A 102,174-nucleotide genomic window follows, 5' to 3' on the forward strand; every position below is an offset into this window, starting at 1 on the left:
TCATCAGCTGAGCCAACAAACTGTTCCTCTCCTGACACATCCCAACCAGACAGGACAGCTTGGCCTGTTATCAGAAAAAAAAAAAAAAACACGTGAGAAACACTGAAAAAATAAGGATATAAATAAGGATTCAGTGACAAAAGAACAGATTATGTAGGAACACCTTTAAAGGAGCCATGTCCAGATCCTTTGGACTCCTCTTTTTCAGGAGAGCCTCATACTGTAAAGAACAATACAATAAAAACACAATTAATATGAATACAACAATTAGATTATATCTTACTAACTCATGAAATAAGGAAAGCTGCATTCACTCCCAAAGTCAGCGCTGAATGGTTACCCACCTTAGCTCGGAGGTTGTTGTATTGTGTTCTGAGTGAGACTAGAGCGGTGCCCACATCTTCTTTGCTGTCCTGTCCTCGTTTTAGAGCGATATATTCAGTGTTCAGCTCCTCGAGTGCCACCGTCTGCGAGGTTTAAATGCACGCACAGACAAACACACAGGAACAGATGATGCTCTCGGTGTTGCTGGGTTTCAATATTTGTGCTTTGCCTTGATGTGTCACTGCTCAGGTTCCAGGTGATAGATGCCAATTAAGGCATCATCAGCTTCTTACCTGAGCTTTGAGCTGAGCTGTGAGCCCGTTGTATTGCTCGTCTATTTGCGCCTTCATTGATAAAGCATTAGTCTTCTCCCTGACCACGCATGTCAGCTTACTCTGCAGCTCGTTCACCTTCAGTGACACAAACACTTGTTAGGTGTAACAGATAAATAAGAGATAGACACAAACTTATATTGTGTGTTTTTTCAAAGGTATGTATGCTGCAGGAGTCTTTTTGAACTGTACATGTGCTTCACATCAGTGCAGGAGACAAAACAAGATTGTGTCTGATGTTCATTTAAAATCAATTATTGTTTGTAATACCTGGGTCTTCAGGCTTTCATTTTCCATTCTGGTATCTTCCATCTGATTGGCTATATCCGTCAGCCACATCAGGTCGTCAGCTGCCTTTCTCTCGTCCTCTTTGCTCCTGACCTCTGACCTCTCTTCGTGCAGCCCCTGGGTCTGAACGTAACAAGACAACAGACAAAAAGATCTGTTCCTACATTTATCAGTTTGAGCACCAAAGTGCACTTGTGACCTTGACGTGTTAGTTTGACAAAAAAAATTAACAAATGCTTTTTATCGTAAAAGGACATTTGTGCAAACACATCTACTTTGCTTTTGCCCAGCTTATTTTGAGAGCTTCAGTCTCCTGCAGCAGATCAGTTTGCTCCAGCGAAGCATCTAACCACGTAATCCAAGTTAATGATACACAATCAGCCGAATGTATTAAAAGTCATTAAAAATCGACACTTCAAACACATTATGGAAAAATAATCACTTCTAATACCTGCATAGGGTTTGCTCTGTGGGCTTTCGTCTGACATCGTGGTGTTGCTCCTGTCTCAGTTTTCTTTTCGACAGCACTGTTTGCATTCATCAGAAGCTGCTTCTGGTTCCTCCCTTCTGTTTGTGTTTGGCTGTGGTGTGCAGCTTGAAGGCTTCTCTCCTCTCTAAGGCCCTGTAGTAATGTCTTTGTTTGTGTTTCTTCCTGTTTTAAACACCTTACTGACTGCTCAATTCTTCCTTTCTCTTCTGTCAAACTACGAACCAATTGTTTTAATCTGTCCTGGTCTTCTTGTAAAGTGTAAAAGGATTGTTCCTCGCCTCTCTGTTCCTTTAGAGACTTAAGAGAAGACGTTATTCCATCTCTCTCAATTTTCAAATCGAGCACCGTCTGGCTTAACTGCTCCCTCTCTGTCTGTAAACTTAGTAGTGACTGCATGATTTGATCTTTCTCTTCTTTTCCTCTCAAGAGAGATTCAAACAGAGTCTTGTTCTCTGTTGTGAGAGCAGGTAAACACTTAGCTAGCTGCTCTTTCTCATCTTTCAGGTCACTAAGAGATTTTATTAACTGATCTCTTTCATCTCTCAGCCCGCAGACGTTCCTGGTGAGCTGCTCTTTTTCTTGTCTGACACCAGCCAAAGACTTAGTGACGCTGTCTTTCTCCTCCTTCAGCTCCCAAACTGTGCGGGTTAACTGCTGTTTAACTTCTGTCTGTGTTGTGACTGACAGAGCTACTTCTCTCTGCTGCTCTCGGAGAGATTTTATGGCCTCCAGCAGTTCTTCTTGTTCTGTTTTGAGGCTCCGGACAGAAATGGTTTGTTGGCGGTTCTGGAACAGATCATAGTGATTGATTTGTTGAGGCACAGTAGTTGAATCATCTGGATGTTGATTGGACATCGGGTTTGGTCCGTCCTCTTTGAGCACACTTTCCACCAAATCTTCAACACGTTTTTCTTGGTCATATAATTTGAAACATCCTGATAATACAGACGAGTTTTCGAACTGCAACTGAGATCCATGCAAACCCTTGTCCGAGTCCCTCGTACGTTGTCCACTCTCCTCAAACCTTTGCTGCATCTCCATGATGGTGTTGAGATCATCCTCAGTCTTCTTGGTGAGCTCTGTAATCAAACCCCCATGGTCCTGGTTTTCCTGCTCTAATCTGGCTACATCTGCCTCGAGTTTGTGAATGTGCTCCCTCAGCCGTGTCTCCTCCCTCTTCATCTCATCTTCTCTTCGCTCAATGTGAGCGAGAAGCTCCTGGATCCGGTCCGCTAAAGCCCTGTTCTCCTGATTGAGAGCCTGGACGAGATCGTCCTGAGCAAGGGCGAGAATGGTGTTACTTTCTGCTCCAGCACGCGAGAGTGAAGTGCTAATCTGACAGGGAAAGAGAGCGAGAACTTGATCAGTGATAGACAGGAAAGTTTGTTTTTGATTTCTTATCTGCGCAGAACCTTAAGGATTACTGCAACTTCTGTGAAATACCTTTTCTTTTGAAGATTCCTCTTCTTCCTGTTCGTCTTTCTTTAGATTTATTTTCAATTCAGTATTCTCTTGAGTCATCACCTGCAGCTGCTCCTGTGAGTGCTGCAGGGCCACCTCCAGGCGATCACGTTGTTCTTTAAGGGCTTCAAGATCATCTCCAAACCCCAAGCTCCGGTAGGCTTCCCTCAGGGCATCCGATTCCTCACTGGGGACTTCTTCCAGGTTAAGGATCCCTCTGGGGCACCAGGTGCCATTTTTAAACTCGTCACCTGTCTCTGTAGTCAAGGACAGTGACTGGAGGCTGAGGTCGGTTTTGCAGCCAATATGGGTGAAGTGCTTCAGAACGACATCTTTAGGTGATGAGTCTGATTTGGCGAATGGGGAGCGATCCTCTGTCGCTGTCTGTGTGCACTTTGCTGCAGCCTGGTGGTGAAAATGTGTAACTGCAGGGGAGTTAGGGGGGCTGTTATCCCCATTTGAGGTGAGATTTACCTGCACAGAGATCAAAGAGCAGAAAGGACAAGAACATTCTTTATGTAAACATGACAATGACAAAGCGATTTAAAATGAAAAACACGGTTTCACCTTCTTGTCCCCCTTGATGTTAAGATTCAACTAGATAAGCATGTGCAATACAGTGGTGGTTATGTAACATTAGAAATCCTAGCAACAGAGCTTTTTCTCTTCAGCAGCTTTCCCCCTTTAATGCTTAATACCTTCTCATAAAATAACAAGAAGGATTTACAGCGTTAAGCCAATAATAACACCAGATCAAATAATCATGGGGCCTCTACTTCTTTTTACAGACTGTATTTTGTCTGGTTATAAAAAAAAAGAGGAAATAAATCACAGTCAATAAGCATCTCTACTAATCCTCGATGAATGCATGTTGTTGTGGATGCTCCATTATCAAGGACACGTATTTCTATCCCACATATTCCTGGCAATCCTACACACAGTGGTGCTGACGTTGGAACAGTTACATTTACAAGTAAATGGTTTCATACTTTAGGACAGGGAAAGAGACTTTATTGTTGTGTTGCAAATAATCAAACATAATGTTCTTGACTTGTGCTCAGGAGATTGTCCTCCCATGACCACATACTGCGTAAAAACATATACGGTAACTTAAAACAACGTGATGCTGTTATCTCTGTCTTCAGTTTCATCTCAGGAGATTCAAAGTTTGTCCTGTAAGATTTTGTAGGTTCATCACGTCTGGCAACAAGAAAGCAACACTGCACATTTGTTTAGTGTACAAATGTCTTTACATCTCATCTTAAATATAAGAGGATACAATCTCAATACATCAGATGTTTATATAAACTTTTGAAGACTGTTTTTAAGTACTTCAATATGTGTAAATGAAATGAACTGATAAGGATGTTTAAAGTGAAATCTGTGACTCGACATGATCTGTTTTCTTGTTTTTCTCATCTCTCTTTTGTCTTCCATTCTCTGGTTTGTCTTGACATCATCATTTTTGATATCAGTGGTAATACCTGATACAATAAATGGATTAAATGATGCTAAAGATGTTTTACATACCTCTTCAGAGCTCCACCCTGAAGGATGAAGAATACTGGAGGGCACAGGACAATCAGCAGGACTGAAGCTGGGCGAGCTGGTCCCGGGCTCGAGACATGTGGACTCAGGGACTTGCGATGACTTGAAGGATGTTTGGTTAGCTGCATCTCTAAGGACCTGCGAGAGTCTGTGGTTCTCCTCTCTCAGCTCTTCGACCTCCTCCAACAAGAAGCTTTCAGAATGCTTCAGCCGCTTCACCTCGACCTTCATCTCCTCCACCGTGCAGTCAAGGAAGTGACTTGCCTCCTGGGCCTCCTGGAGCTGCTCCATCAGCCCCTTCCTCTGAGTCATCCCATGCTCCTCTCTCTCCAGCAGCACCTGGAGATCCTCCTTTAGGCTCAAGATGAAGCCTTGTAGCCGCATTTCATCTGAGTTTGGATTTTCTTGTATCTTCTTCTCTGTCTTACCATCACTTGGCTGCCATCGCTTCCTCTTCTCCTCCTTTCTCTCCTCCTCTCCCTCACCCTCTCCTCTCATGTGAGGTAGCCTTTCCTGTTCTTCACAGCGTGTCACTGTCCCAGCAGTGATTCTGACCGCACTGTTCCCTGTCATGCCAGTGGCAGCGCTCACTGTCATTTCAAGTAGCTGCTTTTCTAAAGTGTAGATTCGGCTTTGCAGGGTCTGCTCTCTATCCCGGGCCAGGCTGAGCTTTTGCTGGAGTTGGGTTTTAAAAGTCTCAAAGTACTGGGACTGGCGACTCATCTCGTCCTCTTTGGCCTTCAGCTGCCTCTGACAGCGCTGCAGTCGCTCCCTCCAAACCTGCTCCCCTCGCTCCTTCTCCTGAGCCTGAGGAGGAAAGACAAAGATGGAGAAAGAAAGAAAATATAACGATGTGAAATACAGAAGTCTAGGTCCAGCCACTCTTGAAAAAGAGATTTTTAATCTCAATGAGTTTCCCTTCCTGGTTAAATAAAGGTAAAAAAAAAGCCAACCAACTTCTTAGTTATATTAGTAATACCTGTGACTTTCTTCAAGACTCTTTAGCACTGGTAAAATATGGTTGCATAGTTTGTTGGCCACGTCTAATACCTTCTGCTTTTTTTTTTTTCTTGGAGTTCGAATTATTTTTGGCGACAGAACCTCTACAGCGTCATAACTTAAACGTAGGTATCCAGCTTTTAATAGTTAAGATACACGACAGCTGAAGGGAACAAAAGTGTTTCATCCCTTGGCTTTCTTCAGCCTTTTAAAGACAAATGTGGGTGTGACCTAAAAATAAAAAAAACTGCATTACATGCATGTACAGTGTGGGACATTGTGAGGGTTTTTTTTTTTTAGGAGCATTTTAATAAAGCACACCAGCGCTTTGCAAGCCAAACCCTGCCCTGCACTCCTATTACATGCAAATGGTCACATTTAAATGGCCTTGACTTCATTGATAGTAAATTAAAATGTTTAATGTATACAGATTTTAGATCCTTTACCAATTGGTCTTCCTATCGCTGCACACTGAGCAAACCCTTTGGTCTAGATCTGATGTTGGGTAATTCATCTAGCAATAATTCATCTCTGGTGACAAATGTAAACATCCTGAGCACTCACCATGGTCCTGACCTCCTCCCTGAGCATGTGGAGTTTCTGACCCAGCCTCTGCGAGTGTTGCATGCTGAGGAGATGGGAGACAGAGGCTAGCTGGTCGAGCTGCAGCAGTAGATTCCTCTCTGACCTCTAGAGTTCCCTGATCCTGACTCCACAAGCCGGCACTGACGAGATCACATCACATCCTCCAGTTAACTTCACGGGAATTGAAATGCCAACATTAAGCAGGACGATTAAACAACTTCCTTGGGTAATTGAGCTACAAATGAGAATCTGTTTTAACCTTCTGATGTTAGAAAAGGGAGGGAAAGAAGTGTAACTCGTGGGTAGACAGCAGCAGCAGGACGCTCGCATGCAAGCGTGCTGCACAGTCAGGTGAGTTTGATATGTGATAGCGCCTTGCCCAAAAGTGTGTATATAGTGGCAGGTGTGTTTCTGTGTCACTGGATCTGCTCTCCTCCAGTCTCTCACCTGTTCCTGTGGTACTTGTCATTCTGGAGGGGGCTGCTTCACTAACTCAGGACCTTCACTCTGTTGCCAAGTTCAGATCGTGGGTTTTGGGCTCATTGAGTCCATTACTGTGGCTCCAGAACCGCTTACGGTACTCCTCCTGTCTGACGAGGTTACGTGATCTTCGATTGAGTATCCTGTGGCGCGGAGTTTCACCTGTAACACGGTGTCAGATTTAGTCAGCAGAACAATACTGTCCATTTTTACACAGCTTCCCTGAAGTGTTTTTTTCAAAGCACAACATAGACATTTCACACACACATACATTGGTCAAGAAAGACATACAGATACACCAACAAAAAATACAGTCATCTATAATTCACCATGTCAACAGCTTGGTAGCAAGTAATCCAGTACAGGTGTCTCTCAGGTTACCACGCCCCCTAATCCTCCTGCCCCCCTCTACTTTTTTTTCTTCCATTAGTCTAAGAATTCAATATTAAGGATAACCTATGTGGATTAGAATAACAACATTAATAATTGTCTGATTGTCAGGGGTAACTGATTGTTTTCCAAAACAGTTCAATCCATATAACTTTAAAATGGGCTGATTTATATTTTCAAAAGGTAAACTTAAATTATAACCTGATTTTTAGCTCCGATTATCACAGCTAAATCTTCTCAATCCAGCCACGAGCTTCCAATAAGTTCAGCTTCGGCTCTGTGAACTTGGTTGTGCTGTCGTTTCCTTGGTTACCGTACAGACGCTTGACTCAGCCAAAATCCTCTATTTCCAGTTGGCACTCTTCTTGCTCAGCTCCTCGCTCGGCCATGTACTTTCACTCCTCTTCTTCTCTCTCTCCCTTTTGTTTCATTGTCCAACCGGGCACAGCTTCATTGGAGACTGTGGCTCTTCTCCCTTTAATAAATCCTCTGATTCAGAGTTTTCTCTCATTATATCTGTGTTAGCTTCTCACAGAGGAGTTATTTTGTTCCAGGTCCAGGAACCTCATTAGTAAATGTAATTTATAAATAAATATCACTTTAATTTCATGTCTATCAGGTTATTTATCACAATTTCAAATGCATTCCAGGTAAGGTTCTTCTGCAAAAGTGCACACTTATCAAAAAGGCCATAGGGTTTTCGTTGGCTGTCTACAGATGCATAAAAAACAACGTTTTTGTTGATCCTCGCTTGTCTCCACAGCACCGAATCACCTAAGAGAAAGAAAAAAAAATTCTATAAAAATTCTTGTTTTGTTTTAATTACATTACAACTAGATTTAATATGAATATGATAGCGTAAGTAAAGGTGGTACCTGATGTGGGTCCAAAGTCATTAAGTCATTAAGGCCAAAGAATAAATGCTAGAGAGAAAAACAAAAAGAGGAACAAAAACTGGAGGGGGTACGGGGGGGGGGGGGGGTTAATGGACAGAGAAAATAAGTCAATAAAAACAACACGCAACATCAGTATAGTCCTTCACATTCTCATGCAAATCTTTGCCTGATAAAGTTCATGTTGACACTTCCCACAGAAGAAAGCAGAGAAAAAACTAAAAGTGAAAAATTACCTTTTCCTCTATATCCTTTATTTGTCTCCTTTGCAAGTCAATCCTGTCTTCCAGCTCTCTAATTCTCTGCAGGGCAAAGAAAGATGGTTAGATATTTAGAATGTCTAAAACCAAAACCAGACGTCTTACAGTCATTCATCTTCTATGTTTTTTAAAGGTTTTGTTTTTTAGTGTTTTTGTGCCTATGCTACGAGAGTGAACAGGTTCAGATATCAGGACGAAACAGAGTGGGGAATGACATGCGGGAACCCACTAACTAACCACTACGCCATCATCATCCTTCATCATTTCATCATCATCATCATCATTATTTTGAACTCTGCCTCTCACCCATGCAAGCTCTCTCTATGGTAAATAGGTGTACCATAGCAAACAAGGGGCAGATTAAAAAGTGAGCTCGGTTTTTGGCATTTGAAAGCTTTAGCCAATATATTTAGACCTGGAATAACGTTTGTTCTAAAAATAAAAATAAAATCCTTCTATCAAGCTTAAATATCTTGGAGTCACTTCAGGATTAAGAAACATCAGACAGAGATTGATTAGCCAATACTCTTTTACAAACCTTCTTTGCACACTAATATTAATAAATCACAGCTGTTATAATAAAGTTCATGTTCGGCTAACAATTACTAGATTGTTGAGTCAGCATGGGGACTGACGAGGTATTTTAACTGAACCACATCTGTGGGAACAAAGTAATCATTTCGGTACAGTTTGATGCAGAAGAGATTTTTATGGACAAGGCATAACAGATCAACAGTATCAACACTGGTCGAGAACGTGCCCTCTAATTACATTCGTAAAGTCAGTAAATATGTGACTTGTTTGTTAATGACTTGTATGTTATATGGTGTTCAGGGTTAGGGATTGGGCAAACGTGTTATTAGTAATTTGCAGTTTAACTGATTCAATGAGATTGATGGTGCTGTGGTTGGTGATGAACTGAATGAATAACATTTACTGTACGAGCCATGGGTGCATACTACTGTGAGAGTCGCAGAGTGGAAGGATGGGGGGGGGGGGTCAGATCACAATGATAAACACACAGTCACACAACCATTCTGTCTTATCTCATCACCCTTTCGTCTCTACAAATGCACTTACAGGTAGAGTTAAAGGTTGCACACACAGGGATACTGCATCTTTTTAAGGGCACCAGAGGTCTGTAGGGGTCAAACGTTTCAGACAGGGGCCAGGGTCAGATTGAAGGAGGGCAGGACTCTGTAACCTGACTTGGTTTGCTTTAAGCCTTACCTGCTGGGCCTGCTGTAGGAGCTCCATGCGCTCCTGTAAGATCTGACTGTCAAACTGCCGGCTCTGCCGGAGAATCTGACGCCGCAGCTTCTCCACAGCTAGCCTCAGCTCCTCCCTCTGCCTGTCTGTCAGCGACTCGGCCACCTCCCGGCATGCCGGCTGCTCCTGCTGCAGAGCGCTATACAGGGTGGCCTCCAGCTCCTCGATCCTCTGCACAGCCAGCCACATACACACACACATACAGGTACACAAACACACACACACACGTGGATGTGCACATGAACATGCCACACACACGCAGGCATGCAAAAGCACAAGCACACATATTGAATCACACACACAAACAGATACAAACAAACAAACATACATACAGCACTGTGACCATGGTAGATATGGGGAACACTGTTCCACTTCATATTGGGGGTTATTCAGGTTTGACATGGTAACACAAACACATTTTAATTCTTAGTTAATAACAAGTGAACTGTTCTAATAAGTTACCATGTCAAATCGAACCCTTCACCCACACAGCATGAATTGGAACCGTAAACACAAACCAACATTAAACTGACTGAATCAAATGGTTAATACTTCATGAGAGCGGCCTACATACTAAGTGTTGACTAGCTTTGTGGGTACAGTCTATTGACCTCTGTGGGGTGATAGATAGTTTTAAGATCGTTCACGCCAACTAGATCCATCATCAAAATCTTTTTGAGCCCACCGTGCTGTTTCGTCATGCTACACAGAAGTTTCCGTGTCATGTCCTAATACTTGATGTTTTAAGAGCTCATTGCCTTCTCAGAAGACAAATGAGTATTAGTGTTATAAACAAGAGTCCCAATATCCTGGCTAATTCAGCGGCTTGACTTTGTTCAGAAATGTTTGACTTCAGTGGTAAAAGATGCAGTATCCCAACAAATTGAGACCATTTTAACTTTCATGGATCATTGATGATGTTTGAATGGGTTCCAAATGTTTATGTGTCATGCTGGGATGAAAATGTTCGCTTTTATCATAAACCATTATGCCTTGTGTAAAGCCTCGGTTAGTGGTCTAATAAATATAAACAGTGAATTTTGTGTATTTTCAAAGCAAGCTTTGTATTTAGAGGCAGGTTATATAGCACCAGGCTACATACCATGTAGGCCTGGTCCAAGGCCTGCTTCCTATAGTCCAGCTCTTCCTCCAGGAATCCCTTCTGCTTACTGAACAGCTCCTGCAAAAAGATACGAGACATTTTCTCACCACTGAAAAACACAACTTATTGTGTATCCATAACCTCAAAACTCAAGTCCCTTATTTCTTTTATCTGCAGTTTATGGTTGGTCTAATGGGCCTTATTGATAGGACAGTGACTAGAGTTGGACACAAGAATGAGAGAGTGGGGAAGAACATGAAAGAACGCAGCCACAAGTCGGAGTCAAACCATGGCCGTCCGCTTGGAGAACAATAGCCTCTGTACATGGGTCCCCCAACAATTCAGTGTATTTGCACATCATACCACTTAAAAAGAGTCAAATCATTTTAAGATTGCGTTCTTTGTGACTTTTTCACCTTGTCATTTTCCACGTCGATCATCTTCTGTGTCAGGGCAGCCTCTGTGCTATCTATTTGCTTCAACCACTGTACAGGGAAAATTGAGACAATATGGGAAGACAGGAGGTTAATATTTTCATTAGCTAAAATAACATGTGTCATTTTTAATCAATATTTATGTTGACTGTAAAACTGTCCAAATGTGATGGCTATGATGAGAGCAAATAGAGTGCAATGACAAAGTTTGTCCACTGGGTTTCAGTAAAAACATGTCTGAGGTTTGCCTCTCACCTTCTCACACAGTGAGATCACATTCCCAGCCTGGATCACCGCTACCTGCTCCTCATTTCGGAGATTCTTCAGACAATAAAACAGGCAAACATCAGAAAGAAAAAAAAAAGGATAACAAAGTTTATTTTAATCCAAAAGTTGTTCAATCTCACCCCATTATCCCCTAGGATATCCAGTTTCTTCATCAGCTCAGGAATGATGACATCCTGCACAGAGGTCAGAATAAGATAAGATAAAGGCTGTATGTATGAGAGTCTTAAAGGAGAATGGTTAGTTTAAGTGTTATAACCTTGACTCCCTCCTGGTGGCAGTAGATCTGCAGGGCGCTGCTGCTATTCTCAGGAAACGCCGACATGTGGAGATTTAGGGCAGGAGAACGACGCTCTCTCTCCTACACAAAGTACAAGCTCTTTAAAATGTGTATCCAAACAACTAACACATCATGACAATCTACACAACACACATTACAGTTGTTTTTCATGTTGGTGGTGGCGCACCATGTGCCTCAATGAGAACAGACACCGATTATGATGCAGTGAATGTGAATATGAGTGAAAAGGGAGTGAATCAGGGATTTACTTACATGAAACTGAAAACATGGTCGGGATCTGCCAAAATGAGGGAGGTGGAAGCCCATAGGTTTAAATGGGACAAGGAACTCAACCAAACCAATAGGGAGTACCATAACACATGCAGAAACTCAAAGAAATGCTTCGCTGTCTAAATTAAGGCACAACTGCTACATAAAGTGACACATTGTGACAAGTGCCCTCCTGGCAAACAAGCCATGCCTTATTGTTATATTTCTACATCTATTATCAAAGAAAACAGGGGTACACACATTTCACTCCAAATGTTATCAGTGGAAACAAGCGTTTATCTCATGAAAAAGTAAACAATATGTTCAACATGAATGTAAAAATGAGAGACAAAATGAACAAAGGTGGGGTTAAATGGTCAATTTAAATACATTTTATTCAATTTAAAAAATGTTCAACATAAAAAAATATTCCAGTTCAGTGGACAAACACAGCTGCCATGCAAAACAATGCAACACACAGGTGAATACAGAGGACCCAGGCATGTTTGTCTATGTGCTGAGTCACTGTATGTAGGTCTTGAGTTTGTTGTTGTTTTCGCCTCCTGTTGACAGTATGACGTTGGTAGATTCTCTTACTTCCAGTTCAAGCACCCTGAACTCCAGCAGCTCATTCTGATCCCGGGAATCCTGAACCTCGGCCTGCAGACGCGTCTCTGTCTGCTGCAACGCACACATCTGAAGACGCACACAAACACATCAATGTCAGACAAGTTCAGTCATTTTACAGATTTACAATTCCCTCAGTCGAAAACGTGCTGCAGTAATCATACATTTGTCTGAAAATGTTCTGCCAATCAAAAATGTCACAAATAATGTTCTTAAATAAAAATACACTTTGATAAAAACAATTCGGACTAATATGTGTAAGTTGTTAGAAGAAGAAGGTAGTTTAGTATCAGATCTCTCCCATCTGATGTTGTTACCCTTCATGTTTCTCTAATCACTATTCTATATAGAGATGGAAAACATTTCCAATGGTTATAAGGCATGCTCCAGCTCTGATTTTTAAATCCCTATGAAAAACTTTAAAGGCCAATTGAACCTTAAACCCTTCTCACCCTTCTAAGAGTGCAGCAGCACCTGTCCAACATGCAGCTTCATGTCATGCAGTGATTCCTGATCATGGACATCTCGTTTGGCATTATGTAGTATAAGCGTTCTTTAAATACAAAAAAAGCTTTGCAGCAGAATTCAACATTTACAATTTCAAATTTCTCAAAATTCACCAAAGTCAGTCACTTGAAGAAGTTTTATGAGGTGATTTTAAATCAGTACCGTGGTTTTATCAGCATCGTAATTTAAATTCTAAATATTATTAATAGTTGGCATGTTTAGAGTGAAAAAAAGCAATGTTACAGAAATATGCCACATGAGCATTCAAATTAAGTGTAGGCCAATGGTGACTACCTTCTCATGAAGTTCTTGGTTGGTCCTGAGCAAGTACTGCTTCTCCTCGACCCACTTTGAATCCTGCCATGACAACCAAACACAACATCAGCAAGAAATGTCACTGGAAGGAAAAGGGAAGGAAGGAAAGAATCCCTCAACGGGGCGTAATTAACAAAGCTGTCAGCCAACTCAAAACAGAACACATGGTGACCATCTGCTGCATTTTCAAATGACACATGCAAATGTTCCATAGACACAAACAGACAGGAACAGAGTGGGAGTGGAACATGTTTATTGATCCAAAGAAAATGTTAAAAAAAACTCCCAAGATAACAGGCATGAGAGTTGCTACCACAGGTAACAAGATTTCATCCTAACAGGAGAAACAGAAGACATTCTGAGGGGGAAAACAGCCGAGCAGAAAACCAAAGTCACAGAGGTGAATCAAGCAGATCATGCAACGTGCGGTGACAAAGGAACAAATACAGAATACATTATAATACAATGCATTATCATTATTGTAGTGTTCTTCATGATATTTAAGGTGTTCAACTTCAGCCTAATCTTTATATCTTCTTAGTTTTGACACATTCGTCCAAGTTATTCTTCACCTGAACACGTATGGCTCAATTCTTGAACCAAATATTTCTAAATGACTTTTGAACATGTTAAAAAATAACAATAAAAAAATCATTTAAACTGGTCCATGTTCAGATTTACAAAAGGTGAAACATTATGGGACAAGAACGTTTTGTGTCTATTGATAGCTTTAACAGTCCTCTGCAGGCTCGACAGCACCAGAAGGCTCGAGACACAAAGCGAACAACAGGAAGAACAGAGGATGAGGGCAGAGCATGCAGGCCAGTGAGAGCAGGACCAGTGAGTTCCTGTTACAGTCCCCCGTCTTTGTTACCTGCCCCCTTTCAGCCAGAGCCTTCTCCAGGTCCATGATCTTGGCCTGACAGCTGCATAGCTCCGTCTGCAGCTGCTCCCTCGTCTGTGGTAAGAGTAACGACAATCAGGGAGCAGCGTGCAAATTTAAATAGTTATTGACGAAAATGGAATAGAATGAGCTTCAGTTTATATTCACTACTAACATCTTAAATCACATTTGTTTGAAAAGAATAGTACGTGAGAAGAGCTGGATTATTAAAAACATAGTACAGACCCTGGCCTCCCTCTCAGCATCCATAGAACCTCCTGTCTGCTCTTGTAGGAGGGCGTAGGCCCGCTGGAGAGCCTGGTACTCTCTGGTCAACTGACGGAAGCGAAGCTCGGACTCTTCACGGGTAACAGTCTTTATAAAAGGAAACCAACACGTTAAAAGTTTGAAAGACGAACAGGGCGAGTTGAATGTATACAAACCCTTCAAATCAATTTATTTGTAAGCCCATTTTTTATCTGCACAACACTTTTGATGGCATGTTTTCTTTCTGTCCTGTCACTTAAATCAGCGGTTCATTGTATGCAGAGGAGCTGTTAGACCTCACATTATTTCTACAACGGATTTTCTTACGTCTTCCAAATCCTCCTCTGGGGTTGCAGGCGTGCGGTCCGTGAGGTCAGTGTTAAAGGAAGTCATAGAGGAGGTCTCTGAGTCTATCGACTCCTCATCAAATCCAAAATACGTCTCCACAACATGCCTCTGCAGAAAGGAAGAGAGGTGACATCGTCATTAGAAATCACAAACTTCCACATCCATTTGTTGCCCAAACTCCTGACAGCCAAAACAAGAACAGACATCAAACTTTGACCTCAGGTGTAGAATTTGAATTCAGTAAAGCTCCCCCACACGTCTGCTTATGATATCCCAAAAGCTTTCTTTTTAACTGCAGTAATTTCACCAACATTCAGTCGTAGTGTTTTTTAAAGAGAATCACATCATATCTGTTCAAATCTGTGCATTTGTATTCAGTTCTTTCCTGCTGTTCACTATTCCAAACCCCATGGTGCATACCATCGTGTTTATAAGTCATCTCCTGGCAACCAGAGAAGTAGAGGCAGACTAAAGCACAGAGGCAGATGAAGGAGGAGAAGTAGAGGATGAGGAGGATGTACTCCGTCATGATGAAGAAAAACCTCAACACTTAACTATAAAGACTCTTCAGAAAAGATATTTTATCTTATCTACAAGAAAATGGGCTGATCTAAAGAGTTGCTCTCCCACACAAAGTAGATGAGCTTCTGGTAACAATCAAACTTCTCCCACTGAAAAGCACAAAAAGCCGCCTCGGTTCTATCTCCTGGTTTAAGTAGCCAGTTTGGTTTAAATTCCACAAAAGGTGCAAGTCCAAAAGCCAAGCCGCTGTGCCCCACAGTGCATCCACCTATCCAAGGTGACTAACTGGTTCCAGCAGCAGAGGTGGAGGAAGCATCTGACACACATGCACCAACTCCTCCTAGCAACAACAGAGACACTGAAATGTTCCCTGGAGTATAAACCCAAACATGCACTCTGAAAACACACAAGTGCGTTCATACACAACTGCAAACACACACACACACACACACACACACACACACACACACACAGGCACAGGCACAGGCACAGGCACAGCACGTCTTCTTCTCATCAAGACACATCACATCATTATCCTATCTCGTACATGCTGGGCAAATAGAATACATCTACACAAGTTAAGTTAGCAGTGTTCATAAGAAATCTTTTATCCATCCTACATTAATTCTGAAAGCTCAAAATGAAACGAAACAACAGGGAAATAATGATTATAGTTTTCCACTTGCTCTGAGAGCGACTCATGCATGACTTGTGTGCTCAGTGTGATTCTCCCTGCTGCGAAGGACACAGTCATCATTGTCTCCTGAGCCCAATTAAACACACACACACACACACACACACACACACACACACACACACACACACACACAGGCACAGGCACAGGCACAGGCACAGCACGTCTTCTTCTCATCAAGACACATCACATCATTATCCTATCTCGTACATGCTGGGCAAATAGAATACATCTACACAAGTTAAGTTAGCAGTGTTCATAAGAAATCTTTTATCCATCCTACATTAATTCTGAAAGCTCAAAATGAAACGAAACAACAGGGAAATAATGATTATAGTTTTCCACTTGCTCTGAGAGCGACTCATGCATGACTTGTGTGCTCAGTGTGATTCTCCCTGCTGCGAAGGACACAGTCATCATTGTCTCCTGAGCCCAATTAAACACACACACACACACACACACACACACACACACACACACACACACACACACACACACACACACACACACACACACACACACACACACACACACACACACACACACACACACACACACACACACACACACACACACACACACACACACACACACACACACACACACACACACACACTTAATTCATTGAACCAGTGAGTAGGTAGTTGCTGAGTTACTGAAGTTTCATAACGCCCATGGACACTTACTTTGGACAGTTTGAGAGGTTTCCTTCTGTTCTTTTTGGTCATCACCAACCGTTCACGTTCCTAAAGAGAAGAATGACAGACAAGGCTCTCAGAGGGGAGCGGGGGGGAAATCCCCTCACAGCCTCATTCATCGGATTAAGGAATATTAAAAACACTAAATGTGTGGAGGAAGGAGAACAAGTTAAGACTAATCAAACGTGACAGTCTGCTGAATATGAAAACAAATAGCACCAGACACAAGTGAGAGGAGCGGGGTAAAGAGAAGACAGGGAATTATGAAGGAGATACATGTAAATGGGATGGACAAAATAAGAAGTACGCCTTTAAAACTTGTGGAACAGCTGCTCTATTGGGTGAACCAGATTCTAAAAATGCATCTAACTTTTTAAAGAAAACAAACTGATTTATTTATTTTTCTTTAAATGTATAAAGCCTGAAATGAGAAATATGACATTGGAAAAAAAACATGATGAATATAAACACCTGATGAATATAAACAGTATATTTTTATGAAACTATTCCACTATGACAGCGTTGCTCACTCAATACAATTAAAAAAGGATTCATAGTTAAACATTACAATACTGCAGAACTAACTACGACTCAAAATATGACAAGCGCTTGTTTTGTGACGTTTGGGGGAAATTCTGACCTGCACAAGCTCGTCAATGATGCCTCGTTGCTCGGCAACCTGCAGCTTGAGGAACTCCACTTCCTGTTCCTCGTGGGCGTGGCTCAGGTCTGTCAGGGAGCTGGGGCGCTTTAGCTGAGGCTGTATGGACTGCTGCTGTGACGGGGGACGAGAGGAGGACGCTTTCTCCTTCTAAGATACGGAAGACAGAGACACACGAGACCGAGTGGTTGAAGAACTATTTTATGCATTTCCTCATGTGGCCAGCAGAGGTCCTGCTTCTGTTTTTTTCTTGAAATTCTCAATGTGACACAAACAGTGACTAACATCCCTATTCATTAATAGAGTAGATCCATGTTATCTGCTTTGTCCACGAGTATTTAAACTAAGATGCGACAAGAGATTGAAAGTTTGAAAACATGCTTGCTGCATCTTACCATCTCAGCGTTCTCTCGACTCAAGGTTTTCAGCTTCTCCTCCATGCGTTGCAGAGTTTGGAGAAGGTCGTCATTCTTCTTTGACAGTCTTTTGTTCTTCTCAAATATCGGCTTCATTTGGCTCTCTGCCTCTCGCACCCGCTTTAACTAGTAAGAGGAAGGAAACAGGGAGAGGAAACGCTGTAATCTTCAGCCTCGACTTTAGTTGACACTGAATTCTTCCAGCAGAAGAGACCTGCTCGAGACTCGAGGACTCAAATGAAAATGTTTTTATCCAGCATTTATAGCTATCTATGTTTATTTATTGTGTTTGTATGACGGTGCTAAGATGGAAATGTATTAACTCTGAAGGAATTCTGAAGACTTCTCCTGCCGATCGTCACTTCATTTATGTTCAGTTGAGTGTATGTTCCTCACCAGTTCATTCCTCTCATCAGCAAGCAGTGCATTTCTGTCCTCAAGTTTCCTGATGACCGAGTGGAGCTCCGCTATCTTCAGCTGGAACCTCCTCATGTCGCGCTCCTCGACCTCCTGTGGAAGAGGGGGGACAGGAGAGGAAGAGGAAAACCAAATCTAAAAAAAAAATAAGGTTTACATGCAGGCAAGCAAGAAGGCAAATAATGGAAGGAGTTGGGACAGAGGAGGCGGTGGGATGAAGGATGAGACGTCTTTTACACGGGGCGACTGGGAGCCTGAATGATCATACACAGATAGAAGTATCTACAAGCTTTTCATGACTAAATGAGCTGGAGCTTTGTGTTTGTTTATTTGTCCTCTCCACCAGGAACAGACAGATTTAAAGTTCAATCAAAGTCTAAATGAGAAAATCTGTTACACATTTTCCTTGTACTTACTAAAGCCAGGGTACCTGCAGCCCCTGCCAAAGCCCCAATCCAAGGCCAGTGTTATGTCTTTAATCTCTATGCTATTTTTAAGCGTTCAAAACTCACAGTGAATCCTCTCAAATCTGCTTGAATTTGTTTCAGTTTAACACAACACAAATGATGCTATCTACACCACCAGCAACTCAGAACAACAAAGATGTTCCTAAATTACTTACATGGCGTATTTATCCACAACGTCTGATGGATCGTGGAGGTGTCATTGCGTTCATGTACAGAAGCACATGCGTTACATTTGTGTACCTGGTTGTTGAGCAGGTCCTGTTGGTCCCCGAGCCCAGGCATCACCTCCCTCTTGGGGCTGCCGTGGTTGTACCTCTCGGCCTCTCGTACGTGGCCGAGCTGCTCATCCAGGGCTTCCTTCTGAAGCTGGAGTTTCTGAGTGTAGCCCGCCTGCAGCCCCAGCTCCCTCTCCAGGGCACACACCACCCGGTCCTTGGACTTCAACTCATCCATCTATAAAAGGATGGGAAAAGAACAAAGGTACAATCATGTTGGATCTGTGTGTTCATAATCTTGCTCAGAATGATACTCTACACCTTACCTTAGTCTGAAAGGCGGTGTGTTCAAAATGGCTCAAAATAAGGGTGTGTTCTGTGCTTCAGCTGTGATTTATTGATGAAGCTTTGTTCTTTCTCTGCACTCACACAACTTCCTCTGACAAATGTTTCTCCTTCTACTCCTTCCACGTTTGTTCTTTAACACTGGTAATCCCTACGCCGCATGCTCTGCATCATCAGCTGGCAAGTGTAACTCTTAGTTACAAACAACATTATTTTCCAGGAGCTCCTGAGCTCTCATGTCTCCGCAGTAGTCCGTCTCCACCAACCTCGTTGGTGGGGACATGAGCCTGGTTTTCACCCTTCTGCCTCTCAAAAAGTTTGTTTTCCTTACTACTGTAACTTTGTTAAAGTGCTGCGCTCATGATAATATAACTATCATCTAATATATAGACATTTTGTAATATTAAATAATAAAGACTAAGATCTTTCACCCACTTTATGTAAAGTGTTTCGAGATAACATTTTTTTATGATCTGGCACTATGATAAATAAGATCGATTGATCAGCCATGAATTACTGATTCACCACTTTTTAAAGGCCCATGTTCGAACATTCCTTCAGCGACTAAAATGCCTTTTTATTGCAGCTCCTCTGAGAGTAATAGAAGTTAATGAGTAACTGCAGGCAGGTAGACAGACTCTAATTTTGGTAGATAACCACCACAATGATGAGATAGGCGAAGACAGACAGTGCAGCCTTTATCCCTGATACGAGGACAGTTAGATAACTCCTGTGCTGGAAGTGAACATTAGAAGCAGGAAAACAGATGTGATGTGGAGGGAAGTCTTTGTGATTTCCAAAATGGGGGAGGGACAGACTATAAAACTAACTAGCTAACCTTTCTTGGAATGATAATACATGGTTCGACCTCACAGTACGAGATGTTTTCTCTTTTTTTTTTATATTTGATGCATTTTGCTTGTGCTGATGGACATTAAAAGGGGTTTTGTTTTCACAGATGCACAAGGGGTATAGTGATGAGATTTTTATTTAAAGACAGGTTTTCTAACTCTGCTTGTCATTGTGAGCAATGGAGTCCTTAGCCAAGTAAAGAACTTTAAAATACAATTTGGAATTACAAACAATAGATTCCTGCCTGCATGTTTCGCTAGAATGAGGTTCTCACAACATTAGAATCTAAAAGTGAAGATTGTTGTTTGGTTGTTGCAGGACACTGACAGTAAAATGTGATCAATCCACACTCACAAAGTCCTTTTTCTCACTTTTTCTGTTTTACTAACCGTTTCTATAATACCTCAGGTTATGCTTTTTACCTCGGACAAGGTGTTTATGTCATTTCATGTCAGGTTTCTTTTCAGCAGGGTTACAGAAAAGTTACCGGCAGTATTTTTATGAAGGCTGTTGGACTATTCGAGAGGACCCATTTAACTTTGCAGCAGGTCGAGAAAACATGATGTGAGTAACATACAACAAAATCTAACCACCTCATATTTCCCTATATATATATATATATATATATATATATATATATATATATATATATATATATATATATATATATATATATATAGGGGCCATCGTTGCTGTTTGGCACATCACGATTTTCTGCCTTTGCAGAGACCTTCGTCCCTAGAGGTCCCCTATTATTACTTTGATTATTGAATGTTTCATTTTTTTAGACATTTCAAGACAAAGTTAGTATGTGCAATAAATTACTTCAATTTTTACAAAAGACAAAAAAACTGTAACTGTCTATTAGATAAGACTTTTATTCTACAGTCTCTACCAGCTATTCTTTCAACAGTGTCTGTGGGTAATATTTGGATCCATCAGCTGTTCGTTGAAAGTCTTAGTATGTGGTGGGCATGGCCAGTTTAAGATGATACATATGGTACGAAGTGTCATCCATGCAGCTTGACGTGTGGTCTCACCAGTCTGCGGATGTCTCTCTCGCAGTCCCGTTTGATGCGGTGCACCTCATCCTGGTGCTGTTGGTAGGCCGTGCGCAGGTCTGCTGCTTTGGCTTTATCCGCCTGCAGAGCATTCGCAAGCGCCTCGTCTGCCTGCTTCCTGGCTATCTTTTGCTCCTGGATCTAAAATACACACCACATACTGACGCACTCGCATAAAACACACGAGAGCAGCAACAACAAAGAGAGTAACACCCATATATTTTCTTTCTATTAAACAGTTGTGAGGATAGATGCACTGTTTGTCTTGAAAGGCTACAGTGGAACAATAGCTTGGCAACAGGCTTTTCCACATGGCTTCCTGTTATTCAACGGTGAATTTACAAAGGTTTACACAGTCCCACATCAACAATAAACATACACACACGTACATCATCTTTCCAGAAGGGTCATAACACATAAAAACAAACAATAGGCTGAGCTTGTTACATAAGAAGGAGAGCCTACCTGAGGCTTTACGTTAACCCGTCTATGATAAAAACTGAGTTTATCCACCTACACACACACACACAGTACATGCTACAACCCACCTCTTGCTGTAGCTTAAGCCTTTCCCCATCAAACGCCCTCCTGGCCTCCTCCCGAGCCTCTCCGAGAAGAGCGTTTTTAAGCTTGTCAGCAGCTCCGTCTCTCAGTGCGTTTACAAGCCCCTGCAGCCTCTGCACCTCTGCGTCCCGGATCTTGATGGACCGGGCCAGCTCGACTTCATGCTGCCGCGCCAGGCTCTCCCGGACAGCCGCTATCTCGCGGAGCTTCTCCTCGTGGAGTTTGGCGCGCAGGTCGGTGACTGCTACAACGTGTTTGTGCTGCTCAAGCTCCCGCGCCTGCCGCTGTTCCTGCAGCCGCTCGCGGAGCTTGCATATCTGCAAGACATGCGTGTGGCATTTATCAAATCCACCTCTGTATGACCTGTAAATCAATACTGATATACATAAGGAACTAACTATAGTTATCATAATCCAATATATCAGTCATGTAAAATTAATTTGGATTTCTTTGCAATGGCAAAGGCTGAGCACAGATCACCATTGTCATACATCCTGGTTTAAGTTTAAGATTTTAATCATAATAATTCCCAAAAAATGTTTATCTCTTGGTCATCCTCTCTCTCCTCTCTCCTCCTGAATTTCCCTCGGGATCAATAAAGTATCTATGTATCTATCTATCTATCTATCTATCTCTCTGGGTGAGGATCTTTGCTGTCATTGTCATTAATGTAACTACACAAGACGTAGGCTCGTTCCTCTTCCTGCCTCTCACCTTGCCTCGCTCCTGCTGCAGCTCGATCTGGACATCCATGACTTTGGTCCTCAGCTCCTCATTGGTGGCCTGCACGGAGTCAGCCATCACCTCCGATTTCTCCAGCTTCCTTCCCTTTTTAAGGGGCGGGGCCGCAGGGGGTGTGGCTGATGACATAGCACTCTGGCCGCTCAGTCAGGACGGACATAGAGTGCTCGTTGTGGCGTAAAGGAGGAGAGAATCAGTCGCTGCTGCTCCTCCTCCCCGCGAGGCGCTGCGTCAGTGTCAACATCTTCATCGTGTCGTTCTTCAGTCTACATCGTTGCTTTTGAGTGTTGGGACTTTCTGTTTTGGAAACCCAAACATAAAAACAGAGAGAAAGAAAAGAAATCATGGAATAGTGAGTCAGTGTTAAAAAAAAAAAAAAACTGGGTTACACAGCACTACTCTGCACATTGGGCCAAAGCCACATGACGCACTACAGCCTTGGGAAAACTGACTATTTTTGGGATAACATTTACACTCGGCTCTGTCACCCTCCTGTCTCTACGAGACGCACGTGGGCAATTTATCATCATCCTGCTCTAGTCCCTCGGCTGTATTTATTAGCTCCACAGAGCATAGGAGCAGGCTGACCAACACAGTCATGGTACCTGGCCTTTCACTTACACTTCAGAAGGAAAACAAGACAACAGAACGCTAGAAACAAGAGAGCTGTCACAGCCTCACTGAAGTCTGAACATAAAGGAATCATCACACATCGGCTCTCTTTGGTCACTCTGACAACTATTCAAAGAAGTGAAGGAACAGAGTGTAAGGGACATCTCCCTTTAACATCAAGTGGATAAAGTGCTGTCATCTTAATGAACCACACACAAACCAAGAAAAACAAAGAGAGATGTAAATGAATGATTTGTTGATTCTTCTGCTCCTTAAAGGAGGCCTCAGTTCTGTCAGCATTGTGGCCTATTGCACTGCTATGAAACACATTCACAGAACTGAAACTGGACCCCTTTAATCTCTTCCTGGAACGAATCGTGGCCCGGTAACCTTCAGGTCAGTCTAATAAGTACTGAATAAGTAACGAAGGAGCCATCTTTTTCTGCACACACACACACACACACACACGCACACACATTACCAAGCACTAATATAACATCCACAGATGGCAAATAGTTACCAAGGCAACACTTGCTCTCAAAAACTATTCCTCTAACAGCAAGGGATGATGGGAAGGAGGGCTCTCAATGTGGATATGAATCACACACATAAACACAGACACTGTGCACACACGATTGCATCATATAAAGGCTGCACACTTCAGAAAGCCACCAATACCCGCTCGCCACTGCTTCATCGTTTCACAATCTCTGAGCCTAGCATGACTGAGAGACAGAAACGCGTTTTGGTGGTAGACGGTAAGGAAGCTTCCTGCCACATCCACCCATTCAACACACAGAGACAGACGCCTGGCAGCCAGCAGGGAAAGAAAAGGAGTGAAAGCATGGAGGAGAGAGAAAGGGCAGGGAGAGAAGGCGAGAGGAGCAGCCTCCTTTTACATTCTCAGTCAGCTCGCTGGCATGGTGATGTTAGCAAGCAGAAGCCATCAGTGGTGTCCCTCTCATTGACAGAGACAGAGAGAGAGAGAGAGAGAGAGAGAGAGAGAGAGAGAGAGAGATCATTCACACACAGAAAAAAAAAAAACAGACACAAGCACACAGTCCTAAACAGGACAACGAGGGACACGTACAGCTATTCACAGTGGTACAAAAGCTCTCTACACTGAACGACAACAACAAAGACTGATTTATGAACAGGTATGCTTTACTGATTTTTATGTCTTGGTAAAAGGGAGGCATCGATGTACGTCCGATCAACATCAGGATGAGACACTCTATGTCGGTGGAAATAGAGAACGATGTCGCACTTTTACACACAAAACAAAATTTGGTGTCCGATCTGCCTGCTCAGAATATTTGCTCGCGTCAGAGCAGAGAAAATAGAATTCATTCATAACGAGACAAAATGTGATTTTTCATTTTTTTCCCCTCCAGAGGTAAACGTGTGCAGGCAAACACATCACTGTGCCTTCTACCACACAGAGTTTGAACAAAGCCTCCTGCAGCAGCCACGTGTTCCCGACCTCGCAGACAGAACCAGTTAAGAGTTTTATGGGAAACTGGAACAATTTATATGAGCACCAAGAGGCTAACGAGCACTTTTAATGTTCACTGGAGTAAACAGAGTCTCAACGGGTCGCGGAGCTTCAAATGCTTCATTTACCCGACCCAACGTTTAGTGCACTAGAAGGCTGTGTTGTTTCAACACAACCTTTCAGCAGACCAAACTGATGACAAAGATAAAGAAGTCACCCTGGATTGGACCCAGCCGCCACCCACAAAGATCTCAAGTAACACCATGTTCATATCATCAGGTCACAGCTTTGAATAAAACTGTATAACTGAATAATTGATATCAATATCGACTGATGTGAAAATGTCGCTCTAAGTTCAGCTTTTGCACGTCCATCAGTTCCACTCTTCTTCTCTCTTCTCCAGTTGCTGCGTCGTTTACGCACTAACAGAGTTTGAACTTCACATGTGCAAAGGATGAAGGCTAACTGGCGTTTGTCTGAGAGGCCGTTTCAATATCCAGAGAAAACGCGCAAAGTGCAGGAATGTGACTGATGTTGTTTTATGGTGATCTTCCATCAGGATTGTTTAACTGGCTGCTTTTCTTTTAGCTAACCCTTTAAGGAAGCGCATGGTGACATGAAACACAACCGACACATAAAATGTGATCAAATCTAAATGTCACTTCAAATAAAAGTAATAAGACATAAGACAAAGGTGAAATAATCAAATAACCAGGCTTTTGGCGTTCAATAGTACATTCATATATTTTGTTTGGATATTTGTGATATGTGACCTCCAAATATAAAATCATAATTCATGGCCAGCTTTGTATTTTAGTGGAGGATTTCTTATGGATTATAAATGAAGTAGCACATGTTAGACAGGCGGAAGTCTTTGCACTGCTTTTAACACACTTAGAGATGGAGCTCGTCGAAGCGAGGGACCACACGGGTATCTGAGTCAAACATTAACTAGACTGCTGTGAGACATTCAGACCCTGTAAAAACATAAAAGAGCCGCAAACAGGAGCCTGAACAAAGACTCCTTTCTCCTGCTTAAAGCACACAGGGAGGGTGTGGACAGAGCGAGATACACTCCGGTTTATACGACACCCTTCTTACAACTTCAAATGCATCACAGCCTCATTACAATTTCAGGGCGGTTACATCAGCGACAGTGTAGTGTGGACTGTCAGAAGAAGGCTGGCCACAATCCAGACATACCTCCATCTATACACACACACACACACACGCACACACACACACACACACACACACACACACACACACACACACACACACACACACACACACACACACACACACACACACACACACACACACACACACACACACACACACACACACACACACACACACACACACACACACACTAGTGATATTCCCAGACACAGTACAGATCCCTCTGAAAGGCTGAGTAATCCAGCCAAGTGCAACACTAGTGAAGCACTTGACCTAAAAACAACTGTGCCAACAGAATGAATACAAGTTAGTGACCTCAATGACTAGTCAACCTAAACAGATAAACAAGAAGTCACTCTCTCTCCCACACTGTGTCACACAACAAACTACTTTTTCTACTGCTGGTTCCATTTCTCGTGGTTTACATCTATAAGATGTTACTAACGTCAGTGTAACTGTGGTCATTTATAACTGGATGTGTTTTTGCATCTTCCTGAACATGTTTGTGCGTGGTAGCCTTTTGCATGCATGGGTGTATCTGTGGTTTTAGCTGTGATAGTAAGCCTCAGCCCCCCCCCCCCTCCCAGAATGCACTATCAGAAAGACATGATAGTGCAGTCAGTAATGTGATTAACCTTGCCTCTCTCCATCCGACTGCACAATCCTGTTTTCATCTCAAATAAAGGCTACGCTGCTCGTGTCTGTCTCAACATAGGGGTTTCAATCTCAGTGAAGAAAGTCAAGCAATGTGCATGCACATGAAAGTGTAGTGCACAGGGAGGGGTCGCGTAAAGGGGTCTCACTGAACGTCTGCATTGGCATTACACACAGCGTAAGACAGGTTGGGGTCTTGTTAAGGAACACATTGTCAGAAATCATTATTACTACGTCTGCTGCATATTCCTTATTCAGGATCAGTTGACACAGATGAATACAGCACGCAGCCAGTATTTTGCAGCCTGCCCTGAACTGCAACTTATCAAACAGAAGTGAGTGTTCAACACATGTTGGCTGTCCACTGCAACAGCAGCGAAACTGTTACGACAGACAGAGTAACACAGCGGATGGGCAGAGATGCTTCGAGGATGCAGAGGTCTGGTTAGGTTGCGGGTTACGGTTGGGATGTCGTGAAGGTTTAATGGGATGTGGCCAGCTCTCTAAAGAGCTGTCAAATGGGAGATTACAGTGAGGAAGCAGAGGGCTGCTAGAGGCAGAGCTATATCACACTGCTGACAGCCTGCCTGTCCAGTTTGCCAACCACACCCCACAGGCGACTTGCACTCGGGCTGCTGCAGCATCCTCCATCCACAGAGGTCGGATGTCCTTGCACTCAGGCTGTGTGGAGTTTAGTGTGTTTATGTGCCTGCCATGTTGCATTAACACAGAGCTGTCAAGACCATGATATTGTGCTCTATGTCCAACCAGTGGCTTGCGCTATACCAAGCGAAGAAACATGTAAAAAATCATGGCTAAATAGCCCACCCCATGAGGACAGGGAAATAGCACGCTTATCCAATATAGTCGACAGCATTTCATACTTCCTCCTCTGGCTTGCCGGCAGGGTCTGCACACCACCAGTGATGTCACACAGGTTCACGATGCTGTGTTAGTAAAGATGATGCTCAGCAGTTAAGGCAGCAAGAAACTCACGTCGAAAAGCCTGAGAGGATGAAGGCGGCTCTTTGATCGTTGATGCATCGCGAGCTCATAAAAAACACGGGACGTCGGTTACATGTCAAAGCAGCTGCCGCTTGTCAAATTCAACAAATTAAACGTGAGACAAGCAGGCTAGTTTTTTGTTGTTGTTTTTTTTCCTTCCAGCGCGAGAAAAACTTACCTGAAATGGAGGTCCAGTAGTTGGCACACCAGTGGCCTGATGTGGAAAACGCCGCTGCTGGTTTGCTTCACATGCAGTGAGGAGGAAGAGAGGCTGGGCTTCCTGCGATGTGGGGCGATATCAACTCACCTCCAGCGACCATTCACAACTTTATTCCTCGGATATTAGACACATTTTCCCAGCGGTTAAAGTTGTATTTCCGCCGTCATCGTTATCCTCTCTGGCTCGATTCAGCTGCAAGCTCGTCCTCCTCCTGCTCCCGCGCCGCTCGTTGACACTTCAGTCCACGCCCACACAAACACACGAGCGACGTCATCCATTCCCATACACTACATCCACATGAGTGCATGTATCTATATAAATATATAAATAAATAAAACGGTGTCGACGTGAACATGAGGAGGGGGGGAAGCCGGGCGGGCGTCGCCGGTAGCGTGATAGAAGTGCGACACCTGACTGCGTGTTCAAGAATGACACCGCGCGCAGTGAGTGCGTGTCACGCAACCAGTGCGGGCGGAAACGTCAGGGCGTACGGTGGCTACCTGAGACAAGCTGATATGAACACAGAAAGAAAAAAAAAATGTTGTCTTTGGTGTCTTTACATTATATAAGGGTACGTATTCTGGTGTAATGTAATCAATGAATGAATTAAATTATGAACAAAATGGGCTAAATTGTCATAATTAGATCAAGAGGCTACTCTAAGGATACAATACATCCTTATCTTTCATCTTTTATTAACATGTATCTTTATTCAGGCTTTAATTAAAGTACATTTTAAATGTTTGCTTCATTGTTCTTTAATTTTTTTATATACATATAATTCATGATACCACTCCTGAAACATTTGTTTTGCATTTAATAAGTTAATATGATGATCGTTGTTCTAGTATAAATAAGCCACAGTGCCTCCTGCCATTCTTTATAATTAAGGCCATCAAAGGGTCAATGATCCTCCAATTGTTAAGCTTCGAACACTCAAGCCATCCTTATTTATTAGATTTATCTTGGATAATATTAAATGATAACACAATAAAACTCGGTGAAATAATCCGACAATACTAAAGTGGTGTCAGTGTGACCTAGATTTTTCAGATGCATTACTTCCGCACAGCTGCCTGTCTCTGCCTCTCTGTCTGACTCTTATGATACACAACATTATCACTCCTCTCTGTGGCTGCAGCATATGCAGCACGACGCTGCAGGGCAACACAGGCCATAAGGAGAGCAGGCAGCTAGTTTTCAGTTGTCCACATTATGTCTACCTCTGCAGTAATTACTCACTCATCCAGAAGAGGGGTACTAGTGGGGATTTTTTGTTTTTAATGTATCATTAAGTCAAATATGTCTATAACATTTTTGCCTGAGTAATAGCAGACAAACAAATAGGTTGAGTTTTGAGTTGTTTTTTATTTATTAAAACAACAATGTTATTGCAGGCAGATGGATATTCGGGATGAAGCTGGGATTTGCGGCATTTTTTGTTTTGGTAATGGATTGACTCAGAGTGTGAAACTGTGTCAGAGAGCAGTAATGAGTGTCTCTGATAATTATTTTGCCCCAGGTTCTTTCACTGCTTTCCACAAAATCGTATTTGGGAGTGATTTTGCACCAAGCTTTCAATGAAATAACGTCAAGAAAATACACAGACAAGCTACAAAGAAACTTCTTTATTTTAATGTTATTATTTTTAATTACAACAGTCCAATGCGCTATTAGAGTCAGGTAATAATAATAAGGAAATGCAAAAGTGGTGGTAGATAAAGAGCATCAAGGGCCTGCACCGAAAAGAAGGTTTAGTGATAAGGTTGAATTCATAAGAGTAAAGGTAAAAATCTTACTCATTAGCAGTTATAATAAAACAATATATGTGGTCAGTCCAGCTATCTCTCTCTCTCGTGTCCTCTTATAAAAAAAAGTAATGTGAGAAGTCACTGTTTTCATTAACTTAACATAATCATCTTAGTTTTCTGGCATATGCATGAGAGCTGTCGTAATGAGCTTAATTATTCACGACTGGTGCCAGATAAAACTTATTAAATCTTTAAGAGACGGTCTCTAGTATTCAGAGGGGATAAGAGTATCACATGAGGAAAATATATCCAACAGTCCATCTAGTGTTTATTTTGAGCGAACACAAACAAAACATTAAACACCTTTGAGTCCATTTCTGAAGCCAGCTACCAAACTGACCTATTTTCCACAATCCAACCCCAACTTCCCAGTCTGGAGTGCCAGTGGTGACGTAAAACTTTCATGTGAGGGTAATTAGGCTTCCAGTGAGTCACCACTGTTAGTCACAAAATATCTGAGCCTTATGTTCCATGGTTCATCCCCGAAATCCTTAATTCATAACATGAGCGTAACAAGATGTTGACAATGTGCGTCACAGAAGAAAGGAGCATCTGAAGTTTCTTAAAAAAAAAAAACGTCTCAAACATATCAATAGACCATTCTCTGTTTTATGAACATCCTGGTGATCTCTGAGGTGTTTAATGGAAATGCAATGGGTTGCCCCATTAGACAATCCACCAATGCACAATTATCATTCATGCTCCAAATAATAACACAAGAGGTTTATTGTATAGCTACAGCTAAAGTGTATGACTCAGCAAGGAGGGGAATACTGTATTAGCATCACAGTGCCATTCAAAAATGCAAATAAACAGTGTATCATTTACTTGTGACCATAAAGTCAGCATACTGACTTATATGATGATGTTTCTGAGTGTTTTAAACTCCTTTCTGCATTCGTGCTTTTTCCACAACATAAAATGGAAGGCTGAAAATGTTGTCCTTTGTTAAACATCTCATCCAATGAATACTCCTGACACTTGAAGTTACCTTTTCAAGAGGAGAAGCTATACTCTATCTGTTGTATGACATGTTCTATAATTGCTGTGAAGGAAGGATTCATAGTATAAAATTGAATCATTCTGATGATGCCATCTGGGGGTATCTAAGTTTGAGTGCTAAATGTTTAATACAAACTCAAACTAACAAGGTTCAAACTGGAAATGTTAGAGTTGAAAAGACTTTAAGAGCTTTAAAAGACTTTGGGGCTTTAAGAAGCAAGGAACATAGTTTGTATGAATTGATGTATGTAGATATAGATGTAGAATGAGTGAGGGTGCAGCATTATGAAATTTGAAGCATACTAAAGAGTTGAAAAGTCGTTCAATGTTTCTTGAATGTCCCTATAAAACCCCTTAAAGGCAAAACACAACCGAGTCCGGAAAGCAAAAAAAAATGGTTCTCAAGGGCTGTGACTCAAGGCATCTGCTCCTACAATTACTTATTTTTTCCATCTTTTCTTTCACTGTATATTTGATTTTTTTCCACTCAGGCCTCAAAATAGCCACTGATCAATACAGAAAAGAGCTGGCAGCTAGAGAAGGGACTGGAGCCACAGAAAACAGTGGACTTTTCCCCAATTATTGTCAAAAGAGAATAGGGAGGGCCTGCCTGTATAAATTAAGCATAAAGTAAGAGTTTCTGATAACAGGTTCATGTGAATATGCTTAATGGTATGAGAACATTTGTCAGTGGCAATCCCTGTCTGAGAAGTTTCTCAAATGTAATCAGATGTTTATGAAAGACAATTATAAATACCAAACACTATTATGAATTCCCAGAGTATCACAGTGGGCTGCATTTCTTCCAACATGTCAGCCCATTCCAGGGAGAGAAACTTCAAAGGTCAGAACAGCGATTGGGCTGCATTAGCTATGGAAATACTCTCCACACCAGTCAATGTCTACTCTCACATTACACCCACTGGTTGCTATGGATACTGACCATATCTCACCTCCTCCTCCTCATGTCTCTCTTCCTGGGAGAGTCTTTGCCAGTGCATGGGGAGACTGCGGGTGGTGGCCTGTGATGTATATACAGGGACTTGTTACCTAGAAGGAGATGAAGAGGGGGTTGTTTGTTTGGATGGATGACTTTCTATTCTGTCATGCAGCAAGTAGAGAGTGCAAATGATATCCCATGCAGGCAGAGCATATAAAGAACAGAGACGACGGTGAAAACTTAATCACTTGAGCCCGAGGATAAGTCACTGCTTCTCCAGGATAAAGAGAAGGGAAACAAGCAGACCAAAGCAGAAAAACCAGCTTGTTTCAATTTTAAATCACTCAAGTAATGACCACATGGTGAAATCCTGCACGTGTTGACTGTGGCTGTTTCTGGCAGGGGCACTGTGGCCCCAGCAAATCTGCTCGGATTTGCATAATCAAAAGATTTGGACACATAACAAGCTCATAATTACAACTATCTGTCTGAAGCTTTTCTGTGGGAACTGCTTCTATAATTGCATAAACCATTTAAAAGAGAGCTTGACTAGGTGTGCACGTGAAAGACCAAAAACAGTCCAAGGGTCCTGCTTATCCCCTCAACTGGATTGTGGTAATCTACTAATTGAGGGTCATTTACATAACTGCTTTAAAGCAGCTGCAGTTAAGCAATTACTGCCCCTATTTATTCCTTTCCCACAATGTGGCATCTACTCTCATTCCCAGACTTTTAATCTCCCTGTCCCCGGAGTCCTGTTGCTTTTCCTTCTGTAAGTCCTTTAACTGTCTGCTTTCCTTCCTTTTCCGCCTCAGTCTCCCTCCTCTGAACTGTAATGGTATCTTTTCTACCCAATGACTTGAAGAGCAAAAAGTTACACCTTTTAACCTCAGTATAGTTTTCCCAATCTAAGTAACTGGCAGACAGTGGCATATGAATCAAGTCATTTTGCATCGTTTTTTTGGGGGGGGTGAACATCAAATCCTACAGAAAATGCTTAAACAAACACCTAAAATTGTAACTCTTAAATAACAATATGTGTGTTTTACTATTCTCCTCAAATAAAAAAGATGGGCGTAAGGAGTAAATATTTCATACATGTTTTTTTTAGCATATTGATGGCAATGCAAAAGATATATGGTTTTAGTCATCATAAATTATCTGTAAATGTCCTAAATCTAAAAGGTCATACATGAGGTAAGTGGGATATGTTTAATGTGTTATCATATTTTTTAATACTAAAAAAATCATAATTTGAAAATGTTAAGAATGTGTGATGTAGTGCCATCTTCTGGTAGAATAGTGGCAAAACCTTTATGGCCAGTAAAACAGATCCGGGAAAACCGAATGTGAATATCTTTCTAACTTTACCGAAGTCATACAGTAAACACCCACTTCATTCAGATGTCTCTCAAAAAGAAAGCTGCATGGTCAGCGTTATGCTTAATGTACTGGTGTGACGTAAATGCGCCTACCTGTGCAGAAATCTGCAGGAATATTTTGTACTTCTGGAAGTTGTGTCAAATGATGTGAACTCGACTGGCACATCATAGTATGGATAATACAATATTGTATGTAACCAAAAAGAATCATACTGACACAACAACTGGCCTCGCAAGTGATCTTACAATCAGCAACTTACCACATATGAACGTTCTCTGCAATGGACTGCTTTTGACTGTGACAATTCGCGGGACTTCCTGCGTTTGCAACCAATCACGATCCCACTTTAAGAGGTAGGTCTTTAAATGTGTCCAATCACATCACGAAGGACACGAAGTGGGCGTGTCCTTCGTGTGGAGCAGCTGGCAGACTCTCCTGAGTTTAGTGTTTATAGTTTGTCCATAAAGGAAACCAACGAGCAGAGGGACATTACTTAAGAATGACTTGGGACATTGAATAGGACAGAAACTGAGATATCTCTGGAATCATTTTGTGCACTCAGAGGATTTAAATAACAAAAGGCGTGTTCGTGGTAAAGGTGAGCAGGACAACAGCAGAGACATGTTTGAGGCTTATACATGTTAGCATTAGCGGCAAACTACTATTTGTTACATATATCACTGTCTGCTGTATGTGTGCTTGTTATGTAAAGACAGTGACACTGTATGTATTACGCTTATAGTTAGCTAAGGACCAGGACTGAATAGTTTGTCGGCTGCAGTGAACATGTCATTTGATCCTCGCCTTGCTGGCCAAAGGGGGGTTCCCTGAATTATAACAGGACAGGACTTATCACGTTTCCAGTCAGGACACTTGGAAACGTGAAGGATGTCTCTTTCTCTACGTAGATAGATAGATAGATATGGCTCACTTGATAATGCTATAAATAGATTGTGTCAGGGAATGTCTTCGCGGAAAACAGAAGGTTAAGCATCGCAAAGCCAAACTAAACTCAAATGCAACGTGGATTTTAATTTATTTTAGGCCATACTCCTCAGATTTTAAAGACCCATAGGCTGTGTTTTTGGGACTGAATTTATAGTTTGAAGCTAAAATTGATCATTTAAATTGATCTAGTCAAGTCTTTTTTAGCAACTATAAACTTCTTTAAGGTTCATAAATACCCTTTAATGTGCCGTTTAATGTGCATATGTTAAGATTTGTCCACTTGGTTTAAGTTTATTTGGTTTCAGGGAGATATTTAGTGATTTGTTTGTGCATTATAGTCTGAGCCTGAGGAGTGTTGAAATAAAACGAGAACTTACTGTCATTTACTTCTCCTCAGAGGCCTTCTTCCTTCTTATTCACACCCTCTTTCCAAATATCTTTCTTTTTACATTCTGATGTTGAACATGCTGCCATGTGTCTGAAGCAAATGTTTTTTCAATAATCACTTTTATTGGGGTTGAAGTTCTTCTTGTGACTGATTTGCTTTCTGTTGTTATTTTTAGCCATGGAACCTTTGCTGACCAGAGACTCGGCAGCCCCAAAACCCAGCTCCTCGTCTCCCTCCCCCTTGAGGCCTGACTCTCCCTCTTCCATCCCATATTCTACCACGACCACACCACCATCAGAGCGCCTCAAGCCAAAGCTCACAATGCCTACCCCTCCAGCTACGCCCTCGTCGTCTGCCTCGGCGGCCTCTCCTCGAACATCTCCAGGTCTCTCCTCTCGTTCTTCCTCGCTGCCGACGCCGCCTGTGTCGCCTCTTCGCCAGCCTATGCGGAACCCCTCTCTGGTTGGGAGATCTCAGCTCAATGCCTTTTCTACAGGAAGTAACGGCTCCACAGCTGCCAAGGCTCCACAGCCACCCACTCCACCCGAACCAGGTGAGATTCATACTCGGTTTGACCTGAAACACTTTATTTACCTCATGTATCTTTACTTCACCACGCAGTGCAGCAAGCTCCAACAGTTTACGGTTTGTGCTGCAGTGTCACCATGGCAACCGTAGACATTTACAACAACATGGAAATCTGCCTCTCCCGCTCTGCCGACTTAAGGGGAAAAAAACCTGTCTCAACCAGTCTTTATATAGAATCTAATGTGTTCAGACCAACCATATCCTAAATGTAGTTCCCATAGTTATAGATCTCTTGGCTGCAGTGGGAATATCACATGTTCAATGGTTGCTTGACTTCGCAGTAATGTCTAGATATTTAAATATGGGGAATTTTTGAATAGCTAGACTGGAAGGTGTGAAACTAAACACCTCAGTTATTTCATTTTGGGGAACAGTTTTCCCTTGGACATTTGTCCGAGTTGTCAAGATCCAAACAGACACTCATCTTTTAGCTATCATGTAAAAATACAAGACAGATTGCATCACTGTGTAAGCTAGCAGCGGCTGTTGACTGCCCTGAACAAACAGTTATTTTGAGGCGGTGAATCAGGCTGTGTGCTGCAGATCGGAATTGCATTTCCTTTTGCTTACAGTGTCAGACGCAGACAGACCACCTCTGCACTCACCACTATCACTTACAGCCAGCAGGCTTTTCACGTCTTGGAGAGAGTTTCCACAGTTGTTGCTATCTCAATCTTTTTCTCAGTATACAGGCCTAGAGAGATTTCCTCACTTTATAAGTCCAAGAAATCTGACAAATCCTTTTAGTGGAGAGGCTGTGTCTTTTGTCGAGCTCTGGGATTACTCATGTCACTGACCTGCACATTGACCATGACTGTTTGTGTGTTTATCTCTGTGTTATATGTGCACGAGCATTTAAGATAATAGAAAGAGAAAGTCTGGTGGTCACTCTTCTGTTTCATGACTAGAAAGCTGGGACAGACAGACGTTTGAATGTTGTGTTGTGGGGGCAAATGATAGTTTGATTTGTGTGTCATTCAGATCTCATTCAGTTGAATGGTTTTAAGGTAAATTGATAAACTGGCCCGGGGAATAAAGACAAAACATATTTTTCATCTACTTTTTCACTGTAGACAAAATGAAAACCTCTAGCCACATAAGAAGTCAGCTGCTGTTTTTTTTAAATTTGTAGTGTACTGTGCTCCTGTTTTAAAAAAAAAAAAAAAAAAAAAAAACACTTTGGCATGCTACATCACTTATTGTCTGTTTCCGTCAGAAGAGCCAGAGGAGGAGGTCAGTTTCGAGGATCTGGAGGAGAGAGCAAAGTCTGGAGATGCTAAAGCACAGAGCAAGGTCAGTGTCACAGAAACATATGTCTAATGCTATTGACTTTATTTACCATATGTTGCTGCACACAGCAGATCAGCCAAGTCATGACAAATGTTGTTTCACAGTGACACATTGATGGGAAGGACGGGTCAAATTAAGGCTTGCAGAGCAAGTATAAGAGTCTAAGTGTGTGTGTGTGTGTGTGTGTGTGTGTGTTTGTCCAGATGGGGCGTTATTTTCTCGCACTGGCAGAAGAACAAGATGAGGAGCTGAACAACTGCACAGCGGTCACTTGGCTCGTCCAAGCTGCTAAACAAGGTCGCAAGGATGCCGTCAAACTGCTGCAACAGTGCTTAGCGTCCAGGAAAGGTACCAAATGATCCCCTGCCACCATCATTGTAGTTAAAATGGTTGATTTGGTATGAATGAACTATAAAAGCCTTCATCTGATGTGGTTGACATTTCTTAATCAGGGTGCACATTTTTGGGTTTTTTTCAGGCATCACTCTAGAAAACTTTGAGGAGGTGAAGAAGTTGTGCACAGAGACGCGCTTCGAGAGAGGAGTCAGGAAAGCAGCTCTGCTGATGTACTGGAAACTGAACCCGGAGAGGAAGAAGTCTGTGGCCGTTTCAGAGATGTTAGAGAATGTTGAACACGTCCACACAGAGCCAGGTATGACAGGGGATGTTTGTCATTAAGACATAAACATTTAGCAAAGTGTTAAAAAAAGAGAGAGACAGATAAATTCAGACCGGCTGCAGGTGACGTTTTTTTTTGTCTTTACAGGTACACCCGTCTCCCCGGGTCCACTCAACAGCTCTGCTAAGAAACAGAGGAGAGTCCTGGAGTCTCTGGTGACCAGTGAGGGTATGTGTGCTTTAAAACTGAAGGGTGTCACAGAAGTGCTTATGTGGAAGCTACTTCAAGATAACTAAATCTACTATTGTCACCAGCTCACTAACAAGATTTGTGCTGTTTAAATTTAATTTTAAATATGATAAAATGTCAAAGTAGTAAGGATAAGTGGGGTTTGAGGAGGGGACTCGAGAGTCTCGCTGGTGTAATGTCTCTGCACACTTCTGGTTCAGCACCGGCTGATTCCACTGACGACGCAGAGAGTAACGCGTTTCTATCCCTGTGTGCTTGAAGCCTCCTCCCATGTGGGTCTCGATGATTTTGTCGAGATGACGAAGAAGTACGCTCAGGGCGTTTCACCTTCGCCGGTTCTGGCTGCAGCAGGAGGCGACGACGACGACGACGATGACGACGTTGTGGTGAAGAATCCAGACGAGCTGCCTTTACACCAAAAGGTAGGAACCTCCTCACATCGGGAAAGATGTGAGCGGTGTCTGCTGTCCATGCTCGCCTGTTTGTACCTGTTAGTCTTGTTTTATTTCCTCTTCACCTCAAATGTCTGCAGTCATGAGTTCGGAGTAATGCATTAGCATTACTAACCGTTATTAGCCCTGTCTCGACTTAAGTTAAACATGTATTTATACGTGTGAATAAACTCAATTCTTAGGTCCAGTCGGAAACTCACAAAATGCTTTTCAGTGACTCTTCCCTTCTTCTCCTCCTCCAGCTGTTGAAGTTCCCTCTGTACGCTCTGCTCGAGATAAAGGAGCACCTCATTGACTGGGCGTCCCGGGCTGGCATGCAGTGGCTTAGCGCTCTGATCCCCACTCACCACGTCAACGCACTCATCTTCTTCTTCATCATCTCCAACCTCACCATCGAGTTCTTCGTCTTCCTCATCCCGCTACTGGTTTTCTACCTCTCGTTCTTCTCCATGGTCATCTGCACACTGCGAGTGTTTCAGGTCAGTGACGAGTGAAGGTGGACACTTTTTAGGGTTCACGTGGTCTTTGTAGAAGCTTTGTATTTTTGGACTCGAGTGGAGATGAACTTATCTCAGAGGTCCCGCTGACGTGTAGGTTGATCTTTTCTCGACAGAATTCAAAAGCGTGGGAGAACTTTCGGGCCCTGACTGATCTGCTGGCTCACTTTGAACCCGGTCTAGATCTGGAGCAGGCTGAGACCAACTTTGGTTGGACACACTTAGAGCCTTATTTGTAAGTACACGTCTGTTGGCATATTAAAAAGCTTAAATCTTTGCATAGTTGTCCAAAAAACATAGTTGTTTTTGTGTAATAGAACAAACACAAAGTAATTGTTTTAGTTTTAGTTTTTTTTTTCACCCTGAACATTACCAACATGTAAAAACACGACATGCTTGAACAGCAAAGTTTCTGAATTTAAGCTGACAGTTTTTCTTCATGTTCTCCAGGTACTTTCTGCTCTCTGTGATCTTTGCCGTTTTCTCCTTCCCTGTTGCTGATAAATCCTGGATCCCGTGCTCGGAGTTCGCCGCTGTCGCCCTTTTCTTCACCGTCACCGCCTTCCTCAGCCTTCACGCCTCGGCTCAGCTCTTTGCCCGTAAAGCTCTCCTCACAGAGGTCCTCTCCGGAGCGTGCTCACTCACACACATCCTGCCCGACTCCCTCTGGTTCCTCAGGCTGTTTGGGATGACGTTCATCAAAGTGCCTCTGGGGGACATGGTGGCGTTGAACCTGGGGATGCCGTGGCTGCTGTATGGGCATCTTTTCTATCTCCTCTTCCGTATGGCCCAACTGAGAGGCTTTAAGGGAACCTACCTGTGCCTGGTGCCCTATCTAGTCTGCTTCACCTGGTGTGAGCTCAGCCTGGTGTTCCTTAATAACGCCTCTGCTATAGGACTCATCCGAACATGTGTCGGCTACTTTCTCTTCCTCTTTGCTCTTCCTATTCTCTCTCTGGGCCTGGCTGCAATGTTAATCATCCAGTTGCTGCAGTGGTTTCTCGCTCTGGAGCTGACAAAGATGCTGGTCACACTGACCGTTTGCTTCGTCCCAGTCGTGCTGAGGCTCTGGACCCGCTTTAGCCTCAACCCCATCGTAGTTTTTCGCTCCTTGTCTGGGAGCAGCGTCGTCAAACTCATCCTAGTGTGGCTGAGTGCGGTGGTGCTCTTCTGCTGGATGTACGTGTACAGGTCAGAAGGCATGAAGGTGTATAACTCCACCTTGACGTGGCCCGAGTACAGCAACATGTGCGGCCCTCTGGCCTGGAAAGAGTCCAACATGGCTCAGACTCAGATTCTCTGTTCTCACCTGGAAGGGCATCGCGTCACCTGGACCGGGCGCTTCAAATATGTGCGCGTGACCGACATCGAGAACGGGCCGCACTCGGTGATCAACTTACTGCCTGTGTTTATGGGCAACTGGATGCGGTGCCTCTATGGCGAGCCGTACCCTTTATGTGAGGAGGCGAACAGCACGACAGCCGAGCAGCAGCCCCTGCCTGCCCCGGCCCCTCGCCCAGAAGACCCCCTCTGTAAACTGAAAAGACTGGCCAAGCACGAGTGCCACATCAAACGCTTCGATCGATACAAATTTGAGGTGACGATGGGAATGCCTCTGGAGAGGAAGTCAAAAGATGGGACGATGGTCGAGGACGAAGATGCCACGAAGGACATCGTCCTGCGAGCGAGTAATGAGTTTAAGTCTGTGCTTTTACACTTAAACACGGGCAGCCTGGTGGAGTTCAGCACCATACTGGAGGGGCGTTTAGGCTCCAAGTGGCCCGTGTTTGAACTTAAAGCCATTCACTGCTTGTCATGCAGGGATGCCAACATTACCACTCGCAGGCAGTACAAGATCGAACACGACTGGAGGGGCACGGTTCAGAACGCTCTGCAGTTTGGTTTTGACTTCTTCTTTAACCCCTTCCTGACCGCTCAGCTGGAGCAGCACTCTGAGACAGAGACGCAGGAGGAGGAGGCGTAGAGGGAGAGAGACATGCAGTAAAGGAGGATCACTTGGTAACACTACACTGTTCTTTTAGAATTACAGTGACCATGAACTGTAGGATGGTGGACAGAGTACTACTGTAGAATCAGTCTAAGTGTGTGTGTGTGAGTGTGTGTTTGCATTTTTATAGCTTTAGAGCCATACTGTATGAAACTCAAAATACAGTGTGATAAAATGTATTCAAGGGGAGAAAACCGAAATGTAAGTTTTTTTTAGAATTAAAAATGAACACTAAACAAAAAAAAAATCTTCTAAACCTCTGAAGGTGGTCAGTTAAGCATTTCATTAAGTCTAATCATGTAATTTATTTAGTTTGTTTCGCTATCTCTGCTGCGACCATTTGAACATGTTTATCAACCTGTTTCTGATGTTGTCTTTGTTTTTGTTTTGTTTTTTTCAAACAAAAGCTCTTTGATGCTGATAATAACTCGTACGGATTTCCTTTGTTGTTGAGCTTTAATCTTCGTGTCATACGCCAAGTACGTTAGCTGCTCTTTCAAGTGCCTTAATAAACTTCAATTCAATTAGATAGAGATGAGACTTTATCATGTTTTCAGTGCTTATATGTAAAAAAAAAAAGCTCATCTGGAGCTGTGCTTGTATTTATTTCAGAGAGGTTGTCCCTGTTCTCTCTCCTCCCTTGAGTTTGGAATGTCTCTGCTGTGCAGAGATTTGATCAAATAAATGTTTTCAGCCCGACTGTTGATCTGTTGTGTGTTAGGATGTCACTACTGTTTTCTGTATCGTGACCAATAAACTAAATAAAAACATTTATTTGACTTCTTTAATTTCATATAAATTGCATTATATGACTTCTAAACACAATTTTATAAACTTTGAAGTTGTGCTTTTTGTTGTTTTTCCTTTTTTGCTCACACTAGAAATGAAACCACGTTACTGAAGACGTTGGACATAACATGGCAGTAAGAAAAGCAGGTGTGGTAAAAAAAATATCAAACTAATTTAATAACTGTTCAGTTAATAAATGTACGGATCCCAGTGTGGTGAATACTCACCATTGTAATGACATTAATGGCCACACCGGGAGGCTTTCATATCTGTAATAACTCCTTTTTGTCACTAGGTGGCGCCTCAGCCTTCGCGTATACTCTGCTATCACAGACTGATGATGACGCCTCATTGGCCCATATTTAAGTTGATGCTAAAAAGTGTACACGTGCACATGATAGCCCTGACAAAGTGACGTTTGTCTCGAATACAACAATATACTTACTTAATACAACAATAAAAATCACAGATGTACGCTCATTGGATGCAATTTCGTTGAAATCTTTATTCAGAAAAAAAAAAAACATAACTATTTGACAATGCTGTCCTCAAAATACATTAACACATAAATAAGTGACTCGACATTAGTTTGGTCGGTACTTGGTTTGACGGCTCTTGTCAAAAATAAAAGGATAATAAAAGAATAGACTGTTCTAAAAATAAATGCTTCTGCACATCAGAAAAGTAATCAGTGAGGAAGGCTGAAGACATTAAAGTAGCATATCTCTGCTGCAGCTTTGGAGGCGATCAGCGACACGGATGATGAAGTTTGATTGTGGATATTAAAAAAAACTAAACCTAAAACATGTCAAAAACAGAGTTCATATTTACAGACACCCTTCAGGCCCTTTTTTGTTTTCTTTTTTTTTTTTTTAGAGAACGACATTAATGGAAACATTCCCCATTCTTCTTCGTCTCAGTTTCGCTCGAGTATAAACTGATTCTTGGACGGCTTCATTCAAAATGTACAGTATGTGTACAAACCGAACACTGGTAAACATGCTTCAGTGCCTGAAGACACAAATAAAGGTAGGAGAGCTCGGTCATCTATGGTAACTCGTGCTGCACAGGGGCCCGGGGGCCCCAGAAGCCTTTGTACAGCTGGGTCTAAATGGGTAAGAAGGCAGCCAAGTCAGTCAGTCAATTTATAAACACCTAGGCTTAACTGATTTTACATGCAGCATCTTTTTTTGCTTGATTGTTGATCTATTCAGTTCATTTATTATGTGGTTTTTTTTGTGGGTTTTTTTGCTGAATTTGAGTTGTGTTTAACGGCAAAGAAGCACACGACACAGTTCCGGAACCAGAAGCAGAATCCACATCATGGGAAATGTTTCAGCAGAGGAAACATGAAGGACTGAAACACAGTGTGAGGAGCAGATATGAGTGCGTGTCCTCATAGTAGGCTGTGGTGAAATCATCTATTCACTTCTGCTTTATTCTGCTGGGCGGTGGCTGTTTTAGCTCTCTGAACGCTGTCCAGTGGCATCTGAGTGCACTTAGTTTGAAGAGGGGGGGGGGGTCCCAAGTTCATCCTTTCACATCACACATAAACCCTCATTCTCGTCCAAATTACAATCTAAAACATTATTAAACAATATGTTAGGAGGGAAAAACGAGTTAAGGGAAAGCTGATCTGAAATTAAACAAACAGCGAGTTACGTAAATGCCCCTTTTTTTTTTTTTTTTTTTCATCAGTACCGCCGCTGGTAGACAACCACGAAGGGTTTCTGCAACACAAAAACAGTGGGCAGGTGATAAGAATAGGCTTTGCCCGAGCACACAAATACAGAAAGGAGAGGAGCAGGGAGAGGTGGAGAAAGCACCCAAAGGGCCCAAAGAATCAAACAAAGAAAAGACATACATGTAAACGTCTCTCCAGTCCAAAGAACTGTAGCATTTAACACACCATCAAGCACAATCCGGAGGTTAACAATCAAGAAATCCACTCTTGGAACTATTTTGCAATCCATCATCCATTGTGTAATATCCAGCCTGTTCCATTTCTAGCCCTTTTTTTTTAGGTCCTTTCAGTCCTGGGAGGCTGGGAGTGTGTCAGAGTAGACCTAGTTGTGTTTCTGTGTGTATATGTTAGGCATATTCACTTGGGTGTGTGTCTGTAAATGTGTACATTCTGGCATAGTTTTGTTCTCAGGTGTAAACTCGTCACAATCAGACGCTGACATCCTTAAGTTAATGCATCTCAGAGTTTAGTTTGTCCTGGAAGATGTACAGGTTGTTGGTGGCGGCAATGGCAATGATGTTCTCGTTGGGGTGCCAGGCGGTGTGCAGGATCTTCTTGGTGAAGTCCAGGCTGTCCACGCTGATGTCATCCTTCCGGCGCTTTCCCCCCGCGGCACAGACCCTCCGTGGCTTGAGGACGGCCCGGGGTTTGCTGCTCTCTCTCGACGCCTCCAGGGTCACGTCGCGTTTGGTGTTCCGGTCGAACATGCGGAAGAAGTTGTTGTAGGCTCCGGTCATGATCACACTGAACAAAAGGAAAAGGAGAGTAAGGGTTACAGTTAAGGAGACAGCAACTAATCTAAAGCCCTTTTTATCACTTCTGTCTCTCCTCTTCTGCGCCTAATGGCACATTCCCTTTGTTTCACTGGTCTGTAGGAGAGCTCACAACCATGAACTTAATGTGCACAACAATGAAAGAGTGAGGTTATGACTTTCATTTTGTCTGACTTGGGGCTGGTGCAGCACCCTCTGCACAGCTACCATCCGTCCTTATGCGTTTTTAAAATGCAACCCGACTAAAGCAGGACCTTGCAATCAACAGATCAGGACCTCATAACTATGAGAAACAATCTTTTAATTATCAGAGAATAAGACGTACCTTTATTAGCTTATGAGATAAAGGATCCAGTTTTTATTTTCTTTGGTGCCTCGGCAGAACCAGAGTCATACAAACAATCTGTTTTCTCTCTAATCCTTTTTATAATCACAACCAGTTCTGAATTTGTGCCTTTTTAAGTCCCGGGATGATACAGCATCCTGGAGGACTCGTTTTAAGGGAAACGATACTCTTAATGAACATTTTTAAAGAGGTAAACCTTAGAATCAATGCTCTTAAAGTCATAGCAGGCCCTTTGATGTTAAATTAACTAAACCTGTCTAAACATGTTGACAAGGCCAGAATTGGATTTCATATGTTAATCAGGAGGCCGAATTTAGAAGAAAAAGTAGCTTTTTTTTTTCCAGTGAAGCTGCTTTCACCACTTTTAACATCTCATCTGACTCTGCCGTAGCTCAACAAACAGAAACAAGTGTACCCAGAAACTATCATCACCTGCTCTCACTCCTCTCTGTCTCTCTCAGTCTGTCTGTATGCCATCTCTCTCCCCTCCCCTCGCTCTCTCTTTCTTTAAAAAATAATGATTTAAAGAGATAAAGATTTAATATTTCTCTTATTGTCTTGTAAATAGCTTCGCTTCAAACCTCTCATGTCATTCCACCAGGTGATGACACAGTCTATGCATCCCATCTGTAATAGATAGTATGGATACAGAAGATCTATGGAGGAAAGGAGCAGATAAGGTGCAGATCCGTCTGTCGGTCTATCTGTCCGGTATGCTCCGTTTCCTACTTCTGTTTTAGCGCTGCATTTATGTTCACAACCTGCAAGTTGCTCTTTAAGATACTACTTCTTCTACCTTGACTTTGAATCAGCACACAAAAGACAACCCGACAGAGACGCACCACATCCAAGCTGACACTTTGAGACGCTTTAGGTACCTGTCAGAGCCGTTCCAGGCACACTCAAACTTGTCGAAGATGCAGTCGTTCTCGTAAAGGGAACACAACTTGCTGCGGAGGTAATCGTGGACCTGATGGAGCACAAACATAAAGACTTATTAATTTGATGGAAAATGAGTACAGTATGCAGCTTCTTCAGGTCTTGACTCTTAATGAAAACTGTAAATAGAGTAACTGATCAACACACACACACACATATGCACACGCACACAGACTAATTAAACAGTCTAAATTCAACACAGTAAAGGCTGGTAAGCTGTAACACAAACCTCCCTGAAGGCGGCTCTGATAAGACTGATCATCCTGCCCTGAGCAATACGAGGGCCAGGAGTCCATTTTCATCTAAACTCCTTTTCCATATCAGAGAATCCATTAACATCCAAACCCGCCGAGGGCGCGATAACAGAGACACACATGTGAACCCGCCACGTTAACAGTCACACACATTTTCCCTGACTAATAACTCTTTTCCCCCGTGCTTTCATCCGACCCGCCTGTGTCAGCACTGTGCTGGCTCAGTGATGCAAGGGTTGGAAATCTACACCTTCCTTCAGCCGCCGTGCTCTGCATTAAGCCCCCAGCTTTAACATTCTGCATAAAGTCAGCAGTCAACAGTCGCCTACAATCAATGAACGGTCAAGCTGAGGTCGGCTCATGGTTGTACATCAAACCCGGTGACATTCTGGTTTTCCCCTGTGGCTCTTTCTGCTCGGGGGGAATTATACGCCGTCAGCTAAGTTAGATGTAGCTCCCTTTTCTCTATAATTTTCCATGCTTCATCATCTCTGATTGACAGAAGCGTGCCTCGTCCCCTCGTGTATTTTATTTTCATTCAAGCAGTAAAAGAGTGCACATTTACCAAAATAAGAGCCTTTAAGCGCTGGCATCCCCTCTGTTTACTTTAGTCAATCTCATCCACATCTCCTCATTAACAAACTCTGCCCCACTCCTCGCTTTTCTCCCCACCCCTCATCACCACTCCCTCCAAAAACCCTCACCCTCTCCCCCCTCTTCCTCCCTCCCTGTGCTGCATTGCAGATCTAGGTGTCGGGCGCTGTGTAAGGTTTCCCTCCTTCCCTCCTTCACTTTACGAGTGGAGGTTCGGCAGCCTATAAATAGCTGCGGTGCGTCTCAGCCTCCCACTCCACTCCTGGCTGCCTCATGGGCGCTCACGTCAGGCAGCAACACACACACATGTTCACCCACACACCTGCAGCAAGATTCCTAAACACATCCTGAAAAAATCCTGTTTGTATATATATATATATATATATATATATATATATATATATATATACAGAAGCATGTGTAGTCTATAGTCAACATTTAGAGGAAACACAATTACAGTGTGTCGATAAAACAAGGCACGCTCTTAGTAGTAGCGTAGTTGTTTTGCACATCTGCATTGTCAATAGCATGCTAAGCCAAACTAATCTCCATCCCAGCTACAAGGCACTATAGTAAATAACTGTTTATGTGTGTGTCACGCATGTTGTAATCTGTCACACACGCTCAGATCAAGCTACAAATGACAGTTCAAAGTGTTTGCAGAGAACACAGCTGCAGTAGTTTTTCTTTTTTTGGCAGCGCTGCAATGATGAGATGAAGTGCATTTTTTGGCAAGTAATCAATCCAGTTATCCTTAAAAGGTTTAGGAAAAATCTAATCATCAATAAGTACTTTGATTCTGAGAGACAACCGAGAGCTCATGACTCATGTCTGTCGCTAATTATACATATTTACAGGAAGACCACTCTCTGTTTCAGTAAAGGGGCTGTTAAGTCCTGTCCACAGTTTGGACAAACAGTAATGTAGTAGGAAGTAAACATTTAATGTAATCAGTCCTGCTGTGTTTGGTTTGATAGAAGACACTTTGGTTAATAATCTGACTGGACTGTGTTTGAGAATAAATCCCAGCCCAAAGACACGTTGTATTGGATTCTGAAGAGAACAAAATAAAATCAATTCCCAATAAGCTACAAGGACAATCCCTTAATGGGACCAACATCATGAATCCAAAAGATTTGTCCTCAGATTAACTTTGAATAACGTTGAAGGACAGTCTTACACATCACTCCAAATATCCCATGAGTGCGGTTTGACCGAGACCTTGTCATGGGGGATTAGGGCCTCTCTTTAGGATTCTGAGACTTCAAAAAGTTTTACAACTCGAAAAAAGTTGGCGAGGATCTTCACATTCATGTAGCAATTAGAAAAACTAAGGGGAGATTTTTGATAAGTCAGACATCTTTTTTTTTAAATTAGTTTTGCTTTTCAACATAAAAGAAGAAAAGCTCTGAGCTGCTTCCTGAAGTTTTTTTTTTTTTTTTGCCCAACACAAGAGTTTTTTTGGATGTTCTGAACAGGAAGCTTAAATGTCACTGAAGCAACGAGCCGTTAGGTAACACACAGTGGCTAATCAAACAGCTAGGCTCTTACTGCCTTTCACAACATGTACATAAATCAAACTGAAGTTTAGTAATATTTCGATGCGATGGCTGAGCTCTCTCTCCAGCGTCGGCTTTAAACACATCTGGTTTGAGACTGTTTTCCTCTTTTTAACAGTTTTCCTCTTTTTTGATAATAATTTACTAACGTGTACATCACTTAATATAATGAGGAAAAATAGGTTTAAAGGCAGAATGTGCAACATTGTCACTCAAATACAGCAGAAATCAATAATATCTCATGCACACACTGTAAATCTCTGAGCCTGTCTCCAATGAACGAGAAGCGCATGTCTCACTGGCTGTGATGTTGTCTGAGCAGTATTTACATCATCATATATCATCATATTTACATGGTCATCCCCTTTCGTAGAAAAGCTGTTTGAGTTAAGCGCCAGATAAAAGAAGAAGAAAATAGCCTCCTCCGTGCTCATTCAAATGTCAAGTATCTTAGATGCCGTTCTGAGCCAGTCTGCAATGTGAAGCTAAAGCTAGCTAAAGCATGCTAATATTAAAGGTCGCCAGACAAATTGCCAAACTTTTCAGACTATTTCTGTTTGTATTTGTTTAACTTAACTAAAAAAAAACAGTTAAAGGGGTTTTAGTGATCAAGGCCAGCATGATGCCCTGTCCTGATGCAGAGACAGCTGCGAGCACGAGCACGCGCACGCACACGCGCGCGCACACACACACACACACACACACACGCAGATGCTTTGTAAGTGTGAGTAACTCTAAGGCTGAGGCAGACATCACGAAAGCTATCTGAACAAAGTATGATCATAACCTTTTTCGTTTTGGTTTTTTTATATTGATAGGCATAATTATAATAATTAAAATAAATGGTACCTTTTAGTATTATTGTATGACTAACTTTCTTCTCATCTTAATTTACTGTAAATATAATTGTTTTTAACTTTTTGAGCTTTAGTAACAGCTAAGTCTCCCTCTCTCCCTCCTCTCATCAATAAAAAGTGTCTCTCATCTTACATCCCTGCATCAGTCATTTGTATTTAACTCTCTTTAATACTTCTCATACATGCTCAGCCACACACCTGGTAAGTCTCCAGGGGCTTGCTCTCCATGTTCAGGTCCCAGACTTTAGCCGTCAGGTAATCTCTGGTGAGCAGGTAGCGTCCACTGTGGCTAAACTTAACGTCTGACACAGAGGAGATGATCTCAGAGAAGAAGGAGCGGGCGCTGGGGTCCTCGGGCTCCTCAAACACTGGAGGGAACGAATGATGACAAAGTAAGGAGAGGAAGGAAGGATGGCTTTTACACCAGAGGCCAAAACACAGTGCAAATGTCCATATATGTTATATATGTTGGTGGCATGGGAGCAAAATCTGAGGATCACCAAAGTTAATGAGATCTACTGTCTTACAAAAAGATGGGCCATCCTTGAGTTTTTCTGCTAGCAAAGCTGAAATACGCTAGCCATATTTTTGGATAAATATTTGGCCTCAACCCCTTCTCTGAGTTCTTGAGTTTAAACATAAAAGGGCGTCAGTATCAGACACTTTGACCTGTCTGGAGATAGTAGGCTTCTTTCCAGCTCAAAAGTTGACTCACATTTGGAGTGTTTGTCGCACAATGCTGCTTCTCTCATGTCACAGAGGCGCAGGGTGCCTTTACTGCTGCTGTAGACAAACAGGTTACAGTGGTGGGGGTGAAACTCAGCCGATGTGATCACCTCTGTCAGATCCTCCATGTTGGCTGGTTTGATGTCCACGATGTCTGAGAGGGAGCGTCGCTCAGCAAAACAACAAAGAGTATTAACATCCTAGGAGGCTGCTGAAATCTACCTTACTGTATAAACTAAGTATTAATGTATTCAGCCTTATCTGAACTTTATTCATTAATACATTCAGTTTGATTATTACAGAATTCATGTCAGAACCCAAGCATGTCCATGATCAACACACAAAATCACCATACATACATATACATATTCTAACACAGTGTTAATCATTTACATAAGAAATAACGCAAACCCATTTAAATCTATCTTCAGGGGATTGTTGGGAGGAAAGTTATTTCATATTCAGATAAATTGTAATATCATAAATCCTGTCTGGGTCAGGGATGTGACTCTACTGTGTCCTATTGAGCTGGATTAGAACTCTGAAAAGAGCTGAAATATTTATGCAGCTTTTGAATTATTCATTAAACTAGATTTTCACTCTCAAGAATAATATCCCCCTCCCCCATCGCAGTGTGTCCGTGTGCATTTCTTTGTACAACAAAGTGGGATGTGCAATGTGTGAATATGTTTTGTGTGTGTGTGTGTGTGTGTGTGTGTGTGTGTGTGTGTGTGTGTGTGTGTGTGGGCAGGGAAAGACTAAGGAGCATGTATACACAACTATGTGTGTTTGTATGCATTCTTTGTGTGTGTCCTTGTGCTTTCATAAATCTATTCTTGCTTTTACATGTGTTTGTGAATGTGTGCTCCTCCTAACTCTAGTATGATAATGCTAATGTTTCTCTCCTCTTTTTTCCACACAGTTCGTGCACATCACGGCCTCACAAAGGATACTGAAGCTGCGGTCAGTGATGTCCAGATGCCAGAGGTTGATCCTTAGGTCATCAGCTGACATGTAGGTCTCGTAGTCGGAGTTAACGGAGATGGAGTTGACGTGGTAGGTGTGGGCGTTGGCAAAGACCCGCCGTGGGCTCACCTCCACCATCAGGTCCATCGGCCTCAACACTGGCACCTATAACAGAGTAGTTTATCATCTTATGTCACCGATTAGGAGAAAAAGGATTGCCAAGATACGGCCATTTGATTAAATTTAAATTGTTTTATTGTATCATGTATAAATAATTAATGCATTGCTTCCCTTGACATTAATTATACATGACTGCTAGAATCCCAACATGCTCACTTGAAACCAAGATCAAAATCCAATTCAGTGAATTTGATTTAAAGTGTATGTATTTGAAATTTCATCTCTGGAAATTTGCATTAAAACACAATTAAATTGCCAATGCCTGATTTATATTTTTGTGTACGGCTTCAATGTGTGGTGTTGTGTGCATGCAGCACAGTAGGAGTACCACTGCCAGACACACAAATGTTCTTCACCTTTGCAAAGAAGGACATTGTGCACAATTCCCCACACATACAAACACCGATGCTTTGACTGATGTAGATGTTGTGTTACAGATGTGCACAGCTGGAAACCAGCGTTTTCTCCACCCCCGCAAATGCAAGCATTGAATCAGTGTGCCACTGACCCATTTTTGCACATGCAAACACATCTGTACCCACTGACCCAGATATGTTATACAGCTGACTCCTTTTTTTTTTACTGTGTGATGGAGGATTGCCAGACAGACAGACAGACAGACAGACAGACAGACAGACAGACAGACAGACAGACAGACAGACAGACAGACAGACAGACAGACAGACAGACAGACAGACAGACAGACAGACAGTACTACCTGTAGGGAGGTGACAGTGGAGATATCCTTGATACGACCCTCCTCATCTTTCAGGTTGTATCCCTCAGGCCGTTTGTCTCGTTCACTCACCTTCCACAACTTAATGGTCTTATCTGGGAAACAGACAGGCCCATTAAGAATGATAGAAGAACAGATACAAAGTAAGGGTTGGTGTAACAAATGCAAAGACTTAGTAGTTGATGTTCTGAGGTGAAGGAGCTATCTGGAGATCTTCAATTACATGTGATTAAACATTCAGGAGTCTAAAGATATAATTTCATCTCCAATTCAAAACTAGAAGCTGAAATTAAAAAAGAATAGAGCTGTTTTAGAATTCGTCCAGACACTTGACATGAAAACCTATAATTTAAAGAAATGGCTAATCCACCACCACATTTTAAGCTGTCAGCTCTGAATAGCCGAGGGGTCTAAAAATGATGGGTTAGTGAGGTTTTGTTTTATCAATCGACACAAAGTCTCTGTTTGATAATGGAACAAAATGACAGCAGCATGAGCCCAACTGCTGAGGCAGGTCCTCCATTTTTCATACCCTCAATCGTAAATAATATAGTACTTAAATAAATCAATAACAGGGCGCTCAGGGAAAATCTATAGACCTTCCTATATGGCCATAAGCTCTGAAGCAAACCTCTGAAGGGCCTCTAAACTCCTCATGTACAACACAAACATGATGCACCTCTTCTCCCTTTAGGTGAGGGGACAGTCTGATTTCTGAAATAAGGAGTTTAAAAACTCCTGATATCTGGTTTAAGTGAAAAACTAAACCACAAAATGCCAACCAACCACTCTCTCTCGTGACTCTTCTAGTATGCATCTTCTTGCTAGTGTTTAGCTTGTGTGTTCTTACCGTTGGTGGAGAGGAGGAATTGAGCAGCGTTCTGCTGAGGCAGCCATCGGATCTTATTGATCTTCTCCTCGATCTCCAAACTCTTAAGGTAGTCAAACTCGGGCTCATGGCTCTGAAAGGTGCTGTAGACATTGTACTCTCCCTGGGAGAAAGGCTCAGTTTTGCTCTGTGGACAGAAAAGGGAAAAAACAACAACATTGAAATTCAGGATAGATGTGTACACAAGTACAATCTCTTTGATAAAGTGAAGAAAAGCATGGCCCAGACTCTGCACAGCTATAAAGATATGGTCTGTGACACAGCAGGAGAATGAACTATTTATCAATCAATCTAGGCTGTAGCTGGAGGGAAACGCTGTGTGTTCATTACTGCTCCCAGAGCTGGAATGAAAAATGATATTTTTGTACGTACGAGTGTGTGTATTTGTGTGTGTGCGTGTGTGTGTGTGTGTGTGTGTGTGTGTGTGTGTGTGTTTGTCTACCTCAGGTTCCCTCTGAAAGATAACCACTCGTCCCCCTTTGTCCCCTGTGGCCAGGAGCTCTCCAGTGTGGTTGAACTCAACAGTGGAGATAATATCAGCTGGGGAGAGATACAGGTGGAAGGAGGAGAGAGAGAGTGAGGGAGGGAGAGAAAAAGAGATGAAGCATGAGAGGTAGAAATGACAAGTTCAGACAGAGAATGAGCAGCCATTAGCTAATTGAGCACACATCATCATTCATCGATATAATCTGTTTATCTGACTCTAAACTGTATAACTGAGTAAACAGTCAGAGCATTAGCGTGTAAGTGGATTAAAATATGCAAATGAAGATGAAGAATAACACAATATTTGATTATGAACACAGGTATTCTGTAACAGTGCTGAAGCTTTCAAAGAAATATTTTAAAGCACATATCTATTAAAAAACACAAAACAGTAAAAAGAGAAACAAGAAAACAAAACCACACACACACACACACAATCTGTTTCAGGAGGCACAGGTGTTTTTTGTGCTCCGGTATGACACATACACAGTGACGCACACTCTGACACTCCAGTCACACCAGATTACAAAGTCACGTGAGTTCCTGAGTGGGTTTGTGTGTGGATGTACACGAATCCTTATTATTCTGTCGTGTCTTTCAGTGTATGCACAGCCAATCAGTCAATTTGCATCAGTGATGAGACATCTCAGGACATTCAAACACATCACTGAGACAACTACACAGTATGACTCAGTGGCTAACACTGATGTGTGAGTGAGCACAATATTAAACACTTAACATTTACTGCCACGTTGCTTTCAGAGGAGCTTTCACAGCCATATATTACACAGGAAGTGAAACAGAGGACACTTTTCCATGCAGACTTATAAGATGCATGACATTTGTGATATCTGAAGCTCCAATATGGTTGAATACTTGTGTAATGTACATTTATGATCATTTCTTTGCTCTTTGTTCAACACTCTACTACTGAACAGGTTTGAGAATTAACTCCAGTTGTAAAAACCTTGAATACAATATGCCTCCAAACTGAAATAATCAGCTACACTGCTTAGTCTTACAAAAAGGATTCAGGGGCTGCTGGTGGTGTTGTGGTAGTCATGGTGGTAGTGGTGTTGATGGTGTTATGGTGCTGGTGGGTGGTGTTGGTGATGGTGGTGATGGTGGTGATGGTGGTGTTGGTGGGGTAGGTGTTGGTGGTGGTGTTGTTGATGGTGGTATTGGTGGTTGGTAGTGGTGTTGGTGGGTGGTGGTGTTGATGATGGTGGTGGCGGTCGTGGTGTTGATGGTGTGGATGGTGGTGTTGTTGATGCTGGTGGTGGTGTTGATGGTGTGGATGGTGGTGGTGGTTGGTGTTGGTGGTGTTGGTGGTGGTGTTGATGGTGTGGATGGTGGTGGTGGTGGTGTTGATGGTGTGGATGGTGGTGGTGGGTGGTGTTGGTGGTTTTGGTTGTGGTGTTGGGGGTGGTGTTGTTGATGATGGTGGTGGTGTTGTGGTAATTGTGGTGGTGTTGATGGTGTGGATGGTGGTGGGTGGCAGTAGTCATGGTGTTGTTGGTGGTACTCATGATGAGGGGGTTAAGCTTGATTGATAAAAGAAAGTTACAATATGATCAAAGCAATATGTCCATTTGTAGGAATAAAATTACACGTTCAGCAACCTTACATCACACATGAAAGAAAACAAGATAAACAGACAGCTGTTCAAATCATTACAAATGTATCATGTGACATACAGACTGATACAGACTAACTGACAATAGTAAAACAGATAGGATGTAGAGGAAATACTGTGCAGGCCTTTTACTCCCCAAAGAAAAGAGAGAGACTGACGACATGCAGAATCAATAATAGCAGTGTCATCAAAGTATCAATTGACCCAATTGCCATCGCTAAACTGACAACAAGCATGTAGAGATATGTGAATCAATGTTGAAAGTTGTGAAACTAGGACGTTTGCCTTTTAGTCTGCTGGACCTTTAAATCAAGAAAAGCTATGACCATTGGAATGATATAAAATGATTGCCATGACATGCGTTTATATGTCATTGGGAGAAATGTCTCGTAAGCTTATTCAGGTATGGTGCCTTTATGTACAGCAGAACCCCTTAAAAATATTTTTTGAAAAACCTTTAGCTCTGTCTGCAGCACATGTTTGAGAGTACCACAGCAGACAGTCTGCTAGAATTATAATACAATATATTAAAAAATATATTCTCAATAAAGTTATTTGATTAAAATACAACAGAAAAGAATAAAAATGTACTGTCCACCAATGTTTTACATTTGCCTCCTCATATACACATAGTAACTTAAAAAACATAGCCACTCAATAACTGGACAAGCAGAGAAGTTACATTTACATGCTGAATCTATATTTAGATCTGCCACTGTGAAATAACTCTGGAACTAAACTGTCACTGTGAATGTACAAACAGTATAATGACATTGTTTAATTTAAGTCCCCCCCTCCCCATTCACATTAGCGTCAATGGGGAGCCAAAAACATCCCATTGTGTGTAGATAATGTCCAAGGTCTTCATTTCAAACTCATTTTTATTATATATATATATATATATACACACACACACACACACACACACACACACACACACACACGCAGTAATTTTTCAACAAAACGTTGTCCATAAGAATAGAGTGTATCATTGAGGGTCTGGTTCAAAGCTGTAGCCATTCTGCGGTGGCCTTGGGAGAGAGGTTTTATGACGAGGGGAGGCAGGGACTGCTCCTCATTCACGACTCCAAGACAACCTCATTCACTCTGGTCATCACACACTTTGTTTATTACTTACTGGTTACCATTCTCTGTCTCTCTTTCCATCATTTTTTTTCCACTAGTCATTACACTGTTCTATGATTTCTTGGTCACTGTAGAAATTTCTTTATTTTCAGTTTCAATTTTGGTTTCAGGCTTTCCCGAGACTACTATCCCCCCCCCCCAAACACACACACACACACAGATTTTTTTCACCCATCTCTGCCCATCTCACTTATTTTCTTCTTGATTGTTCATCCACATTCATCTCTCTCTCTTCACCTCATCCCTCCCCCACTGCTCTCTGCCGCCTGGCTGTAGGTTAGCTTGTATGAACTGGTGGTGATGCTGGTAGTGGAAGAATGGAAAGGATGGAAAAAAGGGAGGTGGAGGGAAGGGGGGGGGGGGGGTGGTCCTTCGGTGAACAAGGGGTTACCATGGAAACAGGCAGAGCCAACCAGTAACAGCAGTACTCGTAGCGGTTAGCCGTATAAGGCAATCTGGTGGAAAGGAGGAAGTGGGATTCATCAATCCAATTCTCACAGGAAGGAGTGCTGAAGAATAATTATGGTGCTGCAGTTTTGTCCACTTACAAACTAAATTCATAAATTAATATCAGGAGATGCAGAGGGAGCTGGGGTCCAACTGGAGGATGTGGACATAATTAATGCACACTCAAAACTGATGACACTCAGTTAAAAAAAAAAAAAAAAAAACATGCAGCAAAACTATAGACTAACCATGCACACTAGGCACCTTAACATGAAGATTAAGATGTACATAATATGTGCGCTTGATGTTCTGTGTGTAAACATTTACAGATTAATCACTAAAGTCACACAGAGAAAGAGCTAAGCTAAGCAATACACGATGAGTAGCACACAATGAAGCTGAATAATATATGGAGCACACGGCCTCCTCTCTCATCCTCTGTTTGTTCTCAACCTGAAGCCACTTCATCTTTCGTTTCTTCTCCCTTTTACTAATAGACACTCACTCATGTGCACACACACACACACACACACACACACACACACACACACACACACACACACACACACACACACACACACACACACACACACACACACACACACACACACACACACACACAGCTCACACACCCATCTGGCTCTCTGATGCTGTTTATTAGAAAAAAAAACAGCAGACAGAATAAAAAGAGTGATAATACAAAGTACTGCAGAAACAAGCTTCATCATAGGAGCTCAAGCTGTCAGTCAATGTATTGTAGTGTGGATGTGAGTGTGTGCATGTGCTACAGTATAGCAAGTTAGCCGTGGCTGTCTCCAACAGACAGTCCATTAGCATCAGCAGGCCTGTCTGACTCATGGTGATGCTGCAGGAGCTAGGGTCGCACGCTGTGACTGCAAGTATAGGCGCCCACACACACAGCACCCATCAATAGAAAACAACAGCACATAAACATGAATGAACCCGATGACACAGGGAGCTTTTAAACACACTCACAAGTGACGAACACCAAACAAGCAAACGCTCAAATGAGAAAGCATCGCCTCAACACAGAAGACACATCAACAGCAGCTCCAGGTGATTTATCAATGTTTCTGGTAAGTCATTACGCCGGAGGCTGATTCCAGCGTCTTTTAATAAAGCTGTGATATTCTATGTTTTATATTATTTTCACATGAACTTTTTGGAGAATTTTTTGGAGATGACGGTTAAAACACCCCCCACCATTTGAAGGTGTCACCCTGGGATCTAAAAGTGGTAATGGTTGGAGTGACTTTAGACTGATAAAAAGCAGAGTGCCAGAAAGTTAGTTTTGCAAAACAATAAACCTGAATATGTGATCTGCTGCTCGATAAATTAATAATGACAATAATGAAAATGAGATGAGGCAGACATCAGGAGAGAAGAGGAGAGGAGAGGAGATGAGAGAAGAGGAGAGGAGACACTGTAGCACACACAAACACGTACAGCCACACTACAGTAGGAGGAGAGGAGAGGAAAGGAGGCAGTATCTAGGGAGGGGGGTTTTTGGATTTTTTGTAATGCTGGTTTGGGGACAGAGAGGGGAGCAGACACCCAACCGTCCCAATTATAGATATCTTAGGTCTGAGTAAACACGGACCATTAAAGCCGAGCCAAAAACACACTCCTTACCAGTCAGCACTCAGCAGGAGATGTCTCTGTGTGTGTGTGTGTGTGTGTGTGTGTGTGTGTGTGTGTCTGCATGCTGCTGCTCAAGCAGCCCCCATTTCCTGTGTACGTGTGCACAAGCGTGTGTACTCAGTTACCCTGTTGAGAAATAAATGGAACGGAGGAAGAAGGGGAAGAGGAGGGAGAGAGTGCCGGAGGGAGACGTTAAATTGATCCCTATCCAGCAGTTTTGTAGTTATCTGGGAAGAAAAAAAAATCAGGTGCATGTGTTTGTGTTCGAGGTGCACATGTGTGTAGAGGAGTGATTTAAGCCCAGCACAGCGGGGAATCTGCCATTTCTCCAAACACGTATCGGCACAATGGAACAGAGCTGGTGTGAGCCTAATGGTTATGGACACAAACAATTAGACTCACAAAGTGAACCAGCTTCAGCTGCAAGTGTGACTTACACCTGTTATCCTACACTGCAGAGCTTCAAAGACGTCTTCTGACCGCATCAGTTCTCAAAACTGTGTTGTGGGATTTATCAATAATAAGAATCTCTTTGTTCATGCTATAGATCTTTTCAAATGCCTTGTACTGAGAATTTCAGGGGAGCTGCCGCTGAAATCCTCTTGATCTATAGTTGTTCACACATGCACCTCACAGAGGCAGACGCTCCTTGAACACACTGGCGAACTGAAACCATCATGCAGTCGTTTAAGTTGAACAATGGCGTGCATACAGCCCACGGTCGTGCCCGCTGCGCAGGGAATAAACATCCACATCCCCTCTCACCAGCTCGTGGTGAATTCTCCTGGTTATATACTGCTGCATTCTAACGTCCGCTCAATTCAGCGTCATGCAGGGAAAAATACGAGGGGAAATAAAGTCTGAGTGAAACATTTGTGATCACACCGTTCACACAAGAGTTCAGTAGTGCTGCTGATTTAAACCCAATCTCAACATACTGTGTTATGGTTACAGTATGATGAATAAACATGAGGGTTTTGGTTGCTGTTCAGAAATTCTTTACCCTTTGTAGACGCTGTCACAGTAATCATTCTCTTAATATAAGAGAAGTAGATGACAGAAATCATTTTGCATCATTTGGCTACTGAGGAATAATCTTTTTGGAGTTAAAAAGCATAAATTGGCAGGATCTACCTTCACAGATGCATATGTTTTCTTGTGAGATATGTTTTTTTTAATCAATAAAAAAACATGAACTAGTAAATAACAAAACATCCTTTTTTGTCCCGTGTGTGCGTAACGATGTCTATATAGCGCATGCTCACTGTATATTTTGTTCAGGGCTTTTGACTGTTTGCCTTTAGCTGTTTGTCTGCATGGTTGTGATGAGGAAAATGTTTTAGTAGCTGTGCTTTTAAGGGAACTGGGTGTTGTCTGGTCAAGCTATTTAAAGATATCAATCGCGATCCCTCACACACGTGCAGGCAGAATACACACTGAAGCACGCAGACCGAGACAAAACAGGCAGGTGCAAAAATAGCAATACAAAAAAGGATGAGGCTGACAGAAAGATATCCAGTGATGTTACTGATATTTTTAACACTCAGACCCAACCAGACAGAATTCGTGGGACTCAAACTGATCCTTCTCACACATACACACACACTCTCTCAATCCAATCACAGGTACATGCTCTCACATCTAGACACCCACACGCAGGGACACATTTCAAGTCAGTCTTTACACGTCACTCTGGGGTCATGTGGGGAGACTGTGCGAAAGAGATAGGACCTTTGGGAAGGAAGAGGAGAGAGCACACACCTTCAGTGTAAGAGGCAAACGGCTCGGGCTCCAGAGAAAGGGTGGTGATGTCGGAGCACAGGACCTGGATGGGGCTCAACATCCTGGGGGAGGACTCCAGGGTGGAGAGGGGTGGACAGGATGGGCGCAGCTCTTCAGGCTATAGCCAGGAGCAGCCCTGCAAGAGGAGCAAGGACGGAAGGGAGGAGGAAAGGAGGGTAGCAGGGCAATAAGGAGGAGCAGAGGGGAAGGAGGGAGCAGGGATGGGTGGGTTAAGGGTGGGAACTGAGTTACTGCATCACCACTTTTGGCCATGAGTACTCACCAGAGGAAAAAAAGTGATGGATGTATGATGTAGATATGATACTTTTATATCTATACAACACGATGTATTGATATGTTGGGTTTGGCATAAGGATAAGCAAAACATGCAGGGTGGACAGAAAATGACAGAGCCTGAAAGTATCTTGATTGGCCATGTTTAAAAAACAATCTTCACACATCCACTGGGGTTATTCTTATTGTTGATAAGTCGTTCAAAATGTGTAATAAAAGCCGGGTGCTGTTTGAGTTTGTGTGAAAAACAGGGGGGCAGTTTGACAATCAATGAAATGGAGACAAGCTAGTAAATAGTTATGTCCAAGAGGTTGCTTTAATATCCTTTTACACAGGCTGTGATACCAAGAGTTTGTCTGAAAGCATTCCTTGTGCTCCCTACTTTTGCATTGAGAGGTTGTGATTCAAAGTGTGTGTTTTGTTTTTACAATCACAGGAGGATCTCTCCTCTCTACACTTCATTGAGAAAACCTAAACCTCTGAGTTTAATTCTGACAGAAACACATCAACCCAACGACAAGATGTCCCCTTATGTCCATAAGATCATTGCTACTTTTGAAGATGATACACATTCACTATGGGGTCACAAAGTATGAATACATACATTGGAGTAGGTCAAAAGTTATTTACAAAACTGCCTAAAATAATAAAAGTCTTTTTTCTTATTTGCTAATAATAAAATTATTAGAAAACAAAATATTCATCCATCTATCCTTAAATCATATGAGACTCCAGTCTTGAGATTTTGAGTCGAACAAAAGGTGTGAGGGGGGGGGAATACGAGATAAAGGGAAGGGAGGGAAGCCGAGGTAGAGGGAGGTTGAGCATGACTCCTCTGTAGGTGTTAAAGGACAGGGGAATCCCCACGGGAGGATTTACAGACACACTGATATGTATGCACGTGCACACACACACACACACACACACACACATATACACACACACGTAAACAGACAAAACCACTGCAGACCTGAACAAACAAAAGACAGTGATATGAATGCAACACAGGTTCCAATCAAATGAAGAAAGGGGAAGTCACATTAATATACACCTACGCATAAAATCCCATGCAACATCTCACTATTTCTGTCTGTCTCTTTAACACACTTCCATGCACACACACACACACGCACGCACACACACACACATAAAGAGGCACATTGTGTTTGAGCAGCCTTCAGAACACTGTTGGGTAATTGTTTGGCATACGTGCCACTTCAGCACTGGGCAATGCTGCGAGTCACATTAGCAGACTGATAGGAAATGCTGAGAGTGGGAGGCAGTGGGGGATGGAACTGGAGAGTAGGGCGTAGGGTGGGGGATGAACATGGAGGAAAAGGTGTGTGTGTGTGTGTGTGGGGGGGGGGGGTTGTGGTTGATGTAGAAGAAGGAGCAGGTAATGCAATGATTGTGTTTATTTATCACAGAAAATGATCTGCTTTTAAGGTTTGTGTGTGTGTGTGTGTGGGGGGGGGGGGGGTACTATCAGTAGGTGTGTCTCTTTTCAGGACGCCCATGTGTTGCACAGCCGTTTGCAAACAACAGGGTTCAGCGGTGTGTTCACCTTGGTGTGAGCTCATCAGCAATTCACCCTGACTAATGTCTGTGTCTGCCTGAGATGTGTGGAATAATTAATACTGCCAGTATTGGTGGGTGGAGACGACCTGTCAGTCATATTGGCCAAGCATGAAAAGCAGCATGTTTATCATCATGGACTGTTGCCATGGCAATAACGGATGGCTGGTGATGAATGTCAAGACAGATTTTCAGCCACTATTTCATAAAAATCCTTTTGCGAAATGGACAAAGGCAAGAAATGATGTATGTCTCAGAGAAACAAACAAAGACCAACACTCACACACCCTTCATCAGTGCTATATGTTGAACACAAACAGTAGCAGTTACACAATCAACAGGCAGTACTACAGCTCTCCCCTGACTAGTGTGTGCTCCTGTGCGAAGGAAGTGATGTAACAGCGCAGAAACAGAAAGTGTTATCGCCCTTACGCACTGATTCAAGGATCCCAAATAAGCTCAATACACATTCATGACCCCCCAAATGATAAGCCCCTTTTCTGGTCTTAGAGGCGTGGCAAACAATGAGCTGAGTCCAAGAAACAGATTGAGGACAGACTGACAGGGATGCCAGTGTGAAGGTGAGATTAGCGGTGTTATTGAGATTAGCAGGAGAGAAGGTTATCCAATGTTGTAATCTAAGTGTGAAAGGAACACAACCCAAAGAGAAAACCTATTTTATAAGTAGGTGTGTGTGCTGTCAGATGTGATACTTTGTAAATATATAGTATGAATCATGCACTTGTTCTATTCAAAAGGGCGACACAAAATTGATGTTGATACATAAATAAATACTTCTCTGCCATTTTCTGTCTCTGACATACAGACAAAAACAGAGCCACATTTCAGACCTAGGTCAGATCAATTGTTCCCTGCAGTGTAACACAAAGATGTGTTACACAAGATAGCAAAGTGATTACAAAAGCAAAAAAAAAAAAACAGAAAGGTGCTGGAAGATGAAATGATAGAAGAAAAAGTAAAAAAATTTTTTTTAAAAAAAGACAGTACAAGAGGAGGGATTGAAGAGAGGAACACTTGCCAAATACAGTTCAATTTAGCAGGAGTATTTTACTCCCTCGTTCTTGTTGCTGTCTGAACAACACAGAGCTTAAAGGAGATTAGGAGCTTTCCTGAGCTTGTTTTATCCAACAGGCTAACTAAGCATACACACACTTCCACACGTTCGCCAGAACTCTACCTCATAGACTCACGCACGAGGACATGAGCAGACTTTAAAACCGGCTTTTAAAAAAATAAAACCATACAGCCTCCACACGCCTCCTTTTTCTGATCGTCTTACCTTCAGTCACATAGTTGTGGTCGGGGAGGAAGCCGCGGTGGTTGAGCGTCGGGTTGGCGTCAGTGTCTTCGCCCATCAGCAGGGCTGGGGAGAGCGCCCGTTCCGGTGGGGCAGCGTGGCGGTGGCAGATCGGTGGCGGAGGGGGTGGTGGTTGGGATGCTGGCCAGCAAAGCGCCCATAATGCTGCTCGCTGATGCTTCCTCAGCACAGACGTGTGGAGCCGTCCATCCTATCCTTTAAATGAGGAAGAGGGGCAGGTGAGGAGGGAGAGGGCCGGTCCCGGAGGAGGGGCTGGTGCACTTAAGAGTCCACACAGAACTGTTTCAGAGAGCAAGATGGTGACCTGCAGAAGGAGGTTTAGTATGAATAAGTTGAAAAATACCAAGCGACTTTGGTTCTTCATTATCAGAGCCCTCACACATCCCTCGTGAGGGAGGGAAAAATCCACTCCGCAGCTGCTAAGTCCAGGTGTGGCCAGAGCAATTCATTTCTCTCACAAACACACACAACATACAAGACCCTGTTCTCGTGTCATGGGTACAGTCTCTAGCTGTTAATGGATGCTCCAAAAGAAGAGAGGAGAGGAGATGAGGAGAAGAAGAAGGAGAGTGTGTGGGGGGGGAGGGTGGAGAGGGATGAGCAGAGCCCCTGGTTGATGTATCTGCAGTGCTGCTGCTTCTGCAGTGAACTCACACAAGCATGGACACACACACACACACACATAAGCAGCAGGGCAAATACGCACTCACCTACACACTCTGCAGCGTTTGGGTCAGGTGCTCCTCGGTGGACCCTGCGTGAATCACGTCTTTCTCCTCCTCAGGGGGGGTTACTGTCTCTTCGGTTTCACGGCTCATCCAGAGCAAGGAGAGAAAATCCTGCTGGCTTTGCGTTCTGCAGCAGCCTGCGCTCTGGCGTCAGTATGAAAACCAGAGTGAGAGGTAGAGAGAGGGGGAGGGAGAGTGTGTGTGAGAGGGAGAGAGAGAGAGAGAGAGAGAGAGAGAGAGGATCTGTCCTGCTGCGCTGGTACGTGTGTGATGCATTAGAGCAGGACCCTCCCACTTCTTTGTGAGAGCCAATCATCAAATAGCCGAGATGTGCCTGACCACCACTGACTGCAGGTGATTAGACCTGATGAAGAAGTAGAGAGGGACGGGGGGGAGTGGGCAGCTGAGCGGAAGGGTCTTATAAGGCTCTGACTGATGGGAGAGAAAGCAGCGAGAGGAGGAGACGAGGACTGTTTTGCTTGACTGAGTGCTGTGAAACTGAAGGACAGTGACGACTAGAGGATTCACCGAGAGATATATTCAATAAACACAGAACACACACCCTCAGTCACACACACGATATTACGTAGAGCTTTTTTTCTCGGGCTGTTGGTGAAATCTATTACTTTATATGGACCTAAAGTTGTAAGGTACTGATCTTCTCAGGGAACTTGAGTGCACCTTTTAATTTTTTTCAATTATTCTGAAAACATATTTCTTATAAAATCTAAGTCTATTTTACACGTTTGAGTGAACAGTATGACCAAATCCACTGATTTGAATAGGGGCTGTGGTGATACTCAGTAACTGCAGCAGTTTTAAACCTCTACTTTCAATGCAGATTAGAAACTTTAAAGAGAGAGGAGGCATTTATCAAGTTTTTTTTTATTTTAATTTTTTTTTTTTTAAATGGCCATGTCTAAAAAAAGGGTAAATACTGCCTTATGATTTGCCATCTTTAAGTACTTAATTAAACTATTATCTCTTAGAACACAGTTTTATATCGGCAGACTAGTTATTATTTATTTCTCAAAGAAATAACAAAAGAATTATAAATGCATTTACATAACACATAAGGCTTGTTTTGGTTTAACAAATTTGACCAGGGTATAAGCTAACTTGAGACACATCAGGATTTTTAGAATTATTAATATTTTTAATGATAGAGATGTTATTAAGAATTATTATTCTTATCTATTCTTAATCCTCAGTCTAAATATAAGAGGTGTTCATTTCAAGACAATCAGATCATTATTTTGATTCTCAGGCTACAACAATAGACGTGCTGTATATCTTATTTATATACCCCACTGGGGGAATTTCAGTTGTTACAGCAGCTCCAAGTTACGGACAAAAGAAATCAAATGAGATGACAAAAACATGTGTAGCATCATGTGATAGGTAAGTGCAAAAAAAATGTGTGGCATCATGTGATAAGTGCCCATATAAAACATTATATTGAATCTCCATCATGTCTCCGAGCCTACAAGAAATCAGAGATGACAACTGACCGTAAGAGGAATACTTAAATTCACACACCAGCACACATAGTGATGCTTCATTCAGCGTGGCAGTAGATAAGAGGGGGGGGACTGTCTGCCAGGGACAGTTGGTGCCGTCACAGTTGCTGGCTGTCTGCCACCAGGCTTTGAACCCCCCACAGCAGGGAACAAGAAGAGCTGGTTATCAGACTTACTCCAAGACTGCCAGCATCATCCGCCCCAATCCACTTCCCACCAATCATGGGTAAGACTCAGACTCCACACATCGCTGCCATATCTGCACCCCAAACTGCCCCCCCCCCCCCCCCCCCCCCCCCCACCTGCCTAACATCCACCACAAAGCTCCCCCAGGTCCACTCACTGTTTCCTACACAGCCACTGTTCGACCTGCACCCCTCCACCCATTCACCCCAACCATATGCCACCCAATGGTTAGATCTCTAAATCCATAAGGTTTGGTGTTTAGCTCGTCCAGATTGTGTAAAATTTGCTCAATTTGCGAAAATCAAAGCATAGAGCAGAGGCAGGGAAAACAGTACTACAATAAAAAATCCCAAAACAATAATATGTTTTGAGCTTTCTTTGGTCTGTTTTATATTAAGTGTATAAGCAATAACTTTTGATTGTGTGTCTTTATTTACTACTACCAATTTAACTATTTCTGGACAAGGATGAACTGAAATAACTACTTCACTTATTTTGATAAAAAAAAATGATAAAATAAGATAAATTAATAATATTCAAATTTAGAGTGTAAAAAGCAGAAAAAGAGCAAAGTTTGCAAACAAAAGAATCACAGTGTAGAGTTGTGCTTCCATTCATTTTGTGAGCTTTAATTGGTAATCAAATGAACTCCTTGTGAGACTTTTAGCATTGAGGTACCCATAGTGTAAAAGTTCCTTCCAAGAGAGCTAAGCGGCAGCAATTACGTGTTAGCAACAACTATTATTAAAACAAACTATACTACTATTATAAACAAACTTTCACTTACCTTTCAGTTCTGGCTCGTCTTCCCAGGGACATGAAAAGGGTGGGACGTGTTCATCAGCTAGCAGCTCCTCTAAGTCCGTGATGTTAGCACTGAGTTTATAAAGTGTAGGCTACAGAAGTCGGTTATTTTTCTTTTTTTTCCCAAGAAAACTGTCTGCTAGGAAGAAATCAAGCTTAAAATGAGAATAAGGATAGACCTAAGAATTGTATTTAGGCTACAGAGTGAAGAAACAAATTAACAATCTATGACTAGTTAAAAACCTCTCTGAGCAGGATTAGATGATAATTCTCATGTTTTTGGAAATATATGATGGTTATAATGTGCTAGCAACAAGTCATTCTCCACAAAAGAAACTATATTTATTATTATTATTATTATTATTATTATTAACACTGTTCAGGAGAAATATAGGTGTAACTCTTCAATATTTTGTGGATTTCTTAGTTTGTTAAAATCATATAATAAAATAAAGCGCTCCCAGAAAAGGACAACAAAGAGAAGTGAACATATCGGCCTACAGTAGTGATCAATAGCTGATTACACCAAGTTTGAAAATCCTTCTATAAAGTGTTCATTACAATGTCCTAAAATCTAATCTTTATACTAGGATATGAGATTAGTTACACAAGGCGTGCAGCAGGTTTGTATTTGTGCAGTAAATCCAGTCCAGCTTGTCCTTGTTAACCTATCATGTCTGACCCTGACAGCAGTCTCAGATCCCCCATGGTGACTGCGCCATTCAGCCGTGAAGGCTCGGCCTTGGACTGGTCCTGTTACCTTGGTGACATTGGAGCATGACCACCCACCAGCCACAGTGTCCCATGTGTCCTCCTTGGGCCAAATCTGCATTGTGTCCCTATATGATATTCATAAACAGAGATGGTGAGAAAAGAACACTGTTGGAAAATCTTGCATTTGTGATTACTTTTAAGGGATTCAAATTATATTTCCCCAATGTTTGATCATGTGGCGTTATTGTCCTAAAATTTCTTGACAGCCATTAAATAACAAGTTCAAAGTTCAAAATTATTAGCTAAAATAAACGTTAGCATTAGACTCAAAATAGAAAAATACCCCTCTCTTCACTGTCTAAGAGAAGTAGAATATGACACAGACATTCCCCTATTTTGAGATTCAAACACATTTCAGCCAGCAGACATGATAACCATCAGCATCATTCATCAGAAGCCCCAAAGTGTCCAATCAGATGCAGCAATGCCTGTGAGTGTCTGTCTCTGTTGACCTGGTGCTTCTCTCCCATCCCACCCCCACTCTAACTTCCAGACACAGCCAGGGTTGCTTGGCAACCCAAGGGCGGGCTTTTGGAGAATACACACTAATTTGTGCAGACACACACAGGAAACCCAGGAACTCTGAAAAGGGAATATAAAAAGTCCCACTCCATCGCTCAATCATGCTCTGTGAGCTCCAAAATATGAAGAAAAAAAAAAAAACCTCTCAATTCAACCCAGTGACTGGGGCACTCTGACCACTACCCAGACATGTAAACATGTACACAAAAAACCCCTTCATCCACAGAATCACTTTATAATTTGTAATTGTGACTGATTATGATTGAATTTAAGCCGGCAGCCATGAAATCAGCATTTCCAACAGACAAAGAGCTTTAGAAGATGAAAGTTAAAAGCTCTGCAGCATCTCTCCAGGCTAACACTATTAGCACATTGAGTGCATAAATATAGTCCGCAGACGATGGATCAACTCAGTGCCATGAGCAAAGACGGCGGCATAATCCCCTTAAGGGAGGTTTCACTATAGTAATGGCTACCCACATGAAACCATGGTCCCTGGGGAGTGGTGGGACTGTGTAGATTATGAGCCGCCTCAGGGCGACACTAAACTCCTTATAGCACAGACACACAAGTACAAACAGAAAAAGAAGCTGGTATGTAGACAAATAAATACAACCATAACGATCATGAGGAAAAACACACATAAAGCATGCTTAAAAGTGAAAGACATCAAGTTAGAGAGATGGATGGTTATAAAAACAAAAACGAGAAGTAAGATCTACAGACTACTCTTGTGTCTCCAGGTGAGTCAGGATAAAATCTCCCCCTTTTTCCAAAACATGTTTTGGTAAAGAGGGGAGTCAGGGGGATACATTTACTCCTGCAGGATTATGGGACAGTGATGGAATGACTCTCTAGGCAGCAGAGGAGATGGCAGGAGGTTCAGTATGTGGTTTTTTTTTCTTCTGGTAATATAAAGCAGCAGCCTCAGGGGTAAGAGAAAGAAACAGAAATTTGGTGACACAAAAAGTAAAGCACAAAATATAGTCTGACACCTGCTAGAGGACACAATGGTAACACTGTGGCCTGGTAAGAAACAATGTCTGATACATGATAGTTGTGAAAATGGATGCTGTTATTATTAGAAGAATGTGAGAGCTAACATAGTCAAATCACCAGATGAATCATGTTTGGTGGCCTTGTGTTACCCTGTGCGAGAGGACAAGAAAAAGGATTAAATGAGGTTGTTTTTTAACATCCCGGTAAGCATCTACACCATGTATTTAAGGCATTGCTGTGCACAGTTCTTCCAGCCAGGTCAACTGCTCATTTTCCTTTCTCCCTCTGGGAAAAGCTGCTTACAACAGAAAGAAGATTACATATAAGCAAATATAAAATAAGGAAACTCTGTCAAGCCTTTTTGACCGCTTGCCTGAGAATACACACACAAACCTATTTTGGGATCCTAATCTGCATATAGATTTGGGTGTTTTATCTGACCCAAAACTTTCATCCGCACATAAATACAGTACTCAGACATTACATTCACCCAAATGGGCTGCAAAAGCCTGCAGCTTTTCTCGGTGGGGATTCAATCCCCTCACATTTACAGTAGTTCTCTCACTGTCTGTCTGTCTGTCTGTCTCTCTCTCTCTTTCTCTCTCTCTCTCTCTCACACACACACACTCTCACACACACACACACACACACACACACACACACACACACACACACACACACACACACACACACACACACACACACACACACACACACACACACACACACACACACACACACACACACACACACACACACACACACACACACACACACACACACACACACACACACACACACACACAAATGAAATTCTAAAGCTTGTCTCTCTGTTTTGTATTTGAGTCAATGCAGGGTTGGCCTTCGGTAGCGTGCTCTTAATATATTTCTATAACTCCCCCACAGGAAGAAACACACACACAGGTGCCTTTGGGGGGAGGGGAGGTCAACACACACACAAGGTCATCTTTTAGTATAAAATACAAAACATGGACTCATAAGCCTGGGATATACACAGCTTGGCAAAACAGGATCAGCAGTTGAGACTGTGCATGAAAGTAAGAGAGAGTGGGAGACAAATGTCTTTTTACTGCAATACTTCAATTTTTACCTTGTTTCTCTGATAGGTCTTTGTGTTGATGGTTGATGAAAACGTTCTTATTTGAAGCTTCAGTTCTTTCATACGAAAAATGACGAGCAGATACAGAGACAGTATCAGAGCTTAAAAAGATATTGTAACCAACAGACACTATATTATACAAAGTATGGTCAGTGGATTTCAAACACAGCAAGCCAAAGACTGGTGTTTGATTTTGTTAGGTACAGGCTTACAGATCAGGGCCATGAGAAACGTGTCATGACACAAGTGCCAAACTCAATAAAAAATTTTTTTTTAAAAAGTAAAGAAATTGTCAATGTAAGCCACCTAGTAAAACATGCTGAGAGTAACAGCTCTATCAAAAATCTACTTGCAATTCTGTCCTCTGCATTTTTATGCATGCTGTAAGTTGACAGTGCCCCCTAGTGTCCGGTAAAGAGTGGTACCAAACATTACGGGGTACATTGCACAGATGGGTCAGTCTGAGATTTTATTGTTGTACATGTTCATAATTTTATTTCAATTTGCAAAAAAGGAGAATGTAAATAAAAGCACAGGCCGTCTGTTACAACGTATGTATGTACTTGTAGCATCAACACTTTTCCATTTTACAACACAGAACAAAAGTTTGAGGAGAATTGCTCACATAGTGACATTTGAGACGAGCTATCCTACCTCTGCATGCCATGTGTCTAACTCTAATGCAAACTGTACTGTCTTTATTATGTTGTTGTAACTTACCTTAAAAAACTTTTTTTTTTTAAAATGACATAAATGTTAGGAAACACATTGTGGTCAAAGTCAACCTTCAGAAAAATAGACATTTTATTTTCAATAAATACAAAGTGTGCTTTCTTAGTGACGAATTTGAATAAAATTAGAACACTCAATTTAAATTTCCTTTGATCATGTTTTTTTTTTTATAATATAATACTTAAATAGTGGTAAAAGTTTTAATTTACCACCAAAACAATGAAAAGTAAAAGCAAAACCTTTAATTACTTTAATGAGTTTCTGAGTGATGTAAAAGGCTATCCTGAAAAAAAAAATGTCTGATGGTGTATTTAGCAAACTTAATAAGTGCAGGCCAATCATTTTCAATCATTCAGATGGGATTTGAGCCCAGGTCGGGCTCCTGCTGATCGTCTATGTAATAGGGATCACCTTGATGGACTCTGTGATTGTGCACTCTCAGGTTCCCCCTGTGCGCAAATCTCTTTCCACACTCTGTGCATGCAAAGGGTCTCTTCCCCATGTGGACATCCCGTTGGTGGGCTCTCAAGTTTCCGCTGCGGGCAAAGCGTTTACCGCACTGGGCGCAGCCAAAAGGCCGCTCCCCTGTGTGTGTGCGAGTGTGCACGGTAAGCTCGGAGGGAGTGAGGAAGCTCTTTTCACAAAACTGACAGGGATGCAGTCTGACTCCTGTGTGGCGTAAAAGGTGTCTGCGCTGGTGCGAGGGGTAGGTGAAACACTTTGTACAATACGGACAGGTGTAGGGTCGCCCATTCCCCCCGCTAAGAGCTGCAGGGTGACTCAGAGTGTTTGCGTGCCGTAGTGTGAGCAACTGTGAATTAGATTGTGATCGGAGAGGGTCTCTGCTGGCAAAAGTTGTGACTCGCCGAGTGTGACTGTTGGGGCCTCTCACTCCTGTGTCGTTTCTTAGCCTCCATGATGATTCGCTAGAAGGTGTTTGTGGTTGAACCTGCCGTGCCCCTCTCATCACCACACCTGGACCCTGCACTGACGTCTGATTGGAGTTATGGTTCTCAGGTTCGTCTTCCATAAAGGGAAAAGAGCTTTCATCATCCTTGTTGCTGGTCTCATCAGAGCTGAAACCAGGTCTGTAGCTGTGTGCATCTGCGCTGCTGCCAGCTGTGCCAGAGCAGCTGGTGCCGTCCGCCTGCATGCTCTCCAGACCACCTCGAGAGGTGTCGAGCCCCGGCAACCACTCCCCTGGTTGAGCTAGGTTTGGGTCAGTCCCTGGGGAGCATCGTCCACTTTGAGAGATGGAGAGAAAAGGGGTGGATACTTGATCCTCAAGGGGTCTGTGGTCTGTGCTTTGACTGCCCTGCTTCCATTGAGAAACTGCAAAATAATGGGGGAGGGGGGACAGAAGATCTCAACAACTTAAATTATATATCCTTGCATAACAAAAATTAAGGTCATTTTTTTTTTTCATTTGAGCAACTAAAAAAGGGAATAGCAGCAAATTAGTCATGACAGCTTACATTTGGTCTTAGCTTGCAGGGTATCTATCTGCCTCTGCTCCACAGCAGAAAGGCTCCCTTCAGGTGCTTGAACTGCAACAGACTCAAGGGTAGACTGTGAGCCAGCTCGCTAAGAAGAAGTAGAGATGGACAAATCAGTAAGATACAGAAATGTCAAAAGCAACGCGTCATGCAAATGTCACTTCAGGGCAGTAATTCAGAAATAATTAAAGCTTTACTCCAGCCAAGTTTAAATCAAGGAGAGAGGCAGGACAAATTCTGACCTCATTTTTGACTGACGCTCCATCCTGGCCCGTGACCTCCTCTTTCAGCACACTGAGGCTCTGTCTGAGTACATTCACAGGGTCTGAATGAGAAGATGAATCCTTTCCCATGTTAAGTCCTATGCAAGAGGGAAGTATAGGTGGTCAGTGATGTTCAACATGGGTCATAAATGATGTAGAATTACCGACAAAAAGGGACAATCTAAATGCAAAATCAGGTTGCAACCTAACAGACACAAAGACATACTGATTTAAGATTTTTATTTTTTTTTAATCCATCATGCACATTTTTCCAAGGTTACCAGATGCTGTTGGGCTCGGTTGTCTCGAGCTTCCCTCCTTGTCGCCCAATGACAACTCCCCCTCCTCGCTCCCTGCACACTTCGCCCTCGGCCTCTTCTCCAGCTTTCCACGGAGGATGGAGAGCTCTTGAGTTTGTTGAACCAGCTCCGCCTGCTGTTCGATCAGGCTGCTCTCAAAGATCTTGGCGATCTCACACACAGCAGCAGCCAGCAGCGAGTCCATGACAGTGGCCAGCTGTGCGTGGAAAGCACTCCTTACAGACTCCATCGTCTTCAGTCGGCGTTTTAATACCAAAAAAATAAATATTTACAACAATGTTTTCTTCTACAGATATCCTATAGAGGCAAATTTAGGACGGAGTGATTCCTCCTGTAAGATCCTAAGATGCTGCAGAGCTAAGAGAGACGCATTAAGTCATTTGCATTGGACACATATCGCAGCAATTAACATGTCATACTCGTAATATTTAGTCTGTGGTAATGCTACATCTTATCAAGACGTGATCGTCCAACATTAGACCAACAATAATGCTGAAGTGAGCTAACGTAAACACGGAGCTTAGCCTGTCGCTGCTAGCCCATCAAGCTAGCTTGGTAAATAAAGCGTTGACAAATATTTCCGTCGGTAAAACCGCATGAAAGTCAGAGTACGAATCTAGGTCAGTTACTCTCTGACATCCAATAATTACACTGAACACTTCATTCACATTCAAAGCCGCGGCGCACTAGTCTCCCTGCTTGCTGGTTTGCATCTGGGGAAATGTGAGCATCGCAAGTCTCGCGATAACCAGGTTTTGGTATTCTGTTACTGCAGTTCCTGAACAAACTTTAGTTGAACGAACCAGGCAGGCTTACATTTTTCATGAATTTTTTTTTATTACTCTCACGTCAATTTTACAAAATTTTAAACACATTGCTATTATTTAAAAAATAAAGTCAATGTATTTACTGCAAGTTTTACTGTAATGGTTAATCTAGCAACATTGTGATAGAAAAAAGTATGCTTGGTAGTTGATCTGTTTTGTTCAGTCAGAATAAAAATAAAAAATAAAAAATCGGGTTTGAGCAATTACAACTAATATTTTAAAAAAACCCTAAGCAATAAATACAAAGAAAAATTACTATGGATGTGTACACTTATATTACAATAGATATTTCACATTGCAGCTATTTACAAATTGTGTAGCAAATAGTCAACACAACAAAGCTGGTCCTACAAGTCTGACTGCACAACCAGGCACAGCACCTTCAACTCTACTTCAACCCGGAGACCTGACTTGTCTATAGGAAAACCAAATGGTCAAATTTGTCCAATTTTCCATCCTATCAGCAAAGTAAAGGGACAAAGCAAAGGCTCGATACCAAGTGGCCCAAAAAGTCGACAAAAATTTTGGATAATTTGACATTAACTTAACTCAAAACAAAAAACCAGGATAAAGACCTGTATACCTTATACATATTTTTGAAGTACAGATTCTGTAGTTGCGTCTATATTATGTTAGCTGTTTCTTTAAAAAAATAGAATTGCAGTTAAACTGGTTTTACATGACTTTCTGGATGTGTGGTGAGCTACCTTGACAAAGTAAATTAACTGAAAGTCCTTCACTGATGTAAACGCTTCACATGGCTCTTGAGGCGTTGTACAGTTACGTATTTTTTTCCACAAATCTTACAGCCGTGAGATCGGTACTTGTGAACTTTTGACATATGCTTATCATACAGCTCTTGTTCTGAGAATTCCTCATCACACTTCTTACACTCGATACTTGACAGAGTACATTCTTTTTGGTGCTTGGAGACCTGTGCCGGAAAACGAAACCTCTTGTGACACTTGATGCACTTATAGGGCCTCTCTCCTGTGTGGATGCGGTAATGTTGTATCAACAGGTATTTGTTTTTTTTCACCTGCAAACACACATTGCAGGTGAAACCGTTGGGGCTGTGTGTGCCACATGCTTCCCAGCCAAGACTGTTCCCTTTATATACGATGGGTTTTCTCTCATCATTAACATGGTTCTTTGGTACACTTGATTCTTTGCTTGGAGAAATCGATTCCTCAGTTGCCTCTACTGGCTTGGTCCATGAAAGGTCAACGTTTAAGTCCTCAGAATTCACTTCGATCTTGTGTAGTCTCGCCATGTGGAGTTGAAGGAACTGGTTAACTCGGAATTTCCTTGAGCAAATGGTGCAAGTAAATGGCTTTTCACCAGTATGAATACGCATGTGCTCTTGGAGCTTGAAATGCCATTTAAACTTTGCATTACAGTGTAAACAGGAGTAATGTTTGATGTGCTGATTGTTCTCCACAGAGGACTCGCTGTGGTTTGAAGTGGAGGCTGCGCTCTCTTTCTTAGTTGTCACCATTTTCTTGATTGATTCATCGTCAGACTGGAGTTCCTGAGTGACAGCACACTGTGCCTTTTTTGCCATGATTCTCTGGAATTTAGTACACTTTGTTTTGTGAAACCTGAGGAGGCCTGGAGAGGCAAACACCTTTTTGCAACCCTTGCACCACTTGTGAAACCGCACATGTACGTTTCGGCCAAACTCTGAATCAAACGCCTTCTTGCAATACTTGCAGGCGTACATTTCTTTACTCTCCTCTTTCAATGTCTCGTTTCCTGCACTTTCCTTATTCCTGCTTTTCCTCTTCGGTGTTGTTTCTGGCTGCGTTGGTTTTGTTTTTTTCCCTCTTTTTTTGAGAACTTTAACAGCCGTTTGAGTGTTTTCTTGCAGCAGTACGATGTCTTGGCCGACTCTAATACGTCGAACTGCTTGGTTACACATCAAATTATTGTCCGAGGTTTGTTTGTTCTTGTCATTTGATGAGGAATCTGTAGGAGAGAAAAAAAGCATATACAGCATGTTAACTATAAACATGTAATAAAGACAATGTAACGAACGGTCTTAGATGAATCCTTCATCTCTTTTGAGCAAAGATTTGTCATGAGGTTATAAAGCACGAGGAGTGCTGTGCTCCACATTTACAGTGATTGACGGTGAGGCAGGGAGAAAAACTAGTTTTGTTTTCGACCAAATGTTCTAACAAAATGAGCAAACAAGCATTAATCCTCCTCCAATGAGGACAGAGTCAGTCATCTCAGATCTGGAAAACTAACTACCTGGGCAACTAAAATCCAACTAAAGACTGGCTGAGTAAAGACAACCAGTGTAAGTGCAGCTGGAAACACATCGTCTCCCAGCTCTTTCAGTTTGGGATGACATAAAATCACGGTCCTTAAAATGTACTTTGCAATGTGGGAAGGAAAATGTTCATGTTCAGAAATGAAGCTCAGGCAATCATGCGATTTACCAAACATATAAGCAGTAATTCACACTCTCTTTGTTTCAAAACTACAGTGTGAGTTAGTAGGGGCGACCCTCACCTCTCTTGGATCTTCTGAGACCTTTGGTTTGTGAGTTGGAGTCAATGACAAGGCTCGCCACCTAAAATACAGAAACTATGGATTAAATCATCAACAATAGAAAGAATAAATACATACAGTATGTTGCATGCTTGAGCAATAATCTATGCCATTATCTAGACATAATGTATACGTTGAGGGGATATCAGGACACAATATCGTGCAAATCACTGCTTCAGCCTTTCCAGTAAAATGATGCACAAGAAGCTCTGCACATATCTCCATCACAGCTATGTGTGAATTTTAAACACATTTCTGATCTCCATGAAGTTTTGTTGTTACAAGACAATACAACGTTTGCTAACAACTTTCCAAGGCTGCTTATTCCAACCGCACAACAATTAGCCATTTTTTAATGCTGGGTTGTTTGTAGCCTCTTACAGACTGCCCATCTTCAACAGAGTTGTTCCAAAGCTTCACCATCCACACGTTCTTGTATTGACAGAGTGTACCAGCAAAGGCGGAATATGTGTCGATGCACAGTGCGTTAAGTGCCTTGAAGGAGTGTATGAGGAGGCCCGCCTTGGGAGCACACAACAGGAGCTACCCCATGCACACAGCACCGTGCCACCTCGTTCACATCTCGCCTCCTTCGATACCTCTGACAGCCGATCAGTGCTGGAATGAAGACGGCCCATCATTCTGCAACCATGCACTACATCGACTGTGAGCACTGTCACACTATCCTCGCATTATTCATCCACTTCCTCATGGACTGTGATTTTAAATACCTACTTATGTTGTCTTTTACGTGTGATGCGAGGATTTAAGAGCTTGTAATGCAAGACACACGTCTGTTCAAACGGACGTCAAAGAGTGATCATAGGCTGCATGTTAGCGTATCAGGAACATACTGTAAATATTCCACCTTCAAATGGCAGCCTGAAATCGCTGAATGAAGCTAAGTTGGATTTGCCACCGTTACACACCTCCTGCTTGATGGGAATGTGCCAAAGAGGAATAGACAGCTGGCGCAGTCTCACACTGGGACATCCCCCCTCTTCTGGCTTGGTCACAGTGTCACAGCCCAAAGGAGCACACCAGTCAGCAGGTACTGCACGAAAACACACGACAGCACAAACATGATCATGCAGCACGTGAGAAACAAAATAATGTTTTATTCTTGTTTGCACACAGCTTGTAAAGTTATTGACCACGTGTGGACACTTTACCTTCAAAATCAATCTCAGAAACTGAGGGTTGTGCAGAGGCATTCAGAAAATCTTCAGACTTAATTCGTGCTTCACTCGTCTGCGAATTATTCATCTCAGCTCTTTCATCGCCCGCACTCCCACTATCTCTCAGTTTGATCTCAGCTCTCTGCAACTTTACTTTCAGTTGAACAATCTCTTCTCCTTTCTGCGCCAGCTCCAGCTGATGGTCGTGTATGCTGTTCTCAAAGATCTTCATTATTTCAAACATAGCCCTCCTTAGCACCGAGTCCATGGTTGTACTCAGAAGGGCCCTGAATTCTTTAATCAGATAGTCAGACATCTTTGAAGATGGCTGGCAGATGTCCTTTTTCCCCCCCAGAAAATGCAGGAGCTGTCCTTTAGCCTCCCAGTCGCTGTACACAGATACAAAGAGACAAAACAAATCTGGTTAGGGTAAGCTTCAACATTAGATAGAAAAGTTTTCCATTACTGTGGTACAATCACTTTGCAATGTCTTTATTTGGAGAAAAAAAAAAAAGAAAAAAAGATTGAACTCCCTTCTTCTGGTTGAGGGAGGCGAAGGCTTTCTCGATTTTAATCTAAATATAAATTTGAATGAATTTTATCTTCATACAACATAGCCTGTGGTTATGCACTGTCTAAGCAGAGGTGCAGACAGGAAGAGACTGAACAAACTGGTGAAGAAAGCCAGCTGCCCAGCTCTGTCCTGGGCTGCCCCCCTGGACCCTGTGGAGGTGGGAGACAGGAGGATGATGAAGAAGCTATCATCCCTGATGGAGAACGTCTCCCACCCCCTGCATGGTACTGTAACGACACCCGCGGTGTCTGAAGGAGAGGTCCTCCTGTGAGACTGTTTAACCAAACCTGCTCCTGGTAGATCATAAAACACACCCACAAACCAGACAAATCACTCCTCCCTCTTGTGCAATAATAATGTCATAGGATGTCACCTGATCTTATTTCCATTTTTAATTTGATTTGCATTGCAATAATAATTTATGTATTGTGCCATAACATGTCCATCCTTGTATGCACTGTGTGCATGATAGTGTTCATACAGTTTATACAGACTTATATCTTTAAGCTACTGGCTCTTTTAACTAATTTTTTGATGCAGGTGTTTTTTACATTGTTATCCAATTTAATTTTGCACTGTGTGATTTTCTTCTGCTATCCTGCTTGTACATTTCTCAATTTGCGAGATGAATAAAGGATTATAGTATCTTACTGTATATAATGATGCAATGACACTGACACAGTAGCTATATCATTCAAAAACAGTGCAGCGATTTCACACTACAGTTAAACAGCACTGTGATCGATCACTATTTAGATGTGTCGTTTTATTTATGTACATACTAAGTCTGGTAATGATGAATAAACGTGTTGCTTCACACATGGACAGACGGTCACTAACATGGACTAGCTCCACAGTGTTAAAGACTAAAGTCATTTAATAAGTCATAAAAACAAGTTCCTTTCCAGCATGCGGATCAAATCGTCTATGATCCTGCTAACTACAGTGAAATGTAAATGTTAAAGGTGGGACAAACGGGTATCATTCTAAACATGGCGGGTAAATGATCGTCTGTACGTAAATAGAAACACGTTTCTTACCGGCAGAACTGCTGCTTCAATGGAGAGGATTCAAGTATGAAAACACTGAGTGAACCACGTCTGACATGTGAAGTTAAAAACGATTCTTTCAGATGTGAAGACAACGTTTATCATCTACAGTCTATGGATGGCACACAAGTCCGCCATTTTTAATAAGTAGTTTCGAAGAGGGAAAAAAAAGCTCAGTTTCTTCTTCTCTTGATTTATGGGCGGGTTGAAAACAAACTTAAAGATGCATACCGCCACCTACTGTAAAGGAGCATTTAACATCATCTTATTTAAATGCTTACCAACTTTCCAACCATGTGTAATGTATACTTCATACTTTAGTTTTTTCTGTTCTATTCTATTCTATCTATTGTTTATTTCTTTAGATGAAGAATACTTCAATGTGAGTATCATTAGCCTTTCCCTCCATTTGAAAGAAAAAGCAAATACTGTAAAAGGTTTCTTTGAAGTTGTACATGAGATTTCTTTCAAGTTGTACTAAGTGATGAATATCAGACAAACAGTTTAACACGCTTGGCTTACTGAGGTAGAGTTGAAGTCAAAGATTGTTGAGCATTCAGTTAGGACGGGCTGAAAGGTTAAAGTTGGTTGAACTGCAGCAAATAGTTATTGATTATAAGAAGACCTAAGATATATTATCTTTTGCATCACAATTCTAGTGCAAAGTTCTACTCTGTGGGCTGACGCTACTTCAAAACATTTCAAAATTCAGTGTGTAAAACATGCTGGCTGTACTGGAAATGTTGAAATACTTTCTCTTATCTATCCACAATCATTTAAGGGCCAAGAGTAATTACCAAATGTTCCACCTGGAGATTAATAAAGTATTTCTGATTCTGAAAGTTGAAGAGGTTCAAAGGATCAGAGAGGTTGCATGTTGCATGTCTGCCGTTTAAAAAATAAAAGCTATTTGTAATGCATAACCTTCAGACATGTCTCAGTAGAAGAACTACAACAGAAAGTCAGGACTGCAGATAAAATTCTTCAGTGGCAACCTGCCCTCCATCCCGTGCTTGTACAGGTCCAGGGTCAAGAAGCTGGCTGTAAACGTCACTGCAGAGCGCAGAACCCTCACATCCCGGACAAAAACTGCTCAAACTCCTCCTCTCGTGTAGGAGATACAGATCATTGTACACCTAAACAACCCGACACAGGAACTATTTCTTCCCCCAGGCTGTCACGTTGATTAACTCCTTAACAGTCACCAGTTTTCTGTAATGTGCATTAACCCTTTGACAAAGCACCTACTGTGAATGTTAATATGATTATTCAATCACTTATATAGTCACCTACATAATCATTTCAATAGTATACCATCATCTAATATCAACCTATGCACATTGCTTTTATGTAAAGATTGTAAACACTACCTCATGTAAATGATCCCTCTACCTAATTACATCAATTCATATGCGTTTATTCTCTTTTGCTCTATTGTCTTTACTTAGCCTTAAACATATTCGTCTATTGTTTGTCATGAATGATGTACCTTTGTACACGGAGGACACCATTTGTCAAAGTCAAATTCCTTGTATGTGTGAGCATATCTGGTGACCAAAGCTGGTTCTGTAAGAGAGAAGTCGTAAAACTCGATGTTTCTACTCCACTTCCAGCTTCTGTTTTAGGATAAACATATGACAACAAATGTTCAATGTGCAAAAAACGTATCTTTAAGAAGTGTGGTGGGTTTTTACCAGGTCAGACAATCAAAGGAAAACAGAGACTCCTGAATGATCTGCAAGGTTTCATTTATTTACCTCAGGTCAAAAATGACAAGTGCAAAGCTCATAGGGTCCTAGTAGAGCACAGAGTTAATAGGCGACTGGATAACCAGATGTGTTGACATATCTAATGTGTCCGTTTGATTAAATGTCACACTTATAGAAACATTTAGGAATGTTTTATTATATTAATATTTCAACTTGCAGAGTCCGGCTCCCTTTCAGCCAAAGGTTGTGTTGTTCCAACCAACATTGGCTGCCTCCATGTCGGTAAAATTAATATAAATCCTGAAATAGACAAAGAGGAAAAACAGTTAACGAGATATAGGCTTTAAGAGAGAGCAAGGTACTGTAAGTGAGATTAATGATATCTGAGAGTCTGTGTGTTTATGTCACCATGTAACCCTTTCTAATCAGATTCAATGCAGTAGGCGTGCAGGTTATATGATGTGTCTGTAACATGCCTGTCAACAGAGATGTCCAGGTGTTTGTTGAGCAGTCCACACAGAAGTTTAGAGTATTGTTTGTTCTGTGCCGTGCTGATTTTGCCAATACTGTGGAGGGAGCAGAGTGCACACGGCGTCGCCTTCCCCCCAAACATCATCATTTGGTCAGAGTTGATGTGCACTGCAATGTACTGGATGAAAAGGAAGACACAAAACTGATGTCACTCCACACTGTGTTGATCAGTCATGACTATATCAGTAAATGAGGATTTTCACCTCAAACAAAATATAAAAGATAAAAGTTACCATGAAACAAATGTGAATTATCAAGACCAGAGACAAAAATAAAGATTTAGAAACTAAGATTTCAAATAAATGAGTATATGTACTAAAGAAACAAGTGAACAGCGGACGGATTAATCATCTACCCATGTTGAATCCATCAATAACGTGCTTAGCTGCAGATCTGACCTCATTCATTCAGTACAGAGACATCTGTACTTCAAACTGATGTCCAATGCAAATCAGGTTCTGGTCATATGGATTACATTTATGAAACTGGTCCATACACAGAAGAAAGACTGATTTAATCATTTCAAAGAAACAAACCCTATAAAACAAACAAACCATGGCCTACCTGCTCAGGCTTGCCCATGACTTTGGCCAGCTCTGCGGAGGCCTCGGACAGCAGAGCTGCAGGCACGTCGCCTTTGGCCACGTTAGTGTTCACCACGAACATCGGCATGGCTACAATGATTCTGGCTTTCTTCCCCTAAAAAAAGCTGCAGCCCAGACGCGTTATTATCTTTGGACGAAACAGTTCTTCCCCTACTGAGTTTAATCATGTCACAGCACTTAGAACAGCGCCCCCATGCGCCCTGGAGGACCCGTCTGTTTAAAAAACAAACAAACAACAATTTAGAAGTTTTTACATTATATATTTTTTATTCTTATGTTTTCATGTATATTTTTGTTTTGTTTTAACTTTAAAAAAAAAAATCTATTATACAAACCGGTGTCCTTAAATCCAGGGTGCGGCTGCGGCTGGATCTAGGGTAATTACGGTACTGGGCATGCGCAGTGTTGACGCGCATCACTAAGCAGTGCTGAAGGAGGCGCAGAGGAAAACAGTAGCAGTGTGGGGGAGAGAGAGAGAGAGAGAGAGAGAGAGAGAGAGAGAGAGAGAGAGAGAGAGCGCGAGCAGAAGTTGGATGACGCTTTTCTTTGTCGCCGTGTCTCCGTGGGTATGAACATCGAACCAGCTTATCCACGAGCAGTAAAACCACGGAGTCTGTCGCCATTTCTCGCCTGAGTAACTCTTCTTTATCCTGTCGTTTAACACGGTACGTATACAAAGCTGAATTAGCAACGCTGCTGCTAGCACGATCACTTTCTGCTGTTCCGGAGGGCTAACTGCCGCCCGCCTACATAAACATGATCGTTTTGTAACTTTTAAAAACAAGCTCACCTCACACAGTTAGTGCATGTTGGTGTTCAAGTAGGACACCACTATTGTGTTTTTGATTAATCTAGAAATGTATTCGTTAAAATAAAGGTTACATAGGTGTTATAACCTTAATGTGATTGTGTGGGTTTAAGGTTCTGTCACACCTCCAGCAGATATCATGTTTTTGTCTTTCCACTTTAAATCAAAGACTTCCAACTGTAATATTTGCATCTGTTTGTATATGGGTAATAGAAATAGTGTTTACTGAATAATTCCGTGTGAAACATATGATGTACAACTTCTGTTGCTGTAATGCTGGTGTCTGAACCATCTTCATCAGGTCCCATCAGGATCTGAGACCACGATGATGGAGGAATCGGTGGCCACGTTTGAGACGCATCTGACGGCCGTCATGGACAGTCTGATCCGAGCCTCGGTCTGCGAGATCACCAAACTCTTCCAGGAGACGATGAACGACTACCTGGTGGAGATGTCCCTCAACAGGAGGGAGAACGAGGCGCTCAAACTGCGCCTGAGGCTCACAGAGAACAAGCTGAGAACCGAGCGGAAGTACGGGGTGGGCTGGGCGGCCAACCGCCGCAACGCAGGGCTGTCTGCGGCGGAGGGAGCAGGAGGGCGCCACAAACGAAAAGTTCAGGTTGCCCGTAAGTATATGTGTATTGGGCGGCGTTTATTTCTCAAGCAGTGAGACTTCACCTTTAGTTTGTGTCACAACTTCAGCTATCCTTCAGAAATGAAAGGCACCTCTTTGCAACATTTTATTCGCCATTTTTGTATTTGTGATTTGACTGAAAGGTTTGTTTTTTTAGTGCAGTCAGGGCTTATATGAAGACACACTTGTTATGTTGGAAACCATCTGGCAAAAGCTGATCTCTCCTCTCTTCCTCCCTCCCTCTCACCCCTCCTCCTCCTCCCTCCTCCTTCCTCCTCCGCCTCCTCTTCATGTTTGCTCCCTCTGTCCTTCACCTCCCCCTCTCCTCTCTCTCTCTCTACTGCATTCTGTCCCTCCCACTCCTCTGTGCTTCTGCACACTCCCTCCCTCCCTCCCTCCCTGCCTGTCTTGCTCCTCTCCCTCCCCCCACCTCCTCTCCTCCACTCCTCTCCGTCTGTCTGTCTGTCTCACTCCAACTCTTCCTCCTCCCCTTTCCGCTCCTCTCTTCTTCACGCCCTCGCCTCCTTCCTCTCTCCCTGCCCCCACCTCCTCCTGCTCTGTGCTCTCCTTCATCACGTTGCACACACACACACACCCTCCCCTCCTTTCCTTCCTCAACTCCTCCTCTCCTCTCCTCTCCACCACCAACGTAATTACACTCTTGTGTGCTCTCCCTCTCCTCTTTCTCTCTCCTCTTTACGCCCTTCCCTCTCTCAACTTGTCCTCCCACTTCTTCTCTCTCTCCTGTGACAAAAACCTCCGCTGTCCTCCTCTGTCACACAAACTCCTCATTTTCCTCGCGCGTCTTCCTCTCCTTCCCGCTCCCTTGTCCTTCCACACTGCCTCACTCCTCCTTCCTCTCTTCTCCTCTCTTCTCCCCCGTCTCTGCTCCGGTTTCCCTCCGCCGATCCAATCACCACCTCCTCCTCTTCATCTCCCACTTATCCCCCTCTCATCTCTCTCTCCTGCTCTCCCAATCATCTCCTCCCACTTCTCTCCCTCCCCCTCATATTTCATTCTCCCTCCTCCGTCTCTCCACGCACCCCCCCCCCCCTCCCCCCACTTTCTCCTCCCTTCCCTCCACCCTCTCTTCCTCTCTCTCTCTTCTCCACAGGAGGCAAGTCAAAGAAGGGCCCAGCAGCAGCCTATGGCAAAGGCTGGCCTGGAGGTGTGTGGGAGGAAGGAGGAGGCGGCTGTGCTGATAGTGGTGGTGGTGGTGGTGGAGGAGGAGGAGGAGGAGCTGTGGGGATGGTAGCGGGAGGAAGAGGGGGGAAGGAGGCCAGGGAGATGTACCTCATCCAGTTCCCCAGGGATGAAGAGGAGGAAGGAGGGATGGTGGAGGACGACGGAGGGGAGGCCGGCCTCAGCAGTGAGGGGGAGGAGACGGCCAACATCAAAGAGGAGGTGAGGAAGACGGGCTCTCTCAGAGGAGGAGGAGGAGGAGGAGTAGGAGGAGAAAAGTGCCACAGTATCTCTGCACTTCTCAGCCTCGTGCAGAATGAAAAACAAAAAGAGAAGACGCAGAAAGACAGAGAGAGTTTTGCTTTTGTTTTCATCCGTCAAATCACTGCAGAGATGAAGTGGATGAAAGCAAAGCTATTGATTTGATATTTAACTTCCAGGGGAGCCTGTGGAGTAGGGCTCTCCACATCTCAAGTGTTTCATGCTTTTAGGCAGAAATACTACAGGTAGTGCAAAGCTATTTGTTATTCTTTTCCACCAGCAAGGCTGAAGATACACTTTGCTTTTCTTTGCATATTGTATTTGAATATTTAAAAGAATTCAGCATTTTATTGGCCTACCTGTGAAGGAATTGCAAAGTGTTGCAGGCGCCTATTGGGAAATATAACTATGATTACAACGAATCGGCCGAGCCAGAACAATCAACCGTGCAAACGAAGTGAATATACCTTCTTGGTTTCAAGGGTGAAAGAAGTGAAAAAGAGCCATCAATGCCATCTAATGTCCAGCAGAGGGCAGACATACCATTTGCAAGAGACCACGACAAGAAAACAAACCCAGTGCCTTTAAATACACCTTGATGTTCATTTAGGGAATAAAGGTCATTGAGTTAAAGGACAGACATTTCTGACTCCACGCTGTCCTGTGAATAAAGTTACACCAACATAATAAGGTGAAGATGGCAGCTGGTCAAACTGGCAGTCAACAGACTAATGGGGGACACTTTCAATGGCAGTATATGGTCTATTGACATGGCTGCAATGTTAATGAAGGACTGCATTTAATGGATTTAGAAATGTACTGTATATACTACCTGGTTTGAGGTGTTGTCCTCTAACTCTTTGTGTGTCCATGTACAGTTTGGTCAGACAGAAGGCTATCAGCCTGCTTCTCTCCAACTCATCAAAGAGGCTTTGAAAATGGATCTGCCCAACAAGAACCAGCGCAGTGTCTCCAGAGTCCAAAGCGAAGGTAATCAGCCCAGGACACACTGGTAGAGGCAGGGGGAGTTTGTGAAATGTGTCGACATCAATAGTTTGAAAGGAAGTTGAAATGATTGCTCATTCCAAGTCTCTTTCATTCTCCCTCACATCTCTCCCTCTCCCCGTCTCTGCTCAGGCGACCTGTCGGATCATCCGCCAACCCTCCTTCCGAGTGATAGAGATGAGGACGACTGGGAGGCTGGCTCAGTGGAACCATCGGAAGGAGGAATGACCATGGATGAGTTAAGAGGTCTCGAGTCGGCGCTGAGAGCTGAGAGAGGCCGTGAGCAGGCCTCCATGAAAACCTCCCAGCCTGTCAGCCCTGAATCAGATGAAACCCCGGGCAGCGAGAGCAGCCTGGCTCCAAAGTACATCGGTCTGGATGGAATGGAGCAGGATGAAGGGCTGGAGCCTCAGCCCCCGACACTGCAGAGGGAAGAGCATTTGGAGGAGGGCGAGTTGAAGGACAGTGTGAGGGCTGGAGTGGATTCGAAGTCCGGCTATTCGAAGAAGTCTAGAGAGGGAGACTCGGCCGGGGTCATGAAAGGAGAGAATGTGATCATGCTGGGAGAGTCTGAGCACCCGCCTCACCTTTCTGCTCCAGGGAGTGTCGGAGATAGCGGTGGGGAGGAGGATGGAGGTGGGGACCTGCTTCACTTCTGCCCACAGTGTGGAGGAGGCTTCACGTCTGGGGCTGAGCTGGATGAGCACCCCTGTCCACTAGGGGGCTCTCAACTTCAGAGCAGTGGAAGCGAGGATGGCCTCTTTCCCTGCGCTCACTGCGGAAACACGTTCAGCCACGCCTGGGCACTAAAGAACCATGAGTGCGCATGTGCGGCCGAGCGTCCACATTGCTGCGAGATCTGCGGGAAGCGCTTCACACACTCGCGCTCTTTGGAACGCCATCATCTGGTGCACACGGGCGAGAGGCCGCACAGGTGCCCTCAGTGTGGGCGCAGCTTCAGTCGACTCGGCAACTTGGAGCGCCACCAGCGAATCCACACAGGCGAACGTCCTTACGGCTGTGAAGCGTGCGGGAAGCGGTTCAGTCGGGTGGAGTACTTAAAGAGACACCAACTCATACACAACAGTGAAAAGATGACACTTCAGTGCTCCAACTGTGGGAGTGGCTTCAGTGACGTGGAGCAACTGAAAAACCACCGCTGCTTTTAAAGCCTCGCCTTCAGATCCCTGACGGAACTGGAAACAGAAAGTGTGTCATTGAATGTGATAGAACCAACGTGATGAATATGATTGGTAGATGCTCATTTTATTCTCAGTGATTTCAAATTGCCATTTTTTTTTTTTACACTCTGAATAAATAAAGAAGGCATATGTCCATAGTTTTACAGAAATCCAATTGATGAAATGTTTCCTTGTAGGGGGAGAAACAAAATCAATCTCAGATGTGCAGCCATTTGTGTCAGAGTGTTCTCATTGGTGTGTACAAACCGTTGAAGTATTTATGATTATCATCATATTGTACATTTTTCTCTTTTTATCAATAACTCACTCGTGCTAAAGCCAATGCCCTAATTTTTTCCTGAAAAATATAATTGACAGCTTGGTATTTTGTATGTCTGTGTTTTGGTCACATGAAGAAATAAACAATACAATTGATCTGAAGCCTGCTTTTGTCTTTTTAATGTAAAGGGTTGTCAATATGTTGCATGATAGCATTCATAAGAGGAAATTTTGCACTCTTATTCTCGACAATCCTGACAAAAAAAAAAAAACACTTTTCCACGAGGCTCTTATTCATTACTGGAACACTGTGTGTGTGTGTGTGTGTGTGTGTGTGAGAGAGAGAGAGAGATCATACTTGCTGACTTGTGGTTATGACCGGTGAATTGTGAGCAGAAACAACAGAACCAGAGCTCCTCTCGCTGTATGTCTCACACCGCACTTTAAAAAGTTTCTCAAGACTCAATCACTCTCATGAACTGTCGGCTCGAAGGACAACTAGCTCACTTCAAAAAGAGAGGTAGAAAGCATGCTTCAAGAGGACAGAGAAGAGCACTCTGCTGCTTGTGTAGGTGTTTAAAAAAGACAGACAAATGTTCCTGTATTTCCTTTGAGAAAATGTGCATAACCTTTTATTATTCTGAGAGAGGGCGCTTCTGTGAAGACACCAAAGCACATGCACAAGACAAATTGATTGTAATAGCAACTACAGAATATTTCAATATTTCCAGAAACCAGTGTATACTATAGTGTTTTCATATTTATCATGTCACCCCCTGCCCCCTGCCCCCCCCCCACACACACACACACACACACATACACACTAAGGAATTTGTCCCAAGCAATCATGCAATGTCTTTATTTTCATTTAAAGAAACATACTGTTGTTTTGCACATCAAAGTTCAAAGTATGTACCAGCTTTACTGTGTTATAACTTCAATGTGTTTTGAGGCGTTAAGAAGTCAAACACCAGTCCCATGTGAATGTCCAGCAGAAACAAACATGTTGACAACACAGTACATTGTTATTTCCAGCCAATATCTTCCTCTATTGAAACAGTAAATGGGGTTTATTTTCCATTCCTTTGTGTTTAACTATCTGATGGTTTGAAGTTATTTAAAATAGCAGATAATTTCAACAAAACCTAATCTTTTCCCCTCTGCTCCTGACACTGTCCATGAAACAGACTGATAGGCATAGCCAGCCTTTGGCTCAGGATGCCCTCCAGAGCGTCTAAAGACATCCTCCTCACATCATAGCCCCTGAACGATGCTTTTGACTTGTGGTTAACTGGTACTATCTGCTCATCACTGTTTCTGTCGTTTCTACCCACTGCTGCGTATGTGGGGAAAACTGACTTCACAGACTCAGGAAGGCTGGCACTGAAGGACGGGCAGCAGTAAGCGGACCACATGTACTCAGGTACAGAGACCCTGTTATTGATCCAGCGGGGTTCTGACTCATACGGCATGCCTCCAGTGATCACATACATTGACCCGTTGCAGAAGGTCTTGAATTTCCTCAATACCTCGTTCTCCAGACGGTTCCAGGGGCCAGAGTTTGAGCCCGCTCGCTGAGGGACAATGTTTGTCAGCGTGAATGTGGCCTCACGGTTTTGTTTCGTCTTCTGGTGCATGCTGGGATTGAGATGGCCTTTAGTGAAGTTTGAGTTCCTGTAATCCTGAAGCACCGCCTGGCTCTCAATCACATTCTGGTCGACAGGAATGTTGAAGACTTTCATCTCTGAGCTGGCACGAGAGAAAGCTAACTTCATGACAGAGAAAAGCACATGTGAGTGTTGAGAAGCGACACAAAAATATTTCACTTGTTACTGAGTGTTTTATACCATGTGAGTGTGACCTATGTACCCTTACATTATATATCTATATCTCTCTCTCTCTCTCTCTCTCTATATATATATATATATATATATATATATATACATATATAATTCTTATTCTCGACCATTATTATTTTATTATTAAATAAAATTATTATTATACCTAACTATTATTATTTTACTTTTCTTCTTTTTCACCTCAACAGAAAAAGTCAAATGTATTTTTGTATTTATTATAACAAATATAATGACTGTATTTTTAAAGTAAATGATGAACTACAGTACACAGACCATTAACAGACTATGGCTGCTTAACTATAAGCCTATTTTTGTGTTTGATTGCATTAGATTACATTGGATAGTCCTTACTACCAACTTAGTCTATTATCTCAACAAATCTAAACATAAACTGGCTCAAGATAGTAGCCTAAAGCCACACAATGTTTGCTTCCTACCTGAGGTTCGTACATCCAGGTTGAATTGGGCCGTTTGCCGTCTGCAGGACTGAGCACATAGGCAGAGTACAACGGTGTGCGATGCTGACGGTGATACAGGCTGGCAAAGTGGTACTGGTTTCTGTAGCGCTGGCATATTGGCTGATATCCTTCAGGAGTTATGCCTTGTGGTGGAGATCTTTCATAGAAGAAATCAAGGCACTGGCTGAAGTCCTCGCTGATCTCTCCCAGGACCAGGCCTGCAAACAAAGGCAAGAGGAGAAGCAGAGCTCCCGTGGAGGATTGCATTTTACTTCCAGACATCCTGCACAACAGCCCAGCAGGTCAGTGAAGGATGTTACTGAGTAAAGCTTCTGTGTTATATTCAGTGATAAGTGTCTATTCAGCGTCTGGGTTATATGTGTTAATGGGCGTTCTCTGTTTCCTTATACATTCACAGCAGGAACCCCGTGTGTGACGCTTTTGACCCACACTCTGACCCTGTTTCTCTCAAACTTCCCCTGTTGACCATCAGTCAGACTGCCTTCTGGGAAACAGTGGTTCTTCCGACCTTTTTATTTTTTTGCTAAATTAGCTGAGGTTAAGAAAATCTTTTTTCCGGTTATTCCTTAATTGGTCATTTTGTCAAGGTAAAGAATCTACATTTCAAAACTAAGTGTTGGCACCATGATTGGCCTGAACATTTGTTGTTTTTTTTACTTGACTTTGTATCAATGTTTGTTACCCTTCTGGCTTAATGATAGAAACATATCCACAGAATGTCACATCAGTGTACATGTTCTTACTATGGAGACGTTCATACTTTGTTTCAACTGCTTTTAACACAATGGTTGTTAAAGACACACACACACACACACACACACACACACACACACACACACACACACACACACACACACACCCACATATATATTCTAACCTCAGCATTACTTGTTTTATTTTCTGTCTACAGTTTCTGTAGGTCTTCTGTTACTACCGTCATCAAAACTTCCCTCATTGTTTCGACAGTGTTTCCCAGAACATTATGTGTCATTCAGCTGGGCCCCTAAATTAATTTTTTTCTCAAAACTCTTTGTGCACATGATATAATTAGCTGATCGATCAGTGAGTGAGAAAGTCCCCATGTTTCAGTCTTTCTGCTTTTTTCTTTGACATTATTTGGCAATAAATTGCAGGAAAGATGAGAATGTGGGAAGATGAAAATTTTACAGAACCTACTTTAAAGTACTGACACCCTCAAAAAGCTTTTTTAAATTATAATACTAGTGTTGTGAGGATAAACAGACTACAAATAGAAAAGTTAGTTGAAAGAATTTCCATAATCCGTCTTGTGTTTTAAGATTTAGTGTTAGAACCAAAACAAAAAGTGATTAGTTTCCAATTACCAAACTTTTCTTTTTGAAATAATGTATTATTCAAAATAACTTAATTCAAAAATAATTTGGACTAGCACATTGTCTAAAAATGTAAACCATGTTGATGCTAATGCCCAAAAACTCATCTTTTTAGAAAAGCCTTCCTGTAACTTTTTGCTTTTTATGTTTTTAGCAACCCTTTTATCCTTTTAAACTCTTGAGCACTTTGAGATTTTAAAAATGTAAAGTGCTTTACAAATATTATTATTATTATTATTATTATTATTATTATTATTATTATTACTATTATTATTATCCTGACCTCTGTAATATTTGGTAGTATTAGTTGCTCCACATCTTTAGCTTTCCAACAGCTTACAACATGAACGTTAACATGAACCTTCTGTCTCTGAGAAGAAATTCAATGGGTCAACTGAATCAACGGTAAAAGGAGCACATATCTGGAAACCTTGAAATAAAGTTTTCCGAGGTAAGAAGCTGCTCATCCTGGCCATCTTGTGAGGACTTATAGACATACACTTTCCAGGACACAGACACTCGTACTCAGGTCAGTGAAACTTATTTAACTGTGAGTAATGAGGATTATTGTCACTGGTGGTGAATGGGAACCTGGGGATGACTGAATGAATGACAAAAGAGTCAGTTCCTACCAACAGGAGGGTTGCTGAGTCTAATTTAGGGAAAGTACACAACATTGTTTGGGCGAGGAGTTACAAAATGAGTTCAAATCTATCTGTTAAACACACAAAAAAGATTTAAACAAAACTGTTCTGTTTCTGTCACTTCACTGAGAGGCTGGACACCTGCAGATTAGAGAGACTGACATAAATGATAAAGGACTACACGACAGACAGACGGACGGACGGACGGACGGACGGACGGACGGACGGACGGACAGACAGACAGACAGACGGACGGACGGACGGACAGACAGACAGACAGACAGACAGACAGACAGACAGACAGACAGACAGACAGACAGACAGACAGACAGACAGACAGACAGACAGACAGACAGACAGACAATTAACTCAATTTCCTTACAACAGGAATTCTCTTTTGCTTCTTCTTTATGATGGACATATTTAAGTTTTTCACCCAAATAAACAGGCCTACCCAAGTATTTGTATAAACTATTTCCATATTTTTATTGAATGATGTGGCCCGTGGTTGCCCCTCTTTTTGGTATCATATCAAAGATTAGCTTTTTGGTTTTGGAAACATTTAGTTCTTAAAGTTGTTGTCACACCAAGAAATGAAATCAGATAGAGTCTTTCTATGGTTTGACACTGGACCTTGGAGGAGGGGACAGCAAAGCTGTGTCACCAGAAGATTTGACCGCCTGAGTGCTTCTGCAAGTATCAGTGTACATCATGAAGAAGAGGGGTTAAAGGACGCACCCTTGTGGAGAGCCGGTGGAAATGGTTCAGGAGTCTAAAAAAATGGCCATTTACAGAAACAATCTATGTCGTGTCACTCAGAAGTAAATAATCCACAGCCCAAAATGATGATGCATGTAAAACTCACAGATATTTTTTTTTCTGATGAGGCTGAGTGGTATCAAAGACTGATTACAAATCTGAAAAACAGAGCTGTCCATGGGCCTGTTTTTTTTCTTTCAAGTGTTTGTACAAGTTGTTCAAGATCAAAAAATGTCCATCCTACACACCTCTCACTGCCTGGTAGGCAAATTGGAGGGATCAAGTCTAACCTTCACAGTAAGAGAACAAGGTTCTTTTCAAAGTTATAACAAAGTAAGAGCAACCGGTCTAAACATGTTAAGGTTTACTGATCTTTGGGATAAGATGAGCAAGGTCGTCTTAAAGGAAAAGCTGCCAACTCTTTGTCAGCTTGTTTCTATTCTTCTTCCTTGTTTCGTGTCACTGACTTCATGGTTTGGTGTGAAACTCGTTAAATATCACACTGGGCACGGTTAGACATACACCTATATATTTACACACTACAGTGGCACTATAAAACATAATTAATGAGACATTTTAACGCACATATATACTCCTGTAATTCCTCTTTAAAGTTTTTTTTTTCACTTTGTTTAACGGTAACAGTTTGTTAAGGTTTAGAAAACAAGACTATAAATTGGGTTGATGATCAAGGCTAAATCAATAACTTGTTGTACCTTGGTTTCACATAAAGCACACATTTATATGAGAGGCTTATTATGATATCAGGCGCATTATTACAGCAGAGAAGAATGTGTAGTTTAGGGTTACTTTAATTAATCAGGGTATAGCCTGCATGACATGATGATCACTTCGACTTAGCACAGTTTAGATGAGTGTTTGCCTTCTTTGATTAAGCATTCTGGTTGCTTAGCTTTACCATTTTGTGGGACTTTCCTTTAAACATCATGTAGCGTTTATTTATGCATACAATACATTAAGAGTGTCTGTACAATATCAAAGGCCTCTTTTAAGTGACAGAATGCCTGATAGTGTGTAGGAGTAAATAAGTAAATAACAGGATCATCTGAATATATAAATGAACATTTGCATTGGCATACCAATGCTGTTGATTTAGTGGCACATCAATTTTCACTTTAAAAGAGGTAAAGCCTACAGTCTTTTCGGACAGTCCAATAGTGTGCAGACTATCATTCATATTATGGTACAGTAATATATAACAGTATAAATTATAACAGTATAAATAACAGTATCAAGGCCTTTTACAAGATGGTAAACAGGGCTGCACAGTGTTCCTTATTTTCCAAGGACTCAATCAAATCACTGACTACTTTTAAATGTGGTTGTAGCAGCTCATTGAAGAAACTAAGCAGCAAAGCTTAGTCAGTCATTTTTTGAGAATCCTTGACAATGCAGGGGGGGGGGGGGGGGGGGGGGGGGGGTTTCAATATCTTTGTTATTTCCAGATAAAGACTTCATCGCCTCCCAGAACAGCCTTGGGTTCTTAAAGTTCTTAAACCTTTTACAAAGAAAATGCTCAGCTTCTTTTTGATTGCAATATGCAGACATGCTGCTGTCCCTTGCTTTAATTTACTCTGTGCAGTAACTATAAAGCAGAATTAAACCATATCATGGTCTTTTATTCTTTATTTTTAGAGGGGAGCATGTTTGTCAATAATTTTAATAATTGTGTAGATCCAACTAATCAACACATTTTTCAGCAGGGGACCTGATTCTTGATTAACACATGCAGATCATATGACTGTTTGAAAGTATCCCATTGTTGGATTAGTAGAATAGCCTAATGGTTGTACTTTTGCAATTTCGTGTCTTCTAGAAGAATAATTTATCTTCAAGAACTGAAAGACCTCTATTGGATGAATAAAGCTGTTTGACCTCACTTTAAAACAAATTCTCTTCTGATTGAAAGTTTGAGTCAGAGTTATTATCAATTGTCACAATTGATAATAAGGCCTTAATGAATTACCCCTGCTATTGGTTTAAAGTATGGAACAAGTCTTGATGTTTATAAACCTTTATTATTAAAGGCTTATATTGTATTTCAACTTGCTGCCTTGGCCAGGTCTTCCTCGAAACTTTTAAAAACTAAGCTGTTCTAGTGCTAAGGGATCTTCATAAAGAATACATCAATAAAAGTGGCATTCTAGCCAAGACTTATTCTTCCTCAATAATAAAAGAATTAGTTAGTATTATAAGGTTAATGGCTTTATTGGTTACATTTGAACGTTTTGAATTGTGGTTCTCTTTCGCAGAGAAAAAAGCTGTTTCGCTCCAGGCTACAGACCATCAGAGGTACAAGCCTGTTACTGCACGCACCCTCCATCTCTTCCGTGAAAGCATTTGTTCTGCTGTCAACTTCAGACCACTCCCTCTCTCACTGTGAGCGGAAACTCATTCAAGTCTTCACCCTATTTGCCGTCAGACACTTCTTCTTGGTTATTATGTGCGCTGCGAAGAATGGCGGAGGCCAACGCGCTTGAAGAACTGCAGTCGGAGCTCACTTGTCCGGTGTGTTTGGAGCTTTTCCGTGACCCCGTGATCCTTGAGTGCGGACACCACTTCTGCCAGGTGTGCATCATTCAGTGTTGGGAGGCCAAGTCAGACGAATTGTCGAGTTGCCCAAAGTGTAGAAAGTCGTGTGTGCGTAAACTGCGCCCAAACTCTCTGCTTTGCAACGTCGTGGACAGTGTCCGCAGAGCCGGGACCATGGAGTCTCCCGCGGACATTATTGGATGGGATCCGGGTTGTGACCTGGAGGAGCCGGAGGAGCGGGAGCCCGGGTCCAGTATGAGTAGTTTGGCGTCTTCCACCGGGCACTGGCCGCGCCTGGGATTGGATATGTGCGAGGAGCACGAGGAGAAGCTCAAGCTGTACTGCGAGGACGACCAGCTGCCCATCTGCCTGGTGTGCGGGATGTCCCGGGATCACAAGACCCACAATGTCATCCCCATTACAGAGGCCTTTGAAAACTATAAGGTACAGTTTCACAGAGGGAGTCCAGACTCATTTGTTTCCAGTAAACTTTAACCTCTCTATTAATGATAACTTGATCTTCAAACTAGGGCTGTAAAGAGCATTTTCTAAGATGAAATACTTTTCCAAATAAAATCTTCGAATCCAAATCAGGTAAAACTTTTCCTTGTTAATTATGTGTTCACGTCATAATACCTGGAACTACATCATCTAACTTTTAGGGAGTGCCATGTTTTAACATGCTCTTGTGTGGCTGCATTCATCTATGAATGCAGCATTGCATGCAATGCAATGCAGTGCAGCAATGCATTCATCTAGGAACTGCTTCTTTCAACTGAGGAAGATCTCCAAACTTAGAAACATGGTTTCGCAGAATGATTTGGAGCTCATTATCCACGCCTTTGTGTCTTCACGTTTAGACTATTGCAATAGTTTGTTTTCTTGTCTTAACAAGAAAGAGCTCTCTAGACTGCAATTAATTCAAAATTCTGCAGCAAGAATTCTGACCCGCACAAATAGGAGGTCCCACATATCCCCTGTTCTGAAAGACCTTCACTGGCTGCCAGTGTCTTTTAGGTTCAGGTTTAAAATCCTGGTTCTGGCCTTCAGAGCCCTACATGGTCAGGCTCCCTCTTACCTTAGTGAGCTGATCCAGCTTTACGCTCCTGTGCGAGCGCTGAGGTCTATGGATCAGAACCTGATGAAGGTCCCTCGAGCTCATTATCACACTAGAGGTGACCGGTCTTTCCAGGTCGTTGCTCCGAGCCTCTGGAATGAACTTCCATCATCCTTGCGCTCAATTGATTCAGTTGTCACTTTCAAGAGTCAACTGAAAACGTTTTTATTTGTCCAGGCTTTTAATTAGTCTCTTTTAGGGCTGCTATGATTTTTGTACTGTCTGTGTATTGCTTGTGATGTTTTTAAACCCTGTTTGTGAAGCACTTTGTGGCCCCTGCCTGCGAAAAGTGCTATATAAATAAATTTTACTTACTTACTTACTATTTGTTTTGAAATAAATATAAGTTGACAATATTCCTACATGTCATTAAAACTATGTAAACAACCGTATCTAACATTAGCAGACTAAAAAAAGAGATGTCTGATGGCAGGAATTTATAACACAGAGTCCTTGTTTGTCTTGGCAGCAGCAGCCTTTGGGTAAGTAGTGCTTAACAGGAATTCAGCAGCCCACTGTGAGCTCTCATCCCCCCCTACTTTTAAAACCTGACCATCCTGATGTTGTTTGTTTGAAGACTCACTCTGAGAGGTTCTCTCAGTGAGTTTCGGCATGTTTTACTGGTGCTACATTCCTCTTTTGTTTGAATGTGTGGGTCAGAGGTTTCAGTCAGAAAGGGTGGGTGTCATATGATTCCCATCAAAGATGATGTTGTTCAGAGAGAGGGATAAATCAAATCTTCTGCATCCTGAGGGATAACTTAGTTAAGTCTCTGTAACTGTTTACTCTCTGAAACAGGATAAGCTGTCTATCGCTCTGCAGAGGATTCAGCTACAGTCAGAGGAGGCCTTGCTCTTCCAAACCGAGACCAATGACAAGATTCTTCTCATCAAGGTATGATAGACGTGTGAATGTGTGTGTGTGTGGGAAACAAAATGACAAATGCTTGTGTGTTAGTCGCACAAGATATTCTGGTGTCCAAGAAACACTCACCTACATTCCTTCACCTTTACCTGTCTGACAGACATGAGTGATGGCTGACTCACACTGAGTATGACTTGTGGTGACACAACAAGTTTTTACTCAGCATTGTTTGAATGTGACGCTCTGCATGTGTCTCAGATTCAGAGGTGTTTCCTGAAAATTAAAAGTTTACTAGAGCTTCAAGCATGTCGTGTCATGTTTGTCTTTATCACAGTCTCATTTTTCACAGGCCCGAACACACACACACACACACACACACACACACACACACACACACACACACACACACAAACCTTCCATCTAACAAACCCCCATAGAAAGAGAAGCAGCTGACATAATTTAGGCTGGGTGACTTTTTTCCACGAAATCAGCATTCAGCCTAAATAGAGACCTTTTTTTTCTCTCCCTCTCCCTGTCTGTGTACTTGTGTTAAACACAGATAAGAGTGCTGTATGCTGCCATGTTGCACTGTGTTGTACTGTTGCAGCAGATTATTACACACATCTCTCTGTCAGGCTACTTCACACCATCTGTCCTGTCTGTCTTTCTTTCTGTCTCGCTCAGCTTGTATGTTTTCCTGTCTGTCTATTTGACCCAGTTTCATTGCACTTGCACATTTTTTTCACTTCTCTTTCTCTGCCAGCATGACAGGATGTGGGTCAACAAGGTTAAGAGGAACTTTGGCAATTCGTCTTTTCCTGCTCATCTTGTGTGTGCTTATTGCTTTATCTGTCTACATTTCTTTGCTCGGCCATCTCTCTATCTCTCTTCACAAGTTAAAGGCGAACGCCACCTTTTATGCTCCTGACGTTATGTAAGATGTCCTGGGGAGAAGAGAATGATGTCTCTCCATGGAGCTCTATGAAGTCTGACAAACAACATCAAGACACCAGAGTCTGTGTTTGTCTCGGGTAATGACAAAAGAATTTAAAATGAACAAGCAAGCTTTAAGAGAGCTTCAAGCTTCTGATAGCATAACCATGAAACTGTCACTCAACTGTAGTCAACTGTAGTTTCTTTGTGAGTAATCTAGGTGACATGCCGGAAGTTTAAAATGAGAAAACTTTGAAACTGTACTAGTCCAAACAAGAAGACTATAGGTATATGACCTCTTTCATTGAAGAAAAAAACATTTCCATTAGTATTGTTATTATATAATCCTGCCTCTAGCATTTTATATAATCTGTTTTATCTCCCATCCACCCAGATCTCCACTCCTAGGGCCAATCCTTCATCATCGATTACTCAGTGTACCATCTTAACCTATATTGTTTGTTTGCCTGTACTGTGTCTAATTGTCTCTTTCACATTATCTTTAATGTCACCTTTTTCATCATCAATAGAAGCATTAAAAATGAGAATACATAAGCACTTAGTCACATTCTACCACTAACTAATAGCTAACTTGCCTTCAGCTCAGGGTTTAAAAAGGTGCAGTAAGCTGTTTTCTCATTGTGACAAACAGATCAAATAAATAAAGATTGATTGATTCTCTTAATCAAATCAGAATTCAAACACGAGAAAGAAGGTAGAAAAGACATTAATAGTCAAACAGCACGCTTTCTTCTTTCACATTTTATTACTTAAGGCCGAGAGGAGAAACATCAGAATGCCTCCTGCATGTTTTTTTTTGTTGGTCTGATCAGAGTGCTCGTCATGTTTCAGGAGCGAGCAGGAGATCTGGAGGAGATGGTCACTGCTGAGTTTGGCCTTCTGAGGGACTTTCTCCTTGAAGAGGAGGAGCGCATTAAAGAAAAACTGAAGAAGCAGAAAGAGGAGAAGCTCAACCAGTTGGAAGAGGCGCTTACCAAGACCACGGAGCAAATCAGCCAGCTAGAGAGTAAGGCGGACCAGCTCTGCATCAAACTGAGAGAAGAAGAAAACCCAGAGCAGCTCAAGGTGAGAGAAGGGAGGGCAGAGGAACAGGAGGAAAATAGAGAGATCATACTCATGTAGTCATTTGTGATCAACTCAGGTAAATTAAAAGGGAGTGAAAGGTATCAGTGGTGTGATAAATGCACAGCCTACAAATACCAAAGAAGGATTTTACACCGTATCAGAGATGTGCTCCACATGCTATGGAAGATACTGAAGAATTTTGTAATTGTAATTTTTTTTTTATCTACTCTTTTCCAGGGGATCAAAGATTTCATTGGAGGGTGAGTTTCATCTTGATCATGATCCTTTAACAGCGGGGATTTGTTATTGAGTTGTTCACTTCCAGTTAATCTAACTCTTTCCCCCTACGCAAATTTTGCCCTTATTTACACATGTATCGTCACGGACGTGTTGTTTTTTAATGAACTTTCAGTCATGTTGTAACAGGATGTGGGGGCATGATTATGCTTTGTCAAGTCATCTGACAGTCACTGATGGTATCATTTTACCAACTAGCTGTGCTAGATCTGACAAAAGGCGTTAAACGTTAACAGTTTCAGAACTTGCCACATTTCTTCTGAAATATTTTAGACTATAGATCTGACACATGTGGCCTTTACTCACACTTTTAATCGCTTGAAGTTAACAAAAAACAAGTAATCCATTATCCTTTTCTTCTGGATTTTTAACAATAATTGCATGGCCAATAAAGCTTGTTCTGATTACTTCTTAGGTAGTATACTTAAAAAAGAAACAATAATTTACCCTCTGATCTCTCTCCTTCTCTTAACCAGTGTAGAGAGCCTGTTTGAGCCTCCCCCAGTGGTGGGTGTTCACCTACAGACGGGAGAGTTTCTGGGACCTCTGCAGTACAGGACCTGGAGGAAAATGAGTGACATATGTCAGCCAGGTATGAATATACTGTCTGCAGAAACACACCCCCACACACTTGATGTAGAGAAGTTGTCTATCATAAACGTATAGCACTTGTTAAACGTAAAGTAAAACAAAAGCCCGTGCAGTGAAGGATAAGGAATCCTGAAGTCATCGAAGTGCAAACAACATTTTGTTGTTACTCAGTTTCTTTTCAAACTCATCGTTCATTCGATGACATCCACACGTCCGGATCAGGAAATCCCTCAAAGCTCCTCACAATTCTTCACACAACTGTTTGCACTGTCTGCAAACATAACTTCCCATGATGAGCATTCTGACTTTTACATGTTTGATGTTGCCCTTTATTAAAAACAAGATGTATCAAATATGATCATATTCGTTGTTTGAGCCATGACCTGTTTTCTAAACTTCATTACACCTGTTCTATTACCCAACTCAGGTAAAATAATACTTATTCTTTACACTTGCTGGTGTAATTTAATGATAGTGTTGAGTGTGAAACAGAAGACTCGAATGCTGGTTTAAATGACTGTGTGGAGTTAAATCAAGGATTTGATCATTTATATTTAATTTGTATCTATGTACCTGATGCTCTTGGTCAGCTCGTCTTTCACTAATTAAGCACGTTGCCTTCAGTATCTTGTTGAAGGTCACTGCCAAGGAGTTTCCCTTGGGTGCCTCTCTTTAAGCACATTTCAGTTGTTGCCTTGGACCATTTTAAAACTATTTTTTCTTTGGTGTCTTAGCTATCACAGCAGTGACCCTTGACCCCAACACAGCCTACCCCTGCCTGTGTGTTTCCTCGTGTCGCACCAGCGTCCAGGTGGGGAAAATCCAGCCCAACCTGCCCAACAACCCGGAGCGCTTCACCCGTTACAACATCATCCTGGGCTCTGAAGCCTTCTCATCAGGCAGACACTACTGGGAAGTGGAAGTGGGCAACAAAACAGGATGGGGTCTGGGTGTAGCCAAAGCCTCCGTCAACAGGAAGGAAGAGATCAGCCTGTGTCCAGATGACGGTTTTTGGACCATGGTGCTGAGGGACAACGGCGATGGTACAAGCGACTACGAAGCATGCACCGACTCAGAGGATGGGTTGATTTATCCCTCCAAATCCCCCAGGAGGGTGGGAGTCTTTCTGGACTACAGTCGGGGTGAAGTGTCGTTTTATGATGCAGGAAACATGAGCCACCTCTTCACCTTCAGTGATGCAAAGTTTGAAGAGCCTGTTTTCCCGTATTTCAATCCCTGGCCGATCATTAATGGACACAACCGTGAGCCGCTCGCCATAGTAACACCACACTGGGGATAGGCTATTTTTTTATCAGACGCGCTGCGTCAGCAGATCCGCAATGAAATGGCAGAAGATGATTCAGCAGCTAATAAACTTTAAATGAACTCATGTAATGATCTTTAACACATTTCCCTCATCGACGCTGCATTACTGATGCTGTGGTGACGAGCTCACAGGTGACATTACTTTAAGACAGTGATCAAGACAATGTCATTTGAAAGACACTCTAAAAGACATGCCTGTCATTATAAATTGTCCTTTTTGAAAAATTGTATCACCAAATATTAAATAAGTAAAACTAACATTTGATCTTAGTCTGTACGAGTGTCTGATCTATGTTTCTTTGTATGTGCCATCGAATTCAATATTTTTTGGAAAAATATTACCAATTAGCAACACTGACCCTGAATCATGTTTTATTATCAGAATGAATATTATTGACACTTATGTGGAATGCTGCTGCTGTAAAACTACTCTTGTGAACCAAATGTGTATTAATCCGAACCTGATAATAGCCCGAAATACAGTAGATTGACTATTCCGTCTCGAGTAAACTTAGCTATGAAGTAAAGTGCGTATTGTTTTTTTTGTTAATTAAATAAAATGCGCATCTTTAGCAGCAATGAATGTTAGGCTGAGAGTGAAATGATTTAGATATGGACTGAGTCGTTGATGGTTCAGGTATTTTTAGCATTGTCATTACAGTTTTCTCTGCTTCAGTTTGCTTTTATTCCTTTTATCCTTTTTACATTGTTCTGGGTTTTGTTGTTTTTTATCATGTTTTTGTTGTACAGTACTTTGGTTGTTTTTAATGTGTTTTATAAATACATTTGGATTGCATGTTTCCCAAAGCAGGACAGAAGAATAAAAAATATTACTAACAGATATTAACTATGCTTGATTAAAAAAAAAATGCTTTCAGTAAATGAATGAGGGAATGTGAACATTACTTTTGTTTTCAAAAGAAATACAGCAGACAGGTCTTTAATAAGAATGAGCGCATATTTTAACCATTACCCAGTAGTCTAAATGAAACATCTGTGCTGTGCTTTGGTCAAAGGTCAAAGGTCGAATTTAGCACCAGAGGAGCTTTGTGACCCTGTAAATGCTCCGTTTTGGTGTGTGTCTCTTTAAATGCAACGAGACCCCTTACTCGTTTTCCATAGTAGACATCACTAATTTGCTCGCGAGTATAATAATGGCAGACTCTCTGCTCTCGGCTGGGGGTGGAGTCCATGGGTGGAGATGCCAGCAGATGGGATTGTATTTTTTTTTTTTTTTTTTACCACAATCCCACTTGTGATGTCACTTTGACAAAATTTGAAACAGAGCATTTTTCTCTGTGTGGTATGACTTATGCAGACCACAAACAAAAGACTGGATGGATTTGTTTTAAAATGTGTGGGTCGATAGACACTCAGATATATGTTCAAACACACTGTAAAATTGGATTTTTCATAATAAGTCCCTGTTTAAGAAACACACTTTTATCTTCCTTTTTTTGGCAACTTTTTAGTAAGCAACCATTATTCTAATGATATGAGTATCTGCATCAGAGAGAGCATTTGACACAAGTTAATTGACAAGACTACACATTTTAATATCGCACTACAACCACATTTACCCAGCACAACTGGAAATGTAATTCTAAAATACTTGGAATATGTTCTTAAGTTTCAACCAAACAAAACACTGTATAGATGTACAGTTTATGATTATACTAGTATAAAAAAATAGCCTAAGGTTTTGCTGATGTTTAATTCCACCAGAGGGCGCCCAAACTAACTGGATACTCTATAACTGGGCACATAATGAATCACAGCTTTGTGCTTTATTGGACCACAGGCCTAGCTTTAGCGACCTGTTTATCTCAAAAAAGGATTATATTTTTACAGCTTTAAGGTATTCATGTCAGTTTTGTGTTACCCAAACATTGTTCCCACTCTTTTTTTTGGAGAACTAGCAATTATGGTTTCAGAGTTTATGAGGTAGTTTTTCCTCTCATGTTCTCAAAGAATAAAAATAAATGCGTGGTTATATAAAAAATAAATACCCAAAAGGAAACATTATCAGGAGCCTGCCTTACTCAAAATAATATAAAATAAAAATGACAGTAATAATAATGACAACAAGGGATCATTAACAAAATGATCCTTCCTCTCAGTTCTTATTTATTGATATACCACGGTCATTATTCATTATGAGCTTTTCTTAGTTTTGGAGATCTCTGATATGAAATCAGGAGACTGTTTAAATCATTTTTCCTGGACATTTTGCTTTTTCACTCATTTTCCACTTTTTCTATGACTGGAAAATTGGTCAACTCTTTTCCATGTTTCTCAAGACGCTTAGGAACTCTGCAAAAGTTTCTTTAAAAAAAACAAATCGTTAGTTTCCGCAAAGGGCTTCACCTCATGAAGAATGTTTCACCTTCGATCTTTACACTCAAGATAATGAAACATATCCCCTGAAAAAAATATCAGGAAAATGGAAGAAACTTTTTGGAGAGCAACAGAGAGGGGACTCCTCTCTCTGACTGTAACAGTACTCACATCTTGTTTACAATATTACACACCCATAAACCAAACTGAATCAACTGAAAGAGGGAGAGACAGTCTTATAGAGGGGCTTACAACAAATACGTTGTAGCTTCTTTTGTGATAATGTCTTTGTTGATCTGCGTTTGATCAGCACCCAATTCAATAGACACAGTGGGACGAACCATCTTTAAATAAAAACTGACTGAACTGTTAGATGACTTTCTTTGTATGTTACTCTTGAAAATGCAGAACATTAAATACATTTGACAGGATAAAACACCTTTTTTTTTGCTTTTGTTTACTGCCCTTTATTCAGTGACCAGTTTTAGAAAGGTCATCAGGTTCTCTTGTGCCAATTAGCCAATTTAGTAATACTGTATGTGTGTACTATTACCAACAAATAAATAATGAGACTTCTCTGACCAAAATAAAACCTCTGTTGTCTCTGTGAGTCATCTGCCTGTACTTGAACCACTCACTGCTGGTTGAAGACTATATACATGTCAGGGTCATGTCAAGTCCAACCCTTCTGTCCGCCTGATCTGTAATTAGATCTTACTGTTTGCAGATCAACACGCAGTAACACAAGCCTTCACTTCTACATTACTGCTTTCCTGTCA

The 102,174-nt window shown here is 42.1% G+C and overlaps 9 protein-coding genes across 19 annotated transcripts in view; 3 read left to right on the forward strand and 6 right to left on the reverse strand.

Moving 5' to 3' along the window:
- Positions 1 to 27,860, reverse strand: part of jakmip1 (janus kinase and microtubule interacting protein 1) — a 32,817-nt gene extending 4,957 nt beyond the window's left edge. For 2 of the 5 annotated variants that reach the window (XM_079351904.1, XM_079351903.1), the window contains exons 1-11: positions 7,099 to 7,609; positions 6,475 to 6,669; positions 6,007 to 6,167; positions 4,426 to 5,250; positions 2,878 to 3,369; positions 1,396 to 2,769; positions 927 to 1,067; positions 618 to 734; positions 345 to 467; positions 164 to 220; positions 1 to 64 (exon numbers count right to left, since the gene is read on the reverse strand). The exon at positions 1 to 64 is cut by the window's left edge and continues 476 nt beyond it. In XM_079351904.1, coding sequence (XP_079208030.1) covers positions 1 to 64; positions 164 to 220; positions 345 to 467; positions 618 to 734; positions 927 to 1,067; positions 1,396 to 2,769; positions 2,878 to 3,369; positions 4,426 to 5,250; positions 6,007 to 6,069 — 3,256 coding nt within the window. In that variant the 5' untranslated portion in view covers positions 6,070 to 6,167; positions 6,475 to 6,669; positions 7,099 to 7,609. Of the gene's footprint in view, positions 65 to 163; positions 221 to 344; positions 468 to 617; positions 735 to 926; positions 1,068 to 1,395; positions 2,770 to 2,877; positions 3,370 to 4,425; positions 5,251 to 6,006; positions 6,168 to 6,474; positions 6,670 to 7,098; positions 7,672 to 7,772; positions 7,852 to 8,026; positions 8,093 to 9,280; positions 9,491 to 10,421; positions 10,500 to 10,837; positions 10,907 to 11,110; positions 11,177 to 11,262; positions 11,317 to 11,399; positions 11,502 to 12,287; positions 12,387 to 13,118; positions 13,182 to 14,013; positions 14,098 to 14,268; positions 14,398 to 14,616; positions 14,746 to 16,539; positions 16,600 to 17,191; positions 17,363 to 17,607; positions 17,755 to 18,024; positions 18,139 to 18,752; positions 18,966 to 20,964; positions 21,127 to 21,533; positions 21,867 to 22,263; positions 22,588 to 27,416 lie in introns of those variants that run through there. The other 3 variants (XM_079351906.1, XM_079351907.1, XM_079351905.1) reach the window with 3 other exon arrangements.
- Positions 27,861 to 32,998: 5,138 nt separating this feature from the next.
- wfs1b (Wolfram syndrome 1b (wolframin)) lies at positions 32,999 to 40,421 on the forward strand. Of its 2 annotated transcripts, none has more exons than XM_079353076.1 (10): positions 32,999 to 33,192; positions 34,106 to 34,483; positions 35,735 to 35,811; positions 36,012 to 36,156; positions 36,287 to 36,460; positions 36,575 to 36,655; positions 36,938 to 37,098; positions 37,371 to 37,607; positions 37,742 to 37,860; positions 38,076 to 40,421. In XM_079353076.1, the coding sequence occupies exons 2-10, from the start codon at positions 34,108 to 34,110 to the stop codon at positions 39,607 to 39,609; spliced, it is 2,904 nt and encodes a 967-aa protein (XP_079209202.1). In that variant the 5' UTR covers positions 32,999 to 33,192; positions 34,106 to 34,107; the 3' UTR covers positions 39,610 to 40,421. The 2 variants fall into 2 exon arrangements, with proteins under 2 accessions (XP_079209202.1, XP_079209203.1); XM_079353077.1 differs by having other exon boundaries at positions 35,738 to 35,811.
- A 486-nt stretch (positions 40,422 to 40,907) lies between these two features.
- On the reverse strand, positions 40,908 to 64,894 carry LOC306829852 (serine/threonine-protein phosphatase 2A 55 kDa regulatory subunit B gamma isoform). Of its 5 annotated transcripts, none has more exons than XM_079353042.1 (12): positions 64,574 to 64,893; positions 62,067 to 62,224; positions 61,314 to 61,547; positions 58,124 to 58,280; positions 51,428 to 51,525; positions 50,947 to 51,112; positions 50,079 to 50,191; positions 49,168 to 49,345; positions 48,204 to 48,368; positions 47,687 to 47,856; positions 44,164 to 44,255; positions 40,908 to 42,910 (listed from the first exon to the last, which is right to left on the reverse strand). In XM_079353042.1, exons 4-12 carry the CDS (start codon positions 58,203 to 58,205, stop codon positions 42,616 to 42,618), a joined length of 1,359 nt encoding a protein of 452 aa, XP_079209168.1. In that variant the 5' UTR covers positions 58,206 to 58,280; positions 61,314 to 61,547; positions 62,067 to 62,224; positions 64,574 to 64,893; the 3' UTR covers positions 40,908 to 42,615. The 5 variants fall into 5 exon arrangements, with proteins under 5 accessions (XP_079209168.1, XP_079209166.1, XP_079209167.1 ...); XM_079353040.1 differs by having other exon boundaries at positions 61,314 to 61,656; XM_079353041.1 differs by having other exon boundaries at positions 62,063 to 62,224.
- Positions 64,895 to 68,472: 3,578 nt separating this feature from the next.
- LOC306829107 (uncharacterized protein) lies at positions 68,473 to 70,699 on the reverse strand. The gene is made up of 3 exons (XM_079351977.1): positions 70,476 to 70,699; positions 70,213 to 70,321; positions 68,473 to 70,069 (listed from the first exon to the last, which is right to left on the reverse strand). Exons 1-3 carry the CDS (start codon positions 70,584 to 70,586, stop codon positions 69,090 to 69,092), a joined length of 1,200 nt encoding a protein of 399 aa, XP_079208103.1. The 5' UTR covers positions 70,587 to 70,699; the 3' UTR covers positions 68,473 to 69,089.
- Positions 70,700 to 72,154: 1,455 nt separating this feature from the next.
- On the reverse strand, positions 72,155 to 77,199 carry LOC306829106 (zinc finger Y-chromosomal protein 1-like). The gene is made up of 5 exons (XM_079351976.1): positions 76,995 to 77,199; positions 75,375 to 75,769; positions 75,132 to 75,256; positions 74,164 to 74,224; positions 72,155 to 73,611 (listed from the first exon to the last, which is right to left on the reverse strand). The coding sequence occupies exons 2-5, from the start codon at positions 75,694 to 75,696 to the stop codon at positions 72,380 to 72,382; spliced, it is 1,740 nt and encodes a 579-aa protein (XP_079208102.1). The 5' UTR covers positions 75,697 to 75,769; positions 76,995 to 77,199; the 3' UTR covers positions 72,155 to 72,379.
- Positions 77,200 to 78,734: 1,535 nt separating this feature from the next.
- Positions 78,735 to 80,038, reverse strand: mif (macrophage migration inhibitory factor). Its single transcript, XM_079351884.1, has 3 exons — positions 79,808 to 80,038; positions 79,189 to 79,361; positions 78,735 to 79,012 (listed from the first exon to the last, which is right to left on the reverse strand). The coding sequence occupies exons 1-3, from the start codon at positions 79,913 to 79,915 to the stop codon at positions 78,946 to 78,948; spliced, it is 348 nt and encodes a 115-aa protein (XP_079208010.1). The 5' UTR covers positions 79,916 to 80,038; the 3' UTR covers positions 78,735 to 78,945.
- Positions 80,039 to 80,248: 210 nt separating this feature from the next.
- On the forward strand, positions 80,249 to 85,360 carry LOC306829045 (uncharacterized protein). The gene is made up of 5 exons (XM_079351866.1): positions 80,249 to 80,513; positions 80,958 to 81,282; positions 82,405 to 82,694; positions 83,612 to 83,723; positions 83,871 to 85,360. Exons 2-5 carry the CDS (start codon positions 80,982 to 80,984, stop codon positions 84,905 to 84,907), a joined length of 1,740 nt encoding a protein of 579 aa, XP_079207992.1. The 5' UTR covers positions 80,249 to 80,513; positions 80,958 to 80,981; the 3' UTR covers positions 84,908 to 85,360.
- Positions 85,361 to 86,224: 864 nt separating this feature from the next.
- Positions 86,225 to 87,832, reverse strand: LOC306829048 (endonuclease domain-containing 1 protein-like). Its single transcript, XM_079351873.1, has 2 exons — positions 87,495 to 87,832; positions 86,225 to 86,967 (listed from the first exon to the last, which is right to left on the reverse strand). The coding sequence occupies exons 1-2, from the start codon at positions 87,795 to 87,797 to the stop codon at positions 86,344 to 86,346; spliced, it is 927 nt and encodes a 308-aa protein (XP_079207999.1). The 5' UTR covers positions 87,798 to 87,832; the 3' UTR covers positions 86,225 to 86,343.
- A 4,769-nt stretch (positions 87,833 to 92,601) lies between these two features.
- Positions 92,602 to 99,905, forward strand: LOC306829437 (zinc-binding protein A33-like). Of its 2 annotated transcripts, XR_013779861.1 has the most exons (7): positions 92,602 to 93,288; positions 94,760 to 94,855; positions 96,611 to 96,844; positions 97,082 to 97,104; positions 97,618 to 97,733; positions 98,467 to 99,175; positions 99,207 to 99,905. XR_013779861.1 is itself a non-coding variant. In XM_079352479.1 (6 exons), exons 1-6 carry the CDS (start codon positions 92,770 to 92,772, stop codon positions 99,030 to 99,032), a joined length of 1,554 nt encoding a protein of 517 aa, XP_079208605.1. In that variant the 5' UTR covers positions 92,602 to 92,769; the 3' UTR covers positions 99,033 to 99,195. The 2 variants fall into 2 exon arrangements, 1 of the variants encoding a protein (XP_079208605.1); XM_079352479.1 differs by lacking the exon at positions 99,207 to 99,905 and having other exon boundaries at positions 98,467 to 99,195.
- The last annotated feature ends 2,269 nt before the right edge of the window (positions 99,906 to 102,174 follow it).

Source organism: Symphodus melops (assembly GCF_947650265.1).
Source record: "Symphodus melops genome assembly, chromosome: 9".
NCBI classification, from domain to species: domain Eukaryota; kingdom Metazoa; phylum Chordata; class Actinopteri; order Labriformes; family Labridae; genus Symphodus; species Symphodus melops.

What these genes read in the sequence shown, in the direction of transcription:
- wfs1b (XM_079353076.1), top strand. Translation starts at nt 34,108, where the DNA reads ATGGAACCTTTGCTGACCAGAGACTCGGCAGCCCCAAAACCCAGCTCC. An exon ending in ATGCTAAAGCACAGAGCAAG is followed by an intron (nt 35,812 to 36,011) that starts GTCAGTGTCACA and finishes GTGTTTGTCCAG; the next exon opens with ATGGGGCGTTATTTTCTCGC. An exon ending in AGCTGCCTTTACACCAAAAG is followed by an intron (nt 37,099 to 37,370) that starts GTAGGAACCTCC and finishes CTCCTCCTCCAG; the next exon opens with CTGTTGAAGTTCCCTCTGTA.
- LOC306829852 (XM_079353042.1), bottom strand. Translation starts at nt 58,205, where the DNA reads ATGTTGAGCCCCATCCAGGTCCTGTGCTCCGACATCACCACCCTTTCT. An exon ending in GTGCGACAAACACTCCAAAT is followed by an intron (nt 47,857 to 48,203) that starts GTGAGTCAACTT and finishes CGTTCCCTCCAG; the next exon opens with TGTTTGAGGAGCCCGAGGAC. An exon ending in AGCCCCTGGAGACTTACCAG is followed by an intron (nt 44,256 to 47,686) that starts GTGTGTGGCTGA and finishes GTGCTCCATCAG; the next exon opens with GTCCACGATTACCTCCGCAG.
- LOC306829107 (XM_079351977.1), bottom strand. Translation starts at nt 70,586, where the DNA reads ATGGGAAAGGATTCATCTTCTCATTCAGACCCTGTGAATGTACTCAGA. An exon ending in GAGCGTCAGTCAAAAATGAG is followed by an intron (nt 70,322 to 70,475) that starts GTCAGAATTTGT and finishes ACTTCTTCTTAG; the next exon opens with CGAGCTGGCTCACAGTCTAC. An exon ending in CCTGCAAGCTAAGACCAAAT is followed by an intron (nt 70,070 to 70,212) that starts GTAAGCTGTCAT and finishes ATTATTTTGCAG; the next exon opens with TTTCTCAATGGAAGCAGGGC.
- LOC306829106 (XM_079351976.1), bottom strand. Translation starts at nt 75,696, where the DNA reads ATGTCTGACTATCTGATTAAAGAATTCAGGGCCCTTCTGAGTACAACC. An exon ending in TTCTGAGATTGATTTTGAAG is followed by an intron (nt 75,257 to 75,374) that starts GTAAAGTGTCCA and finishes GTTTTCGTGCAG; the next exon opens with TACCTGCTGACTGGTGTGCT. An exon ending in TCTCAGAAGATCCAAGAGAG is followed by an intron (nt 73,612 to 74,163) that starts GTGAGGGTCGCC and finishes TCTCTCCTACAG; the next exon opens with ATTCCTCATCAAATGACAAG.
- mif (XM_079351884.1), bottom strand. Translation starts at nt 79,915, where the DNA reads ATGCCGATGTTCGTGGTGAACACTAACGTGGCCAAAGGCGACGTGCCT. An exon ending in TCATGGGCAAGCCTGAGCAG is followed by an intron (nt 79,362 to 79,807) that starts GTAGGCCATGGT and finishes CTTTTCATCCAG; the next exon opens with TACATTGCAGTGCACATCAA. An exon ending in CTGGACATCTCTGTTGACAG is followed by an intron (nt 79,013 to 79,188) that starts GCATGTTACAGA and finishes TGTCTATTTCAG; the next exon opens with GATTTATATTAATTTTACCG.
- LOC306829045 (XM_079351866.1), top strand. Translation starts at nt 80,982, where the DNA reads ATGATGGAGGAATCGGTGGCCACGTTTGAGACGCATCTGACGGCCGTC. An exon ending in ACGAAAAGTTCAGGTTGCCC is followed by an intron (nt 81,283 to 82,404) that starts GTAAGTATATGT and finishes TCTTCTCCACAG; the next exon opens with GAGGCAAGTCAAAGAAGGGC. An exon ending in CGGCCAACATCAAAGAGGAG is followed by an intron (nt 82,695 to 83,611) that starts GTGAGGAAGACG and finishes GTCCATGTACAG; the next exon opens with TTTGGTCAGACAGAAGGCTA.
- LOC306829048 (XM_079351873.1), bottom strand. Translation starts at nt 87,797, where the DNA reads ATGTCTGGAAGTAAAATGCAATCCTCCACGGGAGCTCTGCTTCTCCTC. An exon ending in CCTGGATGTACGAACCTCAG is followed by an intron (nt 86,968 to 87,494) that starts GTAGGAAGCAAA and finishes TCTGTCATGAAG; the next exon opens with TTAGCTTTCTCTCGTGCCAG.
- LOC306829437 (XM_079352479.1), top strand. Translation starts at nt 92,770, where the DNA reads ATGGCGGAGGCCAACGCGCTTGAAGAACTGCAGTCGGAGCTCACTTGT. An exon ending in AGGCCTTTGAAAACTATAAG is followed by an intron (nt 93,289 to 94,759) that starts GTACAGTTTCAC and finishes TCTCTGAAACAG; the next exon opens with GATAAGCTGTCTATCGCTCT. An exon ending in GAGTGACATATGTCAGCCAG is followed by an intron (nt 97,734 to 98,466) that starts GTATGAATATAC and finishes TTGGTGTCTTAG; the next exon opens with CTATCACAGCAGTGACCCTT.